Here is a 144,179-nt window from a genome sequence, read left to right on the forward strand (position 1 = left end):
TAACACGACTCTGAGGCCTCATTCACACGACATGGTCCGAGTGTCGGCCGGGAAAATCGGCCGTTTTTGGCCGATTTTCCCGGCCGGTTTGCATCCGGTTTGCATCCGTTCCGGGCCGAGTTGCCGTTTTTACCGGCCGATTTGGACCCGATTTGCATCCGTTTTTTTCCCTGTCCGTTTTAAAATCGGATGAATTTCAATTAAATTTGTTGCCACACGCAGCCCTTTGTAGATAATGCCACAGCCCCCCTGGTAGGTAATTCCACCCAGCCCCCTGTAGGTGATGCCACCCAGCCCCCTGCCACAGGTCGGGAATTCTGCTTCAGAAATGAGTGACGTCACTGTGTCCATATATGTACAGTGTAGTCACTCACTTCTCCTGTAGCGGAATCCCCGGCCATAGAGTCGTGGATTCCGCTGCATAAGTGAGTGACATCGCTGTGTCCATATATGGACAGTGTAGTCACTCACTTCTCCTGTAGCGGAATCCCCGGCCATAGAGTCAGGGATTCCGCTGCAGAAGTGAGTGACTTCGCTGTGTCCATATATGGACAGTGTAGTCACTCACTTCTCCTGTAGCAGCATCCCCGGCCATAGAATGGGAAGCTTATATTGAAGGTATGCGGATTGTAAATTTAGACGGTGGATCCATCTAGTGGCTGCTGTGGAGTATGACATCTTTCTGACACCAAATACCGTGCAATTGAACCCCCTTCCCGCCCCAGCCACGTAAATTAGTGGGCTAATGGACTCATCCCTGTGCCAGGAACCTGTTCATTTACATGTGTTTATAACACTGCGCGATCCTGCATACAATCCCATCGTTACGATCGGGCTGTCACACTGGCAGCCCGATCCTGTAAAGTGACAGGGAATAAAATAATGAATTCCCTGTTACAAAAAGCCCTAAACACGCGCTCATATGGATAGCTGCCGGATGTTAAAGAGCTGCTTCTGCATTGGCGAAGTTGATAGGGAACCCTGTGACATCACTAATGATGTCACAGGGATTCTCTGTGCAGAGAGGGTTTGTAAGCTTGCATGCCAGACAAGATGCGATCTGTGGCACCAAGACGTTATAGTATTTTTTTTTCCCAACAGTTTGGCATGCACTGAAGGCTTGCACACATGTTGTTAAATTTATTTTTTATAGCCTGATAGTCCAGAATACATACAAGTTTATTAATGTTAAGACAAAGAAAGTTTTCCAGTTCGAATTGGCGTTGTGCTCCTCATTCTTTCCCATATTGTGGGAAAAGAATGGGTCATTTGTTGTAGGTAGAAGAGGAATGGTGTACTAATATTGGTACCAGAAGAACGCGCCTCCAAGGGATGAAGAGGAACTTGGCGCGCTACACACCTGTTGGATCGTGGAGTAACACATTTAGGAAAGGTATGGACAGCACTTGCGATCGGGAGCATTGGATATTCTGGGCCAGCAGGTACTATCCTATATTTAAACTAGATGTTAGGAAATATTGGTGTAATAATACTTCTAAAAATGCACCAATTCTGGACATGGAATGGCCGGCTGAAGGGGTAGGAGAAGGCCGGATTTTTTTTAACACCATGTGTGCATGCACTGAAGGCTTGCACACATGTTGTTAAATTCATTTTTTATAGCCTGATAGTCCAGAATACATACAAGTTTGTCACACGTTAAGACAAAGAATGTTATACAGTTCGAATTGGCGTTGTGCTCCTCATTCTTTCCCATATTGTGGGCAAAAAATGGGTCATTTGTTGTAGGTAGAAGAGGAATTGTGTACTAATATTGGTACCAGAAGAACGCGCCTCCAAGGGATGAAGAGGAACTTGGCGCGTTACACACCTGTTTGATCGTGGAGTAACACATTTAGGAAAGGTATGGACAGCACTTGCGATCGGGAGCGTTGGATATTCTGGGCCAGCAGGTACTATCCTATCTTTAAACTAGATGTAAGGAAATATTGGTGTAATAATACTCCTAAAAATTCACCAATTCTGGAGATGGAATGGCCGGCTGAAAGGGTAGGAAGAGGCCGGATTTTTTTTTAACACCATGTGTGCATGCACTGAAGGCTTGCACACATGTTGTTAAATTCATTTTTTATAGCCTGATAGTCCATAATGCATACAAGTTTGTCACACGTTAAGACAAAGAATGTTTTCCAGTTCGAATTGGCATTGTGCCCCTCATTCTTTCCCTTATTGTGGGCAAAGAATGGGTCATTTGTTGTAGGTAGAAGAGGAATGGTGTACTAATATTGGTACCAGAAGAACGTGCCTCCAAGGGATGAAGAGGAACTTGGCGCGCTACACACCTGTTGGATCCTGGAGTAACACATTTAAGAAAGGTATGGACAGCACTTGCCATCGGGAGCGTTATATATTCTGGACCAGCAGGTACTATCCTATCTTTAAACTAGATGTTAGGAAATATTGGTGTAATAATACTCCTAAAAATGCACCAATTCTGGAGATGGAATGGCCGTCTGAAAGGGTAGGAAGAGGCCGGATTTTTTTTAACACCATGTGTGCATGCACTGAAGGCTTGCACACATGTTGTTAAATTCATTTTTTATAGCCTGATAGTCCAGAATACATACAAGTTTGTCACACGTTAAGACAAAGAATGTTTTCCAGTTCGAATTGGCGTTGTGCCCCTCATTCTTTCCCATATTGTGTGCAAAGAATGGGTCATTTGTTGTAGGTAGAAGAGGAATGGTGTACTAATATTGGTACCAGAAGAACGCGCCTCCAAGGGATGAAGAGGAACTTGGCGCGCTACACACCTGTTGGATCGTGGAGTAACACACTTGGGAAAGGTAGGGACAGCACTTGTGATCGGGAGCGTTGGATATTCTGGGCCAGCAGGTACTATCCTATATTTAAACTAGATGTTAGGAAATATTGGTGTAATAATACTCCTAAAAATTCACCAATTCTGGAGATGGAATGGCCGGCTGAAAGGGTAGGAAGAGGCCGGATTTTTTTTTAACACCATGTGTGCATGCACTGAAGGCTTGCACACATGTTGTTAAATTCATTTTTTATAGCCTGATAGTCCAGAATACATACAAGTTTGTCACACGTTAAGACAAAGAATGTTTTCCAGTTCGAATTGGCGTTGTGCCCCTCATTCTTTCCCATATTGTGGGCAAAGAATGCGTCATTTGTTGTAGGTAGAAGAGGAATGGTGTACTAATATTGGTACCAGAAGAACGTGCCTCCAAGGAATGAAGAGGAACTTGGCACGCTACACATCTCTTAGATCATGGAGTAACACGTTTAAGAAAGGTATGGACAGCACTTGCGATCGGGAGCGTTGGATTTTCTTGGCCAGCAGGTACTATCCTATATTTAAACTAGATGTTAGGAAATATTGGTGTAATAATACTCCTAAAAATGCACCAATTCTGGAGATGGAATGGCCGGCTGAAGGGTTAGGAGGAGGCCGGATTTTTTTTAACACCATGTGTGCATGCACTGGAGGCTTGCACACATGTTTTTAAATTCACTTTTTATAGCCTGATAGTCCAGAATACATACAAGTTTGTCACACGTTAAGACAAAGAATGTTTTCCAGTTCGAATTGGCGTTGTGCCCCTCATTCTTTCCCATATTGTGTGCAAAGAATGGGTCATTTGTTGTAGGTAGAAGAGGAATGGTGTACTAATATTGGTACCAGAAGAACGCGCCTCCAAGGGATGAAGAGGAACTTGGCGCGCTACACACCTGTTGGATCGTGGAGTAACACACTTGGGAAAGGTAGGGACAGCAATTGTGATCGGGAGCGTTGGATATTCTGGGCCAGCAGGTACTATCCTATATTTAAACTAGATGTTAGGAAATATTGGTGTAATAATACTCCTAAAAATTCACCAATTCTGGAGATGGAATGGCCGGCTGAAAGGGTAGGAAGAGGCCGGATTTTTTTTTAACACCATGTGTGCATGCACTGAAGGCTTGCACACATGTTGTTAAATTCATTTTTTATAGCCTGATAGTCCAGAATACATACAAGTTTGTCACACGTTAAGACAAAGAATGTTTTCCAGTTCGAATTGGCGTTGTGCCCCTCATTCTTTCCCATATTGTGGGCAAAGAATGCGTCATTTGTTGTAGGTAGAAGAGGAATGGTGTACTAATATTGGTACCAGAAGAACGTGCCTCCAAGGAATGAAGAGGAACTTGGCACGCTACACATCTCTTAGATCATGGAGTAACACGTTTAAGAAAGGTATGGACAGCACTTGCGATCGGGAGCGTTGGATATTCTTGGCCAGCAGGTACTATCCTATATTTAAACTGGATGTTAGGAAATATTGGTGTAATAATACTCCTCAAAATGCACCAATTCTGGAGATGGAATGGCCGGCTGAAGGGTTAGGAGGAGGCCGGATTTTTTTTAACACCATGTGTGCATGCACTGGAGGCTTGCACACATGTTTTTAAATTCACTTTTTATAGCCTGATAGTCCAGAATACATACAAGTTTGTCACACGTTAAGACAAAGAATGTTTTCCAGTTCGAATTGGCGTTGTGCCCCTCATTCTTTCCCACATTGTGGGCAAAGAATGGGTCATTTGTTGTAGGTAGAAGAGGAATGGTGTACTAATATTGGTACCAGAAGAAAGCGCCTCCAAGGGATGAAGAGGAACTTGGCGTGCTACACACCTGTTGGATCGTGGAGTAACACATTTAGGAAAGGTATGGACAGCACTTGCGATCGGGAGCGTTGGATATTCTTGGCCAGCAGGTACTATCCTATATTTAAACTAGATGTTAGGAAATATTGGTGTAATAATACTCCTAAAAATTCACCAATTCTGGAGATGGAATGGCCGGCTGAAAGGGTAGGAAGAGGCCGGATTTTTTTTTAACACCATGTGTGCATGCACTGAAGGCTTGCACACATGTTGTTAAATTCATTTTTTATAGCCTGATAGTCCAGAATACATACAAGTTTGTCACACGTTAAGACAAAGAATGTTTTCCAGTTCGAATTGGCGTTGTGCCCCTCATTCTTTCCCATATTGTGGGCAAAGAATGCGTCATTTGTTGTAGGTAGAAGAGGAATGGTGTACTAATATTGGTACCAGAAGAACGTGCCTCCAAGGAATGAAGAGGAACTTGGCACGCTACACATCTCTTAGATCATGGAGTAACACGTTTAAGAAAGGTATGGACAGCACTTGCGATCGGGAGCGTTGGATATTCTTGGCCAGCAGGTACTATCCTATATTTAAACTGGATGTTAGGAAATATTGGTGTAATAATACTCCTCAAAATGCACCAATTCTGGAGATGGAATGGCCGGCTGAAGGGTTAGGAGGAGGCCGGATTTTTTTTAACACCATGTGTGCATGCACTGGAGGCTTGCACACATGTTTTTAAATTCACTTTTTATAGCCTGATAGTCCAGAATACATACAAGTTTGTCACACGTTAAGACAAAGAATGTTTTCCAGTTCGAATTGGCGTTGTGCCCCTCATTCTTTCCCACATTGTGGGCAAAGAATGGGTCATTTGTTGTAGGTAGAAGAGGAATGGTGTACTAATATTGGTACCAGAAGAAAGCGCCTCCAAGGGATGAAGAGGAACTTGGCGTGCTACACACCTGTTGGATCGTGGAGTAACACATTTAGGAAAGGTATGGACAGCACTTGCGATCGGGAGCGTTGGATATTCTTGGCCAGCAGGTACTATCCTATATTTAAACTAGATGTTAGGAAATATTGGTGTAATAATACTCCTAAAAATGCACAAATTCTGGAGATGGAATGGCCGGCTGAAGGGGTAGGAGGAGGCCGGATTTTTTTTAACACCATGTGTGCATGCACTGAAGGCTTGCACACATGTAATTAAATTCATTTTTTATAGCCTGATAGTCCAGAATACATACAAGTTTGTCACACGTTAAGACAAAAAATGTTTTCCAGTTCGAATTTGCGTTGTGCCCCTCATTCTTTCCCATATTGTGGGCAAAGAATGGGTCATTTGTTGTAGGTAGAAGAGGAATGGTGTACTAATATTGGTACCAGAAGAACGCACCTCCAAGGGATGAAGAGGAACTTGGCGCGCTACAAACCTGTTGGATCGTGGAGTAACACATTTAGGAAAGGTATGGACAGCACTTGCGATCAGAAGCGTTGGATATTCTGGGCCAGCAGGTACTATCCTATATTGAAACTAAATGTTAGGAAATATTGGTGTAATAATACTACTAAAAATGCACCAATTCTGGAGATGGAATGGCCGGCTGAAGGGTTAGGAGGAGGCCGGATTTTTTTAACACCATGTGTGCATGCACTGGAGGCTTGCACACATGTAATTAAATTTATTTTTTATAGCCTGATAGTCCAGAATACATACAAGTTTGTCACACGTTAAGACAAAGAATGTTTTCCAGTTCGAATTGGCGTTGTGCCCCTCATTCTTTCCCATATTGTGGGCAAAGAATGGGTCATTTGTTGTAGGTAGAAGAGGAATGGTATACTAATATTGGTACCAGAAGAACGCGCCTCCAAGGGATGAAGAGGAACTTGGCGCGCTACAAACCTGTTGGATGGTGGAGTAACACATTTAGGAAAGGTATGTACAGCACTTGCGATCGGGAGCGTTGGATATTCTGGGCCAGCAGGTACTATCCTATATTTAAACTAGATGTTAGGAAATATTGGTGTAATAATACTCCTAAAAATGCACCAATTCTGGAGATGGAATGGCCGGCTGAAGGGTTAGGAGGGGGCCGGATTTTTTTTATCACCATGTGTGCATGCACTGGAGGCTTGCACACATGTTTTTAAATTCACTTTTTATAGCCTGATAGTCCAGAATACATACAAGTTTGTCACACGTTAAGACAAAGAATGTTTTCCAGTTCGAATTGGCGTTGTGCCCCTCATTCTTTCCCATATTGTGGGCAAAGAATGGGTCATTTGTTGTAGGTAGAAGAGGAATGGTGTACAAATATTGGTACCAGAAGAACGCGCCTCCAAGGGATGAAGAGGAAGTTGGAGCGCTACAAACCTGTTGCATCGTGGAGTAACACATTTAGGAAGGGTATGGACAGCACTTGCGATCGGGAGCGTTGGATATTCTGGGCCAGCAGGTACTATCCTATATTTAAACTAGATGTTAGGAAATATTGGTGTAATAATACTCCTAAAAATGCACCAATTCTGGAGATGGAATGGCCGGCTGAAGGGGTAGGAGGAGGCCGGATTTTTTTTAACACCATGTGTGCATGCACTGAAGGCTTGCACACATGTTGTTAAATTCATTTTTTATAGCCTGATAGTCCAGAATACATACAAGTTTGTCACACGTTAAGACAAAGAATGTTTTCCAGTTCGAATTGGCGTTGTGCCCCTCATTCTTTCCCATATTGTGGGCAAAGAATGGGTCATTTGTTGTAGGTAGATGAGGAATAAAGTACTAATATTGGTACCAGAAGAACGCGCCTCCAAGGGTTGAAGAGGAACTTGGAGCGCTACACACCTGTTGGATCGTGGAGTAACACATTTAGGAAAGGTATGGACAGCACTTGCGATCGGGAGCGTTGGATATTCTGGGCCAGCAGGTCCTATCCTATATTTAAACTAGATGTTAGGAAATATTGGTGTAATAATACTCCTAAAAATGCACAAATTCTGGACATGGAATGGCCGGCTGAAGGGGTAGGAGGAGGCCGGATTTTTTTTAACACCATGTGTGCATGCACTGAAGGCTTGCACACATGTTGTTAAATTCATTTTTTACAGCCTGATAGTCCAGAATACATACAAGTTTGTCACACGTTAAGACAAAGAATGTTTTCCAGTTCGAATTTGCGTTGTGCCCCTCATTCTTTCCCATATTGTGGGCAAAGAATGGGTCATTTGTTGTAGGTAGAAGAGGAATGGTGTATTAATATTGGTACCAGAAGAATGCGCCTACAAGGGATGAAGAGGAACTTGGCGCGCTACAAACCTGTTGGATCGTGGAGTAACACATTTAGGAAAGGTATGTACAGCACTTGCGATCGGGAGCGTTGGATATTCTGGGCCAGCAGGTACTATCCTATATTTAAACTAGATGTTAGGAAATATTGGTGTAATAATACTCCTAAAAATGCACCAATTCTGGAGATGGAATGGCCGGCTGAAGGGGTAGGAGGAGGCCGGATTTTTTTTAACACCATGTGTGCATGCACTGAAGGCTTGCACACATGTTTTAAATTCATTTTTTACTGTCTGATAGTCCAGAATACATACAAGTTTGTCACACGTTAAGACAAAGAATGTTTTCCAGTTCGAATTGGCGTTGTGGCCCTCATTCTTTCCCATATTGTGGGCAAAGAATGGGTCATTTGTTGTAGGTAGAAGAGGAATGGTGTACTAATATTGGTACCAGAAGAACGCGCCTCCAAGGGATGAAGAGGAAGTTGGAGCGCTACAAACCTGTTGGATCGTGGAGTAACACATTTAGGAAGGGTATGGACAGCACTTGCGATCGGGAGCGTTGGATATTCTGGGCCAGCAGGTACTATCCTATATTTAAACTAGATGTTAGGAAATATTGGTGTAATAATACTCCTAAAAATGCACCAATTCTGGAGATGGAATGGCCGGCTGAAGGGGTAGGAGGAGGCCGGATTTTTTTTAACACCATGTGTGCATACACTGAAGGCTTGCACACATGTTGTGAAATTCATTTTTTATAGCCTGATAGTCCAGAATACATACAAGTTTGTCACACGTTAAGACAAAGAATGTTTTCCAGTTCGAATTGGCGTTGTGCCCCTCATTCTTTCCCATATTGTGGGCAAAGAATGGGTCATTTGTTGTAGGTAGATGAGGAATAAAGTACTAATATTGGTACCAGAAGAACGCGCCTCCAAGGGATGAAGAGGAACTTGGAGCGCTACACACCTGTTGGATCGTGGAGTAACACATTTAGGAAAGGTATGGACAGCACTTGCGATCGGGAGCGTTGGATATTCTGGGCCAGCAGGTCCTATCCTATATTTAAACTAGATGTTAGGAAATATTGGTGTAATAATACTCCTAAAAATGCACCAATTCTGGACATGGAATGGCCGGCTGAAGGGTTAGGAGGAGGCCGGATTTTTTTTAACACCATGTGTGCATGCACTGAAGGCTTGCACACATGTTGTTAAATTCATTTTTTACAGCCTGATAGTCCAGAATACATACAAGTTTGTCACACGTTAAGACAAAGAATGTTTTCCAGTTCGAATTTGCGTTGTGTCCCTCATTCTTTCCCAAATTGTGGGCAAAGAATGGGTCATTTGTTGTAGGTAGAAGAGGAATGGTGTATTAATATTGGTACCAGAAGAATGCGCCTACAAGGGATGAAGAGGAACTTGGCGCGCTACAAACCTGTTGGATCGTGGAGTAACACATTTAGGAAAGGTATGTACAGCACTTGCGATCGGGAGCGTTGGATATTCTGGGCCAGCAGGTACTATCCTATATTTAAACTAGATGTTAGGAAATATTGGTGTAATAATACTCCTAAAAATGCACAAATTCTGGACATGGAATGGCCGGCTGAAGGGGTAGGAGGAGGCCGGATTTTTTTTAACACCATGTGTGCATGCACTGAAGGCTTGCACACATGTTGTTAAATTCATTTTTTACAGCCTGATAGTCCAGAATACATACAAGTTTGTCACACGTTAAGACAAAGAATGTTTTCCAGTTCGAATTTGCGTTGTGCCCCTCATTCTTTCCCATATTGTGGGCAAAGAATGGGTCATTTGTTGTAGGTAGAAGAGGAATGGTGTATTAATATTGGTACCAGAAGAATGCGCCTACAAGGGATGAAGAGGAACTTGGCGCGCTACAAACCTGTTGGATCGTGGAGTAACACATTTAGGAAAGGTATGTACAGCACTTGCGATCGGGAGCGTTGGATATTCTGGGCCAGCAGGTACTATCCTATATTTAAACTAGATGTTAGGAAATATTGGTGTAATAATACTCCTAAAAATGCACCAATTCTGGAGATGGAATGGCCGGCTGAAGGGGTAGGAGGAGGCCGGATTTTTTTTAACACCATGTGTGCATGCACTGAAGGCTTGCACACATGTTTTAAATTCATTTTTTACTGTCTGATAGTCCAGAATACATACAAGTTTGTCACACGTTAAGACAAAGAATGTTTTCCAGTTCGAATTGGCGTTGTGGCCCTCATTCTTTCCCATATTGTGGGCAAAGAATGGGTCATTTGTTGTAGGTAGAAGAGGAATGGTGTACTAATATTGGTACCAGAAGAACGCGCCTCCAAGGGATGAAGAGGAAGTTGGAGCGCTACAAACCTGTTGGATCGTGGAGTAACACATTTAGGAAGGGTATGGACAGCACTTGCGATCGGGAGCGTTGGATATTCTGGGCCAGCAGGTACTATCCTATATTTAAACTAGATGTTAGGAAATATTGGTGTAATAATACTCCTAAAAATGCACCAATTCTGGAGATGGAATGGCCGGCTGAAGGGGTAGGAGGAGGCCGGATTTTTTTTAACACCATGTGTGCATACACTGAAGGCTTGCACACATGTTGTGAAATTCATTTTTTATAGCCTGATAGTCCAGAATACATACAAGTTTGTCACACGTTAAGACAAAGAATGTTTTCCAGTTCGAATTGGCGTTGTGCCCCTCATTCTTTCCCATATTGTGGGCAAAGAATGGGTCATTTGTTGTAGGTAGATGAGGAATAAAGTACTAATATTGGTACCAGAAGAACGCGCCTCCAAGGGATGAAGAGGAACTTGGAGCGCTACACACCTGTTGGATCGTGGAGTAACACATTTAGGAAAGGTATGGACAGCACTTGCGATCGGGAGCGTTGGATATTCTGGGCCAGCAGGTCCTATCCTATATTTAAACTAGATGTTAGGAAATATTGGTGTAATAATACTCCTAAAAATGCACCAATTCTGGACATGGAATGGCCGGCTGAAGGGTTAGGAGGAGGCCGGATTTTTTTTAACACCATGTGTGCATGCACTGAAGGCTTGCACACATGTTGTTAAATTCATTTTTTACAGCCTGATAGTCCAGAATACATACAAGTTTGTCACACGTTAAGACAAAGAATGTTTTCCAGTTCGAATTTGCGTTGTGTCCCTCATTCTTTCCCAAATTGTGGGCAAAGAATGGGTCATTTGTTGTAGGTAGAAGAGGAATGGTGTATTAATATTGGTACCAGAAGAATGCGCCTACAAGGGATGAAGAGGAACTTGGCGCGCTACAAACCTGTTGGATCGTGGAGTAACACATTTAGGAAAGGTATGTACAGCACTTGCGATCGGGAGCGTTGGATATTCTGGGCCAGCAGGTACTATCCTATATTTAAACTAGATGTTAGGAAATATTGGTGTAATAATACTCCTAAAAATGCACCAATTCTGGAGATGGAATGGCCGGCTGAAGGGGTAGGAGGAGGCCGGATTTTTTTTTAACACCATGTGTGCATGCACTGAAGGCTTGCACACATGTTGTTAAATTCATTTTTTATAGCCTGATAGTCCAGAATACATACAAGTTTGTCACATGTTAAGACAAAGAATGTTTTCCAGTTCGAATTGGCGTTGTGCCCCTCATTCTTTCCCATATTGTGGGCAAAGTATGGGTCATTTGTTGTAGGTAGAAGAGGAATGGTGTACTAATATTGGTACCAGAAGAACGCGCCTCCAAGGGATGAAGAGGAAGTTGGAGCGCTACAAACCTGTTGGATCGTGGAGTAACACATTTAGGAAGGGTATGGACAGCACTTGCGATCGGGAGCGTTTTATATTCTGGGCCAGCAGGTACTATCCTATATTTAAACTAGATGTTAGGAAATATTGGTGTAATAATACTCCTAAAAATGCACCAATTCTGGAGATGGAATGGCCGGCTGAAGGGGTAGGAGGAGGCCGAATTTTTTTTAACACCATGTGTGCATGCACTGAAGGCTTGCACACATGTTTTAAATTCATTTTTTACTGTCTGATAGTCCAGAATACATACAAGTTTGTCACACGTTAAGACAAAGAATGTTTTCCAGTTCGAATTGGCGTTGTGTCCCTCATTCTTTCCCATATTGTGGGCAAAGAATGGGTCATTTGTTGTAGGTAGAAGAGGAATGGTGTACTAATATTGGTACCAGAAGAACGCGCCTCCAAGGGATGAAGAGGAACTTGGCGCGCTACACACCTGTTGGATCGTGGAGTAACACATTTAGGAAAGGCATGGACAGCACTCGCGATCGGAAGCGTTGGATATTCTGGGCAAGCAGGCACTATCCTATATTTAAACTAGATGTTAGGAAATATTGGTGTAATAATACTCCTAAAAATTCACCAATTCTGGAGATGGAATGTCCGGCTGAAGGGGTAGGAGGAGGCCGGATTTTTTTTAACACCATGTGTGCATGCACTGAAGCCTTGCACACATGTTGTTAAATTAATTTTTTACAGTCTAATAGTCCAGAATACATACAAGTTTGTTACACTTTAACCCCTTAATGACCGGGCCATTTTGCACGTTAATGACCAAGGATTATTTTTTGTTTTTCCACGGTCGCATTCCAAGAGTCGTAACTTTTTTTTATTCCGTCGACATAGCCGTATAAGGGCTTGTTTTTTCCGGGACGAGTTGTATTTTGTAATTGTACCATTTTTAGATGCTTATAACATATTGATTAACTTTTATTAACTTTATTTTAGGAGAGAATTGAAAATAAGCAGCTATTCCAGCATTAATTTTCACGTTATAAATTTACGCCGTTTACTATGCAGCGTAAATAACATGTTAACTTTATTCTATGGGTCGGCACGATTACAGGGATACCAAATGTGTAAAGGTTTTATATGTTTTTTCTACGTTTGCACAATAAAAACCCTTTTAGAAAAAAATTACTTGTTTTTGCATCGCCGCGTTCCAAGAGGCGTAATTTTTTTATTTTTCCGTCTATGTGGCCGTACGTGGGATTGATTTTTGCGGGACAATGTGTAGTTTTCATTAGTACTATTTTGGGGTACATAGGACTTATAGATGAACTTTTATTTTATTTTTTATGGGGGGAATGGGAGAAAAGAGAGAATTTTGCCGTTGTTTTTTGCGTTTTCTTTGGACGCCGTTCATCCGGCGGTTTAATTAATGTGTTCATTTTATTGGTCAAGTTGTTACGATCGCGGGGATACCATATATGTGTATGTGTGATTTGTTTTGACCGTTTTATTAAATAAAACCACTTTTTGGGGCAAAAAAGTAGTTTTATTTGATTTTGACTGTAATTTTTTATTTTTTTTTTTTCACAAACTTTATTTAACGGTTTTACTTTTTTTTTTTTTAGTCCCACCAGGGGACTTCACTATGCGATATGCCGATCGCATATATAATGCTTTGGTATACTTCGTATACCAAAGCATTATTGCCTGTCAGTGTAAAACTGACAGGCAACCTGTTAGGTCATGCCTCTGGCATCGCCTAACAGGCAGATGCTGAAGACAGACCTGGGGGTCTTTGTTAGACCCCCGGCTGTCATGGAAACCTGACGGCGACCCGCGATTTGTTTGCGGGGGCGCCGATCGGGAGACAGAGGGAGTTCCCCCCTCTGTCAAATACATTAAATGCCGCTGTCACTGTTGACAGCGGCATTTAATGGGTTAAACTGCCGGAATCGGCGCGTGCTTCGATTCCGGCAGTTGCAGCAGGAGCCAGGCTGTGTATAACAGCCGTGCTCCTGCCGCTGATCGCGTGGGTAAACTGTCAGTACCCGCGCGATCACAGGACGGATATATCCGTCCTCCTGCGCGAACTAGCAGCTGCTGAGGACGGATATATCCGTCCTTCGGCGTTAAGGGGTTAAGACAAAGAATGTTTTCCAGTTCGAATTGGCGTTGTGCCCCTCATTCTTTCCCATATTTTGGGCAAAGAGTGGGTCATTTGTTGTAGGTAGAAGAGGAATGGTGTACGAATATTGGTACCAGAAGAACGTGCCTCCAAGGGATGAAGAGGAACTTGGTGCGCTACACACCTGTTGGATCGTGGAGTAACAAATTGAAGAAAGATATGGACAGCACTTGCAATCGGGAGCGTTGGATATTCTGGGCAAGCAGGCACTATCCTATATTTAAACTAGATGTTAGGAAATATTGGTGTAATAATACTCCTAAAAATGCACCAATTCTGGAGATGGAACGGCTGGCTGAAGGGGTAGGAGGAGGCCGGATTTTTTTTTAACACCATGTGTGCATGCACTGAAGCCTTGCACACATGTTGTTAAATTAATTTTTTACAGTCTAATAGTCCAGAATACATACAAGTTTGTCACACGTTAAGACAAAGAATGTTTTCCAGTTCGAATTGGCAATGTGCCCCTCATTCTTTCCCATATTGTGGGCAAAGAGTGGGTCATTTGTTGTAGGTAGAAGAGGAATGGTGTACTAAGATTGGTACCAGAAGAACGTGCCTCCAAGGGATGAAGAGGAACTTGGAGCGCTACACACCTGTTGGATCGTGGAGTAATAAATTTAAGAAAGATATTGACAGCACTTGCAATCGGGTGCGCTGGATATTCTGGGCCAGCAGGTACTATCCTATATTTAAATTAGATGTTAGGAAATATTGGTGTAATAATACTCCTAAAAATTCACCAATTCTGGAGATGGAATGGCCGGCTGAAGGGGTAGGAGGAGGCCGGATTTTTTTTAACACCATGTGTGCATGCACTGAAGCCTTGCACACATGTTGTTAAATTAATTTTTTACAGTCTAATAGTCCAGAATACATACAAGTTTGTTACACGTTAAGACAAAGAATGTTTTCCAGTTCGAATTGGCGTTGTGCCCCTCATTCTTTCCCATATTGTGGGCAAAGAATGGGTCATTTGTTGTAGGTAGAAGAGGAATGGTGTACTAATATTGGTACCAGAAGAACGTGACTCCAAGGGATGAAGAGGAACTTGGCGCGCTACACACCTGTTGGATCGTGGAGTAACAAATTTAAGAAAGACATGGACAGCACTTGCAATCGGGAGCGTTGGATATTCTGGGCCAGCAGGTACTATCCTATATTTAAACTAGATGTTAGGAAATATTGGTGTAATAATACTCCTAAAAATGCACCAATTCTGGAGATGGAATGGCCGGCTGAAGGGGTAGGAGGAGGCCGGATTTTTTTTAACACCATGTGTGCATGCACTGAAGGCTTGCACACATGTTGTTACATTTATTTTTTATAGCCTGATAGTCCAGAATACATACAAGTTTGTCACACGTTAAGACAAAGAATGTTTTCCAGTTCGAATTGGCGTTGTGCCCCTCATTCTTTCCCATATTGTGGGCAAAGAATGGGTCATTTGTTGTAGGTAGATGAGGAATAAAGTACTAATATTGGTACCAGAAGAACGCGCCTCCAAGGGATGAAGAGGAACTTGGAGCGCTACACACCTGTTGGATCGTGGAGTAACACATTTAGGAAAGGTATGGACAGCACTTGCGATCGGGAGCGTTGGATATTCTGGGCCAGCAGGTCCTATCCTATATTTAAACTAGATGTTAGGAAATATTGGTGTAATAATACTCCTAAAAATGCACCAATTCTGGACATGGAATGGCCGGCTGAAGGGTTAGGAGGAGGCCGGATTTTTTTTAACACCATGTGTGCATGCACTGATGGCTTGCACACATGTTGTTAAATTCATTTTTTACAGCCTGATAGTCCAGAATACATACAAGTTTGTCACACGTTAAGACAAAGAATGTTTTCCAGTTCGAATTTGCGTTGTGTCCCTCATTCTTTCCCATATTGTGGGCAAAGAATGGGTCATTTGTTGTAGGTAGAAGAGGAATGGTGTATTAATATTGGTACCAGAAGAATGCGCCTACAAGGGATGAAGAGGAACTTGGCGCGCTACACACCTGTTGGATCGTGGAGTAACAAATGTAAGAAAGATATGGACAGCACTTGCAATCGGGAGCGTTGGATATTCTGGGCCAGCAGGTACTATCCTATATTTAAACTAGATGTTAGGAAATATTGGTGTAATAATACTCCTAAAAATGCACCAATTCTGGAGATGGAATGGCCGGCCGAAGGGGTAGGAGGAGGCCGGATTTTTTTTAACACCATGTGTGCATGCACTGAAGGCTTGCACACATGTAATTAAATTCATTTTTTATAGCCTGATAGTCCAGAATACATACAAGTTTGTCACATGTTAAGACAATGAATGTTTTCCAGTTCGAATTGGCGTTGTGCCCCTCATTCTTTCCCATATTGTGGGCAAAGAATGGGTCATTTGTTGTAGGTAGAAGAGGAATGGTGTACTAATATTGGTACCAGAAGAACGCGCCTCCAAGGGATGAAGAGGAAGTTGGAGCGCTACAAACCTGTTGGATCGTGGAGTAACACATTTAGGAAGGGTATGGACAGCACTCGCGATCGGAAGCGTTGGATATTCTGGGCAAGCAGGCACTATCCTATATTTAAACTAGATGTTAGGAAATATTGGTGTAATAATACTCCTAAAAATGCACCAATTCTGGAGATGGAACGGCTGGCTGAAGGGGTAGGAGGAGGCCGGATTTTTTTTTAACACCATGTGTGCATGCACTGAAGCCTTGCACACATGTTGTTAAATTAATTTTTTACAGTCTAATAGTCCAGAATACATACAAGTTTGTCACACGTTAAGACAAAGAATGTTTTCCAGTTCGAATTGGCAATGTGCCCCTCATTCTTTCCCATATTGTGGGCAAAGAGTGGGTCATTTGTTGTAGGTAGAAGAGGAATGGTGTACTAAGATTGGTACCAGAAGAACGTGCCTCCAAGGGATGAAGAGGAACTTGGAGCGCTACACACCTGTTGGATCGTGGAGTAATAAATTTAAGAAAGATATTGACAGCACTTGCAATCGGGTGCGCTGGATATTCTGGGCCAGCAGGTACTATCCTATATTTAAATTAGATGTTAGGAAATATTGGTGTAATAATACTCCTAAAAATTCACCAATTCTGGAGATGGAATGGCCGGCTGAAGGGGTAGGAGGAGGCCGGATTTTTTTTAACACCATGTGTGCATGCACTGAAGCCTTGCACACATGTTGTTAAATTAATTTTTTACAGTCTAATAGTCCAGAATACATACAAGTTTGTTACACGTTAAGACAAAGAATGTTTTCCAGTTCGAATTGGCGTTGTGCCCCTCATTCTTTCCCATATTTTGGGCAAAGAGTGGGTCATTTGTTGTAGGTAGAAGAGGAATGGTGTACTAATATTGGTACCAGAAGAACGTGCCTCCAAGGGATGAAGAGGAACTTGGTGCGCTACACACCTGTTGGATCGTGGAGTAACAAATTGAAGAAAGATATGGACAGCACTTGCAATCGGGTGCGCTGGATATTCTGGGCCAGCAGGTACTATCCTATATTTAAACTAGATGTTAGGAAATATTGGTGTAATAATACTCCTAAAAATGCACCAATTCTGGAGATGGAATGGCCGGCTGAAGGGGTAGGAGGAGGCCGGATTTTTTTTAACACCATGTGTGCATGCACTGAAGGCTTGCACACATGTTGTTAAATTCATTTTTTACAGTCTGATAGTCCAGAATACATACAAGTTTGTTCATGTTAAGACAAAGAATGTTTTCCAGTTCGAATTGGCGTTGTGCCCCTCATTCTTTCCCATATTGTGGGCAAAGAATGGGTCATTTGTTGTAGGTAGAAGAGGAATGGTGTACTAATACTGGTACCAGAAGAACGTGCATCCAAGGGATGAAGAGGAACTTGGATGCTACACACCTGTTGGATCCTGGAGTAACACATTTAAGAAAGGTATGGACAGCACTTGCGATCGGGAGCGTTGGATATTCTGGATCAGCAGGTACTATCCTATCTTTAAACTAGATGTTAGGAAATATTGGTGTAATAATACTCCTAAAAATGCAGCAATTCTGGAGATGGAATGGCCGGCTGAAGGGGTAGGAGGAGGCCGGATTTTTTTTAACACCATGTGTGCATGCACTGAAGGCTTGCACACATGTTGTTAAATTTATTTTTTATAGCCTGATAGTCCAGAATACATACAAGTTTGTTCATGTTAAGACAAAGAATGTTTTCCAGTTCGAATTGGCGTTGTGCCCCTCATTCTTTCCCATATTGTGGGCAAAGAATGGGTCATTTGTTGTAGGTAGAAGAGGAATGGTGTACTAATATTGGTACCAGAAATTGTGCATCCAAGGGATGAAGAGGAACTTGGCGCGTTACACACCTGTTGGATCCTGGAGTAACACATTTAAGAAAGGTATGGACAGCACTTGCGATCGGGAGCGTTGGATATTCTGGACCAGCAGGTACTATCCTAACTTTAAACTAGATGTTAGCAAATATTGGTGTAATAATACTAAAAATGCACCAATTATGGAGATGGAATGGCCGGCTGAAGGGGTAGGAGGAGGGCGGATTTTTTTTAACACCATGTGTGCATGCACTGAAGGCTTGCACACATGTTGTTAAATTAATTTTTTATAGCCTGATAGTCCAGAATACATACAAGTTTGTCACACGTTAAGACAAAGAATGTTTTCCAGTTCGAATTGGCGTTGTGCCCTCATTCTTTCCCATATTGTGGATAAAGAATGGGTCATTTGTTGTAGGTAGAAGAGGAATGGTGTACTAATATTGGTACCAGAAGAACGCGCCTCCACGGGATGAAGAGGAACTTGGCGCGCTACACACCTGTTGGATCGTGGAGTAACACATTTAGGAAAGGTATGGACAGCACTTGCGATCGGGAGCAGTGGATATTCTGGGCCAGAAGGTACTATCCTATATTTAAACCAGATGTTAGGAAATATTGGTGTAATAATACTCCAAAAAATGCACCAATTCTGGACATGGAATGGCCGGCTGAAGGGTTAGGAGGAGGCCGGATTTTTTTTTAACACCATGTGTGCATGCACTGAAGGCTTGCACACATGTTGTTAAATTCATTTTTTATACCCTGATAGTCCAGAATACATACAAGTTTGTCACACGTTAAGACAAAGAATGTTTTCCAGTTCGAATTGGCGTTGTGCCCCTCATTCTTTCCCATATTGTGGGCAAAGAATGGGTCATTTGTTGTATGTAGAAGAGAAATGGTGTACTAATATTGGTACCAGAAGAACGCACCTCCAAGGGATAAAGAGGAACACGGCGCGCTACACACCTGTTGGATCGTGAGGTAACACATTTAGGAAAGGTATGGACAGCAATTGTGAACGGGATCATTGGATATTCTGGACCAGCAAGTACTATCCTATCTTTAAACTAGATGTTAGGAAATATTGGTGTAATAATACTCCTAAAAATGCACCAATTCTGGAGATGGAATGGCCGGCTGAAGGGGTAGGAGGAGGCCGGATTTTTTTTAACACCATGTGTGCATGCACTGAAGCCTTGCACACATGTTGTTAAATTAATTTTTTACAGTCTAATAGTCCAGAATATATACAAGTTTGTTACACGTTAAGACAAAGAATGTTTTCCAGTTCGAATTGGCGTTGTGCCCCTCATTCTTTCCCATATTGTGGGCAAAGAGTGGGTCATTTGTTGTAGGTAGAAGAGGAATGGTGTACTAATATTGGTACCAGAAGAACTGTCCTCCAAGGGATGAAGAGGAACTTGGCGCTACACACCTGTTGGATGGTGGAGTAACAAATTTAAGAAAGATATGGACAGCACTTGCAATCGGGAGCGTTGGATATTCTGGGCCAGCAGGTACTATCCTATATTTAAACTAGATGTTAGGAAATATTGGTGTAATAATACTCCTAAAAATGCACCAATTCTGGAGATGGAATGGCCGGCTGAAGGGGTAGGAGGAGGCCGGATTTTTTTTAACACCATGTTAGCATGCACTGAAGGCTTTCACACATGTTGTTAAATTTATTTTTTATAGCCTGATAGTCCAGAATACATACAAGTTTGTTCATGTTAAGACAAAGAATGTTTTCCAGTTCGAATTGGCGTTGTGCCCCTCATTCTTTCCCAAATTGTGGGAAAAGAATGGGTCATTTGTTGTAGGTAGAAGAGGAATGGTGTACTAATATTGGTACCAGAAGAACGCGCCTCCAAGGGATGAAGAGGAACTTGGCGCGCTACACACCTGTTGGATCGCGGAGTAACACATTTAAGAAAGGTATGGACAGGACTTGCGATCGGGAGCGTTGGATATTCTGGACCAGCAGGTACTATCCTAACTTTAAACTAGATGTTAGGAAATATTGGTGTAATAATACTCCTAAAAATGCACCAATTCTGGAGATGGAATGGCCGGCTGAAGGGGTAGGAGGAGGTCGGATTTTGTTTTAACACCATGTGTGCATGCACTGAAGGCTTGCACACATGTTGTTAAATTTATTTTTTATAGCCTGATAGTCCAGAATACATACAAGTTTGTTCATGTTAAGACAAAGAATGTTTTCCAGTTCGAATTGGCGTTGTGCCCCTCATTCTTTCCCATATTGTGGGCAAAGAATGGGTCATTTGTTGTAGGTAGTAGAGGAATGGTGTACTAATATTGGTACCAGAAGAACGTGCATCCAAGGGATGAAGAGGAACTTGGCGCGCTACACACCTGTTGGATCCTGGAGTAACACATTTAAGAAAGGTATGGACAGGACTTGCGATCGGGAGCGTTGGATATTCTGGACCAGCAGGTACTATCCTAACTTTAAACTAGATGTTAGCAAATATTGGTGTAATAATACTAAAAATGCACCACTTATGGAGATGGAATGGCCGGCTGAAGGGGTAGGAGGAGGCTGGATTTTTTTTAACACCATGTGTGCATGCACTGAAGCCTTGCACACATGTTGTTAAATTAATTTTTTACAGTCTAATAGTCCAGAATATATACAAGTTTGTTACACGTTAAGACAAAGAATGTTTTCCAGTTCGAATTGGCGTTGTGCCCCTCATTCTTTCCCATATTGTGGGCAAAGAGTGGGTCATTTGTTGTAGGTAGAAGAGGAATGGTGTACTAATATTGGTACCAGAAGAACGTGCCTCCAAGGGATGAAGAGGAACTTGGTGCTACACACCTGTTGGATCGTGGAGTAACAAATTTAAGAAAGATATGGACAGCACTTGCAATCGGGAGCGTTGGATATTCTGGGCCAGCAGGTACTATCCTATATTTAAACTAGATGTTAGGAAATATTGGTGTAATAATACTCCTTAAAATGCACCAATTCTGGAGATGGAATGGCCGGCTGAAGGGGAAGGAGGAGGCCGGATTTTTTTTAACACCATGTTAGCATGCACTGAAGGCTTGCACACATGTTGTTAAATTTATTTTTTATAGCCTGATAGTCCAGAATACATACAAGTTTGTTCATGCTAAGACAAAGAATGTTTTCCAGTTCGAATTGGCGTTGTGCCCCTCATTCTTTCCCAAATTGTGGGAAAAGAATGGGTCATTTGTTGTAGGTAGAAGAGGAATGGTGAACTAATATTGGTACCAGAAGAACGCGCCTCCAAGGGATGAAGAGGAACTTGGCGCGCTACACACCTGTTGGATCGCGGAGTAACACATTTAAGAAAGGTATGGACAGGACTTGCGATCGGGAGTGTTGGATATTCTGGACCAGCAGGTACTATCCTAACTTTAAACTAGATGTTAGGAAATATTGGTGTAATAATACTCCTAAAAATGCACCAATTCTGGAGATGGAATGGCCGCTGAAGGGGTAGGAGGAGGCCGGATTTTGTTTTAACACCATGTGTGCATGCACTGAAGGCTTGCACACATGTTGTTAAATTTATTTTTTATAGCCTGATAGTCCAGAATACATACAAGTTTGTTCATGTTAAGACAAAGAATGTTTTCCAGTTCGAATTGGCGTTGTGCCCCTCATTCTTTCCCATATTGTGGGCAAAGAATGGGTCATTTGTTGTAGGTAGAAGAGGAATGGTGTACTAATATTGGTACCAGAAGAACGTGCATTCAAGAGATGAAGAGGAACTTGGCGCGCTACACACCTGTTGGATCCTGGAGTAACACATTTAAGAAAGGTATGGACAGCACTTGCGATCGGGAGCGTTGGATATTCTGGACCAGCAGGTACTATCCTAACTTTAAACTAGATGTTAGCAAATATTGGTGTAATAATACTAAAAATGCACCACTTATGGAGATGGAATGGCCGGCTGAAGGGGTAGGAGGAGGCCGGATTTGTTTTAACACCATGTGTGCATGCACTGAAGGCTTGCACACATGTTGTTAAATTCATTTTTTACAGTCTGATAGTCCAGAATACATACAAGTTTGTTCATGTTAAGACAAAGAATGTTTTCCAGTTCGAATTGGCATTGTGCCCCTCATTCTTTCCCATATTGTGGGCAAAGAATGGGTCATTTGTTGTAGGTAGAAGAGGAATGGTGTACTAATCTTGGTACAAGAAGAACGTGCATCCAAGGGATGAAGAGGAACTTGGCGCGCTACACACCTGTTGGATCCTGGAGTAACACATTTAAGAAAGGTATGGACAGCACTTGCGATCGGGAGCGTTGGATATTCTGGATCAGCAGGTACTATCCTATCTTTAAACTAGATGTTAGGAAATATTGGTGTAATAATACTCCTAAATAATGCACCAATTCTGGAGATGGAATGGCCGGCTGAAGGGGTAGGAGGAGGCCGGATTTTTTTTAACTCCATGTGTGCATGCACTGAAGGCTTGCACACATGTTGTTAAATTCCTTTTTTATAGCCTGATAGTCCAGAATACATACAAGTTTGTCACACGTTAAGACAAAGAATGTTTTCCAGTTCGAATTGGCGTTGTGCCCTCATTCTTTCCCATATTGTGGATAAAGAATGGGTCATTTGTTGTAGGTAGAAGAGGAATGGTGTACTAATATTGGTACCAGAAGAACGCGCCTCCACGGGATGAAGAGGAACTTGGCGCGCTACACACCTGTTGGATCGTGGAGTAACAAATTTAAGAAAGATATGGACAGCACTTGCAATCGGGTGTGTTGGATATTCTGGGCCAGCAGGTACTATCCTATATTTAAACTAGATGTTAGGAAATATTGGTGTAATAATACTCCTAAAAATGCACCAATTCTGGAGATGGAATGGCCGGCTGAAGGGGTAGTAGGAGGCCGGATTTTTTTTAACACCATGTGTGCATGCACTGAAGGCTTGCACACATGTTGTTAAATTTATTTTTTATAGCCTGATAGTCCAGAATACATACAAGTTTGTCACACGTTAAGACAAAGAATGTTTTCCAGTTCGAATTAGCAATGTGCCCCTCATTCTTTCCCATATTGTGGGCAAAGAGTGGGTCAATTGTTGTAGGTAGAAGAGGAATGGTGTACTAATATTGGTACCAGAAGAACGTGCCTCCAAGGGATGAAGAGGAACTTGGCGCGCTACACACCTGTTGGATCGTGGAGTAACAAATTTAAGAAAGATATGGACAGCACTTGCAATCGGGTGCGTTGGATATTCTGGGCCAGCAGGTACTATCCTATATTTAAACTAGATGTTAGGAAATATTGGTGTAATAATACTCCTAAAAATGCACCAATTCTGGAGATGGAATGGCCGGCTGAAGGGGTAGGAGGAGGCCGGATTTTTTTTAACACCATGTGTGCATGCACTGAAGCCTTGCACACATGTTGTTAAATTAATTTTTTACAGTCTAATAGTCCAGAATATATACAAGTTTGTTACACGTTAAGACAAAGAATGTTTTCCAGTTCGAATTGGCGTTGTGCCCCTCATTCTTTCCCATATTGTGGGCAAAGAGTGGGTCATTTGTTGTAGGTAGAAGAGGAATGGTGTACTAATATTGGTACCAGAAGAACGTGCCTCCAAGGGATGAAGAGGAACTTGGCGCTACACACCTGGTGGATCGTGGAGTAACAAATTTAAGAAAGATATGGACAGCACTTGCAATCGGGAGCGTTGGATATTCTGGGCCAGCAGGTACTATCCTATATTTAAACTAGATGTTAGGAAATATTGGTGTAATAATACTCCTAAAAATGCACCAATTCTGGAGATGGAATGGCCGGCTGAAGGGGTAGGAGGAGGCCGGATTTGTTTTAACACCATGTGTGCATGCACTGAAGGCTTGCACACATGTTGTTAAATTTATTTTTTATAGCCTGATAGTCCAGAATACATACAAGTTTGTTCATGTTAAGACAAAGAATGTTTTCCAGTTCGAATTGGCGTTGTGCCCCTCATTCTTTCCCAAATTTTGGGAAAAGAATGGGTCATTTGTTGTAGGTAGAAGAGCAATGGTGTACTAATATTGGTACCAGAAGAATGCACCTCCAAGGGATGAAGAGGAACTTGGCGCGCTACACACCAGTTGGATCGCGGAGTAACACATTTAAGAAAGGTATGGACAGGACTTGCGATCGGGAGCGTTGGATATTCTGGACCAGCAGGTACTATCCTAACTTTAAACTAGATGTTAGGAAATATTGGTGTAATAATACTAAAAATGCACCACTTATGGAGATGGAATGGCCGGCTGAAGGGGTAGGAGGAGGCCGGATTTGTTTAACTCCATGTGTGCATGCACTGAAGGCTTGCACACATGTTGTTAAATTCATTTTTTACAGTCTGATAGTCCAGAATACATACAAGTTTGTTCATGTTAAGACAAAGAATGTTTTCCAGTTCGAATTGGCATTGTGCCCCTCATTCTTTCCCATATTGTGGGCAAAGAATGGGTCACTTGTTGTAGGTAGAAGAGGAATGGTGTACTAATCTTGGTACAAGAAGAACGCGCATCCAAGGGATGAAGAGGAACTTGGCGCGCTACACACCTGTTGGATCCTGGAGTAACACATTTAAGAAAGGTATGGACAGCACTTGCAATCGGGTGCGTTGGATATTCTGGGCCAGCAGGTACTATCCTATATTTAAACTAGATGTTAGGAAATATTGGTGTAATAATACTCCTAAAAATGCACCAATTCTGGAGATGGAATGGCCGGCTGAAGGGGTAGGTGGAGGCCGGATTTTTTTTAACACCATGTGTGCATGCACTGAAGGCTTGCACACATGTTGTTAAATTTATTTTTTATAGCCTGATAGTCCAGAATACATACAAGTTTGTTCATGTTAAGACAAAGAATGTTTTCCAGTTCGAATTGGCGTTGTGCCCCTCATTCTTTCCCATATTGTGGGCAAAGAATGGATCATTTGTTGTAGGTAGAAGAGGAATGGTGTACTAATATTGGTACCAGAAGAATGTGACTCCAAGGGATGAAGAGGAACTTGGCGCGCTACACACCTGTTGGATCGTGGAGTAACAAATTTAAGAAAGACATGGACAGCACTTGCAATCGGGAGCGTTGGATATTCTGGGCCAGCAGGTACTATCCTATATTTAAACTAGATGTTAGGAAATATTGGTGTAATAATACTCCTAAAAATGCACCAATTCTGGAGATGGAATGGCCGGCTGAAGGGGTAGGAGGAGGCCGGATTTTTTTTAACACCATGTGTGCATGCACTGAAGGCTTGCGCACATGTTGTTAAATTTATTTTTTATAGCCTGATAGTCCAGAATACATACAAGTTTGTTCATGTTAAGACAAAGAATGTTTTCCAGTTCGAATTGGCGTTGTGCCCCTCATTCTTTCCCATATAGTGGGCAAAGAGTGGGTCATTTGTTGTAGGTAGAAGAGGAATGGTGTACTAATATTGGTACCAGAAGTACGTGCCTCCGAGGGATGAAGAGGAACTTGGCGCGCTACACACCTGTTAGATCGTGGAGTAACAAATTTAAGAAAGATATGGACAGCACTTGCAATCGGGAGCGTTGGATATTCTGGGCCAGCAGGTACTATCCTATATTTAAACTAGATGTTAGGAAATATTGGTGTAATAATACTCCTAAAAATGCACCAATTCTGGAGATGGAATGGCCGGCTGAAGGGGTAGGAGGAGGCCGGATTTTTTTTAACACCATGTGTGCATGCACTGAAGGCTTGCACACATGTTGTTAAATTCATTTTTTACAGTCTGATAGTCCAGAATACATACAAGTTTGTTCATGTTAAGACAAAGAATGTTTTCCAGTTCGAATTGGCGTTGTGCCCCTCATTCTTTCCCATATTGTGGGCAAAGAATGGGTCATTTGTTGTAGGTAGAAGAGGAATGGTGTACTAATACTGGTACCAGAAGAACGTGCATCCAAGGGATGAAGAGGAACTTGGATGCTACACACCTGTTGGATCCTGGAGTAACACATTTAAGAAAGGTATGGACAGCACTTGCGATCGGGAGCGTTGGATATTCTGGATCAGCAGGTACTATCCTATCTTTAAACTAGATGTTAGGAAATATTGGTGTAATAATACTCCTAAAAATGCAGCAATTCTGGAGATGGAATGGCCGGCTGAAGGGGTAGGAGGAGGCCGGATTTTTTTAACACCATGTGTGCATGCACTGAAGGCTTGCACACATGTTGTTAAATTTATTTTTTATAGCCTGATAGTCCAGAATACATACAAGTTTGTTCATGTTAAGACAAAGAATGTTTTCCAGTTCGAATTGGCGTTGTGCCCTCATTCTTTCCCATATTGTGGGCAAAGAATGGGTCATTTGTTGTAGGTAGAAGAGGAATGGTGTACTAATATTGGTACCAGAAATTGTGCATCCAAGGGATGAAGAGGAACTTGGCGCGCTACACACCTGTTGGATCCTGGAGTAACACATTTAAGAAAGGTATGGACAGCACTTGCGATCGGGAGCGTTGGATATTCTGGACCAGCAGGTACTATCCTAACTTTAAACTAGATGTTAGCAAATATTGGTGTAATAATACTAAAAATGCACCAATTATGGAGATGGAATGGCCGGCTGAAGGGGTAGGAGGAGGCCGGATTTTTTTTAACACCATGTGTGCATGCACTGAAGGCTTGCACACATGTTGTTAAATTAATTTTTTATAGCCTGATAGTCCAGAATACATACAAGTTTGTCACACGTTAAGACAAAGAATGTTTTCCAGTTCGAATTGGCGTTGTGCCCTCATTCTTTCCCATATTGTGGATAAAGAATGGGTCATTTGTTGTAGGTAGAAGAGGAATGGTGTACTAATATTGGTACCAGAAGAACGCGCCTCCACGGGATGAAGAGGAACTTGGCGCGCTACACACCTGTTGGATCGTGGAGTAACACATTTAGGAAAGGTATGGACAGCACTTGCGATCGGGAGCAGTGGATATTCTGGGCCAGAAGGTACTATCCTATATTTAAACCAGATGTTAGGAAATATTGGTGTAATAATACTCCAAAAAATGCACCAATTCTGGACATGGAATGGCCGGCTGAAGGGTTAGGAGGAGGCCGGATTTTTTTTTAACACCATGTGTGCATGCACTGAAGGCTTGCACACATGTTGTTAAATTCATTTTTTATACCCTGATAGTCCAGAATACATACAAGTTTGTCACACGTTAAGACAAAGAATGTTTTCCAGTTCGAATTGGCGTTGTGCCCCTCATTCTTTCCCATATTGTGGGCAAAGAATGGGTCATTTGTTGTATGTAGAAGAGGAATGGTGTACTAATATTGGTACCAGAAGAACGCACCTCCAAGGGATAAAGAGGAACACGGCGCGCTACACACCTGTTGGATCGTGAGGTAACACATTTAGGAAAGGTATGGACAGCAATTGTGAACGGGATCATTGGATATTCTGGACCAGCAAGTACTATCCTATCTTTAAACTAGATGTTAGGAAATATTGGTGTAATAATACTCCTAAAAATGCACCAATTCTGGAGATGGAATGGCCGGCTGAAGGGGTAGGAGGAGGCCGGATTTTTTTTAACACCATGTGTGCATGCACTGAAGCCTTGCACACATGTTGTTAAATTAATTTTTTACAGTCTAATAGTCCAGAATATATACAAGTTTGTTACACGTTAAGACAAAGAATGTTTTCCAGTTCGAATTGGCGTTGTGCCCCTCATTCTTTCCCATATTGTGGGCAAAGAGTGGGTCATTTGTTGTAGGTAGAAGAGGAATGGTGTACTAATATTGGTACCAGAAGAACTGTCCTCCAAGGGATGAAGAGGAACTTGGCGCTACACACCTGTTGGATGGTGGAGTACCAAATTTAAGAAAGATATGGACAGCACTTGCAATCGGGAGCGTTGGATATTCTGGGCCAGCAGGTACTATCCTATATTTAAACTAGATGTTAGGAAATATTGGTGTAATAATACTCCTAAAAATGCACCAATTCTGGAGATGGAATGGCCGGCTGAAGGGGTAGGAGGAGGCCGGATTTTTTTTAACACCATGTTAGCATGCACTGAAGGCTTTCACACATGTTGTTAAATTTATTTTTTATAGCCTGATAGTCCAGAATACATACAAGTTTGTTCATGTTAAGACAAAGAATGTTTTCCAGTTCGAATTGGCGTTGTGCCCCTCATTCTTTCCCAAATTGTGGGAAAAGAATGGGTCATTTGTTGTAGGTAGAAGAGGAATGGTGTACTAATATTGGTACCAGAAGAACGCACCTCCAAGGGATGAAGAGGAACTTGGCGCGCTACACACCTGTTGGATCGCGGAGTAACACATTTAAGAAAGGTATGGACAGGACTTGCGATCGGGAGCGTTGGATATTCTGGACCAGCAGGTACTATCCTAACTTTAAACTAGATGTTAGGAAATATTGGTGTAATAATACTCCTAAAAATGCACCAATTCTGGAGATGGAATGGCCGGCTGAAGGGGTAGGAGGAGGTCGGATTTTGTTTTAACACCATGTGTGCATGCACTGAAGGCTTGCACACATGTTGTTAAATTTATTTTTTATAGCCTGATAGTCCAGAATACATACAAGTTTGTTCATGTTAAGACAAAGAATGTTTTCCAGTTCGAATTGGCGTTGTGCCCCTCATTCTTTCCCATATTGTGGGCAAAGAATGGGTCATTTGTTGTAGGTAGTAGAGGAATGGTGTACTAATATTGGTACCAGAAGAACGTGCATCCAAGGGATGAAGAGGAACTTGGCGCGCTACACACCTGTTGGATCCTGGAGTAACACATTTAAGAAAGGTATGGACAGGACTTGCGATCGGGAGCGTTGGATATTCTGGACCAGCAGGTACTATCCTAACTTTAAACTAGATGTTAGCAAATATTGGTGTAATAATACTAAAAATGCACCACTTATGGAGATGGAATGGCCGGCTGAAGGGGTAGGAGGAGGCTGGATTTTTTTTAACACCATGTGTGCATGCACTGAAGCCTTGCACACATGTTGTTAAATTAATTTTTTACAGTCTAATAGTCCAGAATATATACAAGTTTGTTACACGTTAAGACAAAGAATGTTTTCCAGTTCGAATTGGCGTTGTGCCCCTCATTCTTTCCCATATTGTGGGCAAAGAGTGGGTCATTTGTTGTAGGTAGAAGAGGAATGGTGTACTAATATTGGTACCAGAAGAACGTGCCTCCAAGGGATGAAGAGGAACTTGGCGCTACACACCTGTTGGATCGTGGAGTAACAAATTTAAGAAAGATATGGACAGCACTTGCAATCGGGAGCGTTGGATATTCTGGGCCAGCAGGTACTATCCTATATTTAAACTAGATGTTAGGAAATATTGGTGTAATAATACTCCTTAAAATGCACCAATTCTGGAGATGGAATGGCCGGCTGAAGGGGAAGGAGGAGGCCGGATTTTTTTTAACACCATGTTAGCATGCACTGAAGGCTTGCACACATGTTGTTAAATTTATTTTTTATAGCCTGATAGTCCAGAATACATACAAGTTTGTTCATGCTAAGACAAAGAATGTTTTCCAGTTCGAATTGGCGTTGTGCCCCTCATTCTTTCCCAAATTGTGGGAAAAGAATGGGTCATTTGTTGTAGGTAGAAGAGGAATGGTGAACTAATATTGGTACCAGAAGAACGCGCCTCCAAGGGATGAAGAGGAACTTGGCGCGCTACACACCTGTTGGATCGCGGAGTAACACATTTAAGAAAGGTATGGACAGGACTTGCGATCGGGAGTGTTGGATATTCTGGACCAGCAGGTACTATCCTAACTTTAAACTAGATGTTAGGAAATATTGGTGTAATAATACTCCTAAAAATGCACCAATTCTGGAGATGGAATGGCCGCTGAAGGGGTAGGAGGAGGCCGGATTTTGTTTTAACACCATGTGTGCATGCACTGAAGGCTTGCACACATGTTGTTAAATTTATTTTTTATAGCCTGATAGTCCAGAATACATACAAGTTTGTTCATGTTAAGACAAAGAATGTTTTCCAGTTCGAATTGGCGTTGTGCCCCTCATTCTTTCCCATATTGTGGGCAAAGAATGGGTCATTTGTTGTAGGTAGAAGAGGAATGGTGTACTAATATTGGTACCAGAAGAACGTGCATTCAAGGGATGAAGAGGAACTTGGCGCGCTACACACCTGTTGGATCCTGGAGTAACACATTTAAGAAAGGTATGGACAGCACTTGCGATCGGGAGCGTTGGATATTCTGGACCAGCAGGTACTATCCTAACTTTAAACTAGATGTTAGCAAATATTGGTGTAATAATACTAAAAATGCACCACTTATGGAGATGGAATGGCCGGCTGAAGGGGTAGGAGGAGGCCGGATTTGTTTTAACACCATGTGTGCATGCACTGAAGGCTTGCACACATGTTGTTAAATTCATTTTTTACAGTCTGATAGTCCAGAATACATACAAGTTTGTTCATGTTAAGACAAAGAATGTTTTCCAGTTCGAATTGGCATTGTGCCCCTCATTCTTTCCCATATTGTGGGCAAAGAATGGGTCATTTGTTGTAGGTAGAAGAGGAATGGTGTACTAATCTTGGTACAAGAAGAACGTGCATCCAAGGGATGAAGAGGAACTTGGCGCGCTACACACCTGTTGGATCCTGGAGTAACACATTTAAGAAAGGTATGGACAGCACTTGCGATCGGGAGCGTTGGATATTCTGGATCAGCAGGTACTATCCTATCTTTAAACTAGATGTTAGGAAATATTGGTGTAATAATACTCCTAAATAATGCACCAATTCTGGAGATGGAATGGCCGGCTGAAGGGGTAGGAGGAGGCCGGATTTTTTTTAACTCCATGTGTGCATGCACTGAAGGCTTGCACACATGTTGTTAAATTCCTTTTTTATAGCCTGATAGTCCAGAATACATACAAGTTTGTCACACGTTAAGACAAAGAATGTTTTCCAGTTCGAATTGGCGTTGTGCCCTCATTCTTTCCCATATTGTGGATAAAGAATGGGTCATTTGTTGTAGGTAGAAGAGGAATGGTGTACTAATATTGGTACCAGAAGAACGCGCCTCCACGGGATGAAGAGGAACTTGGCGCGCTACACACCTGTTGGATCGTGGAGTAACAAATTTAAGAAAGATATGGACAGCACTTGCAATCGGGTGTGTTGGATATTCTGGGCCAGCAGGTACTATCCTATATTTAAACTAGATGTTAGGAAATATTGGTGTAATAATACTCCTAAAAATGCACCAATTCTGGAGATGGAATGGCCGGCTGAAGGGGTAGTAGGAGGCCGGATTTTTTTTAACACCATGTGTGCATGCACTGAAGGCTTGCACACATGTTGTTAAATTTATTTTTTATAGCCTGATAGTCCAGAATACATACAAGTTTGTCACACGTTAAGACAAAGAATGTTTTCCAGTTCGAATTAGCAATGTGCCCCTCATTCTTTCCCATATTGTGGGCAAAGAGTGGGTCAATTGTTGTAGGTAGAAGAGGAATGGTGTACTAATATTGGTACCAGAAGAACGTGCCTCCAAGGGATGAAGAGGAACTTGGCGCGCTACACACCTGTTGGATCGTGGAGTAACAAATTTAAGAAAGATATGGACAGCACTTGCAATCGGGTGCGTTGGATATTCTGGGCCAGCAGGTACTATCCTATATTTAAACTAGATGTTAGGAAATATTGGTGTAATAATACTCCTAAAAATGCACCAATTCTGGAGATGGAATGGCCGGCTGAAGGGGTAGGAGGAGGCCGGATTTTTTTTAACACCATGTGTGCATGCACTGAAGCCTTGCACACATGTTGTTAAATTAATTTTTTACAGTCTAATAGTCCAGAATATATACAAGTTTGTTACACGTTAAGACAAAGAATGTTTTCCAGTTCGAATTGGCGTTGTGCCCCTCATTCTTTCCCATATTGTGGGCAAAGAGTGGGTCATTTGTTGTAGGTAGAAGAGGAATGGTGTACTAATATTGGTACCAGAAGAACGTGCCTCCAAGGGATGAAGAGGAACTTGGCGCTACACACCTGGTGGATCGTGGAGTAACAAATTTAAGAAAGATATGGACAGCACTTGCAATCGGGAGCGTTGGATATTCTGGGCCAGCAGGTACTATCCTATATTTAAACTAGATGTTAGGAAATATTGGTGTAATAATACTCCTAAAAATGCACCAATTCTGGAGATGGAATGGCCGGCTGAAGGGGTAGGAGGAGGCCGGATTTGTTTTAACACCATGTGTGCATGCACTGAAGGCTTGCACACATGTTGTTAAATTTATTTTTTATAGCATGATAGTCCAGAATACATACAAGTTTGTTCATGTTAAGACAAAGAATGTTTTCCAGTTCGAATTGGCGTTGTGCCCCTCATTCTTTCCCAAATTTTGGGAAAAGAATGGGTCATTTGTTGTAGGTAGAAGAGCAATGGTGTACTAATATTGGTACCAGAAGAATGCGCCTCCAAGGGATGAAGAGGAACTTGGCGCGCTACACACCAGTTGGATCGCGGAGTAACACATTTAAGAAAGGTATGGACAGGACTTGCGATCGGGAGCGTTGGATATTCTGGACCAGCAGGTACTATCCTAACTTTAAACTAGATGTTAGGAAATATTGGTGTAATAATACTAAAAATGCACCACTTATGGAGATGGAATGGCCGGCTGAAGGGGTAGGAGGAGGCCGGATTTGTTTAACACCATGTGTGCATGCACTGAAGGCTTGCACACATGTTGTTAAATTCATTTTTTACAGTCTGATAGTCCAGAATACATACAAGTTTGTTCATGTTAAGACAAAGAATGTTTTCCAGTTCGAATTGGCATTGTGCCCCTCATTCTTTCCCATATTGTGGGCAAAGAATGGGTCACTTGTTGTAGGTAGAAGAGGAATGGTGTACTAATCTTGGTACAAGAAGAACGCGCATCCAAGGGATGAAGAGGAACTTGGCGCGCTACACACCTGTTGGATCCTGGAGTAACACATTTAAGAAAGGTATGGACAGCACTTGCAATCGGGTGCGTTGGATATTCTGGGCCAGCAGGTACTATCCTATATTTAAACTAGATGTTAGGAAATATTGGTGTAATAATACTCCTAAAAATGCACCAATTCTGGAGATGGAATGGCCGGCTGAAGGGGTAGGAGGAGGCCGGATTTTTTTTAACACCATGTGTGCATGCACTGAAGCCTTGCACACATGTTGTTAAATTAATTTTTTACAGTCTAATAGTCCAGAATATATACAAGTTTGTTACACGTTAAGACAAATAATGTTTTCCAGTTCGAATTGGCGTTGTGCCCCTCATTCTTTCCCATATTGTGGGCAAAGAGTGGGTCATTTGTTGTAGGTAGAAGAGGAATGGTGTACTAATATTGGTACCAGAAGAACGTGCCTCCAAGGGATGAAGAGGAACTTGGCGCTACACACCTGTTGGATCGTGGAGTAACAAATTTAAGAAAGATATGGACAGCACTTGCAATCGGGAGCGTTGGATATTCTGGGCCAGCAGGTACTATCCTATATTTAAACTAGATGTTAGGAAATATTGGTGTAATAATACTCCTAAAAATGCACCAATTCTGGAGATGGAATGGCCGGCTGAAGGGGTAGGAGGAGGCCGGATTTTTTTTAACACCATGTTAGCATGCACTGAAGGCTTGCACACATGTTGTTAAATTTATTTTTTATAGCCTGATAGTCCAGAATACATACAAGTTTGTTCATGTTAAGACAAAGAATGTTTTCCAGTTCGAATTGGCGTTGTGCCCCTCATTCTTTCCCAAATTTTGGGAAAAGAATGGGTCATTTGTTGTAGGTAGAAGAGGAATGGTGTACTAATATTGGTACCAGAAGAACGCGCCTCCAAGGGATGAAGAGGAACTTGGCGCGCTACACACCTGTTGGATCGCGGAGTAACACATTTAAGAAAGGTATGGACAGGACTTGCGATCGGGAGCGTTGGATATTCTGGACCAGCAGGTACTATCCTAACTTTAAACTAGATGTTAGGAAATATTGGTGTAATAATACTCCTAAAAATGCACCAATTCTGGAGATGGAATGGCCGGCTGAAGGGGTAGGAGGAGGCCGGATTTTTTTTAACACCATGTGTGCATGCACTGAAGGCTTGCACACATGTTGTTACATTTATTTTTTATAGCCTGATAGTCCAGAATACATTCAAGTTTGTTCATGTTAAGACAAAGAATGTTTTCCAGTTCGAATTGGCGTTGTGCCCCTCATTCTTTCCCATATTGTGGGCAAAGAATGGGTCATTTGTTGTAGGTAGAAGAGGAATGGTGTACTAATATTGGTACCAGAAGAACGTGCATTCAAGGGATGAAGAGGAACTTGGCGCGCTACACACCTGTTGGATCCTGGAGTAACACATTTAAGAAAGGTATGGACAGCACTTGCGATCGGGAGCGTTGGATATTCTGGACCAGCAGGTACTATCCTAACTTTAAACTAGATGTTAGCAAATATTGGTGTAATAATACTAAAAATGCACCACTTATGGAGATGGAATGGCCGGCTGAAGGGGTAGGAGGAGGCCGGATTTGTTTTAACACCATGTGTGCATGCACTGAAGGCTTGTACACATGTTGTTAAATTCATTTTTTACAGTCTGATAGTCCAGAATACATACAAGTTTGTTCATGTTAAGACAAAGAATGTTTTCCAGTTCGAATTGGCATTGTGCCCCTCATTCTTTCCCATATTGTGGGCAAAGAATGGGTCATTTGTTGTAGGTAGAAGAGGAATGGTGTACTAATCTTGGTACAAGAAGAACGTGCATCCAAGGGATGAAGAGGAACTTGGCGCGCTACACACCTGTTGGATCCTGGAGTAACACATTTAAGAAAGGTATGGACAGCACTTGCGATCGGGAGCGTTGGATATTCTGGATTAGCAGGTACTATCCTATCTTTAAACTAGATGTTATGAAATATTGGTGTAATAATACTCCTAAAAATGCACCAATTCTGGAGATGGAATGGCCGGCTGAAGGGGTAGGAGGAGGCCGGATTTTTTTTAACTCCATGTGTGCATGCACTGAAGGCTTGCACACATGTTGTTAAATTCCTTTTTTATAGCCTGATAGTCCAGAATACATACAAGTTTGTCACACGTTAAGACAAAGAATGTTTTCCAGTTAGAATTGGCGTTGTGCCCTCATTCTTTCCCATATTGTTGATAAAGAATGGGTCATTTGTTGTAGGTAGAAGAGGAATGGTGTACTAATATTGGTACCAGAAGAACGCGCCTCCACGGGATGAAGAGGAACTTGGCGCGCTACACACCTGTTGGATCGTGGAGTAACAAATTTAAGAAAGATATGGACAGCACTTGCAATCGGGTGCGTTGGATATTCTGGGCCAGCAGGTACTATCCTATATTTAAACTAGATGTTAGGAAATATTGGTGTAATAATACTCCTAAAAATGCACCAATTCTGGAGATGGAATGGCCGGCTGAAGGGGTAGTAGGAGGCCGGATTTTTTTTTAACACCATGTGTGCATGCACTGAAGGCTTGCACACATGTTGTTAAATTTATTTTTTATAGCCTGATAGTCCAGAATACATACAAGTTTGTCACACGTTAAGACAAAGAATGTTTTCCAGTTCGAATTAGCAATGTGCCCCTCATTCTTTCCCATATTGTGGGCAAAGAGTGGGTCAATTGTTGTAGGTAGAAGAGGAATGGTGTACTAATATTGGTACCAGAAGAACGTGCCTCCAAGGGATGAAGTGGAACTTGGCGCGCTACACACCTGTTGGATCGTGGAGTAACAAATTTAAGAAAGATATGGACAGCACTTGCAATCGGGTGCGTTGGATATTCTGGGCCAGCAGGTACTATCCTATATTTAAACTAGATGTTAGGATATATTGGTGTAATAATACTCCTAAAAATGCACCAATTCTGGAGATGGAATGGCCGGCTGAAGGGGTAGGAGGAGGCCGGATTTTTTTTAACACCATGTTAGCATGCACTGAAGGCTTGCACACATGTTGTTAAATTTATTTTTTATAGCCTGATAGTCCAGAATACATACAAGTTTGTTCATGTTAAGACAAAGAATGTTTTCCAGTTTGAATTGGCGTTGTGCCCCTCATTCTTTCCCAAATTGTGGGAAAAGAATGGGTCATTTGTTGTAGGTAGAAGAGGAATGGTGTACTAATATTGGTACCAGAAGAACGCGCCTCCAAGGGATGAAGAGGCACTTGGCGCGCTACACACCTGTTGGATCGCGGAGTAACACATTTAAGAAAGGTATGGACAGGACTTGCGATCGGGAGCGTTGGATATTCTGGACCAGCAGGTACTATCCTAACTTTAAACTAGATGTTAGGAAATATTGGTGTAATAATACTCCTAAAAATGCACCAATTCTGGAGATGGAATGGCCGGCTGAAGGGGTAGGAGGAGGCCGGATTTTTTTTAACACCATGTGTGCATGCACTGAAGCCTTGCACACATGTTGTTAAATTTATTTTTTACAGTCTAATAGTCCAGAATACATACAAGTTTGTTACACGTTAAGACAAAGAATGTTTTCCAGTTCGAATTAGCAATGTGCCCCTCATTCTTTCCCATATTGTGAGCAAAGAGTGGGTCAATTGTTGTAGGTAGAAGAGGAATGGTGTACTAATATTGGTACCAGAAGAACGTGCCTCCAAGGGATGAAGAGGAACTTGGCGCTACACACCTGGTGGATCGTGGAGTAACAAATTTAAGAAAGATATGGACAGCACTTGCAATCGGGAGCGTTGGATATTCTGGGCCAGCAGGTACTATCCTAACTTTAAACTAGATGTTAGGAAATATTGGTGTAATAATACTCCTAAAAATGCACCAATTCTGGAGATGGAATGGCTGGCTGAAGGGGTAGGAGGAGGCCGGATTTTGTTTTAACACCATGTGTGCATGCACTGAAGGCTTGCACACATGTTGTTAAATTTATTTTTTATAGCCTGATAGTCCAGAATACATACAAGTTTGTTCATGTTAAGACAAAGAATGTTTTCCAGTTCGAATTGGCGTTGTGCCCCTCATTCTTTCCCATATTGTGGGCAAAGAATGGGTCATTTGTTGTAGGTAGAAGAGGAATGGTGTACTAATATTGGTACCAGAAGAACGTGCATTCAAGGGATGAAGAGGAACTTGGCGTGCTACACACCTGTTGGATCCTGGAGTAACACATTTAAGAAAGGTATGGACAGCACTTGCGATCGGGAGCTTTGGATATTCTGGACCAGCAGGTACTATCCTAACTTTAAACTAGATGTTAGCAAATATTGGTGTAATAATACTAAAAATGCACCAATTCTGGAGATGGAATGGCCGGCTGAAGGGGTAGGAGGAGGCCGGATTTTTTTTAACTCCATGTCTGCATGCACTGAAGGCTTGCACACATGTTGTTAAATTCATTTTTTATAGCCCGATAGTCCAGAATACATACAAGTTTGTCACACTTTAAGACAAAGAATGTTTTCCAGTTCGAATTGGCGTTGTGCCCTCATTCTTTCCCATATTGTGGATAAAGAATGGGTCATTTGTTGTAGGTAGAAGAGGAATGGTGTACTAATATTGGTACCAGAAGAATGCGCCTCCACGGGATGAAGAGGAACTTGGCGCGCTACACACCTGTTGGATCGTGGAGTAACACATTTAGGAAAGGTATGGACAGCAATTGTGAACGGGATCGTTGGATGTTCTGGACCAGCAAGTACTATCCTATCTTTAAACGAGATGTTAGGAAATATTGGTGTAATAATACTCCTAAAAATGCACCAATTCTGGAGATGGAATGGCCGGCTGAAAAGGTAGGAGGAGGCCGGATTTTTTTTAACACCATGTGTGCATGCACTGAAGCCTTGCACACATGTTGTTAAATTATTTTTTTTACAGTCTAATAGTCCAGAATACATACAAGTTTGTTACACGTTAAGACAAAGAATGTTTTCCAGTTCGAATTGGCGTTGTGCCCCTCATTCTTTCCCATATTGTGGGCAAAGAGTGGGTCATTTGTTGTAGGTAGAAGAGGAATGGTGTACTAATATTGGTACCAGAAGAACGTGCCTCCAAGGGATGAAGAGGAACTTGGCGCGCTACACACCTGTTGGATCCTGGAGTAACACATTTAAGAAAGATATGGACAGCACTTGCAATCGGGAGCGTTGGATATTCTGGGCCAGCAGGTACTATCCTATATTTAAACTAGATGTTAGGAAATATTGGTGTAATAATACTCTTAAAAATGCACCAATTCTGGAGATGGAATGGCCGGCTGAAGGGGTAGGAGGAGGCCGGATTTTTTTTAACACCATGTGTGCATGCACTGAAGCCTTGCACACATGTTGTTAAATTTATTTTTTATAGCCTGATAGTCCAAAATACATACAAGTTTGTTCATGTTAAGACAAAGAATGTTTTCCAGTTCGAATTGGCGTTGTGCCCCTCATTCTTTCCCATATTGTGGGCAAAGAGTGGGTCATTTGTTGTAGGTAGAAGAGGAATGGTGTACTAATATTGGTACTAGAAGAACCTGACTCCAAGGGATGAAGAGGAACTTGGCGCGCTACACACCTGTTGGATCGTGGAGTAACAAATTTAAGAAAGATATGGACAGCACTTGCAATTGGGAGCGTTGGATATTCTGGGCCAGCAGGTACTATCCTATATTTAAACTAGATGTTAGGAAATATTGGTGTAATAATACTCCTAAAAATGCACCACTTATGGAGATGGAATGGCCGGCTGAAGGGTTAGGAGGAGGCCGGATTTTTTTTTAACACCATGTGTGCATGCACTGAAGGCTTGCACACATGTTGTTAAATTCATTTTTTATACCCTGATAGTCCAGAATACATACAAGTTTGTCACACGTTAAGACAAAGAATGTTTTCCAGTTCGAATTGGCGTTGTGCCCCTCATTCTTTCCCATATTGTGGGCAAAGAATGGGTCATTTGTTGTATGTAGAAGAGGAATGGTGTACTAATATTGGTACCAGAAGAACACACCTCCAAGGGATAAAGAGGAACACGGCGCGCTACACACCTGTTGGATCGTGAGGTAACACATTTAGGAAAGGTATGGACAGCAATTGTGAACGGGATCATTGGATATTCTGGACCAGCAAGTACTATCCTATCTTTAAACTAGATGTTAGGAAATATTGGTGTAATAATACTCCTAAAAATGCACCAATTCTGGAGATGGAATGGCCGGCTGAAGGGGTAGGAGGAGGCCGGATTTTTTTTAACACCATGTGTGCATGCACTGAAGGCTTGCACACATGTTGTTAAATTCATTTTTTACAGTCTGATAGTCCAGATTACATACAAGTTTGTTCATGTTAAGACAAAGAATGTTTTCCTGTTCGAATTGGCATTGTGCCCCTCATTCTTTCCCATATTGTGGGCAAAGAATGGGTCATTTGTTGTAGGTAGAAGAGGAATGGTGTACCAATACTGGTACCAGAAGAACGTGCATCCAAGGGATGAAGAGGAACTTGGCGCGCTACACACCTGTTGGATCCTGGAGTAACACATTTAAGAAAGGTATGGACAGCACTTGCGATCGGGAGCGTTGGATATTCTGGATCAGCAGGTACTATCCTATCTTTAAACTAGATGTTAGGAAATATTGGTGTAATAATACTCCTAAAAATGCACCAATTCTGGAGATGGAATGGCCGGCTGAAGGGGTAGGAGGAGGCCGGATTTTTTTTAACACTATGTGTGCATGCACTGAAGCCTTGCACACATGTTGTTAAATTAATTTTTTACAGTCTAATAGTCCAGAATACATACAAGTTTGTTACACGTTAAGACAAAAAATGTTTTCCAGTTCGAATTGGTGTTGTGCCCCTCATTCTTTCCCATATTGTGGGCAAAGAGTGGGTCATTTGTTGTAGGTAGAAGAGGAATGGTGTACTAATATTGGTACCAGAAGAACGTGCCTCCAAGGGATGAAGAGGAACTTGGCGCGCTACACACCTGTTGAATCGTGGAGTAACAAATTTAAGAAAGATATGGACAGCACTTGCAATCGGGAGCGTTGGATATTCTGGGCCAGCAGGTACTATCCTATATTTAAACTAGATGTTAAGAAATATTAGTGTAATAATACTCCTAAAAATGCACCAATTCTGGAGATGGAATGGCCGGCTGAAGGGGTAGGAGGCGGCCGGATTTTTTTTAACACCATGTGTGCATGCACTGAAGGCTTGCACACATGTTGTTCTCAGTCGTTTTCAATATGATGTCTAATTTAATTGAATTAAATAGTCTTAAAAAGCTACCGTATATTATCCTAATAAGGCTCAGCAGTAGCCAGGGCCGGCCTTAGGGGTGTGCGACCTGTGCCATTACATAGGGCGCATCCCTCCAGCAGGTGGAACGGGGCGCTGCGCTGGCTCCCTTCCACTGCTTGTGTTTTAGAAGCGGCCGGGCAACTCAGCAGCTTCCTTTCCGCCTGGGTGCTTCTCTCACTGACATCGCGTTTCTAGCAGCGAAAATCGGGATTCCTCTAGGAGATGGGGGCATTGGGGATTGGCATTTGTAAATTGCCCACATTGTGACCCCCCCTAATGTCAGTCATGGACAGCTGGGCCTGGGTGTGACTGCAACCTCTTCACCCCTATAGTTATGTTCCCTGGGTTTAAACTAACATTACAAAATGTTTTCAATGTCTGACTCGTCCTGTGATAGAAAATGAAAGGTGTGAAAGTAAATATATTATTATTCATTCTAGATATGGGGTTATTTTATGTTTATTCCATTATGTATTTTACAGACATTTATGACATCTGAATATGTGGCACCAGTGACAGCTGACATGCTAGAAGATCCACTGTATATATGTAAGTACTATAGCAAATGACAACCTATAGAAATTCTATAATCTGATGTCATCCAGAATGTTCCTATAGAGACACATGACAAGACTGTGGGAACAAATTCTCCAATGTTGTTCATCCAGGGCCTGTCTTAGGGGTGTGCGACCTGTGCAGTTACACTGGGTGCATCACCTGTCACTAATGAATGGGGCGCCACTGGTCTTGATGTCTGGGGCACCCATTGCTTGAACACTCAATCCCACTCTTCATGTAAAAAAAGTAAAGGGCACTGCTCAGGATGCAGATACAATTCCTTGATAATGGATTACATTACAGTGTGGCAGACAATACTTGTCTGGCAGTGTTATTTGGGCACTGTATGATTGCAGTATTTGAGTACTATATTCTACGCCATAAAGCTGAATTCAGACGCTGCAGATTTGCTGCGCGGCAAAATTCACAAGTGTTACAGGTGAATAGTTACAGTCTCAAAAACTCATCCACATGTAGCAAAAGTAAACGCTGGGAATTTTGCTGCAGCTTTATATTATTATTATTATAGAAATGCTCCATAAAGAAGATATTATGGTATTAGTAATATATAAGGGACTTGTTATTTATGTAATTTTCTAATACACATTTGGCTTATGGGGGAGCACACAGCGCACACAGAGTGTCTACATTACCAGTACTGCAGTCTGTGCGCCACCATACAGGTCCGTCCACATGAAGTTGCTGTGTACATGAGCCCTAATGTACATTTCCTTCATTGTTGGGTGGTCTATACTGAGCACACGTCTGTCTGGAGAAATAAAACTACACAATTATTGTTTTTTCCAGAACACCTTAAGATCAGCTGCCTGCTGCCAGGGGGACTCTCTGAAGCAATATTTCATCTATGCAAGGTGCGTCTCTTTTTAGTTACTATATGCAGTATCCACCAATACCCTCCACAGTTAGAATGACACTTTTTGTATGTCCTGGGTCAGAATGCCCCTTTTGTATGGCCCCACAGTAATGAAGCCCCCTTTTCTAAGCCCCGACTCAGTCCTTTTATCCCCCATATTAATAGTGCCCCCTTTGCTCCTATAAAATAAAAAATTATACTCACCTAATAGACGACCAACCGGGTCAGACATTTCGCTTCCTCCCTGCGCCGTTATTGTTTGTCCAATTTCAGGGGTGTATGGAGCCCCAGAGCTGTGGGCCACCCCAAATCCCTGGACCCCAGCCGGTCATCCTATTTACCCCTTTGGTAATTTTACACTGGTTGGGGACTGGACTCTGTTCTAGATAGAAATGTTGCCATTGATTGAGATTTGTCCTAATACATTGTCTTTCTTTCTCCTAGAATTAATTCCTCATAAGAGTTAATGATAACCACACGTCCCAGGAGGGCAGATCAAAGATTAAGCAGAGCCCTCCACCTCATATCACATAACGTTCTACATTCAGTCGGATGTATTCAGTAGGAGAGTCCAAGGTCAGTGTATTTTATTAACTGCATCTCTAAATGATCACATAGTGTGTATTACTGGTCAATACTGAAGAGGGCACTACCACCATAGATGGCCTGGGCACCCTCAACTTACACTGCCGATCCGGCATTTAGGGCCCAAACCTATAATATAAAAAAACAGAAAGATACAATCCCTAGTTTATTGACTGGGTGATGTTATTTGGGCACTGTATGTTTAAATTATTTGGACACTACATGGTGCATCATAAGGGGGAGGACGTCACAGATACTGCACATGTCACCAATAAACCTAAGGCCGGCCCTGGATGTGACACAATAGCTGCCACGTGACATGCCATCCACACGGACATGACCGCTGTGGCCTAGCAACTAAAGACAACAGAACCACCAGCGCAGGAGCCACAGGGAATTTAACAAATGAGTAGGGAAAATTTGTTATTTTTAGCCATATGCGGCTTAGACTAAGGTTTATGAAACTGTCAGAAAACCCCTTTAATAATTATTTTGTCTGTTGAATCCAGAAATCCAATTTACCATTTTCTACTCTCTCTACTCCAGTCCAAAAGACTCCACAAAAGACAAATTAGAAGTTTTCCATTAAGGATAAGATTATATAGAAGAATAACAATAAGCTCCTGGTCCCTGATACAAAATCTATACCAGGGTCCTCCAACTATTATGTGCCATTATACTGCTGGTGTTATTTGTGTGGCAGAGGGGCATTGGACTCGCCCTGTGATAGAAAATGAAATGTGTGAAAGTAAATATATTATTATTCATTATAGATATGGGGTTATTTTATGTATGTGCATTAAACCCATTATATATTTTACAGACATTTATAACATCTGAATATGTGGCACCAGTGACAGCCGACATGCTAGAAGATGCACTGTATATATGTAAGTATTATAGCAAATAACAACCTATAGAAATTCTATAATGTGATGTCATCCAGAATGTTCCTATAGAGACACATGACAAGACTGTGGGAACAATCTCCCTGATGTTTTCAATAGGCTGAACATATATTTGTTGATATGATGAACCATACTAAGCGCACGTCATAATATCTTCACAGTTTATACTTTTTGTTCCAGAATTTCTTGAGATCGGCTGCCTGCTGCCAGGGGGACTCTCTGAAGTAATATTTCATCTATATGCGGTATGTCCATCATTAGTTACTATATACAGTATCCACCAGTAGCTCTGTACATTGAAAAAGTAATGAGCGGGCAAAATGCCAAGAAAGGCGTAGCAGTGGGGAACCTTGGATAGTTGGTAGGAATAGGCATAATGTAAGTTAGGGGTATCTTTGTCTAAAATGCTGGCCACATGGCTCGGTTTGGAACTGAACGTAGGTGTAAGGTAATTGGGTGAGGGAGTGTAGGGGGATTTTAGACAGCTTTGGTCTGCCAAGAACATTTGCGATGTGTCAAGGCCTGGATGCAATAGACAAGGACTTAAGTGAGTTTCATTACACAGTCATAATCTGCAGGCATAGGTGATAATGGACACTGGCAGAATGTTTTTATATTTACAGCACTCAAGCGGAAAGCAATGGAAGGTGCCAGGATATTGTCACGTATAGAGCCCCCACAAGTCATGCAGCACAAGGACCTGGACTTGGGGTGTACTGGATTGTTTGGAGCAAATGGCATCAAGGAATAAAGGCAGGTATCCTCAATGGTATCATTCTAGAAAAAATTTGAGGGAACATGGCACGATGATGGGCCAAGGGCCAGGATCCTTGCGCAGGGATCCAGGGTCGATGAAGGCAGCAATATCCCAGTAGGGCCTCATAATCTCAACATGGGAGAGGGACACCTTGGGGTTGCCAAAATGTTTAGAACACGGGGTACTGGCACAATGTTTGGAATTACAGGAGCAGCACATCTGGATGTAAAGAGAAGCAGAAGAAGGCAACAGTAGCTGGTTGAGTCTGATTCTGATCTGTCAGATGATAATAAGTGGTCTGATGTTGGGGATAGATGGGCTAATGGGCAAGACGTTTAAGATGCTGAAAAAAATGTTTACGCAGGATAAAGTAAAAAGGTAAAAGCGAGGAGGCGTGATACCAAAAGCCAATCCTTTACTGGAAAGAGGGGGTAAAGTTTGGGGCCAGGAAACATGTTTGTTGATTTCTACCTACACACACTTGTGCCAGGAACTGTTGGGAAACATAAGGGAGGAAAGGCTTGTTTAGTTTTTGTGATGTCTATGGAAGATTTTGTTTAGTATTGCAGTGTTATGGTGGTGGAGCAAGGACCCCCTTATTGATCAGGTGCCAATAAAAAGGGATGGTGCCTGTGAAGCAGGCTGGTAAGTATAAAAAAAATACATCTGTCGCATCTAAAAGAGGCATCAGTAAACGATGAAATAGACAAGGAGTTGAGTGAGTTGCATCATTAAAGCAGAATCTGCAGGCACGGATGACAATGGATACTTGCAGAATGTTTTTTGTGCCTACAGGACTCAAGTGAGAAGCAGTGGAAAGGACACGGATATCGCCACGGATAGGGCGTCCACGAGTCATGCAGCACAAGGAACTGGACTTCTGATGTAATTGACTGTTTGGAGGAGATGGCGTACATTTGCGAAGAATGTAGTTGGCTTTCGAAGCGCGTAAGCAGTCTTGTATCATCACTTCAACATGCCGTGTGGTTTATAAAATGTTTTTCTAATAAAGTCATCACATTGTCATGAGAATTGCTGGACCGTATTTTCTTCTGTTTACTGTATATTTATTGGACAGTGCTAACGCCATACAGCCCTCTCTGTAGAGAACGCCATACAGCCCTCCAGTAGAGAACGCCATACATTCCCCCTGCAGAGAACGCCATACAGCCCCCCCTGTAGAGAACGCCATACAGCCCCCCCCTGTAGAGAACGCCATACAGCCCCCCCTGTAGGGAACGCCATACATCCCCCCCTGTAGAGAACGCCATAGAGCCCCCCCCTGTAGGGAACGCCATAAAGCCCCCCTGTAGGGAACGCCATACAGCCCCCCTGTAGGGAACGCCATACAGCGTTCCCCCCCCCTGTAGGGAACACCATACAGCGTCCCCCTCCCAAAAAAATGCGTCCTACAGTGTGTCCTACAAAATACATGTATCCCCTATCCACAGGATAGGGGATACATGTGTGATCGCTGGCAGCGAAAGCTGCTTCTATCCTCTCCTCAGGGTCCCCGGCAGTCACTGACAGCCGGAGACCCGACATTCAGCAGCCCGATCGCGCGGGCAGTAAGTTAAAACCGGAGTCGTAAAAAGTCTATGGCTCGGGTTTTAAGGACCCTGACCGCTGGCCGTAAAAATACAGCCAGCGGTCGGGAACCAGTTAATGGCAGAGCGGGGAGATACCTCCCTGCTCTGCAGTAGAGTTCAGTGGCGTCCCGCTGTAGCAGCCATAGCGGCAGCCAGCGGAGCCTCCGGCCATGGTGGGTGCCCGTGCCGGCGGGCGTAACGGGCCAACTCATGCTGCGGGCCCAGTAGCAGCCGCTACGGCTGCTACGGCGGTAGTTACGCCACTGCTCAGTACATATATACAACATCAAAAAAAATCTCAGTGTTATGGCTGCGGACCTCTGTCGCTCACCCTGTGATGAACGGCCGCGACCGCAACTTCCTGGCCACCTCCCCAGAGACCACGGCTGGCGCGGCCTTCCCTTCCTGGAGTGTGCGAGGAGTGCCTTAAAGGGCCAGCGTGCGCACTTCCTAAAAGTTTTCTATCCTACCCCAGTGCACCCTGGATTATAAAAAGGTATCTGCCCTTCCACCCCTTGCTTGAGCGTTGTTTGTACTTTTCCCATGTTTGTATTGCAAAGGGTCCCTTAGTATTTTCCTGCTTGATCCCAGAGTTCCCGTTCCCTGCATCCGATTTCCTGTATCCCTTGCTGTTTCCTAACTGTGCCTGCCTTTTATCAGAGTCGTGTGGTACCGCCGGCTGGATATGCCACGTCTGTGTGTCATCTACCATTCCTGGTGCCATCCGCTTCGTCTGGCGCAACCTGCCACACCTAGCCCTATCTGAGCTGGAGCCCACGGCCTAGTGGGTCCACATAGGGATGTAGCCATCTTTAACTTGACTCTGATAACTTGTTGCAACGTGATATCACACAAAAATAACCATTGAGAAGTCATTGAAAAGGTCAAGATAAGGGATCTTTCCACCGTGTATTTAATGCGTTATTAGTCAAGCTAAAGTCAGCTACATATGTTCCATAGATTGTGACAGTACGCTCAGGCCATGGAACCCGCTGGCCAGCCTAAGACCACAGTTCAGGTAATACAGACGGATATGCGTGACCTATATGCACGTCAGCAATTACTAAGGGGTGGACCCCAATAGTATGTATTGTATCTATATGCACGTCAGGATCAACTCCTCGTGGCTGTAAACTCCATCATCGCCCGACTGCATCAACTCCCTGTTCCTTCCCCAGAGACTGCTGCCGTTCCACTGCCTAATACTCCTACTGTCTGTTTTCTGGATCCACAGTTGCACTGCCTCTTTTTCCTCGCTATGACTGCGTGCTCACCATTTCTCCTCTGATGAGGCCAAGGTAGCGTTCATTATTTCCCTCCTCGCTGGCAAGTCCCTCGCATGGGCGAACCCCATCCTGGAATGACAGGGGCCCAAATTTTCGGAATTAGCCCTGTTCGAACAGACTTTTTGTGACGTGTTCAAGAAGCTGGGTCGAACATCCTTAGCAACAGCGACTCTGCTAACCCTCAAGCAAGGGGGTCCACAGCAGGAGAGTATGCCATCTCCTTCCGTACCCTGGCAGCAGAGTTGGCATGGAACAATGAAGCATTGGTGGCGACCTATGGCATGGACTGTCCTCACACACTATGGACGAGCTGGCAGCCCGCGACCTCCCACCTACCTTGGATGCCTATATCCTGTTGGCTACCCGGGTCAACATGAGGATCCAGGAACGCGATGAGGAGGTTCGGTGGAGAGACGTTTTCACAGATTAGCACCCTCGTTCCAGAGACCACTACTGCCCCCTCTTGTTGCTCTACCTGAGGAACCAATGCAGGTAGACAGAGTCAAGTTGTCCGAGCAGGAGAAACAGCGCTGACGCTCTTCAGGTCTGTGTTTGTATTGCGGCCTTAAAGGCCCTTTCGTGCGCCAATGTCCACAAAAGCCGGGAAACTCCAACTGCTAGAGAGGCAACTCTAGGTGGGATGATGCCAAACATCAAAACCTCTTCCAAATTATCTATTCCTGTGACCATCATCTCGGGAGAGACATCACACTTCCCCTCTGCCTATTTTGACTCCAGGGCAGCTGCAGATTTCATCCAGCAGGATATAGTAGACCGACTACATCTACCCACAGTTCTTCTAGAGAGATCCCTTGCTGTTGCTTCTGTAAATGGACTACCATTGCCCGATCCTATTGTGGCTATCATGAAACCACTTACGTTACAAATCGGAGTCCTTCACTCAGAACAGATCAACTTCCTCGTCCTGCCTAAAGCCATCAACCCGGTTCTGCTGGGTCTGCCTTGGCTTTGTCTACACGCCCAGGTCCTTCACTGGAGTTCTGGAGAGGTCCCCCAATGGGGGCCAAGATGCCTTAGCCGCTGCCTGCAACAGGTCCGCCCTGTTTTGCCTCCACTGCCTCAGTCACTCCCCGATCTACCATCTCATTAAGCCAGTTTTGAGGACATCTTCAGTAAGAGCAGGTAGATAAAACCAGTGGGAACCAGGTGGGATCCACTGTAAAAAAGAGACACCATCCAGGCGCAATACTTTTTTGAGAAAATATATATATATAATTAATTGTCTAAAACAATAGATCATAATAAAACATACATAAAAAAGAGAGATAGAGGGTCTCTTGAGGTACAACGCGTTTAGTGGAAACAGAACCACTTTATCAAGTAAACATGAGACCATAAAGTTTTTTCCAGAGAACCCCTTTAATGACCACCGTGAAAAGGCGTATTGTCATTAAGGGGTTAAATTCGCAGTGTTGGACGGTCATCTCCAGTTTACTGTTGTATCATTATTATACCGAAATGTATATAATATAATATTATATAATATATATATTATTATATTATACCTGTTAGGAGATGATGTCACCCCCAGATGAAGGCTGTGCCGAAACGTGCGTCGTGGTTGGCGCCATCCCGGTTGTGTCATATAGATGGGTATATACTGAGGCATGTTATTTCATATGCTGTACTCTTTTGAACATGTGTTGCACCTATCCTAGGACCATCACTACTTGTATTTAGCTTCTTGTCCATGTCCTTGTCCATCCTGCAGTATTGTAAAGACAATTTATATTATATATGGTATATATATCCTTATTTCATATATATTGCTTAGCACTATACACTTTATAAATAAGATGTATCCGTATTGTTATGGGCATGTGTTCACCCTGTGTATTTCACTCTGGAGATGTTGCTATATCTATTGTGTGACACTTTTTATTCATTTGTCCTCTATATTTAATAAAGTTTTTTGATACTTTTCAAAAGCATCACTATTGGTGCTTGGTGCCATTATTGTTTAGGTCAGGTTTGCCCCCTGCCGCTAGGGGCTGTGGGGTAACACAGCAGGAGGCGTGTGCAGATGCCTGAGGGACTCAGTGGTGTGCCTGCTGAACATGGTGGGCGGTTCCCTGGTGAAGGGTGCGGGTCCATCCCAGGTTTTCGTGTGGGCGGTCCTGTAAAACATTTTCCCTTGTTAACCCTCTTCCGGTGAGTTATGAGGCGGTTGCGGTCTCAGTCCAGACTGAAACACCTAATTAGGTAAACAGGGATAACTTGGCTGTGTATGTCTGCTTCGAGGGATCGTTGCCCATCTTAAGCAGGAGGTCATGAAACAAATATGGAAGGATGAGTATGTGGAGAAGTTCTATCTGGATCAGGGGAAGAGGGGGCTAGAGCATAAAAGAAGGAGGAGGAGAAAAGGCGTTATCTCCTGATTCCGCAAATGTTTACCAATTGGTTAACCCCTTCCCGACATTTGACGTACATGTACGTCATGGAAAGTACTGACTTCCCGCATCTTGCCGTACATGTACGTCAAACGTTTGGCACCGGCTCAGAAGCTGAGCCGGTCCCATCATCACCGGATCTCAGCTGTATCTTACAGCTGACATCCGACTGTAACGGCGGGGACCGAAATTAGCTTCGATCCCCGCCATTAACCCCTTAAGTGCAGCGCTCAAACGCGATCGCTGCACTTAAGGTGTTTGCAGCTCATCGGAACCCCAGTAATGAAATTGCCGGGGTTCCGGTGGCTGCAATGGCAACCGGATGCCTAATACTGGCCTCCCGGTCTGCCTAGCACCGAAGCCGGTCAAGATCCGCCCGGCGGCGGAGCCTGATCGGCTTCCGTAGCTGCCGGCAAGATGGCGCCGGGTCAGGAGCTGATCCGGCGTCATCAGCGGTGGAAGTCAGCTGTACTGTACAGCTGACATCCACCTGTAACGATCCCTGCCATTAACCCCTTCGATGCAGCAATCGAAAGCGATTGCTGCATCGTAGCGGTTACAAGCAGATCGCCAGCCCTGACAGGCAATCGGGACTGGCGACTGCTGTTATGGCAACAGGAGACACAATGGTCTCCTGCTCTGCCATTACGGAAGCCGATTTAGGCCCCGCCGGGAGGCGAAGCCTAAACGGCTTGCTGTCAGTGAATGACTGACAGATCTAATACATTGCACTACATAGGTAGTGCAATGTATTAGAAAAAAAAAAATCTGACCGTTGGACCTTCAAGTCCCCTAGTGGGACTTGAGAAAAAGTGTAAAAAAAGTATAAAAAAGTGTAAAAAAAAGTGCAAAAAATAAAAGTTTGAAAACAATAAAAGTTTCAAGTAATCAAATAAAACACAATCCCCCTTTTACTCTTATCAAGTCCTTTATTATTGAAAAATAATAATAAACCATATGTATTTGGTATCGCCACGACCGTAACGACCGGAGGTATCAAAATATTATATTATTTATTGCACGCGGTGAACAGCGTAAAAAAAACCCGTAAAAAACGTTACCAGAGTTTCTGTTTTTTAGTCACTTTGCCCTACAAATATTACAATAAAAAGTGATCAAAAAGTCGCACGTATCCAAAAATGGTACCTATAAAAACTATAGCTCGTCCCGCAAAAAACAAGCCCTCATACAACTCCGTCGACAAAAAAATTAAAACGTTATGGTTCTCACAACTTGGCGACAGAAAAAATACATTCTTTTTACAAAAGTAATTTTATTGTGCAAAAAGTTGTAAAACATAAAAAAGTTCTATAAATGAGGTATCGCCGGAATCGTACTGACCCGCAGAATAAAGGTAACATGTAGTTTATAATGCGTGGTGAACTCTGTATAAAAAAAAAACAAAAAAAGCTGTGCCAGAATTGCGTTTTTTGGTTTACCTGGCATCCCAAAAAATAGGATAAAAGGTGATCAAAAAGTCACATGTACCCCAAAATGGTACCAATAATAACTACAGCTCGTCCCGCAACAAACCAGCCCTCATACCGCTACGTCTATGAAAAATAAAATTAGTTATGGCTCCAATAAGTCAGGAAATAAAAAAATATGCAGTTGTGCCCGAGGAGAACATTTCTTCTGTTTCAAGAGGCGATTTATCAAGGACCTAAAATTAGGGAACCAGGAAGGGAGGGCCCAATCATATCCGATGGAAGCGACGGTGCCCGTATTATACCAGGACAATACTTTCCCAGCAAAATTCCCCAAACTACAAAGGCGCGGAGTGTGGACCAAAAGGGGGATAAGAAATGACACCATTTATCAGTGCGACACCGGCCTGTGCAGAAAGGATTGCTTCACAGCGTAACACACATCTATGGATTATTTTTATTTTTTTATACCACCTGACTATGCCCCTTATATACTCCGCCCCGCTTACATGTACCCCCACATTATAAAACACCAGCAATACTCAAACAAATATAGTACCAAGCAAAATCCGCTCTCCAAAAGCCAAATGGTGCTCCCTCGGCCCTGAACCCTACAGCGTGCCCAAACAGCAGTTTCCTTCAACATATATGGCACCGTCATACCCGTGAGAACCCTTTTAACAATTTTTGTGGTGTGTGTCTCCAGCGTCATAAGCTGGGCATGACATATTTGCCACTGAATGGCATATCTAGGGAAAAATATAAATTTTTAATTTGCACCATCCGCAGCGCATTCATTTATGGAAAAGACCTGTGGGGTGAAAATGCTCACTACACCCCTTAATAAATGCCTTGAGGGGTGCAGTTTCCATAATGGGGTCACTTCCCAGGGGTTTATTTTTATTATTTCACATCTGAGCCTCTGCAGTTGTGAACCAATACTTTGTAAATCGCCAAATTAGGCCTCCACTCCGCATGGTACTCTTCACTTCTGAGCCCTGTCATATGTCCAGACAAAAGATTAGGGCCACATGTAGGGTGTTTCTAAAACCGGGAAACACCGCATAATAATTAGAGAGCTGTCTTGTTATGGTGGCACAAGCCGGGCACCACATATTGGCATATCTATGGAAAAAAATCCCATTTTCACTCTGCAACATTGAGCGCACACTAATTTCTACAAAACACCTGCAGGGTTAAAATGCTTACTACACCCCTTGGTAAATGCATTGAGGGGTGTAGTTTACAAAATGGGGTCACTTCTGGGGGGTTTCCACTGTTTTGGGCCCACAGGTGCCCAGAAACCAATCCAGCAACATCTGCACTCCAAATGGCGGTCCTTCCCTTCTGAGCCCTGCCGTTTGCCCAAACAGCAGTTTATGACCACATATGGGGTATTGCCGTACTCGGGAGAAATAGCTTTACAAATGTTGGGTTCTTTTTTTCCTTTATTTGTTGAGAAAATGAAAAAATTTGCGCTAAAGCTACGTCTTATTGAAGAAAAAGGACTGTTTTTATTTTCACTGCCTAATTCTAATAAATTCTATGAAACATCTGTGGGGTCAAAATGCTCACTACACCCCTAGATGCATTCTTCAAGAGGTGTAGTTTCCTAAATGGAGTCCCTTTTTGGGCGTTTTCATTGTTTTGTCCCCTCAGGGGCTTTGCAAATGTGACCTGGCCTCCGCAAATCATTCCTGCTAAATGTGATCTCAAAAAGTCAAATAGTGCTCTTTCCCTTCTAAGCCCTGCCGTGTGTCCAAACAGCCGTTTATTACCACATGTGGGGTATTGTTTTACTCGGGAGAAATTGCTTTACAAATTTTGTGGTGCTTTTTCTCCTTTAGTCCTTCTGGAAATGAGAAAAAATTAGCTAAACCTACATTTTCTTTGAAAAAATGTAGATTATTATTTTCAGGGCCTACTTCCAATAATTTCTGCAAAAAAACTGTGGTGTCAAATCGCTCACTATACCCCTAGATAATTTCCTCAATGGGTGTTGTTTCCAAAATGGGGTCACTTGTGGGGGGTTTCCACTGTTTTGTCCCCTCAGGGGCTTTGTAAATGTAACATGGCCTCCGCAAACCATTCCTGCTAAATTTGAGTTCCAAAAGCCAAATGGCGCTCTTTCCCTTCTCAGCCTCGCCGTGTGTCCAAACAGCCGTTTATTACCACATGTGGGGTACTGTTTTACTCGGGAGAAATTTCTTTACAAATTTTATGGTGATTTTTCTCCTTTAGTCCTTGTGGAAATGAAAAAAAATTAGCTAAACCTACATTTTATTTGAAAAAATGTAGATTTTCATTTTCACAGCCTACTTGCAAAAATTTCTGCAAAAAACCTGTGGGGTCAAAATGCTCACTATACCCCTAGATAATTTCCTCAAGGGGTATAGTTTCCAAAATGGGGTCACTTGTTTGGGGTTTTCACTGTTTTGTCCCCTCAGGGGCTTTGTAAATGTGACATGGCCTCCGCAAACCATTCCTGCTAAATGTGAACTCCAAAAGCCAAATGGCGCTCTTTCCCTTCTCAGCCACGCCGTGTCTCCAAACAACCGTTTATTACCACATGTGAGGTATTGTTTTACTCGGGAGAAATTGCTTTACAAATTTTGCGGTGCTTTTTCTCCTTTAGTCCTTGTGGAAATGAGAAAAAAAATCGCTAAACCTACATTTTCTTTGAAGAAATGTTGATTTTAATTTTCACGGCCTACTTCCAATAATTTCTGTAAAAAACCTGTGCGGTGAAAATGCTCACTACACCCCTAGATAATTTCCTTGAGGTGTCTAGTTTCCCAGATGGGGTCACTTTTGGGGGATTTTGACTGTTTTGGCACCGCAAGAGCCCTTCAAACCTGACATGGTGCCTAAAATATATTCTAACAAAAATAAGGCCCCAAAATCCACTAGGTGCTCCTTTGCTTCTGAGGCCGGTGTTTCAGTCCAGTAGCACGCTACGGCCACATGTGGGATATTTCCTAAAACTGCAAAAACTGGGCAACAAATATTGAGTTGCATTTCTCTGGTAAAACCTTCTGTGTTATAAAAAAAATTGTATTAAAAATGTATTTCTGCAGAAAAATATGAAATTTGTAAATTTCACCTCTACTTTGCTTTAATTCCTGTGAAATGTTTAAAGGGTTAAGACATTTTCTAAATGCTGTTTTGAATACTTTGAGGGGTGAAGTTTTTAAAATGGGGTGACTTTTTTGGGGTTTCTAATATATAAGGCCCTCAAAACCACTTCACAACTGAACTGGCCCCTGTAAAAATAGCCTTTTGAAATTTTCTTGAAAATGTGAGAAATTGCTGCTAAAGTTCTAAGCCTTGTGAGGTCATAGAAAAATAAAAGGATGTTCAAAAAACGATGCCAATCTAAAGTAGACATATGGGGGATGTTAATTAGCAACAATTTTGTGTATTATAACTGCCTGTCTTACAAGCAGATACATTTAAATTGAGAAAAATGCTAATTTTTGCAATTTTTCGCTAAATTTTGGTGTTTTTCACAATTAAATACTGAACATATCGAGCAAATTTTGCCAGTAACATAAAGTCCAATGTGTCACGAGAAAACAATCTCAGAATCGCTTGGATAGGTGAAAGCATTCCGGAGTTATTACCACATAAAGTGACACATGTCAGATTTGAAAAATGAGGCTCTGTCAGGAAGGTCAAAAGTGGCTAAAGAGGGAAGGGGTTAATATGGTGAACGTTTTCATTTGCGATTCTAGCTAGAGTGATTTGCGAAAAGACCCAGGAGCACTGCTCGGCCCTTTTATGTTTTATGGATTCTATTGGGGAAGCATATAGGGTGTATAAGGGCCTGGTATGGCTCCGTTATGATAAAGAAGTCACAGTACAGCTGACACTAAGCTTTATGCAGAACATAGTGGAATGTCAAAAACAGCAAAAAAAATCAAGAGAATCAAAAGAAATTTAATAAAACAACACCAGTCCCAAGTGAATATAATTCGTAATGTTGTAGGGGGGTAAGGGAATGATAATGCTGGGAACTCTCTCTGTTATACTCTACTTAAACCCTATACACACACAAGAAACAGAGTATAGAGCCAAGTATATATGAAAAGAATAACAAATTTTATTAAATACATATAAAAACATACATGTTAAAAAGGTACATGAGTGGAGAGACTCTATATGATATGAACACAGGTAAGTAGGAAAACCAAGTGTGTGGTGTGTTTAATGTCCTTATATTAAGGACATATGAATAGGGCAGTGTGCTATCGTATATAACGTTAGTTGTTTGAGTGTGAGCTGTTTTGTTAAGGACAGAAGTGTCCAAAGGGTGTCTTCTAGAGTAAAATACTCCCAACATTAATAACTCAGATAGCCTTACCCATAATAGTAGTCCTGGTAGCCTGGATACCTGTGTGTAGAACAATAAGATGTCATTTTTTATCAAAATTTCTTATTTTCACAGGAAACAAAATACCCCATATTGTTGCCCAATTTGTCCTTGGTGCGGCAATACCCCATTTGTGGTGATGGTTTGGGCCCATGGGAGGGCTCAGAAGGAAAGGACCACCATTTGGCCTACTAGAGTTTTTCTGGTGCTAAGTCATGTATGCAGAAGCCCCTGAGGTACCAGTACAGTTGAAACCCCTGAGAAGTGACCCCATTTTAAAAACTACACCCATTAAGACATTCATCTAGAGGTGTATTGAGCCTTTTGACCCCACATATACTGTGTAAAAGATAATGCGCAGCAGATGGGGCAGAGTGAGATTTGCAATTTTCTATATATATATGGCATGTCCATGCCCGATATAGTGTGCACAGCATGTGCCACTGGAGATATACACACCATAAGATGTAATTTGGGTTCTCCCGGGTACGGCAATACCCTACATGTGGCTGTAATGATAGAGGTGGTGAAACGGACAAGTGAGCCCTAATCTACCCGCCACTCTGTCCCTGCCTACTTGCAACGACCCGCCCTAGGCGACGGGGTACAACTGGGCGGCGGTCCCTACGCTCAGTAAGTGCACGAGACAAACAGACAAGGGTACACAAAGCTAAGGGAAATGGGGCAGTTGCCCACGGCAACACCGTGAGCAACAAGAGAGGTGAACGAGCCGAGTCAAACCAGGAGTGTACGAGTTACCAAACGCAGAGCAGAAGAGTAGTCAGTAAGCCAGGGTCAGTATGGAGCAGGATCAAATAGTCAGGAGCTGTAGCTGGGCCAGGAAACCACACGAGAAGAATCACAAGCACTGGAGGAACAGGAAAGGCAGGTATAAATAGACAGAGGGCGGGAGCTAGCTGAGTCTGGCCAGGCTGCGATAGGCTCTCCCACTCCTAAGCCTGCCAGCCTGAGTGGTGGAAGCTGGAGTCAGTCTCAGAGACATAGACTCAGGTGTCGACTGATTACCTATGGGCGTTAACCCCGCTGTGCCTGGCAGATCCTTTACAGTGGCTGTTATTAGCTGCCTGGGCACACGGCAGGGCTCAGAAGGGAAAGATGAGGGGCATAAGCTGTGCGGAGTGTATCAGGGTAAATTAAAAATTAAGGGATGTATGATAAATTCGAAAACAATCTTTCATACAGAGCCCTGGTTTTTCGGGACACGTGTTGCATTCGTATATTGTTTACCTCCTTATCCCCCTCTTTGAGCAGACTCTGCACCTCTTTTGACTTTTTCCCTTCTTGCCAGTTTGGGGAACTTCTCCTGGAAAGTGTTGCCCTGGTACGATGCGTGTGGCCTCGCTTCCAGAAGTACTGGATGCTCCCTATTCTTGATCCTAAAGATTAGGTTCTTGATAATCACCTCTTGAAATTCCAGGAAAGTTCCCCTCTGGCCTGCACATCGACGTAGCACATACGCATTGTACAATGCCATCTGTATGATGTGCACGGCCAGCTTCTTATACCACACCCTCGATTTCCGCATGGCGCTGTAGGGCTTCAGGACTTGATCTGACAAGTCAACCCCTCCCATGTACCTATTGTAGTCCAGGATGCAGTCTGGTTTGGGGGTCTCTATACTGGTACCTCGTACAGGTACATGGGTACTGGTGTGGCCATGTATTGTTGTTAATACAAGGACATCTCTCTTGTCCTTGTACTTGACACACAATATGTTGCTGCTAGATTGTGCCTTGCTTTCACCCCTTCTGAGTGTTTGCCCAAGCAGAATCTTAGGGAGGCCTCTCAGATTTTTTCTAGTAGTGCCGCATGCCGCAGGACTTCTGGAAGCGAGGCACTTGAAGAGTGGGACGCTGGTATAAAAATTATCCAAGTAGAGGTGGTAACCCTGGTCCAGCAGTGGGTGCACCAAATCCCACACAATTTTTGCATTAATTCCCAGTAAGGGGGGGCATTCTGGGGGCTGAATACTGCTGTCCTTCCCTTCATACATCCTAAATTTGTAGGTATACCCTGATGCACTCTCGCACAGCTTATACATCTTTACGCCATACCTTGCCCTCTTACTCGGCAGGTACTGGCGGAATTGAAGCCTCCCTTTAAAATGTACCAGGGACTCATCAATAGAAATACACTTCTCGGGGGTGTATGCTTGGGCAAACCGAGCACTGAAATGGTCTAATAGGGGTCTCAGTTTGTACAAACGGTCAAAACTGGGGTGTAACGTCCGTGGCTGCGGGCTGTCAGCTCCAGCCTCCAGCTGACAGCCGCAGCCACGAGTTGGCAAGCCCACGAGTTGGCAAGCGCTGGCCCCAGCCTTCTCCTCAGGAGACGCCAGCACTTGCATCCACTCACCTTCGCCGGAACCCGCAGGGTGCACGCGCACACTCGTCCCCGCTCTTAAAGGGGCAGCGCGCGCACCGGACATCTTGAACGACCTTTGACCCGTGAGTACCCTGGGCTATAAGAGGGGTCCAGCCCCCTAGTTCGATGCCTGAGCGTTGTTAGTTTTCCCAGTCTGTCTTGCAAATGGTCCCTTAGTGTTTCCCGTTCCTGTTGTTACCCGTACCTTGTTCCCCGTTCCTGTTTCCCGTGCTTTGCCCTAGTATCTAGTCATGCCACGTCCAGAGGAATCTGACACGTCCTGTGTCATCTGCCACGTCCAGAGGAATCTGCCACGTCTGGAGGAATCCGCCACGTCCTGTGTCATCTGCCACGTCTGGAGGAATCCGCCACATCTGGAGGAAATTGCGGCTCCTGTGTCATCCGCCACATTTGGCGCCATCTGCTGCACCCATCTCATCTGTGCCAGAGCTGCGGCCACCATCTGGACTATTCAGGTACCCTTGTGCGGGACATTGTATTTATGGGGTGTCCTGTTTGGCCAGCTGCCTCTCCGCTGCGGCGGTACGGCCTAGTGGGTCCACTAACCCGCTTCGTGACAGTACGCTCAGGCCATGGACCCCGCTGGTCAACCTGCGACGTTGTCTACACAAGCCATGCTGGCTGAGATGGAGGATCTCCAGTCACGACAAGACCAGCTCCTCCTGTCGGTGAACGCCATAGCCCATCGGCTGCTTGCTCCGTCCACAGTCATCACCGCACCCGTTCCTGCGGTTCCGCCTGCTACACTTCCTGTCTGTACCGGTACCAACCCCCTGTGTTTCTTGCCGCTACCACCACGCTATCACCGATATCCGAGGTCCTGCAGGGGATTTTTTAATCAGTGCCTGATCCATTTCAGACTACATGCCAGGTCCTTCTGTTCGGATGACGTCAGGATCGCCTTTATCATCTCTCTCCTTACCGGCAAAGCCCTGGCATGGGCCAATCCTCTGTGGGAACATCAGGGACCAGAGACCCGGGACTTGCAGTGCTTCTTACAGACCTTCCGCTCGATCTTTGAGGAACCTGGGAGAGTTTCTTCGGCTGCTGCATCCTTGCTGACCCTACACCGGGGAGACCTCTCCGTGGGCGAGTATGCCATTCAGTTCCGTATCCTGGCTGCTGAATTGACCTGGAACAACGAGGCTTTGGTGGCTACATTCTGGCAGGGACTGTCTTCAGGGATCAAGGACGAGCTGGCTGCTCGCAATTCTGCCATCTACCCTGGACGATCTTATCCTACTCACCTCACGTGTCGACATGAGGATCCGGGAACGTTCCCAAGAGGTTCTCCGGGGGAGAGAAATTCCCAGGCTGGATTCTGCTGTCCCGCAATCCTCCTCAGTCGTCCCACCAGAGGACCCGATGCAGAGTAATTATGTTAAATTGTCTACCCAGGAGAGACAACGCAGACGCACTTCTGGACTTTGTTTGTATTGCGGCCATGGAGGCCATGTTGTGCGTCTGTGCCCCCAGAGGCCGGAGAGACCCCATTGCCTGGGATTGGTTGGAGAGACAACACTAGGTGGAACAGAATCTAACAGAGGATTCGCTTCCAAACTGACTATTCCTGTGACCCTGGTATCCGGCGACAGGACGCATCAAGTCTCTGCATATCTTGACTCTGGCTCTGCTGCAAATTTCATCCAGAAACAGCTTGTGGTTCATCTTCAGCTGCCCACAGTTCCCCTGGAGACATCTTTGGCTGTTGCCTCAGTTAATGGACTGCCTCTGCCTGATCCCATTACCTCTAGAACCAAGCGGTTGAAGCTCCAGGTTGGAGTACTTCATTCTGAATTTATTTCGTTCCTTGTTTTGCCCAAAGCCATCAATCCTGTTCTGCTGGGCCTGCCTTGGCTTCGACTACATGCCCCAGTCCTGGACTGGAATTCTGGAAAGGTTCTCCAATGGGGCTCCAAGTGCCATGGTCGTTGTCTGCTGCAGATCCATCCTGTCAAGCCTTCTCTGCCTCAGTCGCTGTCGGGACTGCCTCCCCATTTTGCTCAGTATGCAGATGTTTTCAGCAAAAAGGAGGCTGAGATGCTGCCTCCACATCGCACCTATGACTGCCCCATTGAACTGGTTCCTAATGCCTCTCTTCCCCGTGGACGGGTATATCCTCTCTCCCTGCCTGAGTCTCTATCCATGTCGGCCTATATAAAGGAGAATCTGGAGAGGGGTTTTATACGAAAATCTTCCTCCCCGGCCGGGGCTGGATTCTTCTTCGTTAAAAAGAAGGATGGATCCCTTCGTCCCTGCATTGACTACAGGGGCCTCAACCTAATCACAGTCAAGAACAAATACCCGTTGCCACTCATCTCTGAGCTATTTGATCGCATACGAGGGGCCAAAATTTTTTCTAAGCTAGACCTGCGTGGGGCTTACAATCTAGTCCGGATTCGCCGGGGTGACGAATGGAAGACGGCATTTAACACCCGGGACGGGCACTACGAATACCTGGTGATGCCCTTCGGACTGTGTAACGCTCCCGCAGTGTTTCAGGAGTTCGTTAACGACATCTTCCGAGATCTACTCTATGTCTGTGTTGTTGTTTATCTCGATGATATTTTAATTTTCTCCCCAGATCAAACGACTCATCGGAGGCATGTTCGTCAGGTTCTACTACGATTGAGGGAGAATCATTTATACGCCAAGCTGGAGAAGTGCGTCTTTGAGAAGAGTTCTCTGCCCTTCCTGGGCTACATCATCTCGGATCAAGGCCTCAAGATGGATCCTGAGAAAGTGAAGGCTGTCCTGGAGTGGCCACGTCCCCAAGGCTTAAGGGCCATACAGCGGTTCCTGGAATTCGCCAATTTCTACCGGCAGTTTATTCCTAACTTCTCTTCTCTGACGTCTCCCATCTCGACCCTTACCAAGAAGGGTGTGAACGCCAAAGTGTGGACTCCAGAGGCAGAGTCTGCATTTAATAGCCTGAAGAGTGCCTTCACTTCAGCCTCGATCCTCCATCATCCTGACGTATCTTGGCAGTTCTCACTGGAAGTGGACGCTTCCTCTGTTGGTGCAGGCGCACTTCTGTTCCAGAGGAGCTCCAAAGGAAAGGCTGTAGTGTGTGGCTACTACTCTAGACTGTTTTCCTCTGCTGAGCGCAATTACTCCATTGGAGATCGGGAGCTGCTGGCCATCAAATTGGCTCTGGAGGAGTGGAGACATCTTCTGGAGGGTGCTGCTCACCCCATCCTGATCTTCACCGACCACAAGAACCTCACTTACCTTCAGTCCGCTCAAAGACTTAATCCTCGTCAAGCCAGGTGGTCGCTGTTCTTCACCCGTTTTCTGTTTGCGCTCCACTACCGTCCCGCGGACAAGAATGTGAGGGCCGATGCCCTGTCCAGATCGTTTGAGACGGAAGACACGGTGGAGTCCCTCCAGACCATCATAGACCCGTCCTGCATCGTCTCTGCTAATCCTCTGCAGGTTAGAGACATCCCTCCTGGGAGGACTTTTGTTCGGTTGGCGGACAGGAGTAGAATTCTCCGCTGGGGACATAGTTCTAAACTTGCTGGGCACGCCGGTGTCCGTAAAACCAGAGACCTAATTGCTCGTCACTTTTGGTGGTCCACGGTGCCTAAGGATGTTCTGGACTTTGTCTCTGCTTGCACGGTGTGTGCCTCTAACAAAGTGACTCACTCCAAGCCTGTCGGCCTGCATCAACCTCTGCCTGTACCCAATGCCCCCTGGCAGCACATTGCGATGGACTTCGTCACTGACCTTCCCCCCTCAGCAGGATGTAACACTGTCTGGGTGGTGGTGGACCGGTTCTCTAAGATGGCTCATTTTATCCCGCTGACCGGCCTACCTTCTGCTCCTCATCTGGCAAGTCTCTTCATTCAGCACATCTTCCGCTTGCATGACTTGCCTCTTCACATTGTGTCCGACCGGGGGGTTCAGTTTACCTCCAAGTTCTGGAGAGCCCTCTGTAAAGTCCTGGATGTGAGATTGGACTTTTCCTCTCCCTATCACCCCCAATCCAATGGGCAAGTTGAGAGGATCAACCAGATCATGGAAAATTATCTCCGCCATTTCATCTCTTCACAGCACGATAACTGGGTACAGCTTCTACCATGGGCCGAATTTTCTTACAACAACCACACAAGTGAGTCCACCACTTCCACTCCGTTTCACATCGTGTACAGTCAACATCCCAGAGTTCCTCTCCCTGTGTCGACTTCATCTCAGGTTCCCGCTGCTGACACTGCATATGGGGACTTCCTGCAAATCTGGCAACAGACCCGGTCCTCTATTTTGCTGGCAGTAGATCGCATGAAGCGAAAGGCAGATATTAAGAGAAAAGAGCCGCCTCAGTATCTTCCGGGGACTAAAGTCTGGCTGTCCTCTCGGAACATTCGCTTGAAGGTGCCTTCATACAAATTCGCTCCCAGGTTCCTTGGACCATTCGTGGTCCTACAGCAGATCAACCCTGTCGCCTACAAGCTTCGGCTGCCTCCTACCCTCAGGATTCCCAACTCCTTCCACGTCTCCCTCCTGAAGCCTGTGATCCTAAACCGCTATTCCAAGACTCCCAGCCCTGCGGTTGCTCCCAGCGGCTCCTCGGACATCTTTGAGGTAAAGGAGATCTTGGACACCAAGAGAGTGAGAGGAAAGACCTTGTATTTGGTGGATTGGAGGGGGTTTGGTCCCGAAGAGAGGTCCTGGGAGCCAGAGGAGAACCTCAATGCCCCTACTCTTCTAAAGAAGTTTCTCTCTCGCTCCGGTCCCAAGAAGAGGGGGCGTAAGAGGTGGGATACTGTAACGTCCGTGGCTGCAGGCTGTTAGCTCCAACCTACCGCTGACAGCCGCAGCCACGAGTCGGCAAGCGCTGGCCCCAGCCTCCTCCTCAGGAGACGCCAGCGCTTGCATCCACTCACCTTCGCCGGTACTCGCAGGGTGCGCGCGCACGCTCGTCCCCGCTCTTAAAGGGGCAGCGCGCGCACCGGACATCTTGAACGACCTTTGACCCGTGAGTACACTGGGCTATAAGAGGGGTCCAGCCCCCTAGTTCAATGCCTGAGCGTTGTTAGTTTTCCCAGTCTGTCTTGCAAATGGTCCCTTAGTGTTTCCCGTTCCTGTTGTTACCCGTACCTTGTTCCCCGTTCCTGTTTCCCGTGCTTTGCCCTAGTATCTAGTAGTGCCACGTCCAGAGGAATCTGCCACGTCCTGTGTCATCTGCCACGTCCAGAGGAATCTGCCACGTCCTGTGTCATCTGCCATGACCAGAGGAATCTGCCACGTCCTGTGTCTTCTGCCACGTCCAGATGAATCTGCCACGTCTGGAGGAATCCGCCACGTCCTGTGTCATCTGCCACGTCTGGAGGAGTCTGCCACGTCTGGGAGGAATCCGCCACGTCTGGAGGAACTTGCGGCTCCTGTGTCATCCGCTACGTTTGGCACCATCTGTTGCTCCAATCTCATCTGTGCCAGAGCTGCGGCCACCATCTGGACTATTCTGGTACCCTTGTGCGGGACATTGTATTTCTGGGGTGTCCTGTTTGGCCAGCTGCCTCCCCGCTGTGGCGGTACGGCCTAGTGGGTCCACTAACCCGCTTCGTGACATGGGGTCATCTCGGGGTGTTCACTGCTCATTATCCTTATAATTTAAGAAGCAAAATATTGCCTCATAATGCATCCTGGACATGGCCATACGGTACATTGGGGGTATGGTATAAGATGTCCATGCTCCAGTAGATCCTAATGGATGGTTTTTTCAGAAGCCCCATGTTCAAGTGAAGTCCCCAGAACTTGCCCAACTCTGCTACATCTACAGGGGTCCACCTGTAGGATTGGGCATAAAATAATGTAGGGTTCTTAGTAATATACTGTTGGAAATATAAATTTGTCTGGGAGACCATAAGATCTATAAAGTCATCAGTGAAGAAGAACTTGAAAAAGCCCATTTCACTGAGCCCTGCCGTATTAAATTTTAACTCTGGGATTTTGGGCTCATAAATGTCTGGTGTGGGGGTCCAAATTGGGGCTTGAACTGCGGCGGGGTCATTTCGCTCTGGGGCTTCAACTGCACTGGTGGTCAAGCGGCATCTCCTAGGAGGTTCCTCTTCTTCAGCACTGGATGAGGAGGTGGATAAATAAAACAGAGTCTCACCATCCGACGACTCTGTGTCGGAGGCAAGAAATGAATATGCCTCTTCGGCACTAAATGTCCGTTGGGACATGTTTGATTGCTTTCCTAACTAGGAGCAATAGGCTGCTACCTAAACCAGCTCAAAAAATTGGTGTTTTTATAGAACGAGTGGGCTTCCCTGAGACTAAACCTAACAAGGGCGAGGGTTCCTAACACTAAACCTAACTAGATTTTATTTGAACTTCCCTGAGACTAAATCTAACTACGGCGACTATTCTCTGACACTAAACCTAACTAGATTATTCTGAGCTTCCCTAACACTAAACCTAACTACGGTGACGGGTGCCTGACACTAAACCTATCTAGATTATTCCAAGCTTCCCTGACGCTATACCTAACTACTGTGATGGACCCCTAACGCTAGATCTAACTATGGTGATGGATTCCTGACGCTATACCTAATTATGCTTTTTTACGGTTCCCTGACACTAACTAACACTAATACTAAACTAACTAGATAAATTGTCTAAATTAACAGGTTTTTTATTAGTTTTTTTTTATATCTTTTTTTATTTTATATGTTTTATAAAGAATAATCCCCAGGGACCAAGAAATTGGTCCTGAAGACTAAGAAGTGGTCAGTGATAGGAGATCACTGACCAAAAATGTGGGGGGAACACAAGGAGGAAGGGTAAAGGACTGGGTAGTGGATTGGGGAGGTGGGAAGCAGAAAAAAAGTTGTCTTTTTTTCACTTTTTTTCACTCTTTTTCTTCTCTCCCTCTACTCACAACTGCTCTGAACGCCTCGCTATCTCCATCTCAGGGTGGGTGCGGCAGGATGTGATGTCAGGGAGAGGAAGTGAAGAGACCGATCGCCACTATTGGACAGTTACTCACTGACTGACCAATAGTGGCGATTGTGGAGGCGGGACCATCGCAATAGGTACTGGCGTATTGAGCTGTGATAGCCTGCTGTCGGAAACAGCAGCTGTCACAGCTCGTGCACGCGCCGGTGGAAAATGGCGATGCATTTTCTCTGCGACATAATATTCCGTCGCTGAGCGCGAACGGGGCGGTCAGCGCGACGGAATATTACGTTGCTGAGCTTGAAGGGGTTAAATACATTGAATACACAGTGTCAAGAAACTTTAATTTCACTTTTTCAATGGTTTTCAATGACTTAAGTGATAAATTATCACGCTGCAGCAAGTTATCAGAGTCAGGATAAGGATTGCTATATCTGTACATGACTCCAAACAAAGAAACAAGAAGGACTGCATGTACTAATGTTATCCCCATATTAAGTGTCGCTGATGCATCATTACCCCATTTAATAAACCAATAAAGCAACGAAACCTGTTTCTTGGAGAATGTGGGAATGGCCACAGCTTTATTTAACACAACCAAACATTTTTTGTATCACATGGCCCTGAAGTAACCACTTAATTTATTCACATCTCCTGTGATGCCGCCCACTGTGAAGCGGCGCGCATGTAGGTTCTTCTCCGGATTTTACTCTTCAGAGCCTATCTCCGCCCGCTGTGACATCTGAAAAACAAAGAAAAACCACAGAAACACGCCTACGCAAAGAAAAAGGAAGCAACTGACGAGCCATAATAGACATGGCATAGAAAAGCAAAGAAATTAAAAGACAGAGAAAACACCATAACTACACACCCAAATTTTTCCTAAAGAGGGAGGGCGGGAGGGACGTTTGCAGCTCCAGCAGGTAAGATAGTGAACTGCCCTTGACCTCAACTATTTATCTGCTCCTAACCCCTCCTCTATCCCCTTGTCCCACCAATCCCTGCTCCTGATTTTTTCCCGCACTTTTTCCCCCCTTCCATCCCCCTATCACATACAGTCCCAGGCACTTTCTCTATTTGATTTAGTGCCTCAATTCATCTGCTCACCAGGCCGTCCATGTGTCCAATAAACTCTCGGTCGGCGGATAATTGTCCGGTAACTTTATCCATTAAAATGGAGACGATCCAGAACTTAGGCTACATTCACACGACAGTGAAAAAAAATGGCCATTAAAAACTGATCAACTGTCAGTTTTTCATGGCCGTTTTGCATCATTGTGTCTCTAAATTTTCATCCATTTCAAGTCCATCTGTCCATTTTTAATGGCCGTTTGACATCCATTTTGCATCCGTTTTTCATGGCCGTTAAAAAAACTGATGAATTTCATTGGTCAGGCTTTTTTTGTCCCAACCCCCTGAAAACAACCAAAGGAAGGTCACATGTTCACCTAGACACTATTTACAGCCTCCCTGTAGATGATGCCACACACCCCCTGTATATGATGCCACACGCCCCCTGTATATGATGCCACACGCCCCCTGTAGTTGATGCCACACGCCTCCCTGTAGATGATGCCACACGCCTCCCTGTAGATGATGCCACACGCCCCCCTGTAGATGATGCCACACGCCTCCCTGTAGATGATGCCACACGCCTCCCTGTATATGCCACACACCTCCCTGTAGATGATGCCACACGCCTCCCTGTAGATGATGCCACACGCCTCCCTGTAGATGATGCCACACGCCTCCCTGTAGATGATGCCACACGCCTCCCTGTATATGCCACACACCTCCCTGTAGATGATGCCACACCAGCCTCCTTGTAGATCGTGCCACACCAGCCTCCCTGTAGATCGTGCCACACCAGCCTCCCTGTAGATCGTGCCACACCAGCCTCCCTGTGGATCGTGCCACACCAGCCTCCCTGTAGATCGTGCCACACCAGCCTCCCTGTAGATGCCACACCAGCCTCCTTGTAGATGCCACACCAGCCTCCCTGTAGATGCCACACCAGCCTCCCTGTAGATGCCACACCAGCCTCCCTGTAGATGCCACACCAGCCTCCCTGTAGATGACACACCAGCCTCCCTGTAGATGCCACACCAGCCTGCCTATAGATCATGCAACATACTCACGAGAGCAGCAACGTCTCTCCTCTTCTTCACTTGTGGTCACTCGTCTGCATGGGATCTGGCAAGGCAGCGCGACGGGGCGCCTTCAAACCCGAGTGACCACAGACGAGTGACCACACCTGAAGAAGCGCCGCAAACGTGAGTATGCCAACGAGTAGTTCCCTTGCCAATCCCCATGTAACAGATCCATTTTTAACGGTTGTTACATGTATTGACAGCCGTTAAAAACGGATCCATTGACTTCTATGTGGGCCGTCAGGCCGCTAAAACGGCCAAAAATAGGACATGTCCTATTTTTTGACGGCCATTATTCACGGGCCGTTAAAAAAACGGCCGTGTGAATGCACCCATAGAATATCATTGTTCTGAAAACGGCCATGTGAAAGCCGTTAAAAGGACAGCCATCACATGGCCGCTTTTCACTGTCGTGTGAAAGAGGCCTTCGGCTACATTCACACGACAGTGAAAAAAAATGGCCATTAAAAACTGATCAACTGTCAGTTTTTCATGGCCGTTTTGCATCATTGTGTCTGCAAATTTTTATACACTTCCAGTCCGTCTGTCCGTTTTTAATGGCCGTTGGACATCCATTTTGCATCCGTTTTTCATGGCCGTTAAAAAAACTGATGAATTTCATTTGTCTGGCTTCTTTTGTCCCAACCCCCTGAAAATACCCAAACAAAGGTCATTGTCATGATTGTTTCACAGTCCCCCTGTAGATGATGCCACACAGCCCCCCTGTAGAGGATGGCACACGGACCCCCTGTATATGATGCCCCACAGACCCCCTGTAGATGATGGCACACAGACCCCCTGTAGATGATGGCTAACAGCCTCCCTGTAGATTATGTCACACAGCCCCCCTGTAGATGATGGCACACAGCCCCCCTGTAGATGATGGCACACAGCCCCCCTGTAGATGATGACACACCGCCCCATGTAGATGATGGCACACAGCCCCCTTGTAGACGATGGCACACAGTCCCCTGTAGACGATGGCACACAGCCCCCCTGTAGATGATGACACAGACACCTCTCCAGAGAAAGCACCACACCCCCCCTCCCTGTGGTAATCTTCCGGGACTCTCTCTGTAAATTCAGGACCGTGCCGAAAAATTTGCTACAGTAGACAACAATGCCCCCTGTACTAGCGCCATGCTACCATAGTAGTGAGCGCAACAATATCCGTAATTTTTGTCTGCCTGAATGCCCTACATACTCACCGATGCATGACCATCTACGTCACGAGTGATCTCTAGTCTCACTGGTTCAGCGAAGGCGACGTGAGGACGTCATCTCGTCTCCTTCGCAGAACCCATGAGACTAGAGACCACACCTGTAGAGGACGGCGCTGCATCGTGAGTATGTGTCATTGCGCCGCCGATTACCAGCAAGGAAGCCAATAGTTCCCTTGGCTCTTGAATCCCCAAATCACAGAACCGTTTTTAACGGCTGTTACATGTATTGACGGCCGTTAAAAATTGATCCATTGACTTCTATGGGGGCCGTCTGGCCGTGAAAGCGGCCAAAAATAGGACATGTTCTATTTTTTGACGGCCAATATTCACGGGTGGTTAAAAAAAGGCTGTGTGAATATACCCATAGAACATCATTGTTCTGAAAGCGGACGTTTTTTACTGTTGTGTGAATGTAGCCTAAAACGAAATTCAATAAAATGTATCCTTTATTAGTTCAGATGTTGCCGTCTTTACCTTGACTTTTAACGCATTAAATAAACAATCCCTTATCTTGACTTTTTCAATGGCTTTTGTTGTGTGATATCACGCTGCAACAAATTATATTTTATTTCACATATAGCGAAAAGTAGTAATCCAAAAATAGGTTTTTAACGTTTCGGTCTATACATTCAACCTTCTTTAGACACGGATATGCGGCGCTTGTGACCTCGGTCGCTGTTGGGTAATGGCGCCATTATTTTTGGATTACTACTTTTCGCTATATGTGAAATCAAATATCACTTATTGCATAATACCTTGGAGTGCTGAGTTCCCATTTTTTACACATTGGCGTGGAAGCCTACTCACGCACACTTGAAACACGGAGTGCTGCGGGATCAAGAAAGTATCACGCTGCAACAAGTTATCAGAGTCAAGTTAAAGATGGCTACATCTGTATTACAGTATAAAATACATCTAGTAACAGATTACACGTTTCATACATTACATGTTCTTAGTCGTAGCCCCTATAACCACACATGTATCTTTCTTCCATGTTTATAAACAGCAGTCCCATGTAACGCCTATATCCAGTGTATGCACAGACAGTCTATCCAGGCAGTAGGAGATAATTAGATGATGTAACAGATACTGCAGCCGCTTATGATGTCACTGATGATGTCATAGACAGTACTAGCCGTTAGGTTCTATGTGCAGCTGGATTACATATTTTTTACAATTTCTGCCAATGACGTCTGGACCGGGACTGTGATTGACTGTGTGATTGACAGGTAAGATGCAGCATTTTATCATTAATTCTACATGTTACTGGACACATGAAATATATACGCTCTAGAATTCTCATATAAGGCCAGATTCACACTGGACATTACTGCAGCAATTTCTAACCACACCAACACCTCACCACAACTATATGATTGTAGAAGGATTTTTTTCTGGTGATTGTCGGGGGTTGTTTTTTTTTTTTAGACAAACAGTTCAAGTTCCAGTAAAATGTTTCTATTAATGCAAGTAACAACTGAACATTTTACATTCAGATTTCAATGTTTCATATTTTCTCATTAAAGTTACAACTCAGTACATCAGAGTATGTTCACACAGCCTATTTTCAGCCGTTTTCCTGGCCGTAAACACCCCGAAAAACAGCCGAAAATACGGAGGCTGGACGCTTCCAAACATCTGCCCATTGATTTCAATGGGAAAAACTGTTTTTTTTTTTCCGATGGTGCATTTTACGTGGGCGTTTGATAAAGCGGCGCATAAAAAACACCCTGTAAAAAGAAGTGCATTTCACTCCTTCGGCCGTTTTTGGAGCCGTTTTTCATTGTCTCAATAGAAAAACAGCTTCAAGAACGTTGGTAAAAACGCCTCAAAAAATGTTTGTGGTTTAAAAAATGGCTGAAAATCAGAGTCTGTTTTCCCTTGAAAAGAGCTCTGTATTTTAGAGACGTTTTTTAGTTAAGTGTGTGAACATACCCTTACCATTGTCTGAGAATTGCAGCTGTCAGTAATGTGGAATGTGACTTCTCAGTCGTTTTCAATATGATGTCTAATTTAATTTAATTAAATAGTCTTAAAAAGCTACCGTATATTATCCTAATAAGGCTCAGCAGTAGCCAGGGCCGGCCTTAGGGGTGTGCGACCTGTGCCATTACATAGGGCGCATCCCTCCAGCAGGTGGAACGGGGCGCTGCGCTGGCTCCCTTCCACTGCTTGTGTTTTAGAAGCGGCCGGGCAACTCAGCATCTGCCTTTCCGCCCAGGTGCTTCTCTCACTGACATCGCGTTTCTAGCAGCGAAAATCGGGATTCCTCTAGGAGATGGGGGCATTGGGGATTGGCATTTGTAAATTGCCCAAATTGTGACCCCCCCTAATGTCAGTCATGGACAGCTGGGCCTGGGTGTGACTGCAACCTCTTCACCCCTATAGTTATGTTCCCTGGGTTTAAACTAACATTACAAAATGTTTTCAATGTCTGACTCGTCCTGTGATAGAAAATGAAAGGTGTGAAAGTAAATATATTATTATTCATTCTAGATATGGGGTTATTTTATGTTTATTCCATTATGTATTTTACAGACATTTATGACATCTGAATATGTGGCACCAGTGACAGCCGACATGCTAGGACATACACTGTATATATGTAAGTATTATAGCAAATGACAACCTATAGAAATTCTATAATCTGATGTCATCCAGAATGTTCCTATAGAGACACATGACAAGACTGTGGGAACAAATTCCCCAATGTTGTTCATCCAGGGCCTGTCTTAGGGGTGTGCGACCTGTGCGGTTACACTGGGTGCATCACCTGTCACTAATGAATGGGGCGCCACTGGTCTTGATGTCTGGGGCACCCATTGCTTGAACACTCAATCCCACTCTTCATGTAAAAAAAAGTAAAGGGCACTGGTCAGGATGCAGATGCAATTCCTTGATAATGGATTACATTACAGTGTGGCAGACAATACTTGTCTGGCAGTGTTATTTGGGCACTGTATGATTGCAGTATTTGAGTACTATATTCTACGCCATAAAGCTGAATTCAGACGCTGCAGATTTGCTGCGCGGCAAAATTCACAAGTGTTACAGGTGAATAGTTACAGTCTCAAAAACTCATCCACATGTAGCAAAAGTAAACGCTGGGAATTTTGCTGCAACTTTATATTATTATTATTATAGAAATGCTCCATAAAGAAGATATTATGGTATTAGTAATATATAAGGGACTTGTTATTTATGTAATTTTCGAATACACATTTGGCTTATGGGGGAGCACACAGCGCACACAGAGTGTCTACATTACCCATTACCAGTACTGCAGTCTGTGCGCCACCATACAGGTCCGTCCACATGAAGTTGCTGTGTACATGAGCCCTAATGTACATTTCATTCATTGTTGGGTGGTCTATACTGAGCGCACGGCTTCCTTTGCTGCATTATCTCATTGTAGCCTTGGCCGTTTAATAGCTCCCTCGATCGCCCTGTCATTGCATGGCGTTTATTTTCTTTTTTCGCTATCGGCGATGTATGCTTGGCCGCCTGTAGCTCCCCCTTGTTACTAACGATGCGTTCTGCATCTGTTCCATTGGCTGCGTAGTTACCAGGGAGCCGACCTGTGGGTGGGCGTCGCTGGTTTACGTCTTACTCTCCCATTGGTTCGGCTCGGCGTTACTCAATGCCTGGGAGGCGGGGCCTGGGCTTTAAAGCTTCCTAGTTTCCTCGGTGCGCGCTAGACCGCTATCAGTGTCTCGTATGCGCCGCTATACAATTTGAACAGCTGAATATCAGCTGACCGGCACTTCGTGAATAAATCCGAGAATTATCAGGCAACTCGTACCCCTGAGGACGCTCCCCTAATGTGGTGCAGAAACGCGTTGGGAAGTGTGCCTGTGAATCTGTGGCAATCAGACTTTACTAATATTTGCCAGCACATTTAAAGAGGGGCTGTGGGAAATTTACATCTGACTTTTTAGGCACTTGTCAATGAGCGCATGCTGATTGTCTATCTCACACACTCTTTACTGTGCGTTCCTGATCTGGTTGCCAACGCCTGTACTTGGATCTTTTGGCACTCTGTGCCCTACTATATTTTAATAATAAATTATCAATAAATAATAATTTTAAACGTTTATACAGGCAGAACATTTGTATTCTAACAATTTAAACGTATACCTATACATCACCTATTTTGGACTTATCCTTCATTGTTGGGTGGTCTATACTGAGCACACGTCTGTCTGGAGAAATAAAACTACACAATTATTGTTTTTTCCAGAACACCTTAAGATCGGCTGCCTGCTGCCAGGGGGACTCTCTGAAGCAATATTTCATCTATGCAAGGTGCGTTTCTTATTAGTTGCTATATGCAGTATCCACCAATACCCTCCACAGTTAGAATGACACTTTTTGTATGTCCTGGGTCAGAATGCCCCTTTTGTATGGCCCCACAGTAATGAAGCCCCCTTTTCTAAGCCCCGACTCAGTCCTTTTATCCCCGATATTAATAGTGCCCCCTTTGCTCCTATAAAATAAAAAATTATACTCACCTAATAGACGACCAACCGGGTCAGACATTTCGCTTCCTCCCTGTGCCGTTATTGTTTGTCCAATTTCAGGGGCGTATGGAGCCCCAGAGCTGTGGGCCACCCCAAATCCCTGGACCCCAGCCGGTCATCCTATTTACCCCTTTGGTAATTTTACACTGGTTGGGGACTGGACTCGGTTCTAGATAGAAATGTTGCCATTGATTGAGATTTGTCCTAATACATTGTCTTTCTTTCTCCTAGAATTAATTCCTCATAAGAGTTAATGATAACCACACGTCCCAGGAGGGCAGATCAAAGATTAAGCAGAGCCCTCCACCTCACATCACGTTCTACATTCAGTCGGATGTATTCAGTAGGAGAGTCCAAGGTGAGTGTATTTTATTAACTGCATCTCTAAATGATCACATAGTGTGTATTACTGGTCAATACTGAAGAGGGCACTACCACCATAGATGGCCTGGGCACCCTCAACTTACACTGCCGATTCGGCATTTAGGGCCCAAACCTATAATATAAAAAAACAGAAAGATACAATCCCTAGTTTATTGACTGGGTGATGTTATTTGGGCACTGTATGATTAAATTATTTGGACACTACATGGTGCATCATAAGGGGGAGGACGTCACAGATACTGCACATGTCACCAATAAAACTAAGGCCGGCCCTGGATGTGACACAATAGCTGCCACTTGACATGCCATCCACACGGACATGACCGCTGTGGCCTAGCAACTAAAGACAACAGAACCACCAGCGCAGGAGCCACAGGGAATTTAAAAAATGAGTAGGGACAATTTGTTATTTTTAGCCATATGCGGCTTAGACTAAGGTTTATGAAACTGTCAGAGAACCCCTTTAATAATTATTTTGTCTGTTGAATCCAGAAATCCAATTTACCATTTTCTACTCTCTCTACTCCAGTCCAAAAGACTCCACAAAATACAAATTAGAAGTTTTCCATTAAGGATAAGATTATATAGAAGAATAACAATAAGCTCCTGGTCCCTGATACAAAATCTATACCAGGGTCCTCCAACTATTATGTGCCATTATACTGCTGGTGTTATTTGTGTGGCAGAGGGGCATTGGACTCGCCCTGTGATAGAAAATGAAATGTGTGAAAGTAAATATATTATTATTCATTATAGATATGGGGTTATTTTATGTATGTGCATTAAACCCATTATGTATTTTACAGACATTTATAACATCTGAATATGTGGCACCAGTGACAGCCGACATGCTAGGAGATCCACTGTATATATGTAAGTATTATAGCAAATAACAACCTATAGAAATTCTATAATGTGATGTCATCCAGAGTGTTCCTATAGAGACACATGACAAGACTGTGGGAACAATCTCCCTGATGTTTTCAATAGGCTGAACATATATTTGTTGATATGATGAACCATACTAAGCGCACGTCATAATATCTTCACAGTTTATACTTTTTGTTCCAGAATTTCTTGAGATCGGCTGCCTACTGCCAGGGGGACTCTCTGAAGTAATATTTCATCTATATGCGGTATGTCCATCATTAGTTACTTTATACAGTATCCACCAGTAGCTCTGTACATTGAAAAAGTAATGAGTGGGCAAAATGCCAAGAAAGGCGTAGCAGTGGGGAACCTTGGATAGTTGGTAGGAATAGGCATAATGTAAGTTAGGGGTATCTTTGTCCAAAATGCTGGCCACATGGCTCGGTTTGGGACTGAACGTAGGTGTAAGGTAATTGGGTGAGGGAGTGTAGGGGGATTTTAGACAGCTTTGGTCTGCCAAGAACATTTGCGATGTGTCAAGGCCTGGATGCAATAGACAAGGACTTAAGTGAGTTTCATTACACAGTCATAATCTGCAGGCATAGGTGATAATGGACACTGGCAGAATGTTTTTATATTTACAGCACTCAAGCGGAAAGCAATGGAAGGTGCCAGGATATTGCCACGTATAGAGCCCCCACAAGTCATGCAGCACAAGGACCTGGACTTGGGGTGTACTGGATTGTTTGGAGCAAATGGCATCAAGGAAGCAAGGCAGGTATCCTCAATGGTATCATTCTAGCAAAAATTTGAGGGAACATGGCACGATGATGGGCCAAGTGCCAGGATCCTTGCGCAGGGATCCAGGGTCGATGAAGGCAGCAATATCCCAGCAGGGCCTCATAATCTCAACATGGGAGAGGGACACCTTGGGGTTGCCAAAATGTTTAGAACACGGGGTACTGGCACAATGTTTGGAATTACAGGAGCAGCGCATCTGGATGTAAAGAGAAGCAGAAGAAGGCAACAGTAGCTGGTTGAGTCTGATTCTGATCTGTCAGATGATAATAAGTGGTCTGATGTTGGGGATAGATGGGCTAATGGGCAAGACGTTTAAGAGAGTGAAAAAAATGTTTACGCAGGATAAAGTAAAAAGGTAAAAGCGAGGAGGCGTGATACCGAAAGCCAATCCTTTACTGGAAAGAGGGGGTAAAGTTTGGGGCCAGGAAACATGTTTGTTGATTTCTACCTACACACACTTGTCCCAGGAAATGTTGGGAAACATAAGGGAGGAAAGGCTTGTCTAGTTTTTGTGATGTCTATGGAAGATTTTGTTTAGTATTGCAGTGTTATGGTGGTGGAGCAGGACCCCCTTATTGATCAGGTGCCAATAAAAAGGGATGGTGCCTGTGAAGCAGGCTGGTAAGTATAAAAAAAATACATCTGTCGCATCTAAAGGAGGCATCAGTAAACGATGAAATAGACAAGGAGTTGAGTGAGTTGCATCATTAAAGCAGAATCTGCAGGCACGGATGACAATGGATACTTGCAGAATGTTTTTTGTGCCTACAGGACTCAAGTGAGAAGCAGTGGAAAGGACCCGGATATCGCCACGGATAGGGCGTCCACGAGTCATGCAGCACAAGGAACTGGACTTCTGATGTAATTGACTGTTTGGAGGAGATGGCGTACATTTGCGAAGAATGTAGTTGGATTTCGAAGCGCGTAAGCAGTCTTGTATCATCACTTCAACATGCCGTGTGGTTTATAAAATGTTTTTCTAATAAAGTCATCACATTGTCATGAGGATTGCTGGACCGTATTTTCTTCTGTTTACTGTATATTTATTGGACAGTGCTAACGCCATACAGCCCTCCCTGTAGAGAACGCCATACAGCCCTCCTGTAGAGAACGCCATACAGTCCCCCTGCAGAGAACGCCATACAGCCCCCCCTGTAGAGAACGCCATACAGCCCCCCCCTGTAGAGAACGCCATACAGCCCCCCCCTGTAGGGAACGCCATACATCCCGCCCCTGTAGAGAACGCCATAGAGCCCCCCCTTGTAGGGAACGCCATACAGCCCCCCCTGTATGGAACGCCATACAGCCCCCCCTGTAGGGAACGCCATACAGCGTTCCCCCCCTGTAGGGAACACCATACAGCGTCCCCCCTCCCAAAAAAATGCGACCTACAGTGTGTCCTACAAAATACATGTATCCCCTATCCACAGGATAGGGGATACATGTGTGATCGCTGGCAGCGAAAGCTGCTTCTATCCTCTCCTCAGGGTCCCCGGCAGTCACTGACATCCGGAGACCCGACATTCAGCAGCCCGATCGCGCGGGCAGTAAGTTAAAACCGGAGTCGTAAAAAGTCTATGGCTCGGGTTTTAAGGACCCTGACCGCTGGCCGTAAAAATACAGCCAGCGGTCGGGAAACAGTCAATGGCAGAGCGGGGAGATACCTCCCTGCTCTGCCGTAGTGTTCAGTGGCGTCCCGCTGTAGCAGCCATAGCGGCTGCCAGCGGAGCCTCCGGCCATGGTGGGGGCCCGTGCCGGCGGGCGACACGGGCCCCCTCATGCCGCGGGCCCAGTAGCAGCCGCTACAGCTGCTACGGCGGTAGTTACGCCACTGCTCAGTACATATATACAACAACACAATAAATCTCAGTGTTATGACTGCGGACCTCTATCGCTCACCCTGTGATGAACGGCCGCGACCGCAACTTCCTGGCCACCTCCCCAGAGACCACGGCTGGCACGGCCTTCCCTTCCTGGAGTGTGCGAGGAGTGCCTTAAAGGGCCAGCGTGCGCACTTCCTAAAAGTTTTCAATCCTACCCCAGTGCACCCTGGATTATAAAAAGGTCTCTGCCCTTCCACTCCTTGCTTGAGCGTTGTTTGTACTTTTCCCATGTTTGTATTGCAAAGGGTCCCTTAGTATTTTCCTGTTTGATCCCAGAGTTCCCGTTCCCTGCATCCTATTTCCTGTATCCCTTGCTGTTTCCTAACTGTGCCTGCCTTTTATCAGAGTCGTGTGGTACCGCCGGCTGGATATGCCACGTCTGTGTGTCATCTACCATTCCTGCTGCCATCCGCTTCGTCTGGCGCAACCTGCCACACCTAGCCCTATCTGAGCCGGAGCCCACGGCCTAGTGGGTCCACATACGGATGTAGCCATCTTTAACTTGACTCTGATAACTTGTTGCAGCATGATATCACACAAAAATAATTGAAAAGTTCAAGATAAGGGATCTTTCCACTGTGTATTTAATGCGTTATTAGTCAAGTTAAAGTCAGCTACATATGTTCCCTAGATTGTGACAGTACGCTCAGGCCATGGAACCCGCTGGCCAGCCTAAGACCACAGTTCAGGTCATACAGACGGATATGCGTGACCTATATGCACGTCAGCAATTACTAAGGGGTGGACCCCAATAGTATATATTGTATCTATATGCACGTCAGGATCAACTCCTCGTGGCTGTAAACTCCATCATCGCCCGACTGGATCAACTTCCTGTTCCTTCCCCAGAGACTGCTGCCGTTCCACTGTCTAATACTCCTACTGTCTGTTTTCCGGATCCACAGTTGCACTGCCCCTTTTTCCTCGCTATGACTGCGTGCTCACCATTTCTCCTCTGATGAGGCGAAGGTAGCGTTCATTATTTCCCTCCTCGCTGGCAAGTCCTCGCATGGGCGAACCCCATCCTGGAATGACAGGGGCCCAAATTTTCGGACTTAGCCCTGTTCTTACAGACTTTTTGTGACGTGTTCAAGAAGCCGGGTCGAACATCCTTAGCAGCAGCCACTCTGCTAACCCTCAAGCAAGGGGGTCCACAGCAGGAGAGTATGCCATCTCCTTCCGTACCCTGGCAGCAGAGTTGGCATGGAACAATGAAGCATTGGTGGCGACCTATGGCATGGACTGTCCTCACACACCATGGACGAGCTGGCAGCCCGCGACCTCCCACCTACCTTGGATACCCATATCCTGTTGGCTACCCGGGTCAACATGAGGATCCAGGAACGCGATGAGGAGGTTCAGTGGAGAGACGTTTTCACAGATTAGCACCCTCGTTCCAGAGACCACTACTGCCCCCTCTTGTTGCTCTACCTGAGGAACCAATGCAGGTAGACAGAGTCAAGTTGTCCGAGCAGGAGAAACAGCGCTGACGCTCTTCAGGTCTGTGTTTGTATTGCGGCCTTAAAGGCCCTTTCGTGCGCCAATGTCCACAAAAGCCGGGAAACTCCAGCTCCTAGAGAGGCAACTCTAGGTGGGATGATGCCAAACATCAAAACCTCTTCCAAATTATCTATTCCTGTGACCATCATCTCGGGAGAGACATCACACTTCTCCTCTGCCTATTTTGACTCCAGGGCAGCTGCAGATTTCATCCAGCAGGATTTAGAAGACCGACTACATCTACCCACAGTTCTTCTGGAGAGATCCCTTGCTGTTGCTTCTGTAAATGGACTACCATTGCCCGATCCTATTGTGGCTATCATGAAACCACTTACGTTACAAATCGGAGTCCTTCACTCAGAACAGATCAACTTCCTCGTCCTGCCTAAAGCCATCAACCCGGTTCTGCTGGGTCTGCCTTGGCTTCGTCTACACGCCCAGGTCCTTCACTGGAGTTCTGGAGAGGTCCCCCAATGGGGGCCAAGATGCCTTAGCCGCTGCCTGCAACAGGTCCGCCCTGTTTTGCCTCCACTGCCTCAGTCACTCTCCGATCTACCATCTCATTAAGCCAGTTTTGAGGACATCTTCAGTAAGAGCAGGTAGATAAAAACAGTGGGAACCTGGTGGGATCCACTGTAAAAAAGAGACACCATCCAGGCGCAATACTTTTTTGAGAAAAAAAATATATATAATTAATTGTCTAAAACAATAGATCATAATAAAACATACATAAAAAAGAGAGATAGAGGGTCGATTAAGGTACAACGCGTTTAGTGTAAACAGAACCACTTTATCAAGTAAACATGAGACCATAAAGTTTTTTCCAGAGAACCCCTTTAATGACCACCGTGAAAAGGCGTATTGTCATTAAGGGGTTAAATTCGCAGTGTTGGACGGTCATCTCCAGTTTACTGTTGTATCATTATTATACCAAAATTTATATTATATTATATAATATAATATAATAATATATTATATAATATATATATTATTATATTATACCTGTTAGGAGATGATGTCACCCCCAGATGAAGGCTGTGCCGAAACGTGCGTCGTGGTTGGCGCCATCCCGGTTGTGTCATATAGATGGGTATATATTGAGGCATGTTATTTCATATGCTGTACTCTTTTGAACATGTGTTGCACCTATCCTAGGACCACCACTACTTGTATTTAGCTTCTTGTCCATGTCCTTGTCCATCCTGCACTATTGTAAAGACAATTTATATTATATATGGTATATATATCCTTATTTCATATATATTGCTTAGCACTATACACTTTATAAATAAGATGTATCCGTATTGTTATGGGCATGTGTTCACCCTGTGTATTTCACTCTGGAGATGTTGCTATATCTATTGTGTGACACTTTTTATTCATTTGTCCTCTATATTTAATAAAGTTTTTTGATACTTTTCAAAAGCATCACTATTGGTGCTTGGTGCCATTATTGTTTAGGTCAGGTTTGCCCCCTGCCGCTAGGGGCTGTGGGGTAACACAGCAGGAGGCGTGTGCAGATGCCTGAGGGACTCAGTGGTGTGCCTGCTGAACATGGTGGGCGGTTCCCTGGTGAAGGGTGCGGGTCCATCCCAGGTTTTCGCGTGGGCGGTCCTGTAAAACATTTTCCCTTGTTAACCCTCTTCCGGTGAGTTATGAGGCTGTTGCGGTCTCAGTCCAGACTGAGACACCTAATTAGGTAAACAGGGATAACTTAGCTGTGTATGTCTGCTTCGAGGGATCGGTGCCCATCTTAAGCAGGAGGTCAGGAAACAAATAGGGAAGGATGAGTATGTGGAGATGTTCTCCCTCCTCCCCTTGGAGAAGTTCTATCTGGATCAGGGGAAGAGGGGCTAGAGCATAAAAGAAGGAGGAGGAGAAAAGGCGTATCTCCTGATTCCGCAAATGTTTACCAATTGGTTAATATGGTGAACGTTTTCATTTGCGATTCTAGCTAGAGTGATTTGCGAAAAGACCCCGGAGCAGTGCTCGGCCCTTTTATGTTTTATGGATTCTATTGGGGAAGCATATAGGGTGTATAAGGGCCTGGTATGGCTCCGTTATGATAAAGAAGTCACAGTACAGCTGACACTAAGCTTTATGCAGAACATAGTGGAATGTCAAAAACAGCAAAAAAAATCAAGAGAATCAAAAGAAATTTAATAAAACAACACCAGTCCCAAGTGAATATAATTCGTAATGTTGTAGAGGGGTAAGGGAATGATATTGCTGGGAACTCTCTCTGTTATACTCTACTTAAACCCTATACACACACAAGAAACAGAGTATAGAGCCAAGTATATATGAAAAGAATAACAAATTTTATTAAATACATATAAAAACATACATGTAAAAAAGGTACATGAGTGGAGAGACTCTATATGATATGAACACAGGTAAGTAGGAAAACCAAGTGTATGGTGTGTTTAAAGTCTTTATATTAACTCCTTAACGCCGAAGGACGGATATATCCGTCCTCAGCAGCTGCTAGTTCGCGCAGGAGGACGGATATATCCGTCCTGTGATGGCGCGGGTACTGAGACTGTACCCACGCGATCAGCGGCAGGAGCACGGCTGTTATACACAGCCGGGCTCGTGCTGCAACTGCCGGAATCGAAGCGCGCTCCGATTCCTGCAGTTTAACCCATTAAATGCCGCTGTCAATAGTGACAGCGGCATTTAATGTGTTTGACAGAGGGAGGGAGCTCCCTCTGTCACCCGATCGGCGCCCCCGCAAACAAATCGCGGGTCGCCGTCGGGTTTCCATGACAGCCGGGGGTCTAACAAAGACCCCCAGGTCTGTCTTCCGCAACTGCCCGTTAGGCGATGCCGGAGGCATGACCTAAGAGGTTGCCTGTCAGTTTCACACTGACAGGCAATAATGCTTTGGTATACTAAGTATACCAAAGCATTATATATGCGATCTGCAGATCGCATAGTGAAGTCCCCTGGTGGGACTTAAAAAAAAAATGTCAATCAGTTAAATAAAGTTTGTTGAAAAAAAAATAATAATAATTACAGTCAAAATCAAATAAAACTACTTTTTTTGCCCAAAAAGTGTTTTTTTCAGTAAAAGTGTCAAAACAAATAACACATACACATATATGGTATCCCCGCGATCGTAACAACTTGACCAATAAAATGAGCACATTAATTAAACCGCCGGATGAACGGCGTCCAAAAAAAACGCAAAAAACAACGACAAAATTCTCTCTTTTCTCCCATTCCCCCCATAAAAAATAAAATAAAAGTTAATCTATAAGTCCTATGTACCCCAAAATAGTACTAATGAAAACTACACATTGGCCCGCAAAAATCAAGCCCACATACGGCCACATCGACGGAAAAATAAAAAAATGACGGCTCTTGGAACGCGGCGATGCAAAAACAAGTAATTTTTTTCTAAAAGGGTTTTTATTGTGCAAACGTAGGAAAACATATAAAACCTTTACATATTTGGTATCCCCGTAATCGTGCCGACCCATAGAATAAAGTTAACATGTTATTTACGCTGCATAGTAAACGGCATAAATTTATAACGTGAAAATTAATGCTGGAATAGCTGCTTATTTTCAATTCTCTCCAAAAATAAAGTTAATAAAAGTTAATCAATATATTATAAGCATCTAAAAATGGTACAATTACAAAATACAACTCGTCCCGCAAAAAACAAGCCCTTATACGGCTATGTCGACGTAATAAAAAAAAGTTACGACTCTTGGAATGCGACCGTGAAAAAACAAAAAATAATCCTTGGTCATTAACGTGCAAAATGGCCCGGTCATTAAGGGGTTAAGGACATATGAATAGGGCAGTGTGCTATCGTATATAACGCTAGTTGTTTGAGTGTGAGCTGTTTTGTTTAGGACAGAAGTGTCCAAAGGGTGTTTTCTAGAGTAAAATACTCCCAACATTAATAACTCAGATAGCCTTACCCATAATAGTAGTCCTGGTAGCCTGGATACCTGTGTGTAGAACAATAAGATGTCATTTTTTATCAAAATTTCTTCTTTTCACAGGAAACAAAATACCCCATTTTGTTGCCCAATTTGTCCTTGGTGCGGCAATACCCCATTTGTGGTGATAAACTGCCGTTTGGGCCCATGGGAGGGCTCAGAAGGAAAGGACCACCATTTGGCCTACTGGAGTTTTTCTGGTGCTAAGTCATGTATGCAGAAGCCCCTGAGGTACCAGTACAGTTGAAACCACTGAGAAGTGACCCCATTTTAAAAACTACACCCCTTAAGACATTCATCTAGAGGTGTAGTGAGCCTTTTGACCCCACAGGTACTGTGTAAAAGATAATGCGCAGCAGATGGGGCAGAGTGAGATTTGCAATTTTCTATATATATATGGCATGTCCGTGCCCGATATAGTGTGCCCAGCATGTGCCACTGGAGATATACACACCATAAGATGTAATGTGGGTTCTCCCGGGTACGGCAATACCCTACATGTGGCTGTTATTAGCTGCCTGGGCACACGGCAGGGCTCAGAAGGGAAAGATGAGGGGCATAAGTTGTGCGGAGTGTATCAGGGTAAATTAAAAATTAAGGGATGTATGATAAATTCGAAAACAATCTTTCATACAGAGCCCTGGTTTTTCGGGACACGTGTCGCATTCGTATATTGTTTACCTCCTTATCCCCCTCTTTGAGCAGACTCTGCACCTCTTTTGACTTTTTCCCTTCTTGCCAGTTTGGGGAACTTCTCCTGGAAAGTGTTGCCCTGGTACGATGCGTGTGGCCTCGCTTCCGGAAGTACTGGATGCTCCCTATTCTTGGTCCTAAAGATTAGGTTCTTGATAATCACCTCTTGAAATTCCAGGAAAGGGCCGCCATCAGGGGGGTATTAGGGCTACTACTGTAGGGGGCCCGGCCAAACTTAATTGAAAGGGGGGCCCGGCAACTGCCGCGACTTGCCTTTGGTAGAAAAAAACAGGCCCCTGCAATGGGGCCTGTTTTTTTCACCAAAACAATGTTGTGAGCTGCGGGCCCCCCTCTCGTGAAACACCGGCGTGAGCTGCGGGCCCCCCTCTCATCACCGCCGCGAAACACCGCCCGCTTGAGCGCATACGACCCCAAGCGCGCGCGCACAGGCGCGAACGACCAGGCACGCCGCCGAGAGGGAGGCGGTGCGCCCGCAACACAAGATCTAGTGGGAAGGACAGCCACACTGGACAGCGGCGCAGTCTACTTACCTGCTGGCCCGCCTCCGACTCGTCCGCCTCCGACTCCACCTCCTCGTCCGACTCCGCCTCCTCGTTCGACTCCGCCTCCTCGTTCTCCAGAGCGTGGCTGCGTAAGGAGAGGGGGAGGAGTCTAGTTGTTGCGCGGCGGCAGTTCTACGATCCCCGCCATTTTCTGGAGCCTGGAGCCTGGAGGTGAAGGACGACATCTGGACCGAAGACATCGCCTGAAGAGGACTGGAGTGGGAGCAGCTCTGCTGACATGGTGAGTAAAGTGTCTCAAAGTGCTGTTTATGTATGGCCCTGTTCACACAGAGTATTTTGCAGGCCGAAAAAATCTGCCTCAAAATTCCTTAAAGAATTTTGAGGCAGATTTTGACCTGCCCACACTATCTTGCCGCGTTTTTTGCTGCGTTTTTTGCCCGCTGCGATTGAGGACAGCAGACAAAAAATGCAGCGAAAAATGCATTTTCTGCCTCCCATTGATTTCGATGGGAGGTCAGAGGCGGAACCGCGGCAAGAAAGGACGTGCTGCTTTTTCTTTTTTCCTCGAATGGCTCCCATTGATTTCAGATTAAATCAATGGGAGGCGGTTTTGGAAGTTGTTTGGTGCTGATTCTGACGCAGTGTCCGAGTCAATATCAAGGCCCAAAAACTCTGTGAACTGGGCCTTATTGTTAGGGCTTATTCAGACGAACATGTAATACATCCGTGCAACGTGCGTGATTTTCACGCGCCTCGCACGGACCTATGTTACTCAATGGGGTCGTGCAGACTGTCAGTGATTTTCACGCAGCGTGTGTCCGTGTGTCCGCTGCGTAAAACTCACGACATGTCCTATATTTGTGCATTGTTGGCGCATCACGCACCCATTGAAGCCAATGGGTGGGTGAAAATCACGCCCAGCGCTTCCGCAGCAGTATAAACTATGAATGAAAACAGAAAAGCACCACGTGCTACAAACATACAAACAGAGTGTCATAATGATGGCGGCTGCGCGAAACTCACGCAGCCACGCATCATACGCTGCTGCCACACGGAGCGGTTATGGACCTTTTGCATGCGCAAAACGCCACGTTTTTGCGCACACAAAAAGCACACGCTTGTGTGAATCCGGCCTTAGGGTAGGAACACACTAGGCATGAACACTGCGGATTTTATGCAACACATTTTATTGTGGAAAATCCGCAGCGTATTACAGTCGCAGCAGAGTGGATGAGATTTGAACAAATCTCATCCACACGCTGCAAAAAAAATGGACCTGCAGTGTGGCTTTTGGCTTTTTAAGCCGCAGCATGTCAATTTATGCTGCAGAATCGCCGCTCCTCTGTTGCGGAAATGCTGCGGTTCTGCCACAAAAATCACACATGAGAAAAAAAAAAGGTACTTTTTTACATTTATAAAAAAATTTAGACTTGCCCCGGCCGTAGTCCTGGTGACGCGAACCTCTATTCTTAGCGCAGCCCGGCCTCCTGTCATGACGTTTCATCCCATGTGACTGCTGCAGTGGTCACATGGTCTACAGCGTCATCCCAGGAGGCGGGGCTACGTTCAGAAGAGAGAGATGCGTCACCAGGACTACGGCCGGGGCAAGTCTAAACTTTTTTTTCCCTGCAGGATTCCCGCAGCGGACGCGCCTCACGAAACCTGCGCCACTATTTGGTGCGGTTTTGCTGGCAGAATTCCCTGCGGCTACCGGGGCGGATAAGCTGTGGAGTTTTACTCAGCATATCCGCCTAGTGTGTTCCTTATGATGTCGCTCCTGGAGCTGCTGCTGGTCTCTAAATAGGCAATTGGTCCAGTAGAATTTGGAATTATTTTTTTCGTGAACCAGCTTAAAAAAACACAAAACTTTTGTGTTAGGGCCTGTTCACATCACCGTTCGCTTCCGCTCCGGGGTTCTGTCTGAGGTTTCTGTCGGGTGAACCCCGCAACGGAAAGTGAAAGTGACAGCACAGCTTCCGTTTCAGTCACCATTGATCTCAATGGTGACGGAAACATCACTAATGGTTTCCGTTCGTCACCATTCCGGCTGGTTTTCGGACGGAATCAATAGCGTAGTCGACTGCGCTAATGGTGACGGAAACGGAAGCTGTCACTTTCACTTTCCGTTGCGGGGTTCACCCGACGGAAACCTCAGACGGAACCCCGGAACGGAAGCGAACGGTGATGTGAACAGGCCCTAACACAAAAGTTTTGTATTTTTTTAAGCTGGTAAAACTCCACAGCTTATCCGCCCCGGTAGCCGCAGGGAATTCCGCCAGCAAAACCGCACCAAATAGTGGCGCAGGTTTCGTGAGGCATGTCCGCTGCGGGAATCCTGCAGGGAAAAAAAAGTTTAGACTTGCCCCGGCCGTAGTCCTGGTGACGCGTCTCTCTCTACTGAACGTTGCCCCGCCTCCTGGGATGACGCTGTAGACCATGTGACCGCTGCAGCAGTCACATGGGATGAAACGTCATGACAGGAGGCCGAGCTGCGCTAAGAATAGAGGATCGCGTCACCAGGACTACGGCTGGGGCAAGTCTAAACTTTTTTATAAATTTGAAAAAGTGCCTTTTTTTTTTTTCCTCATGTGTGCTTTTTGCGGCAGAACCGCAGCATTTCCGCAACAGAGGAGCGGCGATTCCACAGAATACATTGACATGCTGCGGCTTAAAAAGCCACACTGCAGGTCCATTTTTTTTCCAGCGTGTGAATGAGATTTGTTCACATCTCATCCACTCTGCTGCGACTGTAATACGCTGCGGATTTTCCACAATAAAATGTGTTGCATAAAATCTGCAGTGTTCATGCCTAGCGTGTTCCTACCCTAAGGCCGGATTCACACGAGCGTGTGCTTTTTGTGTGCGCAAAAACGTGGCGTTTTGCGCATGCAAAAGGTCCATAACAGCTCCGTGTGTTAGCAGCGTATGATGCGCGGCTGCGTGATTTTCGCGCAGCCGCCATTATTATGACACTCTGTTTGTATGTTTGTAGCACGTGGTGCTTTTCTGTTTTCATTCATAGTTTATACGGCTGCGGAAGTGCTGGGCGTGATTTTCACGCACCCATTGACTTCAATGGGTGCGTGATGCGCGAACAATGCACAAATATCGGACATGTCGTGAGTTTTACGCAGCGGACACACGCTGCATGAAAATCACTGACAGTCTGAACGGCCCCATAGAGTAACATAGGTCCGTGCGAGGCGCGTGAAAATCACGCGCGTTGCACGGATGTATTACACGTTCGTCTGAATAAGCCCTAACAATAAGGCCCAGTTCACAGAGTTTTTGGGCCTTGATATTGACTCGGACACTGCGTCAGAATCAGCACCAAAAAACTTCCAAAACCGCCTCCCATTGATTTAATCTGGAATCAATGGGAGCCAGTCGCGGAAAAAAGAAAAAGCAGCACGTCCTTTCTTGCCGCGGTTCTGCCTCTGACCTCCCATCGAAATCAATGGGAGGCAGAAAATACATTTTTCCCTGCGTTTTTTGTCTGCTGTCCTCAATTGCCGCGGGCAAAAAACGCGGCAAGATAGTGTGGGCAGGTCAAAATCTGCCTCAAAATTCGGTGCGTGATTCCAGGCGGTCGCGGGTGCGCATGCGCGGGAGTTTGCGGATGCGCGCAAGCGGTCGTACGGGCGGCAGTGTTTGACGGCCCCCATGACGACCCCCATGCTACCCAGGGCCGCCATCAGGGGGGGTATTATGGGTACTGATGTGAGAGCCCCGGCCAAACCTAATTGAAAGGGGGGCCCGCAGCTCACGACATTCTTTTGGTGAAAAAAACGGGCCCCATTGCAGGGGCCTGTTTTTTTTCTAACAAAGGCAAGTCGCGGAAGTTGCCGGGCCCCCCTTTCAATTAGGTTTGGCCGGGCCTCTCACAACAGTACCCATAAAACCCCCCCTGATGGCGGCCCTGGGTACCATGATATAGTGCTGGACGGAGTACCGTTAACAGGCGGTGCCACGGTAGGGGGGCCCAGAAAATTTAGCTGTAGGGGGCCCTGAAATTCCTGATGGCGGCCCTGCGTACAGGTACATGGGTACTGGTGTGGCCATGTATTGTTGTTAGTACAAGGACATCTCTCTTGTCCTTGTACTTGACACACAATATGTTGCTCCTAGATTGTGCCCTGCTCTCACCCCTTCTGAGTGTTTGCCCAAGCAGAGTCTTAGGGAGGCCTCTCAGATTTTTTCTAGCAGTGCCGCATGCCGCAGGACTTCTGGAAGCGAGGCACTTGAAGAGTGGGACGCTGGTATAAAAATTATCCAAGTAGAGGTGGTAACCCTGGTCCAGCAGTGGGTGCACCAAATCCCACACAATTTTTGCGTTAATTCCCAGTAAGGGGGGGGCATTCTGGGGGCTGAATACTGCTGTCCTTCCCTTCATACATCCTAAATTTCTAGGTATACCCTGATGCACTCTCGCACAGCTTATACATCTTTACGCCATACCTTGCCCTCTTACTCGGCAGGTACTGGTGGAATTGAAGCCTCCCTTTAAAATGTACCAGGGACTCATCAATAGAAATACACTTCTCGGGGGTGTATGCTTGGGCAAACCGAGCACTGAAATGGTCTAATAGGGGTCTCAGTTTGTACAAACGGTCAAAACTGGGGTCATCTCGGGGTGGGCACTGCTCATTATCCTTATAATTTAAGAAGCGAAATATTGCCTCATAATGCATCCTGGACATGGCCATACGGTACATTGGGGGTATGGTATAAGATGTCCATGCTCCAGTAGGTCCTAATGGATGGCTTTTTCAGAAGCCCCATGTTCAAGTGAAGTCCCCAGAACTTGCCCAACTCTGCTACATATACAGGGGTCCACCTGTAGGATTGGGCATAAAATGATGTAGGGTTCTTAGTAATATACTGTTGGACATATAAATTTGTCTGGGAGACCATAAGATCTATAAAGTCATCAGTGAAGAAGAACTTGAAAAAGCCCATTTCACTGAGCCCTGCCCTATAAAATTTTAACTCTGGGATTTTGGGCTCATAAATGTCTGGTGTGGGGGTCCAAATGGGGGCTTGAACTGCGGCGGGGTCATTTCGCTCGGGGGCTTCAACTGCACTTGTGGTCAAGGGGCATCTCCTAGGAGGTTCCTCTTCTTCATCACTGAATGAGGAGGTGGATAAATAAAACAGAGTCTCACCATCCGACGACTCTGTGTCGGAGGCAAGAAATGAATATGCCTCTTCGGCACTAAATGTCCGTTGGGACATGTTTGATTGCTTTCCTAACTAGGAGCAATAGGCTGCTACCTAAACCAGCTCAAAAAATTGGTGTTTTTATAGAACGAGTGGGCTTCCCTGAGACTAAACTTAACAAGGGCGAGGGTTCCTAACACTAAACTTAACTAGATTTTATTTGAACTTCCCTGAGACTAAATCTAACTACGGCGACTATTCTCTGACACTAAACCTAACTAGATTATTCTGAGCTTCCCTAACACTAAACCTAACTACGGTGACGGGTGCCTGACACTAAACCTATCTAGATTATTCCGAGCTTCCCTGACGCTAAACCTAACTACTGTGATGGACCCCTAACGCTAGATCTAACTATGGTGATGGATTCCTGACGCTATACCTAACTATGCTTTTTGACGGTTCCCTGACACTAACACTAATACTAAACTAACTAGATAAATTGTCCCAATTAACAGGTTTTTTTTCCGTTTTTTTTTTTTTTATATATATTTTTTTATTTTATATGTTTTATAAAGAAAAAAATAATTCCCAGGGACCAAGAAATTGGTCCTGAAGACTAAGAAGTGGTCAGTGATAGGAGATCACTGACCAAAAATGTGGGGGGAACACAAGGAGGAAGGGTAAAGGACTGGGTAGTGGATTGGGGAGGTGGGAAGCAGAAAAAAGTTTTATTTTTTTCACTTTTGTTCACTCTTTTTCTTCTCTCCCTCTACTCACAACCGCTCTGAACGCCTCACTATCTCCATCTCAGGGCGGGTGCGGCAGGATGTGATGTCAGGGAGAGGAAGTGAAGAGACCGATCGCCACTATTCGACAGTTACTCACGGACTGACCAATAGTGGCGATTGTGGAGGCGGGACCATCGCAATAGGTCCCGGCGTATTGAGCTGTGATAGCCTGCTGTCGGAAACAGCAGCTGTCACAGCTCGTGCACGCGCCGGTGGAAAATGGCGATGCATTTTCCCTGCGACATAATATTCCGTCGCTGAGCGCGAACGGGGCGGTCAGCGCAACGGAATATTACGTTGCTGAGCTCGAAGGGGTTAAATACATTGAATACACAGTGTCAAGAAACTTTAATTTCTGTAATGGTAGGAAGGAGGTGAAGGGAAAGTGAGCCCTAATCTACCCACCGCCCTGTCCCTGCCTACTTGCAACGACCCGCCCTAGGCGACGGGGTACAACTGGGCGGCGGTCCCTACGCTGTCTAAGTGCACGGGAGAACAAACAGGGAACACGCAAGGGAAGGGGCAGTAGCCCACGGAACGCCGCAAGGAAACGAGCGGAGAATGAGTTGTCAGGACCAGGATGAAGTGGAGTATACCCAAGTGAGCACGGAGGAGGAAGCAAGCCGGAGGCAAAGTGGGTTAAGCAGAACAGCAGCAAGGCAGAAGCACGGCAGAAGCAGGCTGGAGCAAGCAGCAGTGGGGCCAGGAATCCAAAAGAATTACAAGCACTGAGGAGGAGAACACAGCAGGTAATAAAGGACAGGGGGCGGAACTAACTCCGACTGACCAGGCCACGATAGGCTCTCCCACTCCTGAGCCTGCCACCCTGGTTGGTGGGAGATGGTGTCAGTCGAACAGGTCTGGCCTCAGGTGTGGATTGATTAATCCCAGGAGTATACCTAGACGTAGTACCTGGCAGTTCCCTAACAGTACTCCCCCTTTTATGAGGGGCCACCGGACCCTTACTAAGAGGACCCGGTTTAGTAGGGAAGAGAAGGTGGAACCTCCTGATCAATACCCCAGCGTGATCATCACGGGCAGGTACCCAAGTCCTCTCCTCCGGCCCGTACCCTCTTCAATGGACCAGGTACTGGAGGGAGACCTGGACCATCCTACTGTCCATAATCTTGGCCACCTCGAATTCCACCCCCTCAGGGGTGAGAACGGGAACAGGAGGTTTCCTCGAGGGGGACCAGGACGGGGAGCAGCGTTTAAGGAGGGAGGCATGGAAGACGTCATGTATGCGAAAGGATGGGGGCAGCTCCAGACGGAAGGATACAGGATTGAGGACTTCAATGATCTTATAAGGCCCAATAAATCGGGGAGCAAACTTCCTGGACGGGACCTTAAGGCGCAAGTTCCTGGACGACAACCAGACCAAATCCCCGATGACAAACCGGGGGTTAGCAGAACGTCTACTATCCGCCTGAATCTTTTGTGCGCTCTGGGACGCCTCTAGGTTCTTCTGAACCTGGGCCCAGACAGTGCACAGTTCCCGATGAACATCCTCTACCTCAGGATTATTGGAACAACCAGGGGAAACGGAGGAGAACCTTGGGTTAAACCCGAAATTACAGAAAAACGGGGAGACCCCTGACGAGTTACTGACCCGGTTATTCAGGGAAAATTCAGCAAGGGGAAGGAATGAGACCCAATCGAATTGACAGTCAGAGATGAAACACCTTAAATATTGTTCCAGGGACTGGTTAGTCCTCTCCGTTTGGCCATTAGTTTCGGAATGGAAGGCGGAGGAGAAGGACAGATCAATCTCCAACTTTTTACAAAAGGCTCTCCAAAATAAGGAAACAAATTGTACCCCTCTGTCAGGGATATTGACTGGGGCCCCATGGAGACGCAGGATGTGTTTCACAAACAAAGAAGCTAACGTCTTGGCGTTAGGTAGCTTCTTAAGGGGCACAAAGTGGCACATCTTGCTGAAGCGGTCTACTACCACCCACACCACCGACTTGCCCTGAGATGGAGGCAAATCGGTGATAAAATCCATGGAGATATGGGTCCAAGGTCTCTGGGGAATGGGCAAGGAACGTAGTAGGCCCGCAAGTCGGGACCTAGGGGTTTTGGACCTAGCGCAAACCTCATAAGCGGCGACGTAAGCCCTAATGTCTTTAGGCAACCCAGGCCACCAATAGTTTCTGGTAATGAGGTGTTTGGTGCCCAAGATGCCAGGATGACCAGATAGAGTGGAGTCATGGTTTTCCCTGAGTACCCTTAGCCGGTATTGCAGGGGAACAAACAGTTTGTCCCCAGGGACGTTCCCGGGAGCTGCACCCTGATCAGCCGCGATATCAGAAGCTAAATCAGAATCCGTGGCAGAAACTATTATACCAGGGGATAAAATACAAGCAGGATCCTTCTCGGAAGGAGGATTGGCCATGAAACTATGTGACAGGGCATCAGCCTTAATATTCTTGGACCCAGCCCTATAGGTAACCAAGAAATTAAATCTGGTAAAGAATAGTGCCCACCGAGCTTGTCTAGGATTAAGCCTCCTGGCCGATTCTAGGAAAACCAGATTCTTGTGATCCGTAAGGACCGTTACCTGGTGTCTGGCCCCCTCCAGGAAGTGCCACCACTCTTCAAAAGCCCATTTAATGGCTAGAAGTTCGCGGTTGCCAATATAATAGTTACTCTCCGTGGGCAAAAACTTCCTAGAGAAGTAAGCACAGGGGCGGAGATGGGTGAGGGAGCTGGTACCCTGGGACAAGACGGCCCCCACTCCCACCTCGGATGCGTCAACCTCCACAATAAATGGCTCCTCTTGGTTGGGCTGAATCAGCACGGGGGCCGAGATAAAGCACTTATTGAGGGTCTCAAAGGCCTGGACGGCCTCAGGGGGCCAATGGAGGACATCAGCACCCTTGCGAGTAAGGTCCGTAAGAGGCTTAGCGACGACCGAGAAGTTGGCAATAAATCTCCTGTAATAGTTGGCGAACCCTAAAAAACACTGTAACGCCTTAAGGGAGGCAGGTTGGACCCATTCCGCCACAGCCTGAACCTTGGCAGGGTCCATGCGGAATTCATGAGGAGTGAGGATTTGCCCTAAAAATGGTATCTCCTGTACCCCAAAGACACATTTTTCAGTCTTAGCAAACAGATTATTCTCCCGAAGGACCTGGAGCACCTTCCTGACATGCTCCACGTGGGAGGACCAGTCCTTGGAAAACACCAGTATGTCATCAAGGTACACAACAAGAAAATTACCCAGGTAATCTCTCAGGATTTCATTAATAAAATTCTGGAAGACAGTAGGGGCATTACACAACCCAAAGGGCATGACCAGGTATTCATAGTTACATAGTTACATAGTTTGTACGGTTGAAAAAAGACACATGTCCATCAAGTTCAACCAAGGGATGGGGAAGTGGGATAGGAAAGGGGAAGTAAAATATGTCTACACATAGCAGTTAATATTTTTTTGTTCTAGGAAATTATCTAAGCCTTTTTTAAAGCCATCTACTGTCCCTGCAGTGACCAGCTCCTGCGGTAGGCTATTCCATAGATTCACAGTTCTCACAGTAAAGAAGGCTTGTCGCCTCTGCAGGTTGAACCTTTTTTTCTCCAGACGGAGGGAGTGCCCCCTTGTTTTTTGAGGGGGTTTTACATGGAACAGGATTTCACCATATTTTTTGTATGCGCCATTCATATATTTATATAAGTTAATCATGTCCCCCCTTAGTCGTCTTTTCTCAAGGCTAAATAGGTTTAGTTCTTTTAATCTTTCCTCATAACTTAGATTCTCCATGCCCCTTATTAGCTTCGTTGCTCTTCTTTGTATTTTTTCCAACTCCAGGGCATCCTTTCTATGAACTGGAGCCCACAACTGGACTGCATATTCTAGATGAGGCCTCACTAATGCTTTGTAAAGTGGTAATATTACATCCCTGTCCCGCGAGTCCATGCCTCTTTTGATACACGACAATATTTTGCTGGCCTTTGAAGCAGATGATTGACACTGCATGCTGAAACTTAGTTTATGATTTACAAGTACACCCAGATCCTTCTCAACAATTGACTCCCCCAGTGTAGCTCCCCCTAGGACATATGATGCTTGCAGGTTTTTCGTACCCAGATGCATAACTTTACATTTATCTACATTAAACTTCATTTGCCAAGTGGACGCCCAAACACTTAGTTTGTTTAAATCTGCCTGCAATTCACAAACATCTTCCATAGTCTGAACTATATTGCATAGCTTGGTGTCATCTGCAAAAATAGAAATAGTGCTATTAATCCCATCCTCTATATCATTAATAAATAAGTTGAATAATAGTGGTCCCAGCACTGAACCCTGGGGTACACCACTTATTACCGGTGACCATTCAGAGAAGGAATCATTGACCACAACTCTCTGGATACGGTCCTTGAGCCAATTCTCAATCCAATTACAAACTATACTTTCTAAACCTATAGTCCTTAATTTACCCATTAGATGTCTATGAGGGACAGTGTCAAATGCCTTTGCAAAGTCCAAAAACACTATATCCACATTCGAAATGACCCTCGGGTGTGTTGAACGCAGTTTTCCACTCATCCCCCTCTTTGATGCGGATAAGGTTATATGCCCCCCGTAGATCGAACTTAGAAAACCATTGGGCTCCCTGAACCTGATTAAAAAGATCCGGAATCAAAGGAAGTGGGTACTGGTTCCTTACGGTGACCTTATTCAGGTTACGATAATCAATGCACGGCCTAAGACCACCATCCTTCTTCCCCACAAAGAAGAAGCCAGCACCTACAGGAGAAGTCGAGGGGCGAATGAAACCCTTGGCCAGGCATTCTTGGATATACACCCTCATAGCTTCACGTTCAGGACATGAAAGATTAAATATCCTACCCTTAGGAAGCTTGGCACCAGGCACCAAATCGATGGCGCAATCGTAATCTCTATGGGGGGGCAACACCTCGGAGGCCTCCTTAGAAAACACATCGGCGAAGTCCTGAACAAACTCAGGAAGCGTGTTTACCTCCTCCCGGGGAGAAATAGAGTTAACAGAAAGACATGACATAAGACATTCACTACCCCATTTGGTGAGATCCCCAGTATTCCAATCAAACGTGGGATTATGCAACTGCAACCAGGGAAGACCTAATACCAGATCAGACGATAATCCCTGCATCACCAGTACAGAGCACTGCTCCAAATGCATGGAGCCAACCAGGAGTTCAAAAACAGGAGTATGCTGAGTAAAATAACCATTAGCAAGGGGAGTTGAGTCGATACCTACTACAGGGATAGGATAAGGTAAATCAATAAAAGGCATTTTTAGAGACATAGCAAATTCCACAGACATGATATTAGCAGATGAGCCAGAATCCACGAAGGCACTGCCAGTGGCAGACCGGCCAGCAAACGAGACCTGAAAGGGGAAGTAAAATTTTATTGCGTTTCACATTAACGGGAAATACCTGTGCGCCCAAGTGACCTCCCCGATGATCACTTAGGCGCGGAAGTTTTCCGGCTTTTTATTCTTGCGCCTGGGACAGGTGTTCAGAAGATGCTTGTCGTCCCCACAGTAGAAGCAGAGACCATTCATTCTGCGAAACTCCCTACGTTGTCGAGGGGACATGGAGGCCCCGAGTTGCATAGGTACCTCCGAGTCCTCCGTGGAGGGGCGAGGAGACGGGACCTCGGGGGGAATCGCAGAAAAGTCAGAGGGGAGCACATTGAAGCGTTCAAGCTGACGTTCCCTGAGACGTCGGTCAAGTCGTACTGCTAGGGCCATAACCTGGTCAAGGGAGTCAGAAGAGGGGTAACTAACCAGCAGATCCTTCAGGGCATCAGATAATCCTAACCTAAACTGGCACCTTAGGGCTGGATCGTTCCACCGAGAAGCTACGCACCACTTTCTAAAATCAGAACAGTACTCCTCAACCGGTTTCCTACCCTGACGTAAGGTGACCAGCTGACTCTCGGCTAAAGCAGTCCTGTCAGTCTCGTCGTAAATGAGTCCGAGGGCAGAGAAAAAGCGATCAACAGAGGAAAGTTCAGGGGCGTCAGGAGCCAAGGAGAAGGCCCACTCTTGGGGCCCTTCCTGGAGTCGGGATATGATGATACCCACCCGCTGGTTCTCGGAACCTGAGGAGTGGGGTTTAAGGCGGAAATACAGTCTGCAACTCTCCCGGAAGGAGAGAAACGTCTTACGGTCCCCTGAGAACCGGTCAGGTAACTTGAGGTCGGGTTCTAGAGGTGAGGTGAGGGGAACTACTACGGCAGCGTCACCCTGGTTGACCCTCTAGGCCAGGGCCTGGACCTGTAGGGAGAGGCCCTGCATCTGCTGGGTCAGGGTCTCAAGGGGGTCCATGATAGCGTCAGCGTAGGGGAAATGGTAGACTAGGTAAGGGGCTTGTAATTATGTAATGGTAGGAAGGAGGTGAAGGGAAAGTGAGCCCTAATCTACCCACCGCCCTGTCCCTGCCTACATGCAACGACCCGCCCTAGGCGACGGGGTACAACTGGGCGGCGGTCCCTACGCTGTCTAAGTGCACGGGAGAACAAACAGGGAACACGCAAGGGAAGGGGCAGTAGCCCACGGAACGCCGCGAGGAGAATGAGTTGTAAGGACCAGGATGAAGTGGAGTATACCCAAGTGAGCACGGAGGAGGAAGCAAGCCGGAGGCAAAGCGGCTTAAGCAGAACGGGAGCAAGGCAGAAGCACGGCAGAAGCAGGCTGGAGCAAGCAGCAGTGGGGCCAGGAATCCAAAAGAATTACAAGCACTGAGGAGGAGAACACAGCAGGTAATAAAGGACAGGGGGCGGAGCTAACTCCGACTGACCAGGCCGCGATAGGCTCTCCCACTCCTGAGCCTGCCACCCTGGTTGGTGGGAGATGGTGTCAGTCGAACAGGTCTGGCCTCAGGTGTGGATTGACTAATCCCAGGAGTATACCTAGACGTAGTACCTGGCAGATCCCTAACAATTTCACTTTTTCAATGGTTTTCAGTGACTTAAGTGATAAATTATCATGCTGCAGCAAGTTATCAGAGTCAGGATAAGGATTGCTATATCTGTACACGACTCCAAACAAAGAAACAAGAAGTTCATCTGCTCACCAGGCCGTCCATGTGTCCAATAAACTCTCGGTGGGCGGATAATTGTCCGGTAACTTTATCCATTAAAATGGAGACGATCCAGAACTTAGGCTACATTCACACGACAGTGAAAAAAAATGGCCATTAAAAACTGATCAACTGCTAGCGCGCTGAACAAGATGGACGTGTGAAAGGAGAGCTCTCCCGGTGACTGAGGACAAATACCAGATTATACCGACTTAGCAGAATAGATCTCACCCTGATCCATCTGACACTTACGGTGAGGACATCAGGAGTGATAAGACGGCTGGAGAAGGTGGCGTGGTAACACGAGACCAGCCACAGGCCTGCGATAAGAGTAGCCGACACGAGGAGAACTCTCCTGCTAGCAACCCTCTCCCCCAGATCTCTCCCCCTCCGGATAGCACATCGGAGAGGGTTACCCGAGAATACCGGAACACGGAGACGGATTACTACTGCCAGGCAGTGGGAATGAAAGCCTGCTGCATTGCTCTCACACAGCAGCATTTGAGGTGGGAAGGAGACGGCGTTATCATCGCGAGTACGACGCCATTACGCCGCCATTACACCGCTACTGCAACAACTTAAGATATCAGCATAAGTTGGACGGAAGGAGATCTCTGCTGAGCCGTGAGTAAACAGACTTGGTGGGGTTTACCTACTCACTCACTACTATACCTATATATTACAAGACTGTAACCCTGCGACGGAGGCCTGTTGGTACTGTGAGACCAGGACCTCAATTAGCAACACAGGCGCACACAGGAGTGAACGGGTGAGAGAGGCTACATAGCAGCAGTGATTGACACAAGCGGGACTGTGTATACACCTGGGTATATGGGCATAGCTCAAATTTTTCTTGAGGACTACTCAAGCCTCTAATACGAACACTGATATAAAACACCTATTAGGGTCATAGGCCCAATTTTTTCCCAAATTGGAACTATTTATATAATGGAACCAGTCTGAGAAGTGAAACTAGGAGAGGAGAAACTGGTGGACAAGCACAAGACGTATACGTTGAGTCTTACCAAACATAGCGTTCAAAAATGGTCAGAGGACATAAAATGGATAGCTGGGACACCCCCAAACAGAAGAAAAAAGGACAGACAGATATGGATAGATTCCTACATAAAAAATCTCCTACATCGAAAAAAGAAGGCCGCAAAAGTGAGCAAGTGCCCTCCCAACAAGTAGATCAGTTAGAATCTTCAGATGAGAGTTCAGATGAGGAAGCTCCAAGAGGTGCTGGTTCAATAAATATATCCACAGCGGCAATGCAAAAGATAATTGAAAACGCTTTGAAACCGGTTCTGAAAGAACTTGTAGACTTCAAGCAAGAGGTGCGACAAATGCACAAGAGGGTCGAAGTACTAGAGGAAACCCAAAGCAAATTGATAATGCACAGTGCAGCAACAACTACCGCAATGGAGAACTGCCAAATTCATTTTAATAGTATTCTCTCCTATGTAGAGGATCAAGATAATAGGGGGCGGAGAAACAACTTGCGAATAAAAGGTATTCCAGAGACGGTCATGCCAACTGAAATCCCGTCGACAGTAAGCAAAATGTTACAAGTGTTAATACCAGACGACCAAGGCGGCACTCTAGTAGTAGAAAGGGCGCTGAGGCCAAAGCCAAAGGATGGAGACCCTCCAAGAGACGTTATCTGCCGACTTTTAAACTCATCACACAGAGATAAAATTCTCCGAGCAGCCAGAGAAGCTCATACGTTAATGTACAATGGCTATAATTACACAATATTTCAAGACATCTCTCCAGTTACTATGAACAAAAGACGACAACTAAAACCGTTGACGGAAGCTTTAAGAGCCAAAGGTATCCAGTACAGATGGTTATTTCCTTTTGGGATCGCCTTCGGAATAAATGGGGCTATGAAAACCATAAGATGTCCGGATGACTTAACACCTTTATACAATGAGCTTGGCATGGACTCGCAACGACCCTTGTCCTGGCTTCAAATCGTGGATGTCGCATCGCTTCCGAGACCCCCGATCCCTACCATCACTGCATCAGGAATAACGGCGCGGGGACATAACAGTAGGAAGAGACTTTCCACCCAAACAGAAGTTGACCCAGAGAAGACTCCTTGAAGAGATACTCGTATCCTTACCTGGAATGCGTGTTTTCGAAATGTTTCTAAAATATTACGCAGGAATGTTTAATGTTTAATTTTTAAATTTGAGTTAGACGCGAGGAGTTACGCCATATATGGTCAATATCTGCACTTTTGAAGGTTTTGTGTATTTAGCTCAGTTTATTCTATGCTCTCCTCTCCTGGTTCATCACGTATTGTGAAATACCTATTTAAGTAATCCACTGTACTTGTATAGGATATTGTTATTGATCTTGTCCAACACATTGCTAAACTTACACCAAATATGTCCGACATACACGTAACAACATGGAATGTAAAAGGGATGAATTCACCAACAAAGCGATCTAGACTTTTCCAGATCCTGAGATCTCAGAACACAGACGTGGCGATGTTGCAAGAAACGCACTTGACAAAGAGGAAAATGCCCCAGCTATCCACAACATACTTCAACAAGTGGTTTCATTCACAACACCCTGATTTAAAAAAATGTGGTGTATCAATAGCTATCAAAAAATCAGTGCCCTTTACATATATATCACAGCTTTCTGATGCAGAAGGGAGATTCCTCTTTGTTAAAGGCTTGATTGCGAATACACCAATCACGTTTGCGAACATTTATGCGCCAAACACTCAACAACTCAAATGGTTGGTAACCACTTTGAAACAACTGAAGCTGTTCCAACATGGGATATGTATTTTAGGAGGTGATTTAAATGTCACTCTAGAGCCATTGCTAGATTCGTCCAAAGGTAGCTCACAGCAATCGTATAGGAGTCTTAGATTGCTACAAAAAACACTAGCAGACCTACAATTGAGAGACACATGGAGGTCGTTTCACCCAACGGTTAAAGACTATACACACTTTTCTGCGCCCCATCAGTCCTATCAACGGCTGGACTATATATTTGTTCAAGCCCCACAGCTCACTAAGGTGTCCGCAATAACAATTAAACAAATTGTAGTATCAGATCATGCCCCGGTGGTTATGGGCTTTAAGGTAATGTCTCTACCCAAATCGTCAAATGTCTGGAGATTAAATGAAACACTACTGAGGTCCTCGGTACACACACAGAGGATTTCAGATAGCCTTAGTCACTATTTTAAAGAAAATATAAATGAAGATATATCACTGGCTAACACATGGGAGGCACACAAGACAGTAATTAGGGGTGAGTTCATTTCTATTGGCTCTCGTGCTAAAAAGATTCATATGCAGGAAATAGATGAGACTATGAGGAAAATTTTAGAGTTAGAAGGACAACATAAATTATCCTTGGCAGCAAAGACCCAAAGAGAGTTAGTTACACAACGAGAACACCTCAAGCAGATACTTAACTTAAGAGCCTCCAAAGCATATTTAAACTCCAAACATGCAGTGTACCTTCACGGGAATAGGGGGTCAAAACTCATGGCCCTAATGGCTAAAAAACGACAGGACCAAGCCTATATTAGAACAATCAAGACAGAAAATGGGAAAATACACACAACAACAGAAAATATTGCACAACAATTTAAAACCTACTATGAGGCTTTATATGGGATAAGAGCACAGGAATCCGGGGAACAATTTGCACAGCGAAGCGAAGAAATAGATAATTTTTTGGAGAATATAAATCTTCCTAGGCTAGACGACAATCAGAGAGAAGTGTTGTCTCGACCCTTCTCTCCCACGGAAGTAGAAGAGGCCTTGAAAGGTATGCCTCTGGGGAAGAGCCCGGGACCTGATGGGCTCCCAGCGGTATACTACAAAACCTTTCAAGAATTGCTTTTGCCACATATGGTTTCGACATATAACTCAACATCTGAGGGTAGTGGGTTTACCCGTCAGACTTTAGAGGCACACATCTCTATAATCCCCAAAGCTGAAAAAGACCCGGCTCTTTGTAGTAGTTACAGACCGATATCATTACTAAATGTAGATATAAAAATTTATGCTAAAATCATCGCGAATAGACTGAGGCTGCTGATACCGAATTTGGTCAATATGGAGCAAGTGGGGTTTGTAGCGGGGAGGGAGGGAAGAGACAACACACTGAGAGTACTACATCTGATACAGCTGGCTCGTAGACGTAAAATTCCCTTGGCACTGTTATCTACCAACGCCGAAAAGGCATTTGACCGCGTAGATTGTACTTTTATGGTCAAAACACTTCACAAATTTGGCTTACCGGAACTCATGATTAAGCAAATTATGGCCTTATACGCCTGTCCTTCAGCAAAGGTTAGAGTGAATGGTATCCTATCCCCCCCTTTTCGGATTATGAATGGAACGAGACAGGGTTGTCCGCTATCGCCTCTTTTATTTGTCTTAGCTATTGAAACGATGATTCAACAAGTTTGTCAATGCAAACAGATTCAAGGGGTGGAGATTGGGGGCAGAGTACACCTGACGGCATCCTTCGCTGATGATCTCTTGATATTAACCTCAAACCCACAAATCTCATTCCCCATACTGGCCGACATGTTTGTCAAATTTGAAGGAATCTCTAACTTTAAAATTAACCCAGATAAGTCGGTTGCATTGAACATCACGTGCTCTGAAGAGGTGGTAGCGGAGACCCAGCTTTCGTCCCCATTTAAATGGTCATTAAACTCGATTAAGTATTTGGGCATACAGATTGCACCTTCCCCGGACTCATGGTTTTCAATGAACTATAAACCCTTGATCTCACAAATTGAGAGTATACTGACGAATTGGAAATTACCATATATATCCTGGCTAGGCAGATGTAACCTAATAAAAATGTTGATAATTCCCAAAATAACCTACCTGATACAGACAATGCCAATTTACCTACCACAAAAATACTTTCATAACATTAACAAGAAACTGCTAAGATACATATGGGGCGGAAGGGGACATCGGCTGGCGTTCAAAACCTTGATTAGACCAAAAGCACTAGGGGGAATAAATTTCACAGACCTCCAAACCTTCTACCAAGCTACTCAGATGAACAGAATACTAGACTGGTATGGGGTAACACGACACAAACTATATGTATATATAGAAGAAGAGGTGAGTGGTAGGCCTTTAACTCAGAGGTTAATACGGTCAGTGTTGCCTGGCATGAATGATACAACCACTAATATCCTCACAAAAGCGGTATTAGCTGTATGGAAAAAGTTGTCACTAGAAGAAGATGTTTGTCACACTCCTACATTACTGACAACACTAGGTGATCTATTAGGGCTTAAAGAGAAGAGGGAAGGGGCTCATATCTGCATGGGATCAGAATTGAGAGAAGTGGCCTTAGGAAACATTGTACACATGGATAAATTTCCCTCATTAGAGTACATTAGAGGTAAATACCCTCAAATGAGAATACATTATCTGGAGTACTTACAACTGCTCTCAAACTATACATTTCTGGTAAAACATGGCTTTGTTATCAGACCACTGACATGGTTTGAGTCACTGCTGTCCTCAGCAACACCAATACCGAAATCCCTCTCCTTACTATATAAGAAGCTAGCTTCCATGAAGGGAAAGAGCGATTTACCACATATCTTATCATGGGAGAAAGAGCTGAAGGTTCAATTTACAAAGGCGGAAATACAATATATCTATAAATCCAGCAGCGGGCCCTCTAGGTGCATAAACCTACAAGAAACCTCCTATAAATTAGTCACTAGATGGTACAAAACGCCGGAACTATTGCATCGTATAGACCCAACGATATCTCCCCTTTGCTGGAGATGTAACCAACAGGTAGGAACATATACGCACATCTGGTGGGAGTGTACAAATATTCAATCCTTTTGGAGAAAAGTACAATGAATTCTGACAATTATTTGCCCCACAGCACAGACTTTAACACTTACCTATTTACTGCTGAACCTTCACTCTGTCAACCCCTCAGGTCATTCACGGGAGAAACTGTGGCCACAATTAGTTTTAGCAGCAAAGGCTTTGATACCGCTAAATTGGAGGAAGACAACCTCCCCATCAATTACCCAATATTAAACAAAATAGCTCAAATGTCGAGACTAGAGGAACTTAGCTATCTGGCCTTAAGAAACGTAGGTAAATACTATAGTATTTGGCAACCTTGGTTGAACTTCCTAAATGACACAAAGGGATATATGGAATGCTTAGAGGAATGAAACAGTGGGTATCTGTAGGTCTCATCGCCATACTTAGTAGTAACGAGATCGAATGATGTGTCTACCAATGGTAAGGAGTCATAACACCAATACAGAGACAATATGTGGATCGGTTGATGGAAAGTTAAGAAGTAGAGAAGTAAAAGAGAAATATTGGATGCAAATTTAAATGGAATAGGGGAATCTTGTATGATGTTGTCACGAAAGGTATTAAAGTGTTATGTAATTAACAATGGAATTATATGTATCTCTAGTACAAATGATTCATCCGAATTGTATTTTATAACATGTATGTTAAAAAATTTGGAAAAAACCAATAAACAAAGTTTGACAAAAAAAAAACAAACTGATCAACTGTCAGTTTTTCATGGCCGTTTTGCATCATTGTGTCTGCAAATTTGTATACACTTCCAGTCCGTCTGTCCGTTTTTAATGGCCGTTTGACATCCATTTTGCATCCGTTTTTCATGGCCGTTAAAAAAACTGATGAATTTCATTTGTCTGGCTTCTTTTGTACCAACCCCCTGAAAACACCCAAACAAAGGTCATTGTCATGATTGTTTCACAGCCCCCCTAGAGATGATGCCACACAGCCCCCCTGTAGATGATGGCACACGGACTCCCTGTATATGATGCCACACAGACCCCCTGTAGATGATGAAACACAGACCCCCTGTAGATGATGAAACACAGACCCCCTGTAGATGATGGCACACAGACCCCCTGTAGATGATGGCACACAGACCCCCTGTAGATGATGGCTCACAGCCTCCCTGTAGATGATGTCAAACAGCCCCCCTGTAGATGATGGCACACAGCCCCCCTGTAGATGATGGCACACAGCCCCCCTGTAGATGATGGCACACAGCCCCCCTGTAGATGATGGCACACCGCCCCATGTAGATGATGGCACACAGCCCCCTTGTAGACGATGGCACACAGCCCCCTGTAGACGATGGCACACAGCCCCCCTGTAGATGATGACACAGACACCTCTCCGGAGAAAGCACCACACCCCCCCTCCCTGTGGTAATCTTCCGGGACTCTCTCTATAAATTCAGGACCGTGCTGAAAAATTTGCTACAGTAGACAACAATGTCCCCTGTACTAGCGCCATGCTACCATAGTAGTGAGCGCAACAATATCCGTAATTTTTGTCCGCCTGAATGCCCTACATACTCACCGATGCATGACCATCTACGTCACGAGTGATCTCTAGTCTCACTGGTTCTGCGAAGGCGACGAGAGGACGTCATCTCGTCACCTTCGCAGAACCCATGAGACTAGAGACCACACCTGTAGAGGACGGCGCTGCAACGGTGAGTATGTGTCATTGCGCCGCCGAATACCATCAAGGGAGCCAATAGTTCCCTTGGCTCTTGAATCCCCAAATCACAGAACCGTTTTTAACGGCTGTTACATATATTGACGGCCGTTAAAAATTGATCCATTGACTTCTATGGGGGCCGTCTGGCCGTGAAAGCGGCCAAAAATAGGACATGTTCTATTTTTTGACGGCCAATATTCACGGGTGGTTAAAAAAAGGCCGTGTGAATATACCCATAGAACATCATTGTTCTGAAATAAACAATCCCTTATCTTGACTTTTTCAATGGCTTTTGTTGTGTGATATCACGCTGCAACAAATGATATTTTATTTCACATATAGCGAAAAGTAGTAATCCAAAAATAGGTTTGTAACGTTTCGGTCTATACATTCAACCTTCTTTAGACACGGATATGCGGCGCTTGTGACCTCGGTCGCTGTTGGGTAATGGCGCCATTATTTTTGGATTACTACTTTTCGCTATATGTGAAATCAAATATCACTTATTGCATAATACCTTGGAGCGCTGAGTTCCAATTTTTTACACATTGGCGTGGAAGCCTACTCACGCACACTTGAAACACGGAGTGCTGCGGGATCAAGAAAGTATCACGCTGCAACAAGTTATCAGAGTCAAGTTAAAGATGGCTACATCTGTATTACAGTATAAAATCCATCTAGTAACAGATTACACGTTTCATACATTACATGTTCTTAGTCGTAGCCCCTATAACCACACATGTATCTTTCTTCCATGTTTATAAACAGCAGTCCCATGTAACGCCTATATCCAGTGTATGCACAGACAGTCTATCCAGGCAGTAGGAGATAATTAGATGATGTAACAGATACTGCAGCCGCTTATGATGTCACTGATGATGTCATAGACAGTACTAGCCGTTAGGTTCTATGTGCAGCTGGATTACATATTTTTTACAATTTCTGCCAATGACGTCTGGACCGGGACTGTGATTGACTGTGTGATTGACAGGTAAGATGCAGCATTTTATCATTAATTCTACATGTTACTGGACACATGAAATATATACGCTCTAGAATTCTCATATAAGGCCAGATTCACACTGGACATTACTGCAGAAATTTCTAACCACACCAACACCTCACCACAACTATATGATTGTAGAAGGATTTTTTTCTGGTGATTGTCGGGGGTTGTTTTTTTTTTTTAGACAAACAGTTCAAGTTCCAGTAAAATTTTTCTATTAATGCAAGTAACAACTGAACATTTTACATTCAGATTTCAAGGTTTCATATTTTCTCATTAAAGTTACAACTCAGAGTATGTTCACATGGCCTATTTTCATGGCCATAAACGCCCCGAAAAACATCTAAAACGACAGAGGCTGAACGCCTCCAAACATCTGCACTTTTATTTCAATGGGAAAAACGTGGGTTTGTTCCGATGAAAGGGTTTTTTTTACGTGGCCGTTTAAAAAAAACTGTAGAAGGATTTTTTTCTGGTGATTGTCAGGAGTTGGGGTTGTTTTTTTCTTAGACAAACAGTTCAAGTTCCAGTAAAATGTTTCTATTAATGCAAGTAACAACTGAACATTTTACATTCAGATTTCAATGTTTCATATTTTCTCATTAAAGTTACAACTCAGTACATCAGAGTATGTTCACACAGCCTATTTTCAGCCGTTTTCCTGGCCGTAAACACCCCGAAAAACAGCCGAAAATACGGAGGCTAGACGCCTCCAAACATCTGCCCATTGATTTCAATGGGAAAAACTGTTTTTTTTTCCGATGGTGCATTTTACGTGGGCGTTTGATAAAGCGGCGCATAAAAAACACCCTGTAAAAAGAAGTGCATTTCACTCCTTCGGCCGTTTTTGGAGCCGTTTTTCATTGTCTCAATAGAAAAACAGCTCCAAGAACGTTGGTAAAAACGCCTCAAAAAATGTTTGTGGTTTAAAAAATGGCTGAAAATCAGAGGCTGTTTTCCCTTGAAAAGAGCTCTGTATTTTAGAGACGTTTTTTAGTTAAGTGTGTGAACATACCCTTACCATTGTCTGAGAATTGCAGCTGTCAGTAATGTGGAATGTGACTTCTCAGTCGTTTTCAATATGATGTCTAATTTAATTTAATTAAATAGTCTTAAAAAGCTACCGTATATTATCCTAATAAGGCTCAGCAGTAGCCAGGGCCGGCCTTAGGGGTGTGCGACCTGTGCCATTACATAGGGCGCATCCCTCCAGCAGGTGGAACGGGGCGCTGCGCTGGCTCCCTTCCACTGCTTGTGTTTTAGAAGCGGCCGGGCAACTCAGCATCTGCCTTTCCGCCCAGGTGCTTCTCTCACTGACATCGCGTTTCTAGCAGCGAAAATCGGGATTCCTCTAGGAGAAGGGGGCATTGGGGATTGGCATTTGTAAATTGCCCACATTGTGACCCCCCCCTAATGTCAGTCATGGACACCTGGGCCTGGGTGTGACTGCAACCTCTTCACCCCTATAGTTATGTTCCCTGGGTTTACACTAACATTACAAAATGTTTTCAATGTCTGACTCGTCCTGTGATAGAAAATGAAAGGTGTGAAAGTAAATATATTATTATTCATTATGGATATGGGGTTATTTTATGTTTATTCCATTATGTATTTTACAGACATTTATGACATCTGAATATGTGGCACCAGTGACAGCCGACATGCTAGGACATACACTGTATATATGTAAGTATTATAGCAAATGACAACCTATAGAAATTCTATAATCTGATGTCATCCAGAATGTTCCTATAGAGACACATGACAAGACTGTGGGAACAAATTCCCCAATGTTGTTCATCCAGGGCCTGTTTTAGTGGTGTGCGACCTGTGCGGTTACACTGGGTGCATCACCTGTCACTAATGAATGGGGCGCCACTGGTCTTGATGTCTGGGGCACCCATTGCTTGAACACTCAATCCCACTCTTCATGTAAAAAAAGTAAAGGGCACTGGTCAGGATGCAGATACAATTCCTTGATAATGGATTACATTACAGTGTGGCAGACAATACTTGTCTGGCAGTGTTATTTGGGCACTGTATGATTGAAGTATTTGAGTACTATATTCTACGCCATAAAGCTGAATTCAGACGCTGCAGATTTGCTGCACGGCAAAATTCACAAGTGTTACAGGTGAATAGTTACAGTCTCAAAAACTCATCCACATGTAGCAAAAGTAAACGCTGGGAATTTTGCTGCAGCTTTATATTATTATTATTATAGAAATGCTCCATAAAGAAGATATTATGGTATTAGTAATATATAAGGGACTTGTTATTTATGTAATTTCCTAATACACATTTGGCTTATGGGGGAGCACACAGCGCACACAGAGTGTCTACATTACCAGTACTGCAGTCTGTGCGCCACCATACAGGTCCGTCCACATGAAGTTGCTGTGTACATGTGCCCTAATGTACATTTCCTTCATCGTTGGGTGGTCTATACTGAGCACACGTCTGTCTGGAGAAATAAAACGACACAATTATTGTTTTTTCCAGAACACCTTAAGATCGGCTGCCTGCTGCCAGGGGGACTCTCTGAAGCAATATTTCATCAATGCAAGGTGCGTCTCTTATTAGTTACTATATGCAGTATCCACCAATACCCTCCACAGTTAGAATGACACTTTTTGTATGTCCTGGGTCAGAATGCCCCTTTTGTATGGCCCCACAGTAATGAAGCCCCCTTTTCTAAGCCCCGACTCAGTCCTTTTATCCCCCATATTAATAGTGCCCCCTTTGCTCCTATAAAATAAAAAATTATACTCACCTAATAGACGACCAACCGGGTCAGACATTTTGCTTCCTCCCTGCGCCGTTATTGTTTGTCCAATTTTTAGGGGTGTATGGAGCTCCAGAGCTGTGGGCCACCCCAAATCCCTGGACCCCAGCCGGTCATCCTATTTACCCCTTTGGTAATTTTACACTGGTTGGGGACTGGACTCGGTTCTAGATAGAAATGTTGCCATTGATTGAGATTTGTCCTAATACATTGTCTTTCTTTCTCCTAGAATTAATTCCTCATAAGAGTTAATGATAACCACACGTCCCAGGAGGGCAGATCAAAGATTAAGCAGAGCCCTCCACCTCACATCACATAACGTTCTACATTCAGTCGGATGTATTCAGTAGGAGAGTCCAAGGTCAGTGTATTTTATTAACTGCATCTCTAAATGATCACATAGTGTGTATTACTGGTCAATACTGAAGAGGGCACTACCACCATAGATGGCCTGGGCACCCTCAACTTACACTGCCGATCCGGCATTTAGGGCCCAAACCTATAATATAAAAAAATAGAAAGATACAATCCCTAGTTTATTGACTGGGTGATGTTATTTGGGCACTGTATGATTAAATTATTTGGACACTACATGGTGCATCATAAGGGGGAGGACGTCACAGATACTGCACATGTCACCAATAAACCTAAGGCCGGCCCTGGATGTGACACAATAGCTGCCACGTGACATGCCATCCACACGGACATGACCGCTGTGGCCTAGCAACTAAAGACAACAGAACCATCAGCGCAGGAGCCACAGGGAATTTAAAAAATGAGTAGGGACAATTTGTTATTTTTAGCCATATGCGGCTTAGACTAAGGTTTATGAAACTGTCAGAAAACCCCTTTAATAATTATTTTGTCTGTTGAATCCAGAAATCCAATTTACCATTTTCTACTCTCTCTACTCCAGTCCAAAAGACTCCACAAAAGACAAATTAGAAGTTTTCCATTAAGGATAAGATTATATAGAAGAATAACAATAAGCTCCTGGTCCCTGATACAAAATCTATACCAGGGTCCTCCAACTATTATGTGCCATTATACTGCTGGTGTTATTTGTGTGGCAGAGGGGCATTGGACTCGCCCTGTGATAGAAAATGAAATGTGTGAAAGTAAATATATTATTATTCATTATAGATATGGGGTTATTTTATGTATGTGCATTAAACCCATTATGTATTTTACAGACATTTATAACATCTGAATATGTGGCACCAGTGACAGCCGACATGCTAGAAGATCCACTGTATATATGTAAGTATTATAGCAAATAACAACCTATAGAAATTCTATAATGTGATGTCATCCAGAATGTTCCTATAGAGACACATGACAAGACTGTGGGAACAATCTCCCTGATGTTTTCAATAGGCTGAACATATATTTGTTGATATGATGAACCATACTAAGCGCACGTCATAATATCTTCACAGTTTATACTTTTTGTTCCAGAATTTCTTGAGATCGGCTGCCTGCTGCCAGGGGGACTCTCTGAAGTAATATTTCATCTATATGCGGTATGTCCATCATTAGTTACTATATAAAGTATCCACCAGTAGCTCTGTACATTGAAAAAGTAATGAGTGGGCAAAATGCCAAGAAAGGCGTAGCAGTGGGGAACCTTGGATAGTTGGTAGGAATAGGCATAATGTAAGTTAGGGGTATCTTTGTCCAAAATGCTGGCCACATGGCTCGGTTTGGAACTGAACGTAGGTGTAAGTTAATTGGGTGAGGGAGTGTAGGGGGATTTTAGACAGCTTTGGTCTGCCAAGAACATTTGCGATGTGTCAAGGCCTGGATGCAATAGACAAGGACTTAAGTGAGTTTCATTACACAGTCATAATCTGTAGGCATAGGTGATAATGGACACTGGCAGAATGTTTTTATATTTACAGCACTCAAGCGGAAAGCAATGGAAGGTGCCAGGATATTGTCACGTATAGAGCCCCCACAAGTCATGCAGCACAAGGACCTGGACTTGGGGTGTACTGGATTGTTTGGAGCAAATGGCATCAAGGAAGCAAGGCAGGTATCCTCAATGGTATCATTCTAGCAAAAATTTGAGGGAACATGGCACGATGATGGGCCAAGTGCCAGGATCCTTGCGCAGGGATCCAGGGTCGATGAAGGCAGCAATATCCCAGTAGGGCCTCATAATCTCAACATGGGAGAGGGACACCTTGGGGTTGCCAAAATGTTTAGAACACGGGGTACTGGCACAATGTTTGGAATTACAGGAGCAGCGCATCTGGATGTAAAGAGAAGCAGAAGAAGGCAACAGTAGCTGGTTGAGTCTGATTCTGATCTGTCAGATGATAATAAGTGGTTTGATGTTGTGGATAGATGGGCTAATGGGCAAGACGTTTAAGATGCTGAAAAAAATGTTTACACAGGATAAAGTAAAAAGGTAAAAGCGAGAAGGCGTGATACCGAAAGCCAATCCTTTACTGGAAAGAGGGGGTAAAGTTTGGGGCCAGGAAACATGTTTGTTGATTTCTACCTACACACACTTGTCCCAGGAAATGTTGGGAAACATAAGGGAGGAAAGGCTTGTCTAGTTTTTGTGATGTCTATGGAAGATTTTGTTTAGTATTGCAGTGTTATGGTGGTGGAGCAGGACCCCCTTATTGATCAGGTGCCAATAAAAAGGGATGGTGCCTGTGAAGCAGGCTGGTAAGTATAAAAAAAAATACATCTGTCGCATCTAAAAGAGGCATCAGTAAACGATGAAATAGACAAGGAGTTGAGTGAGTTGCATCATTAAAGCAGAATCTGCAGGCACGGATGACAATGGATACTTGCAGAATGTTTTTTGTGCCTACAGGACTCAAGTGAGAAGCAGTGGAAAGGACCCGGATATCGCCACGGATAGGGCGTCCACGAGTCATGCAGCACAAGGAAATGGACTTCTGATGTAATTGACTGTTTGGAGGAGATGGCGTACATTTGCGAAGAATGTAGTTGGCTTTCGAAGCGCGTAAGCAGTCTTGTATCATCACTTCAACATGCCGTGTGGTTTATAAAATGTTTTTCTAATAAAGTCATCACATTGTCATGAGGATTGCTGGACCGTATTTTCTTCTGTTTACTGTATATTTATTGGACAGTGCTAACGCCATACAGCCCTCCCTGTAGAGAACGCCATACAGCCCTCCTGTAGAGAACGCCATACAGTCCCCCTGCAGAGAACGCTATACAGCCCCCCCCTGTAGAGAACGCCATACAGCCCCCCCTGTAGAGAACGCCATACAGCCCCCCTTGTAGGGAACGCCATACATCCCCCCCTGTAGAGAACGCCATAGAGCCCACCCCCTGTAGGGAACGCCATACAGCCCCCCTGTAGGGAACGCCATACAGCCCCCCCTTTAGGGAACGCCATACAGCGTTCCCCCCCCCCTGTAGAGAGCGCCATACAGCGTCCCCCCTCCCAAAAAAATGTGAACTACAGTGTGTCCTACAAAATACATGTATCCCCTATCCACAGAATAGGGGATAGATGTGTGATCGCTGGCAGCGAAAGCTGTTTCTATCCTCTCCTCAGGGTCCCCGGCAGTCACTGACAGCCGGAGACCCGACATTCAGCAGCCCGATCGCGCGGTCAGTAAGTTAAAACCGGAGTCGTAAAAAGTCTATGGTTCGGGTTTTAAGGACCCTGACCGCTGGCCGTAAAAATACAGCCAGCGGTCGGGAACCAGTTAATGGCAGAGCGGGGAGATACCTCCCTGCTCTGCCGTAGTGTTCAGTGGCGTCCCGCTGTAGCAGCCATAGCGGCTGCCAGCGGAGCCTCCGGCCATGGTGGTCGGCCCGTGCCGGCGGGCAACACGGGCCCCCTCATGCCGCGGGCCCCGTAGCAGCCGCTACGGCTGCTATGGCGGTAGTTACGCCACTGCTCAGTACATATATACAACACCAAAAAAAATCTCAGTGTTATGACTGCGGACCTCTGTCGCTCACCCTGTGATGAACGGCCGCGACCGCAACTTCCTGGCCACCTCCCCAGAGACCACGGCTGGCGCGGCCTTCCCTTCCTGGAGTGTGCGAGGAGTGCCTTAAAGGGCCAGCGTGCGCACTTCCTAAAAGTTTTCTATCCTACCCCAGTGCACCCTGGATTATAAAAAGGTCTCTGCCCTTCCACTCCTTGCTTGAGCGTTGTTTGTACTTTTCCCATGTTTGTATTGCAAAGGGTCCCTTAGTATTGCTTGATCCCAGAGTTCCCGTTCCCTGCATCCTATTTCCTGTATCCCTTGCTGTTTCCTAACTGTGCCTGCCTTTTATCAGAGTCGTGTGGTACCGCCGGCTGGATATGCCACATCTGTGTGTCATCTACCATTCCTGGTGCCATCCGCTTCGTCTGGCGCAACCTGCCACACCTAGCCCTATCTGAGCCGGAGCCCACGGCCTAGTGGGTCCACATACGGATGTAGCCATCTTTAACTTGACTCTGATAACTTGTTGCAGCGTGATATCACACAAAAATAACCATTGAGAAGTCATTGAAAAGGTCAAGATAAGGGATCTTTCCACTGTGTATTTAATGCGTTATTAGTCAAGCTAAAGTCAGCTACATATGTTCCCTAGATTGTGACAGTATGCTCAGGCCATGGAACCCGCTGGCCAGCCTAAGACCACAGTTCAGGTCATACACTCTTCCTGTGTCGACTTCATCTCAGGTACCCGCTTCTGACTCTGCATATGGGGACTTCCTGCAAATCTGGCAACAGACCCGGTCCTCTATTTTGCTGGTGGTCGAACGCATGAAGCGAAAGGCAGATACTAGGAGAAGAGAGCCGCCTCAGTATCTTCCGGGGACTAAAGTCTGGCTGTCCTCTCGGAACATTCGCTTGAGGGTGCCCTCATACAAGTTCGCTCCCAGGTTCCTTGGTCCTTTCGAGGTCCTGCAACAATTTAACCCTGTCTCCTATAAGCTGCGGCTGCCTCCTACCCTCAGAATCCCTAACTCCTTCCATGTGTCCCTCCTGAAACCAGTGGTCCTGAACCGCTACAGCAAGACCTCTAGTTCCACAGTTGCTCCCAGCGGTCCTTCTGATGTATTTGAGGTAAAGGAGATCCTGGACCGCAAGAGAGTAGGAGGAAGGACTTTCTATTTGGTGGACTAGAGAGGGTTTGGTCCTGAGGAGAGGTCCTGGGAGCCAGAAGAGAACCTCAGTGCTCCTGCTCTTATTAAAAAGTTCCTCTCTCACTCTGGCCCAAAGAAGAGGGGGCGTAAGAGGGGGGATACTGTAGCGCCCATGGCTGCGGGCCGTCGAGTTTACTCACCTCCCGACGCCCGCAGCCATGGATCTGTGAGCGCTGGCCTCCGTCTCCCTCCTAGGAGATGCCAGCGCTCACTTCCGCTCCGTTCGGCTAGATCCCGTAGGGTGCGCGCGCACGCTCGCGCCCGGCCTTAAAGGGCCAGCGCGCGCAATTAGAAAATTGTCATCACCATCAACTGCCACGATTTCCTGGTCTATAAGAAGGCCCCTGGCCTTCTAATCCTTGCCTGAGCGTTGTTAGTCTTTCCCAGTCTGTCTCGCAAATGGTTCCGTAGTGTCTCCCGTTCCAGCTGTTACCCATGCCCTGTTACCGTTCCTGTATTCCGTGTTGTTCCTGTGCCTACCCGCGTTCAAGTGTCTTCTGCCACGTCAAGTGGCATCTGCCACGTCAAGTGCCATCTGCCATGTCAAGTGCCATCTGCCACGTCAAGTGTCTTCTGCCACGTCAAATGCCATCTGCCACGTCAAGTGTCTTCTGCCATGTCAAGTGCCATCTGCCACTTCATGTGCCATCTGCCACGTCAAGTGCCATCTGCCACGTCAAGTGTCATCGGATACTGCCCGCCACGTCTGGCGCCACTTGCCGCACCTGCCTCCATCCATGCTGAAGCCACAGCCACCACCCGGACTATTTCAGGTACCCAAGCATACTGTCTGCCATTTACTTCTGCTTAGACTGTGACCTGGTCAGCTGCCTCCCCACTGCGGCGGAGCGGCCTAGTGGGTCCACATACCCTGTGCCCGTGACAGTTACTATGTACAGTACCCGCTAGTAGCTCTCTACACTGAAAGTCACGAGCGGGCAAAATACCCATAAGGAATGATAAGAAGGGCCACGTGGCCCCCAGAAAAGGTTAGTAGTTGGGAACTTTGGATAGCATGGTAGACATAGTGCAGTTAAAGGGATTCTTTGTCCACAATGGAGTAGCCATATGGCCCGCTTTGGGCCTGAAAATAGGTGTAAGGTAATTGTGTGAGGGGACAAGGGGTGGAGTAAAGGTAATTAGGTGAGGGGATTAGGCGTGGAGCAGTGTAGGGGGATTTTAGGCAAGGTTGGGACACATCAAGGCCCAGTAAAAGTATATGTAGGGGCTTCAGGGAGATGGGAATGAGGGTGCTGGCGGCTGCTGCAGTTACTTGTCAAGTGAAAAAGAAGCATAGGGGGTTAGTAGGGATTGGGTGAAGGGATTTTTTTGAGTAGTGCAGTATTATGATGCTGGTGCAAAGCCCCCTTTTTTGATGAAGTGTCAATAAAAACTGATGGTGCCCGGAAAGAAGGCTGGTAGGTATAGAACAATACAACATCTGTGGCATCTAAAAGAATCACCAGTAAACGATGCAATAGACAAGGAGTTGAGTGAGTTGCATTACCCAGGTATAGGTTGCAGGTATGGGTGACAATGGATACTGGCAGAATGTTTTTGTGCAAACAGGACTCAAGCGGGAAGCAGTGGAAGGATATCGCCACGAAAATAGCGTCCACAAGTAATGCAACATAAGGACCTGGTTTGAGATGTAATAGACTGTTCGGAGGAGATGGCATATATTTGTTGGCGAAGAACACAGTTGGCGTTCGAAATGTGCAAGGAGTCTTGTATGATCACTTCACCAGGCCGGGTGGTTTATGAAATGTTTTTAGAATAAAGTCCTCACATTGTCAAGTGCATTGCAGGACCATATTTTCTTCTGTTAGCAGTACATCTGTTTGATAGTGGTGGTCGGGGGAGTCACGAAGATTGGTCAGGGTGTACAATGGCTACCTAGGTAGGGAGCCAGCTGGTGCAGGCGGGCACGGCAGAAGCGGGTTTAGTTGCCTGATGGTGCAGAACAAGGATTTTAGATGCAATGGACAGTTCAAAGAGCATGGTATATATTGGCTAGACATCGATCTTGATCTGTTAACGACCTGCAAGCACGGTAGAAGATGGTTTAAAAAGTGATAATTGGTGGGGGCAAAGTAGGCCAGTTGCAAAAAAAAATGTAAGCCCTGCCTATTTACATAGACCAGGCCTACAACCTATGGTATTTTAATTACAAATAATACATATGGTGCAATGCAACACACCCAAAAAGGAATACAGACCACGCACCAAATCGCCTATAGACGTACAGACATTAGTTGCTTTATATAACAAACAGACGTAGTGTAAAATAAATAAAAATAGAGGACTGTATATAATAAGGGACGACGCAGTAAAAACAGTAATAATAATGGAGGATGTTGTATTTAATTATAAGGAAGAACGCTGTATAGTATAGTATAGTGCATCGTGGAACATTATTCCTACTCAAATAATCTAATAAAAAAATTCTCGAATAAAACAATTACGATATTCCAAATGCACCATATATTAATGTTGACTTTTAAATAAATATGTTTCTATGTATGACTAATATCCTATAAACTTTCCAAGCCTGTGTGACTCCCTGTCCAGCATATGGGGCAAATTTACTATTCAAAATGATCCGGAGTTCTGGAGTACATGCCGTGGGACACATTTATTAACTGTTTTAGACACTTTTTTTACATTCTCAGCAAGGGACATGATCTATCAAAACGGGCGTGGTTAAAAATGCAACAACGGGCACCAAGATTTTGGTGCAAAATAACTGGCGTAAATTAAGCCAACTAAGAGGAGGTGTTAGGAAGAGAAAAGTGTCCAGCATGTCTAGCTAAATGCGCCAAATTTATCATGCAGAATGAACCACTTTGATACATTTGGCATGTTTTCTGACTGTCTTGTCTAAGTTTGAACTGCCTATGATTATATTAGTAAATCTGCTCCTATTTATATAATTACTAATATATATAGCATACATACCTACCCACAGTAATTATATTAAATTGACCTATTACGTATAGAACTGTATGTGCACATTCAGTACAGTAGTGCTCAGCTTATTTAGTGCACTGTGAGAACGGTGGAGAGCAATGTGGCGTGCATAGCATGCCACAGCAAATCACTTAGCTAGTTAAGACGACCCCCAAATACAAAAATTTTGTGTACAAATACAATATCAGATTCAAGCATAATGCATACATACGGTGATAAATTTAAGTTCAGTACATGAATACAGCACAAGAACCAAGCCCAGTACATGAATACAGCACAAGAACCAAGCTCAGTACATAAATAAAGCACCAGAACCAAGCTCAGTACATAAATACAGCACCAGAGCAAAGATCAATACATAAATACAGAACCAGAACCAAGATCAGTACATAAATACAGAACCAAACCAAAGATCAGTACTGTAATCGCCATGGTTGCGGACCGCCATTACCGGCATCACTTACCCTACAGTGGCCGCAGACCAATGAACTCTAGCCGGCGTCTCCCTTCCCAGAGAGGCCAGCACACGCGGTTGCACTGCTCCACTGTTTCTCCTAGGGTGTCTCTAAAGGACCAGCGCACGCATCTGTAAAATACTCCCTGCCCAATCCCAACGCACCCTGGATTATAAAAAGGACTCTGCCCATTTCCACAATGCCTGATCATTGTTGTGTCTTCCCATGTTCGTTTACAAATGGTCCCTTAGTTGTATCCTGTATCCTGTGTTCCCGTATCCTGTATCCAGTAATTATGTTTGTTCCAGTGCGAAGTCTAATGTCGGAGTCGAGTCATCTGTGCCAAGTGTCTGCCAAGCCAAGTGTCTGCCAAATCTATCCAGGTACACTTGTCCTAAAGACTATCTTTGAATATTGCTTGGCCAGCTGCTACTCCGGTACATATTCCGGTACATACCCCATAGTCATAACAGTACGCTCGGGCAATGGGTCCCACTGGTCAACCGAAAACCGCAATTCAGATGTTGCAAGCGGACATGCGTGACCTCCGTGCACGCCAGAATCAGCTCCTACAGGCTGTAAACTCCATAATTACCTGTTTGGATCTTCCTTCTGTTCCTCCTATGGCTGCTTCTGCTACTCCACCACCGTCTAACCCTACTGCCTGTCCTGATTCTGCAATTTCATTGCCTCCACCTCCCCGCTATGATGGGAATCTTAAAACCTGTAGCGGCTTCATCAACCAGTGTACGATCCACTTCAAGTTACAAACTCATCTCTTCCCCTCTGATGAGGCCAATATCGCTTTTATTATCTCCCTCCTCTCTGGCAAAGCCCTGGCATGAGCGAACCCCATATTGGAACGAGAGGGTCCGGAATGCTCTGATTTACAACTGTTTCTAGAGACTTTCTGTACAGTGTTTGAAGAACCGGGCCGAACATTCTCTGCAGCTGCTTCACTGCTGTCCCTTAATCAAGGGGAATCAACTTCTGTAAAAAAGGCAATACATGACAAAAAAAGGGCATTTGAAAAATAGATATCTGAGGGTACAGCTGTAGCCTTTGTAAATTATAAACAGCTTAATAAAAGTTGTAAAAAGGTAATAAAATCAGCAAAAATACAACATAAAAGGCAGGTGGCCAAGGATAGTAAAATAAATCCCAAAAAATTCTTCAAGTATATAAATGCAAAAAAGCCAAGGTCTGAACATGTAGGACCCCTAGATAGTGGTAATGGGGAGTTGGTCACAGGGGATCAAGAGAAGGCAGAGTTACTAAATGGGTTCTTTAGTTCTGTATATACAACAGAAGAAAGAGCAAATGTTGTTAATATATCAGTTAACCCCTTCCCTCTTTAGCCACTTTTGACCTTCCTGACCGAGCCTCATATTTCAAATCTGACATGTGTCACTTTATGTGGTAATAACTCCGGAATGCTTTCACCTATCCAAGCGATTCTGAGATTGTTTTCTCGTGACACATTGGACTTTAAGTTACTGTCAAAATTTGCTCGATATGTTCAGTATTTAATTGTGAAAAACACAAAAATTTAGCGAAAAATTGCAAAAATTAGCATTTTTCTCAATTTAAATGTATCTGCTTGTAAGACAGGCAGTTATACCACACAAAATTGTTGCTAATTAACATCCCCCATATGTCTACTTTAGATTGGCATCGTTTTTTGAACATCCTTTTATTTTTCTATGACGTTACAAGGGGGCACTCCCTCCGTCTGGAGAAAAAAAGGTTCAAGCAAAAATACAAAATGAAAGGCAGGTGGCCAAGGATAGTAAAACAAATCCTAAAAAATTCTTCAAGCATATAAATGCAAAAAAGCCAAGGTCTGAACATGTAGGACCCCTAGATAATGGTAATGGGGAGTTGATCACAGGGGATCAAGAGAAGGCAGAGTTACTAAATGGGTTCTTTAGATCTGTATATACAACAGAAGAAAGAGCAGCTGATGTAGCCGGTGCCAGTGCTGTTAATATATCAGTTGATATACTGAATTGGATGAATGTAGAGATGGTCCAAGCTAAATTAAATAAAATAAATGTGCACAAGGCTCCGGGACCAGATGGGTTACACCCTAGAATTCTTAAAGAGCTTAGTTCAGTTATTTCTGTCCCCCTTTTCATAATATTCAGAGAATCTCTAGTGACTGGTATAGTGCCAAGGGACTGGCGCAGGGCAAATGTGGTGCCTATTTTCAAAAAGGGCTCTAGGTCTTCCCCGGGTAATTATAGACCAGTAAGCTTAACATCCATCGTGGGGAAAATGTTTGAGGGGCTATTGAGGGACTATATACAGGATTATGTGACAATAAATAGCATTATAAGTGACAGCCAGCACGGTTTTACTAAGGACAGAAGTTGTCAAACTAACCTAATCTGTTTTTATGAAGAGGTGAGCAGAAGTCTAGACAGAGGGGCCGCTGTGGATTTAGTGTTTTTAGACTTTGCAAAGGCATTTGACACTGTCCCCCATAGACGCCTAATGGGTAAATTAAGGACTATAGGTTTAGAAAATATAGTTTGTAATTGGATTGAGAATTGGCTCAAGGACCGTATCCAGAGGGTTGTGGTCAATGATTCCTTCTCTGAATGGTCCCCGGTTATAAGTGGTGTACCCCAGGGTTCAGTGCTGGGACCACTATTATTCAACTTATTTATTAATGATATAGAGGAAGGGATTAATAGCACTATTTCTATTTTTGCAGATGACACCAAGCTATGTAATATAGTTCAGACTATGGAAGATGTTCATGAATTACAGGCAGATTTAAACAAACTAAGTGTTTGGGCGTCCACTTGGCAAATGAAGTTTAATGTAGATAAATGTAAAGTTATGCATCTTGGTACCAACAACCTGCATGCATCATATGTCCTAGGGGGCGCTACACTGGCGGATTCACTTGTTGAGAAGGATCTGGGTGTACTTGTAAATCATAAACTCAATAACAGCATGCAGTGTCAATCAGCTGCTTCAAAGGCCAGCAGGATATTGTCGTGTATTAAAAGAGGCATGGACTCGCGGGACAGGGATGTAATAATGCCACTTTACAAAGCATTAGTGAGGCCTCATCTAGAATATGCAGTTCAGTTCTGGGCTCCAGTTCATAGAAAGGATGCCCTGGAGTTGGAAAAAATACAAAGAAGAGCAACGAAGCTAATAAGGGGCATGGAAAATTTAAGTTATGAGGAAAGATTGAAAGAATTAAACCTATTTAGCCTTGAAAAAAGAAGACTAAGGGGGGACATGATTAACTTATATAAATATATTAATGGCACATACAAAAAATATGGTGAAATCCTGTTCCTTGTAAAACCCCCTCAAAAAACAAGGGGGCACTCCCTCCGTCTGGAGAAAAAAAGGTTCAAGCTGCAGAGGCGACAAGGCTTCTTTACAGTGAGAACTGTGAATTTATGGAATAGCCTACCGCAGGAGCTGGTCACAGCAGGGACAGTAGATGGCTTTAAAAAAGGGTTAGATAATTTCCTAGAACAAAAAAATATTAGCTCCTATGTGTAGAAATTTTTCCTTCCCTTTTCCCTTCCCTTGGTTGAACTTGATGGACATGTGTCTTTTTTCAGCCGTACTAACTATGTAACTATGTAACTATGTAACAAGCTGCAGAGGCGACAAGGCTTCTTTACAGTAAGAACGGTGAATTTATGGAATAGTCTACCACAGGAGCTGGTCACAGCAGGGACAGTAGATGGCTTTAAAAAAGGGTTAGATAATTTCCTAGAACAAAAAAATATTAGCTCCTATGTGTAGAAATTTTTCCTTCCCTTTTCCCTTCCCTTGGTTGAACTTGATGGACATGTGTCTTTTTTCAGCCGTACTAACTATGTAACTATGTAAGGCTTAGAACTTTAGCAGCAATTTCTCACATTTTCATGAAAATTTCAAAAGGCCATTTTTACAGGGGCCAGTTCAGTTCTGAAGTGGTTTTGAGGGCCTTATATATTAGAAACCCCCAAAAAGTCACCCCATTTTAAAAACTTCACCCCTCAAAGTATTCAAAACAGCATTTAGAAAATGTCTTAACCCTTTACACATGTCACAGGAATTAAAGCAAAGTAGAGGTGAAATTTACAAATTTCATATTTTTTTGCAGAAATAAATTTTTAGTACAATTTTTTTTATAACACAGAAGGTTTTACCAGAGAAATGCAACTCAATATTTGTTGCCCAGTTTCTGCAGTTTTAGGAAATATCCCACATGTGGCCCTAGCATGCTACTGGACTGAAGCACCGGCCTCAGAAGCAAAGGAACACCTAGTGGATTTTGGGGCCTTATTTTTGTTAGAATAAATTTTAGGCACCATGTCAGGTTTGAAGGGCTCTTGCGGTGCCAAAACAGTCAAAATCCCCCAAAAGTGACCCCATCTGGGAAACTACACACCTCAAGGAAATTATCTAGGGGTACAATGAGCATTTTGACCGCACAGGTTTTTTACAGAAATTATTGGAAGTAGGCCGTGAAAATTAAAATCAACATTTCTTCAAAGAAAATGTAGGTTTAGCGATTTTTTTTCTAATTTCCACAAGGACTAAAGGAGAAAAAGCACCATAAAATTTGTAAAGCAATTTCTCCCGAGTAAAACAATACCCCACATGTGGTAATAAACGGTTGTTTGGAGACACGGCAGGGCTGAGAAGGGAAAGAGCGCTATTTGGCTTTTGGAGCTCAAGTTTAGCAGGAATGGTTTGCGGAGGCCATGTCACATTTACAAAGCCCCTGAGGGGACAAAACAGTGGAAACCCCCCACAAGTGACCCCATTTTGGAAACTACACCCATTGAGGAAATTATCTAGGGGTATAGTGAGCGTTTTGACCCAACAGGTTTTTTGCATAAATTATTGGAAATAGGCCCTGAAAATGACAATCTAAATTTTTTCAAAGAAAATGTAGGTTTAGCTAATTTTTTCTCATTTCCACAAGGACTGAAGGAGAAAAAGCACCGTAAAATTTGTAAACCAATCTCTCCCGAGTAAAACAATACCCCACATGTGGTAATAAACGGTTGTTTGGAGACACGGCAGGGCTGAGAAGGGAAAGAGTGCTATTTGGCTTTTGGAGTTCAAATTTAGCAGGAATGGTTTGCGGAGGCCATGTCACATTTACGAAGTCCCTGAGGAGACAAAACAGTGGAAACCCCCCACAAGTGACCCCATTTTGGAGACTACACCCATTGAGGAAATTATCTAGGGGTATAGTGAGCGATTTGACCCCACAGGTTTTTTGCAGAAATTATTGGAAGTATGCCCTGAAAATAAAAATCAACATTTTTTCAAAGAAAATGTAGGTTTAGCTTATTTTTACTAATTTCCAGAAGGACTGAAGGAGAAAAAGCACCACAAAATTTGTAAAGCAATTTCTCCCGAGTAAAACAATGCCCCACATGTGGTAATAAACGGCTGTTTGGAGACACGGCTTGGCTTAGAAGGGAAAGAGCGCTATTTGGCTTTTGGAGATCACATTGAGCAGGAATGGGTTGCGGCGGCCATGTCACATTTGCAAAGCCCCTGAGGGGAAAAAACAATGAAAACGCCCAAAAAGTGACACCATTTAGGAAACTACACCTCTTGAGGAATTCATCTAGGGGCGTAGTGAGAATTTTGACCCCACAGATGTTTCATAGAATTTATTAGAATTGGGCAGTGAAAATAAAAACAATCCTTTTTCTTCAATAAGACGTAGCTTTAGCGCAATTTTTTTCATTTTCGCAACAAATAAAGGAAAAAAAAGAACCCAACATTTGTAAAGCAATTTCTCCCGAGTACGGCAATACCCCATATGTGGTCATAAACTGCTGTTTGGGCACACGGCAGGACTCAGAAGGGAAGGACCGCCATTTGGAGTGCAGATGTTGCTGGATTGGTTTCTGGGCGCCTGTGGGCCCAAAACAGTGGAAACCCCCCAGAAGTGACCCAATTTTGGAAACTACACCCCTCAATGCATTTACCTAGGGGTGTAGTGAGCATGTTAATCCTGCAGATGTTTTGTAGAAATTAGTGTGAACTCGATGTTGCAGAGTGAAAATGGGATTTTTTCCACAGATATGTGGACAATATGTGGTACCCGGCTTGTGCCACCATAACAAGACAGCTCTCTAATTATTATGCTGGGTTTCCTGGTTTTAGAAACACCCTACATGTGGCCCTAATCTCTTGCCTGGACAGTCGACCAGGCTCAGGAGTGAAAGCGTACCATGTAAAATTGAGGCCTAATTTGGCGATTTACAAAGTATTGGTTCACAACTGCAGAGGCTCAGATGTGAAATAATAAAAATAAACCCCTGGGAAGTGACCCCATTATGGAAACTGCACCCCTCAAGGCATTTATTAAGGGGTGTAGTGAGCATTTTCACCCCACAGGTCTTTTCCATAAATGAATGTGCGGTGGATGGTGCAAATTTAAAATTTATATTTTTCCCTAGATATGCCATTCAGTGGCAAATATGGCGTGCCCAGCTTATGCCACTGGAGACACACACCCCAAAAATTGCTAAAAGGGTTCTCCCGGGTATGACAGTGCCATATATGTGGAAGGAAACTGCTGTTTGGGCACGCTGTAGGGTTCAGATGGGAGGAAACGCCATTTGGCTTTTGGAGCGTGGATTTTGCTTGGTAGTAGTTTTGTTTGGAGTCTTACTGGTGTTTCCGTTTATAATGTAGGGCATATGTAAGCCGGGCGGAGTATATAAGGGGCATAGTCAGGTGGTATAATAATGGGGTAAAAAAAAACAATAAAATAATCCATAGATGTGTGTTACGCTGTGACACAATCATTTCCGCACAGGCCAGTGTCGCACTGATAAATGGCGTCCTTTCTTATGCCCCTTTTGGTCCATACTCCGCGCCTTTGTAGTTTGGGGAATTTTGCTGGGAAAGTGTTGTCCTGGTATAATACGGGCACCGTCGCTTCCAGCGGATATGTTTGGGCCCTCCCTTTCCTGGTTCCCTAATTTTAGGTCCTTGATAAATCGCCTCTTCAAACAGAAGAAATGTTCCCCTCGGGCACAACTGCATATTTTTTTATTTCCTGACTTATTGGAGCCATAACTAATTTTATTTTTCATAGACGTAGCGGTATGAGGGCTGGTTTGTTGCGGGACGAGCTGTAGTTATTATTGGTACCATTTTGGGGTACATGCAACTTTTTGATCACCTTTTATCCTATTTTTTGGGATGCCAGGTAAACAAAAAAACGCAATTCTGGCACAGCTTTTTTCGGGGTTTTTTATACAGCGTTCACCATGCGTTATAAATTACATATTAACTTTATTCTGCGGGTCAGTACGATTCCGGCGATACCTAATTTATAGCACTTTTTTATGTTTTACAACTTTTTGCACAATAAAATTACTTTTGTAAAAAGAATGTATTTTTTTTCTGTCGCCAAGTTTTGAGAACCATAACTTTTTATTTTTTTTGTCGACGGAGGGGTATGAGGGCTTGTTTTTTGCGGGACGAGCTATAGTTTTTATAGGTACCATTTTTGGATACGTGCGACTTTTTGATCACTTTTTATTCTAACATTTGTAGGGCAAAGTGACTAAAAAACAGAAACTCTGGTAACGTTTTTTACGTTTTTTTTTACGCTGTTCACCGCGTGCAATAAATAATATTATATTTTGATACCTCAGGTCGTTACGGTCGCGGCGATACCAAATACATATGGTTTATTATTATTTTTCAATAATAAAGGACTTGATAAGAGTAAAAGGGGGATTGTGTTTTATTTGATTACTTGAAACTTTTATTGTTTTCAAACTTATATTATTTGCACTTTTTTTTACACTTTTTTATACTTTTTTTACACTTTTTCTCAAGTCCCACTAGGGGACTTGAAGGTCCAACGGTCATATTTTTTTTTTTCTAATACATTGCACTACCTATGTAGTGCAATGTATTAGATCTGTCAGTCATTCACTGACAGCAAGCCGATTAGGCTTCGCCTCCCGGCGGGGCCTAAATCGGCTTCCGTAATGGCAGAGCAGGAGACCATTGTGTCTCCTGTTGCCATAACAGCAGTCGCCAGTCCTGATTGCCTGTCAGGGCTGGCGATCTGCTAGTAACCGCTACGATGCAGCAATCGCTTTCGATTGCTGCATCGAAGGGGTTAATGGCAGGGATCGGAGCTAGCTCCGGTTCCTGCCGTTACAGGTGGATGTCAGCTATACAGTACAGCTGACTTCCACCGCTGATGACGCCGGATCAGCTCCTGACCCGGCGCTATCTTGCCGGCAGCTACGGAAGCCGATCAGGCTCCGCCGCCGGGCGGATCTTGACCGGCTTCGGTGCTAGGCAGACCGGGAGGCCAGTATTAGGCCTCCGGTTGCCATTGCAGCCACCGGAACCCCGGCAATTTCATTACTGGGGTTCCGATGAGCTGCAAACACCTTAAGTGCAGCGATCGCGTTTGAGCGCTGCACTTAAGGGGTTAATGGCGGGGATCGAAGCTAATTTCGGTCCCCGCCGTTACAGCCGGATGTCAGCTGTAAGATACAGCTGAGATCCGGTGATGATGGCACCGGCTCAGCTTTTGAGCCGGTCCCAAACATTCGGCGTACATGTACGGCAAGATGCGGGAAGTCAATGCTTTCCATGACGTACATGTACGGCAAATGTCGGGAAGGGGTTAATATACTGAATTTGATGAATGTAGAGATGGTGCAAGCTAAATTAAACAAAATAAATGTACACAAGGCCCCGGGACCAGATGGTTTACACCTTAAAGTTCTTAACCCCTTCCCGCGATTGGGCGTGACTGTACGTCCAGAAACCAAGTGAGTTCCCGCACACGGGCGTATAGTCACGCCCTGCAGATAAAGCGAGCACAGGAGCTGTGCGCGCTTTATCTTCAGCGGCTGTCAGCTGTTATACACAGCTGACATGCCGCTGCGATGGCTGCAATGGCTGTTACCGCCGATCGCAGCAATTTAACCCCTTCAATGCGGCTGTCAATGACGTCCGCCGCATTGAAGTGGTTTACAGAGGGAGGGAGCTCCCTCTGTAACCCCGGGTTACCAGGAAGCCGTTGCTAGGCTTCCTGGTTGCCCAGGTATGGCAGGACCTAATACGCTAACTGTCAGTTGATGAATGACAGTTACAATACACTGCACTACATAAGTATTGTATTGTACCGGGGATCAGAAGACCAGATCTTCATGCTCCCAGGTCAGTGTAAAAGAAAAAGTAAAAAATTGTAAAAAAAATGTGAAAGAAAAATATATAAATAATAAATAAATAATAAAAACAACACTTGCCCTGTCTCCCTGATCAACTCCTTTATTATTAGGAAAAAAATGAAAACATGAAAAAAAAACTAAATTGAGTCAGGAATTGGGGAAGGGGGAAAGAATGTGGTCTGTGGGTAAATTAATAATTAACTTTTATTGATCTGCATTAAAATTGTTTAAAATCCAATGGTGCAAACTGGTATGTGTGAGTGACCCCCAAACTCACATACCCTTGGCCACAAATGATGTAGTAAGGTATTGTATTAAATGATTGTGTTTGACTTCCCCAATTCCTGACTCAATTTAGCTTTGCTTGGTGGTGCACACCAATGTGGTCTCCCTGACCTAATACATCCCTGTGAGATAGGTGATCCTCACCAATCACTGAAAAAAAAAACGATACATAATAGGTATCGCCGCGTTCGGAACGGCCTGATCTATAAAAATTTCACATTATTTTTAGCGCACGGTGAACACCGTACAAATTTTTAATAAATGACAGCATTTTCTTTTTTCGTCATCTTGTCTCAAAAAAAATGTAATAAAAAGTGATCAAAAAGTTGCAAGTAACGCAAAGTGGTACCAATAGAAACTACAGTCATTTGCTGGACCCCACAGGTGGACCCTGTAGATGCAGCGGAGATGAGGAAACTTTAGGGCCTTGTGCGGCTTATAGGGCTAATGAAGAAGTCAAACATTAGGCAACACTGGAGCGCAGATATTTTGTATAATACCCAATAAACCCGGCCTGTGTATAAAGGATTGGTTCAAAGCGTACCACACCAATCCATGGATTATTCATTCTCCCCATTATTACATCCATTATTACATCATCCTATTATGACCTGATGTACTCCGCACAGCTTACATATACCCTGATGCATACCTCCCAACTTTTGAATTCGGAAAAGAGGGACATTTTTAAACCACGCCCCCTAACCACGCCCAATATCCCGCATAGACACATCAAATCACGGCCAGATGCTTCTGCAAATAACACGCGTACATTGTCACTGCGGATCTCTGGACTGTCTGGATATTACAGATATTATGGATCCGGTTATATCGTCTTTATGTTACTTTTCCTATCTTGGGTATAACATTTGCTCATCACGGCAGCAGCTGCAGGACAAACCAAAAGGCTGAGAACAATGAAAGTCAAGAGGGAGACCCTGTGGTGGATGACTTTTCAGTTAACAGGTAGCAGAGTTACATGATGGGGAATTGGTTTTCCTGTTGTATAACTCTGCTACCTGTCAATGGAAAAATCATCTGCCAGAGGGAAAAATGTTTGCCCATGGCGGAGTACCACAAAGAAACACTGGGCAATCAGACATGGTGGGGACATTTTATTCCCTGTGGTGGATGACTTTTCAGCTGACAGGTAGCAGAGTTACATGAAGGGGAATTATTTTTCATTGACGTCTAGTATATATCGCAGCGAAGGGAAGAAGACAGAAGTCGCTAGAGGTGAGGAGAAGTATTTTTATTCTTCATATTACGAACCTTATTATTTTGTTTTGCAGGTTCCGCTGGACCATTTGGACTACCGCGATGATCTCCGTTTTTTTAAAAATAAAATGGTCAAAGAGGGTTGTGTGGGGGAGTTCTTATTTCAATAAAAAAAATATTTTCTTATGTGTTTGTTTTTTTTAATCCTTTATTAGCGCCTTGGTAATGGCAGTTGTCTGATTGACTGCGTCCATTACTAAGGCGGGGCTTAGTGTGAGCCAGTAAAAAGGCTGCAACTAACCCCCTATATTACCCTGGTGCCCATCACCACCAGGGGTGTCGGGAAGAACCGGGTACGATCCAGTACCCGACCATCTGTAGTGATGGCCGGACACTGGGGTTGCTGCAGGCTGATATTATTAGGCTATGAAAGGCCAGAAACTGTGGCCCTTCCCACCCTAGTAATGCTAGCCTGCTGCTGCTGTGTTGTATCTGGCTGGTTAGGAAAATGGGGGGAAAGCAATGTTGTTTTCTTTTTTTTTTTTAAATCGACCTGGGGTCCCCCCCATTTTCCCTAACCAGCCAGATACAACACAGCAGCAGCCTAGCATTACAAGGGTGGGAAAGGCCAAGGTTTTTGGCCCTTTCCAGCCTCATAATACCAGCCTGCTGCTGCCCAGTGCCCGACCATCACTACAGTTGGTCTGGTACTGGATCGCACCCGGCTCTTCCCAGCACCCCTGGTGGCGGTGGGTACAGGGGTAATAATGGGGGGTTAGTTGCAGCCATTTTACTAGCAAACATTAAGCCCCACCTTAGTAATGGACGTTGTCAATCAGACTGCTGCCATTACTAAGGCACTATTAAAGTATTAAAGAAAACAGACACGTAAGAATTTATTTTTTTATTGAAATAAGAACTTCCCCACATAAAAAAAATACGTAGATCATCGAAGTAGTACAACGAATCTACGCCCTAGTTAAAACGGTCCAGCGGAACCTGCAAAACAAAAAAAATAAAAATAAAGTTAGTAATTTGAAAAATAAAAAATATTAAACTTACCTCCAGCAGTCTTCTGTCTTCTTCCCTGCGATGCAATAGAAACTAGACATCAATGAACTTCTGAAATGTCATATATTACAAATTAAAAGGGTTTTCCGCACAAACACATGTATCCCCTATCCACAGGATAGGGGATATATGTGTGATCGCTGGGGGTCCGACCACTGGGGCCCCCAGAGATGAGAACTGGGGACTGAAAGTCAGCCGAAGTGGCCAGCGGTCCATTCATTTCTAGGGACTTAGGGGACCACTATCTCCGTGATATATTCAGATAGGTATTACCCTCTTACAATTTTATATATAATATGTTGGAGTAATTCACACTAGGTGTACACCACCAATTATCGATATATGAACAAAGGAACGGGGAGTGGGAAAAGTAGTGTGTTACATCAATGTTAAAAAGAAAAAATACTTTATTGAATAATTAGTAAAAACAATGTTAGATGAAAAAATGATGACCTTGTGCCAAAGTCCCCTAGATTGGCACACTAAGACAATATTATGTCTAAATTAATTGCTCCGTTTTATTAAAGATATATGTGTCTAGCCTCCCCCTGTGTATATGCGAGGAGGCTCTGTAATAGTCCCTGATCCAGAGATTAAAGTGTTAAATATTAGCAAATGGCTGTCCCCCTCAGTATCAATGACGAGACAGTCAACCTGCATATGACACTAAAGGTTCCTCCAACGGGCTGTGATTAAAGCCCTGCGGTGGAGAAATCCCTGCATCAATACAACCATATGGGTTGTATGTGCATGTGTCCTATGCAAGTAGACACGGCACAGCAGAGTTGAGACTGTTGCGTGCTAGCTAGTCCTCTATGTATAAGCTTGACATAGCAGAGCTGTAACTGCTCCGTGAGGACAACTCTGCAGGAGGAGTAACTGATCAGATAGTGTGCTCACACAGTGATCTCCAGTCCCACGTAACCATTAGTATTCTGCCTGTCAGGCAGTTGTATCACTAAATCGAGGTGTGTTTACTTTGTGCAGATAAGGCTGCCGAAGTCAGTCACATACACATGGGAAGGGTTGAGAGGAGGTGAGCCGCGGTCAGCTGTTTGAGTGTATTCACAGCTCAAGCATAGCTCAGCTCCGTCCCTCCATGTATTGTGACCGAGTCTGCAGCCCAACATGCGGTATTGACGTGCTTAAGTCCCTGACCAGGGCAGATATTCTGCCAGATAAATGATTAAATCAAATTGTTATTTGAACAGTACGGAGCAATGTGTGACCATCTAACATTGTGATGATTTTAAAATACTTCAGCACGTCAATACCGCATGTTGGGCTGCAGACACTATCTGATCAGTTACTCCTCCTGCAGAGTTGTCCTCACGGAGCAGTTACAGCTCTGCTATGTCAAGCTTATACATAGAGGACTAGCTAGCACGCAACAGTCTCAACTCTGCTGTGCCGTGTCTACTTGCATAGGACACATACACATACAACCCATATGGTTGTATTGATGCAGGGATTTCTCCACAGCAGGGCTTTAATCACAGCCCGTTGGAGGAACCTTTAGTGTCATATGCAGGTTGACTGTCTCGTCATTGATACTGAGGGGGACAGCCATTTGCTAGTATTTAACACTTTAATCTCTGGATCAGGGACTATTACAGAGCCTCCTCGCATATACACAGGGGGAGGCTAGACACATATATCTTTAATAAAACGGAGCAATTAATTTAGACATAATATTGTCTTAGGGTATGTTCACACGGCCTATTTACGGACGTAATTCGGGCGTTTTTGCCCCGAATTACGTCTGAAAATAGCGCCTCAATAGCGCTGACAAACATCTGCCCATTGAAAGCAATGGGCAGACGTTTGTCTGTTCACACGAGGCGTATATTTACGCGCCGCTGTCAAATGACGGCGCGTAAATAGACGCCCGCGTAGAAGAAGTGACCTGTCACTTCTTTGGCCGTATTTGGAGCCGCTATTCATTGACTCCAATGAATAGCAGCGCTAATTACGGCCGTAATTGACGTGGCGTTCAAGCGCCTGCACATGCCGGTACGGCTGAATTTATGGGGATGTTTTCAGGCTGAAACATCCCCGTAATTTCAGCCGTTACGGACCCCCGCCGTGTGAACATACCCTTAGTGTGCCAATCTAGGGGACTTTGGCACAACGTCATCATTTTTTCATCTAACATTGTTTTTAATAATTATTCAATAAAGTATTTTTTATTTTTAACATTGATGTAACACACTACTTTTCCCACTCCCCGTTCCTTTGTTCATAGACCACTATCTCCGGCAGCTCCATAGAAATTAATAAAGCAATGGTCAAGCAAGTGCACTAGTGCTCCATTCTCATGGAGCACTTCGGGGGAATTTCGGTCCCCCGATCTCATCGCTGGGAGTCCCAGTGGTCAGACCCTCAGCGAACACACATGTATCCCCTATTCTGTGGATAGGGGATACATGTGGTTGTGGGAAAACCACTTTAAAGGGGTTTTGCAATCCCTAAAAATTGATGGCCTATTCACAGGACAGGCCATCTATAGCTAATGGCTCGGGGTCCGACTCCTGCGACCCCCGCCGATCAGCTGTTTTGAAGGGGCCGCAGTGCTCGTACGAACACTGCTTCCCCTTCGTTTTTTCTTGCTCACTGTGAATCTCCGACACAGATGCAGCGGCGATTCACAGGTATTTCAGCCTGTTCTCCCAATTCACTTCAATGTTAGAAGGCGGCAATACTGAATACTCATACGAGCGCTGCACCCCCTTCAAAAATGCTGATCGGCAGGGGGTCCCGGAAGTCGGACCCCGACCCATCATCTTTTGATGGCCTATCCTGAGGATAGGTCATGCATTTTTAGGGACTGGATAACCCTTTTAACTCCATATGGAGCATCCATTTAGGCATTTTTATACTTAAAGTGTTTGGTAAACGTTTAACAAACTTCTGACGTGTCATAGTGACATGTCAGAAGTTTGCATTGGTGGGGGTCCGAGCACTGAGACCCCCACCAATCGCTAAAACGAAGACGCTGAAGCATTCGTGTGAGCGCTCAGCTGCTTCGTGTCTGTTCTATTTACTGCTTTTTGTCTATAGGGACAGTGATCTGTTCCCTAAGGCTTGCACCCTCTTTCATTTAAGCCTGTGCTGCAGGATTCTATTTTTGTAGATAGATTAGATGATAGATAGATAGATAGATAGATAGATAGATAGATAGATATGAGATAGATATGATATGATATATCTATCTATCTATCTATCTATCTATCTATCTATCTGAGATAGATAGATAGATAGATATGTTAGGTAAGACTAAACGTGGACACCACAACACTACTCAGTTCTTTTCTAATCAACGGTTTACTGAAAAATCACAATTTCAAACAGGCCAAATAGAAACAATGCAGTATTCAAATCAAGTCTCTCAGTAGCTGGGGCCCTCGCCCTCGTGGGAGTCCCACTCGCCCTTGGGTGGCTGCGCCTGGCGCTCACTGACCCGGCCCGGCGGGTCTCAAGAAGGAATGGGCCGTCTCCGCGGATCACTGTGGTGCTACCACTCACACTGCGGAATCCCCAAAGGTGGAAGCTATGCCCCTCGCCCTTTGGCTACGGCGTGAGTCCGGCGGATATATTACCGCGTGCGCCTCCGCGGGTCAGAGTGAGAGCTACTCACTACCACGCGGCATACCACCCTTACCTCCGATTTCTGCTCCTCTGTTGATGAAGATGACGTCTTTTCCCTTGTGTCTCCTGACACCGCTGAGCTGTAGTGAATGTCCAGCTAGTCCTCTTTTAGGAACGTTGAGCCAAGGATACTTCTCCTACAAATGGCGGCAGCCTGGTCACTGTGCTCTCTCTCTGTCACACTGCAAGTCCTCTTTTCTTGTCCCCACTCCGCTCTGCATCCTCTCTCCTCCCCAAGTCTCCTCCCTCCTTTCCTCCTCCTTCCTCTTCCTGGGGTCCTGCCAATTTCCCCTTCCCTCTCTCTTCATCTGTGCTTTTGTTCCTCCCTTTTTCTGTCCTAATGGCCTGTCTGTTTTCTCACTCCTGCTGTGTTCCACTGCCCCCCAGTGGTCATTGTTAACTTTACGGTTTCTACACATTGTTTCTAAGACATATGTCTAACCTTTGCTGCAAGCGGCCTGACGTCACACAAACGGGGGAAAACACGAGGCCCAGAAGGGGCTGAGAGCACAAATGGACACCTACGGCTCGTGGAGATGGTGGGAGGCGAGGGGGCTGCGACCCCTATCATGTCATGAGGGTGCAGGAGGCTGGTACCCCCATTACACATCTCCCTTGAGGAAATAGTGCAGTCCCTGGCACTACAGTCAAAATCCCTGTAACGGGACGGTAAGGTCCCTCTGTTCTCCCGACGGGGGTAACGTACCGTCCTTTCTTCTTGGTCCCTTTCACCTGTTGTTGAGGATGGGACATCTGCGACCGGGACCACTACCCACCATTCGCCACTAGGTTCAGCGGGGGTAGTGTCAGGTGCCGTAGCCGGTGTCAGCTCCCTCATCTGCTCAGCTGGAAACTAACAGGGTCTCAGCAAGTTTCGGTGTAGTTTCCGTACCCTGCCGTTTCCGTCTTCTCGCTGTACTTCGTACACTGAGAGTTGTGGACTCGCTCTTCGGATAACGACATAGGGCACTCGCTCCCAACGTGGTGCCAACTTACTGGCTCGTTGTGCTTGTTTATTGCGGACCAATACCCTGTCCCCAGGGTGGAATGGTTCTATGGCCTGGCTGGGTCCGGCCGTTATCGAGGGTTGTTCATGTCTCCTTGCTGCTTGTACTCGATCTCGAGCTCGCTGAATCCTGCGCTGGTGCTCCACTATCCACTGAGACGGGGTTCACCCACTATTTTCTTCAGGTTGCTCCATGAGTAAGGCTATTGGTAGGCGTCCCATTCGGCCAAACATGAGCTGATAAGGAGTGTATCCAGTAGTACTGTGTATGGTATTATTATATGCCCATACTACGTCTTCCACATAATTAGGCCACCGCTCTTGGTGATCGTCGCCCAAAGTTCTCAGCATCCCCAACAGAGTCCGGTTAAAGCGTTCACACGCCCCGTTGCCCTGAGGGTGATAGGGTGTCGTTCGCGACTTCCGTATGCCGTGTAGCACACACAGCTCTTGAATCAGCTGTGATTCGAAGTTTGGACCCTGGTCAGTTAACAGTCTCTGTGGACACCCATAGGGCCGTATAACGTGAGTCCATATTAGTTTGGCTGTGGTGGGTGCTGTCTGGTCCCTGGTGGGGATGACGATCGCATATTTGGAGAAATGATCTACACACACCAATGCGTATTTGTGTCCGGAGGTCACTTCATGGACGGTAAGGAAATCCATTGTTAACAGTTCAAAGGGTTCCCCCGTGTGTATGGCCTGCGGCACGATAGTCTGCACTGGTCCTTTGTGGATAGCACAGTTGGCGCATGTCCTGCATATCCGCTCCACCGTCTCACTCAGTTGTGGGCTGTAGAAATAACCTCGGACCAGGGCCTCCGTTTTCACAGCGCAGAAGTGTCCTCCGACCTCATGTAGGGTCCGGCAGACTGACTCTACTTCTTTGATCGGCAACACCAATTGCCACACGACTCGTTGCTCTTTCGCCATCCAGAGCCGGCGGTAAATGACTCCACCTCGAAGGAGCAGCCGCTCCTGTTGTCTTGCAATTTGGCATCCCCTTCGTGTCAGCTGAGCACGTTCGGACCCTGTCGGCCGCCGTCTGGCCAGAAGCCACCCATGTAAATGTTTTAGGTCCTTATCAGACCTCTGTTTCTCCTGCCACTCTAGACGACTGTACAGTTCACCCACTTCGGGCCCTCCATTCCTGACCTCCAGTTGCGTCACCCTGCTTGCCACCCGCAGTGGCGGGATCTCCACCTCTTCCACTTCTTCATCCTGATCCCCGACAGGGTTCGTTGTCGGGTTCCGGGACAAGGCATCCGCATTGCCGTTGTTGCGCCCAGGCTTATAGCGAATTATATAATCAAACCGGGCGAGGCGTGCCACCCAGCGCTGCTCTAGTGCACCCAGTTTGGCGGTGTGTAGATAAGCAAGCGGGTTATTGTCAGTATAGATCTCTATCCGGCTTCCCGTCAAGTACTCTGCAAATCTTTCCGTAACGGCCCAGACTACAGCTAGGAGTTCAAGGCGAAAGGAACTGTAATTCAGGGGGTTCCGCTCGGCGGGCCTCAGACTCCGGCTACCGTACGCAATCACCCTTTCCACTCCATCTCTCTTCTGTGACAGCACCGCTCCCAAACCGTGCAGGCTAGCATCAGTATAGAGTTGGAACGGCTGTGAATAGTCCGCGAATGCCAAGATGGGCGCAGTCGTTAATCGCTCCTTTAACTGTTGGAAGGCCTGTTCCTGAGTCGGGCCCCATCGGTTGGCCACCGATGTACTCTGTTTCCCCCGCCGTTCTGCCGGCTGCCCCCGTAACAGTTCGTGGAGTGGACCGGCAATCTTGGCAAAATCTTGGATGTATCGCCGGTAGTATCCTACCAGCCCCAGGAAGGCTCTCACTTCGGTAGATGTGCTGGGTGGTGGCCAGTCCATGACGGCTTGAATCTTGCTAGGATCAGGTGCCACTCCCTCTGGGCTGACTACATGTCCCAAGTAGTTGATCTTCTGTCTCGCAATCCGACATTTAGTCGGTTTTAGTTTCAGCCCGAACCTCGTCAAACGGCTCAATACGGCCTCCAGGTGACCCAGGTGCTCTGGAAAGGTGCTGGAGTACACTACGATGTCATCTAGGTAAATCATGATGGACTCGAAGTTCATGTCTCCTAGGCAGTGTTCCATCAACCGTTGAAATGTACTTGGGGCGTTATTCAACCCGAATGGCATCCGGTTACACTCAAATAGCCCCATTGGTGTGATGAATGCCGTCTTCTCTTTGTCTTCCTCTCGAACGGGAACTTGCCAGTACCCACTGGCTAGATCGAGGGTAGTGAAATACTGAGCCTGACGGAGTGCTGTGAGTGACTCTTCCACTCTCGGGAGGGGATAAGCGTCCCTATGTGTGCATGCGTTCAGTCGGCGATAATCGATACAGAATCGTAGGGTGCCATCCTTCTTCCGCACTAGCACAATTGGCGCAGCCCACGGGCTTGTACTTTCCCGGATCACTTGGCCCTCCAACATCTTCTGGATTAGGTCTTTGACCTCCTGGTACAATGCAGGTGGTATGCTTCTGTATCTTTCCCGCACTGGGACTGCACCCCTAGTGTGAATGGCGTGTTCTATAGCGTCGGTACAGCCATAGTCTTCCTCGTGAGAAGCAAAATCAGTCAAGTAGCGTTGTAGGAGCGCCCGTAGTGCTTGTTCAGACTCCGGGTCGGGGGCCACCCCCTGCAATTTTAGTTGTTGCCACAGCCAGGTCAGTGTCCCTCCAGCCTCCTCTGTCTCCTCGGGCTCTGGCTCGTTGGACGGCCCGTGGGGTTCCGACTCAGTTATATCTTGAGGTCGTATAACATGTACTGCCGCTAGAGCTGTGGCGGGAGGGATGACAGTCACCACATCATCCAGATTCATCAGCCGAACGGTGGCGCAGCCCCGCGCTATTCGGCACACGGTCCTTCCCACCATCCAGTTGGAGGCTGGAGAGGCGTCGCTAAGTGGTTCTACTATCACAGTAGCATTCCTCAACCGTAGATGTGTCTTCACCTCCAATGGTAGCGTTAACTCTTGTCTAGGGGGCAGTTGAAGGGGTTTTCCTCGGGGTGACCTAATAGTACCCACTTGTCCTTCCTCTTGGGCTACTCTTTCTTTTTGTCGGCAGATTCTCTGTAACTGTTGAAGAGACTGTTGCACTCGGGTGTTCCCGCCGACTCTTTCCCAGTAGACGGTTCCCATCTCCCGCAACAGGAGTCCGTCTAACTCTCGTAGTATGTTCATGCCGATGATTACGGGAACACCCGGCCGGGCATAGTTAGGCACGACCAACACGGCCTGTCTAGGGATTGATTTTCCGAACAGCTCCATATCTAACCAGGTCATTCCAACCACTGGGATGGGGAGGTTGTTGGCAGCTGTCAAGGTGAGCCAAGGGTTCTCCAACTCATCAGACCCCGCAAAGTGTCTCTCATACACTTCCTTTGCCATCGTCGTAACTTCAGAGCCCGTGTCTAACAAGCAACTCACGTCTATCCCCTTTATCCGGGCCTGTAAGATGGGCGATCTGCCTGCGATACGGTGATATTGATCATTCGGGCCGATGGAATTGGAGGTCCCCGCCGCTTGGCCCTCAGCCGCGGGTGATTCTAGTTTAAAGGTGGCCGTTCCATCCTAGGGGCCTGACAGTCTCTTGCCAGGTGTCCTGGTCGGCCACATTCCCAACACCGGCGAATTTCGGCCGGATCAAATCTTCTCTGCCGAGGACGGTCCTCCCGGGTAGAACTTGCCGCCTTCAGCTGGTTGATCTCTTCTCTCATCTCCCTCATGGACTCCCTCACATCCCTGGCAAAGTCTCGGAGGAAAGCACTCTCTGGTGTGGGGTCCATTTTCGGAGGTGGTCCGCTTTTGGTAGAGTTGTGTACACTAACGTGAGCACCATCCTCTCCCTCGCGCTGCCACTCTATGGCCTCTCGAACTACGTCCACTAAGGCGGTATGCGGCTCCGTCCGTATATAGTCTCTGAGGCTCCTTCTTAGCGCTCTATTCTTCAACCCAGACACGTATTGGTCCCGCAGCACCCTGTCCGGGTAAGGAACAGCCGCACACCCCTCTTGATCTTTCTTGCTAAGTCGGTTCCACAATCGTTGGAGTGCGACCGAGTACTGTTGGACAGATTCATCTTCCCGCTGACTACGGGTATAGAATTTTTTTCGTAAATCGGTAACTGAGGTAGTGTCTCCGTATAGGGTTTCGAGCCTGGCGATGATGTCTTCCAGGGTCGCTCTTTGACTGACTGGGAGGACTACTACTGCTGCCCGAGCATCTCCTTCTAGCAGGCTCAATGCGAGATCCGCTTGGTGTGGGGGAGGTACTTGGTAGAGTCGGGCCGCTGCTCTTAGCCTCTCAGCCCAATCCATAAGCGTCACGCTCTTTCCGTCATATTTGGGCACATTTAACATGGCTGCCCCCATAGGGAACAGAATTGGGGGTGGGGCTGGGGCACTGATGGCAGGCTCCGCTGAAGTTCCTGGTTGGCTCATCCTGTTCGTGACGCCACGTGTTAGGTAAGACTAAACGTGGACACCACAACACTACTCAGTTCTTTTCTAATCAACGGTTTACTGAAAAATCACAATTTCAAACAGGCCAAATAGAAACAATGCAGTATTCAAATCAAGTCTCTCAGTAGCTGGGGCCCTCGCCCTCGTGGGAGTCCCACTCGCCCTTGGGTGGCTGCGCCTGGCGCTCACTGACCCGGCCCGGCGGGTCTCAAGAAGGAATGGGCCGTCTCCGCGGATCACTGTGGTGCTACCACTCACACTGCGGAATCCCCAAAGGTGGAAGCTATGCCCCTCGCCCTTTGGCTACGGCGTGAGTCCGGCGGATATATTACCGCGTGCGCCTCCGCGGGTCAGAGTGAGAGCTACTCACTACCACGCGGCATACCACCCTTACCTCCGATTTCTGCTCCTCTGTTGATGAAGATGACGTCTTTTCCCTTGTGTCTCCTGACACCGCTGAGCTGTAGTGAATGTCCAGCTAGTCCTCTTTTAGGAACGTTGAGCCAAGGATACTTCTCCTACAAATGGCGGCAGCCTGGTCACTGTGCTCTCTCTCTGTCACACTGCAAGTCCTCTTTTCTTGTCCCCACTCCGCTCTGCATCCTCTCTCCTCCCCAAGTCTCCTCCCTCCTTTCCTCCTCCTTCCTCTTCCTGGGGTCCTGCCAATTTCCCCTTCCCTCTCTCTTCATCTGTGCTTTTGTTCCTCCCTTTTTCTGTCCTAATGGCCTGTCTGTTTTCTCACTCCTGCTGTGTTCCACTGCCCCCCAGTGGTTATTGTTAACTTTACGGTTTCTAAGACATATGTCTAACCTTTGCTGCAAGCGGCCTGACGTCACACAAACGGGGGAAAACACGAGGCCCAGAAGGGGCTGAGAGCACAAATGGACACCTAAGGCTCGTGGAGATGGTGGGAGGCGAGGGGGGCTGCGACCCCTATCATGTCATGAGGGTGCAGGAGGCTGGTACCCCCATTACAGATAGATAGATAGATAGATAGATAGATAGATAGATAGATAGATAGATAGATAGATAGATAGATAGATAGATAGATAGATAGATAGATAGATAGATAAGATAGATAGATAGATTGATAGATATGAGATAGATAGATAGATAGATTGATAGATATGAGATAGATAGATAGATAGATAGATAGATAGATAGATAGATAGATAGATAGATAGATAGATAGATAGATAGATAGACATATGGATTAGATAGATGTTTAATGGAGAAGTGTGGGTATTTTTTATTACCACTACTCTCCCTCTCCTGCCAGAAGTTACAGCAGTCCAGAGAAGGGGGAGGAGCACGGGGGGGGGGGGGGAGGGAGCTGCAAAAAGAATGTGCCTGGAGACACAATATTTTCTAAAACCACAAAATAATGTAATTTATTTTATGATTTTATAAATGCTAGTGTTCCCAGGCACTAAATAGTTTAATCTGTGTACTCACCAGTCACCCCTGTCCTGTGGCTTCGTTCTTCTCCCCTCCAGCGTTCCGCTTTAGTGTGTCTGCTGCACTCTGTTCCCTTGCTCCAAGCAGACTCTGTGCAGGCAGCGTCGTCGTTGCAGGGGGGCGTGGCTGGCAACAGGGGGAGTCGGGGGCAGGGTGGGACATTGCTCAGACCGCCGGGACGGCGGGACAGAAGTCAAATACAGGGACTGTCCCGCCGGATTCGGGACGGTTGGGAGGTCTGCCTGATGCACTCCGCCCAGCTTACATATACCCTGATGTACTCCGCCCAGCTTACATATACACTGATGTACTCCGCCCAGCTTACATATACCCTGATCTACCCGCACATATTACATATACCCTGATGTACTCCTCACAGTTTACATATACACTGATGTACTCCTCACATATTACATATACCCTGATGTACTCCTCACATATTACATATACACTGATGTACTCCTCACATATTACATATACCCTGATGTACTCCTCACATATTACATATAGCCTGATGTACTCCTCACAGTTTACATATAGCCTGATGTACTCCTCACATATTACATATACCCTGATGTACTCCTCACATATTACATATACCCTGATGTACTCCGCACATATTACATATACCCTGATGTACTCCGCACATATTACATATACCCTGATGTACTCCTCACATATTACATATACCCTGATGTACTCCTCACATATTACATATACCCTGATGTACTCCTCACATATTACATATAGCCTGATGTACTCCTCACAGCTTACATATACCCTGATGTACTCCTCACATATTACATATACCCTGATGTACTCCTCACAGTTTACATATAGCCTGATGTACTCAGCCCAGCTTACATATAGCCTGATGTACTCCTCACATATTACATATACCCTGATGTACTCCTCACATATTACATATACCCTGATGTACTCCTCACATATTACATATACCCTGATGTACTCCTCACATATTACATATACCCTGATGTACTCCTCACAGTTTACATATAGCCTGATGTACTCCTCACATATTACATATACCCTGATGTACTCCTCACAGCTTACATATAGCCTGATGTACCCGCACATATTACATATACCCTGATGTACTCTGCCCATCTTACATATACCCTGATGTACTCCGCACATATTACATATACCCTGATGTACTCCTCACAGTTTACATATAGCCTGATGTACTCCTCACATATTACATATACCCTGATGTACTCCGCACATATTACATATAGCCTGATGTACTCCTCACAGCTTACATATACCCTGATGTACTCCTCACATATTACATATACCCTGATGTACTCCTCACAGTTTACATATAGCCTGATGTACTCCTCACATATTACATATACCCTGATGTACTCCTCACATATTACATATACCCTGATGTACTCCTCACATATTACATATACCCTGATGTACTCCCCGCATATTACATATACTCTGATGTACTCCTCACATATTACATATACCCTGATGTACTCTGCCCATCTTACATATACCCTGATGTACTCCGCACATATTACATATACCCTGATGTACTCCACCCAGTTTACATGTACCCTGATGTACTCCGCCCTGCTTTCATATGCCCCCACATTATAAGATAAAATACCACTAAAACACCAAACAAAATCTGCGCTTTAAAAGCCAAATGGTGGTCCAACTGAGCCTGGCAGTGTGCCGAAACGGCAATTTATGACCACATATGGGGTATTACTGTATTCTGGAGAAACCGCTTAACGATTTATGGGATGTGTGTCTACGGTGGTACAAGCTGGGCACAACACATTGGGCACTGAAATGGCATATCTGGGGGAAACAGCAATTTTCAATCTGCAACATCTAAAGTTTACTCATTTTTGCAAAACACTACACCCCTAGATAAATTCTTTAAGGGATCTAGTTTCCAAAATGGGGTAATTTATCGGGGGTTCCACTGTACTGGTACTATAGCTCAATGCAACATGGTGTCAAAAAATAATAAATCTCCACTCCAAATCCTAAATGGCGCTCCTTCCCTTTAGAGCCTTGCTGTGTGTCCAAATAGCAGTTTATGACCACGTGTGGGGTATTTCCCTACTCTGAAGAAGTTGCTTTACAAATGTTACGGTGCTTTTTCTCCTTTATTTGTTGAGAAAATGAAAAATTTTGAACTAATGCTGCATCTTATTGGAAAATAATGTAATTTTTAATTTTCAATGCCCATTTCTAATAAAATATATGAGACACCTGTGGGGTCAAAATGCTCACTAAACCCCTATATGAATTCCTCAATGGGTGTAGTTTGCCAAATGGAGTCACTTTTTTTCCACTGTACTGGTACCTTAGGAGCTTTACAAATGCGACATGGTGCTGAGAAATCAAACCAGCAAAATCTGTACTCCAAAAGCTAAATGGCGTGCCTTACCTTCTGAGTCCTGCTGCTTGCCCAAACAGCAGTTTATGACCACATGTTGGGTATTTCCGTACTCTGGAAAAGTTGCTTTACAAATGTTGGGGCCCTCAAAGCCACTTCAGAACTGAACTGGTCCCTAAAAAATAGGCTTTTTAAATTTTCTTGAAAATGTGAGAAATTGCTGCTAAACTTATAAAAAAAATAAATAAAAGTATGTTCAAAAAAGGATGCCAATCTTTAGTAGACATATGGGAAATGTTAGCTAGTAACTATTTTGTGTGGTATAACTATCTGTCTTACAAGCAGATACATTTGAATTTAGAAAATGCTAATTTTTTGCAAATTTTCTCTAAATTTTGGTGTTTTTCACACAAAAATATTGAATATATCGACCACATTTTTTCACTAACTTAAAGTACAATATGTCACGAGAAAACAATCTCAGAATCGCTTGGATAGGTAAAAGCATTCCCAAGTTATTACCACATATAGTAACACACGTCAGATTTAAAAAATGAGGCTGTGACATTTGGTCCAAGAGTGGCTGGGTCCTGAAGGGGTTAAAGAGCTTAGTTCAGTTATTTCTGTCCCCCTCTTCATAATATTTAGAGATTCTCTAGTGACCGGTATAGTGCCAAGGGACTGGCGCAGGGAAAATGTGGTGACTATTTTCAAAAAGGGCTCTAGGTCTTCCCCGGGTAATTATAGACCAGTAAGCTTAACCCCTTCCCTCTTTTGCCACTTTTGACCTTCCTGACAGAGCCTCATTTTTCAAATCTGACATGTTTCACTTTATGTGGTAATAACTCCGGAATGCTTTTACCTATCCAAGCGATTCTGAGATTCTTTTCTCGTGACACATTGGACTTTATGATACTGGCAAAATTTGCCCGATACAATCAGTATTTAATTGTGAAAAACACCAAAATTTAGCGAAAAATTGCAAAAATTTGCATTTTTCTCAATTTAAATGTATCTGCTTGTAAGACAAATAGTTATACCACACAAAATTGTTGCTAATTAACATCCCCCATATGTCTACTTTAGTTTGGCATCGTTTTTTGAACATCCTTGTATTTTTCTAGGACGTTACAAGGCTTAGAATTTTAGCAGCAATTTCTCACATTTTCAAAAAAATGTCAAAATGCTATTTTTACAGGGGGCAGTTCAGTTGTTAAGTGGCTTTGAGGTCCTTAGATATTAGAAACCCCCAATAAGTCACCCCATTTTAAAAACTGCACCCCTCAAAGTATTCAAAACAGCATTTAGAAAGTTTCTCAACCCTTTAGACATTGCGCAGGAATTAAGGCAAAGTAGAGGTGAAATTGACAAAGTTCATTATTTTTTTCCAGAAATTCATTTTGAATCCATTTTTTTTTGTACCACAGAAGGTTTTACCAGAGAAATGCAACTCAATATTTATTACCCATGTTCTCCAGTTTTAGGAAATATCCCACATGTGGGTTTAGTGTGCTACTGGACTGAAGCACCAGCCTCCGAAGAAAAAGTAGCACCTAGAGGATTTTGGGCCTCCTTTTTATTAGAATATATTTTAGATACCATGTCAGCTTTGAAGAGGTCTTGTGGAACTAAAACACTGGAAGCCCCCCAAAAGTGACCCCATTTGGGAAACTACACCATTCGAGGAATTTATTTAGGGGTGTAGCAAGCATTTTGACCTGCCAGTTTTTTTGCAAAAATTTTTGGAACTAGGCCATGAAAGTGAAAATCTACATTATTTCAAATAAAATGTAGCTTTAGATAATTTTCTTTCATTTCCAAAAGAACTAAAGTAGAAAAAGCACCACAACATTTGTAGAGAAATTTCTCCCGAGTAAAACAATAACCCACATGTGGTCATGAACGGCTGTTTGGACACACAGCTGGGCTTAGAAGGGAAAGAGCGCCATTTGGCTTTTGGAACTCAAATTTAGCAGGAATGGTTTGCGGAGGCCATGTCGCATTTGCAAAGCCCCTGAGGGGACAAAACAGTGGAAACCCACAACAAGTGACCCCATTTTGGAGACTATACCCCTTGAGGAAATTATCTAGGGGTACAGTGAGCAGTTTGACCCCACAGGTTTTTTGCAGAAATTTTTGGAAGTAGGCTGTGAAAATGAAAATCTACATTTTTTTCAAATAAAATGTAGGTTTAGCTAATTTTTTTTAATTTCCACAAGGACTAAAGGAGAAAAAGCATCGTAAAATTTGTAAAGACATTTCTCCCGAGTAAAAAAATACCCCACATGTGGTCATAAACATCTGTTTGGACACACGGTACGGCTCAGAATGGAAGGAGCACCATTTGGACTTTGGAATGGTTTCTGGGCGCCATGTCACATTTGCTGAGCTCCTGTAGTACTAGTACAATGGAAACACCCCAAAAGTGACTCCATTTGGGAAACTGCACCCCCTGAGGAATCATCTAGGGGTATAGTGAAAATTTTGATCCCAAAGGTTTTTTGCTGAATTAATTAGAATTAAGCCATGAAAATGAAAAATAATTTTTCCCACCAAGATGTAGTTTTAGATCAACATTTTTCATTTTTACAAGTAATAGAGAAGAAAAAGCATGGCAACATTTGTAAAGAAATTTCTCCCGAGTACGGTAACACCCCATATGTGGTTATAATCAGCTGTTTACGTATATGGGAGCATTCAGAAGAAAAGGAGCGGTATTTATCTTTTGGAGCGTAGATTTTGCTGGAATGGTTTACGGACGCCATGTTGCATTTGCAAAACCACTGATGTACCAAACAAAAGTGACCCCGTTTTAGAAACGACACCCCTAAAGGCATTTATCAAGGGGTGTAGTGAGAATTTAGACTCACTCCACAGGTGTTTTTCAGAAATGAATACGCAGTGGATGGTGCAAAGGGAAAATTGCAATTTTTCCACTGATATGCCTATTCACCGCACAATATGTTGTGCCCCTAGAGAATCTTACCCCATAAATTGTTAAGCGGGTTCTCCCGGGTATGGTAATGCCTTACTTGTGGCCATAAATTGCTGTTTGGGCACACTGTACGGCTAAGAAGTGAAAGACCGCCATTTTGAGCATGGATTTTCCTAGTTCGTTTTTCTGTTTGGGGTTTTGCTGGTATTTCAGTTTATAATGTGGTGGCATATGTAATCTGTGCGGAGAACATCAGGGCATAATAAGAGGGTATAATAATGGGGTAAATAATACAATTATCCATAGATGTGTGTTACGA

The sequence above is a fragment of the Rhinoderma darwinii genome, chromosome 2 (assembly GCF_050947455.1).
Source record: "Rhinoderma darwinii isolate aRhiDar2 chromosome 2, aRhiDar2.hap1, whole genome shotgun sequence".
Classification (NCBI taxonomy): Eukaryota; Metazoa; Chordata; class Amphibia; order Anura; family Rhinodermatidae; genus Rhinoderma; species Rhinoderma darwinii.